This window comes from Sciurus vulgaris, assembly GCF_902686455.1.
Source record: "Sciurus vulgaris genome assembly, chromosome: 11".
NCBI classification, from domain to species: Eukaryota; Metazoa; Chordata; class Mammalia; order Rodentia; family Sciuridae; genus Sciurus; species Sciurus vulgaris.
The window spans coordinates 119,737,086-119,881,264 of NC_136472.1; the positions used below are offsets into that span (position 1 = coordinate 119,737,086).

The 144,179-nt window shown below is 36.7% G+C and overlaps 7 protein-coding genes and 1 pseudogene across 8 annotated transcripts; all 8 read right to left on the minus strand.

The window, feature by feature from the left end:
• Positions 1-4,922: 4,922 nt before the first annotated feature.
• Positions 4,923-5,858, minus strand: LOC306640333 (olfactory receptor 8B8-like; the record flags this gene model as incomplete). The annotated part of the gene is made up of 1 exon (XM_079104532.1): positions 4,923-5,858. The coding sequence occupies one exon, from the start codon at positions 5,856-5,858 to the stop codon at positions 4,923-4,925; it is 936 nt and encodes a 311-aa protein (XP_078960658.1).
• Positions 5,859-42,142: 36,284 nt separating this feature from the next.
• On the minus strand, positions 42,143-87,942 carry LOC306639914 (uncharacterized protein; the record flags this gene model as incomplete). The annotated part of the gene is given in 5 exon segments (XM_079103594.1): positions 42,143-43,079; positions 43,840-43,986; positions 59,358-59,527; positions 87,006-87,023; positions 87,025-87,942. Coding segments are annotated over 5 exon segments (2,190 nt in total).
• On the minus strand, positions 52,181-53,113 carry LOC306640343 (olfactory receptor 8B3-like; the record flags this gene model as incomplete). Its single annotated transcript, XM_079104547.1, has 1 exon — positions 52,181-53,113. The coding sequence occupies one exon, from the start codon at positions 53,111-53,113 to the stop codon at positions 52,181-52,183; it is 933 nt and encodes a 310-aa protein (XP_078960673.1).
• Positions 77,138-78,070, minus strand: LOC306640346 (olfactory receptor 8B3-like; the record flags this gene model as incomplete). Its single annotated transcript, XM_079104550.1, has 1 exon — positions 77,138-78,070. One exon carries the CDS (start codon positions 78,068-78,070, stop codon positions 77,138-77,140), a length of 933 nt encoding a protein of 310 aa, XP_078960676.1.
• Positions 87,943-97,154: 9,212 nt separating the features above from the next.
• Positions 97,155-98,096, minus strand: LOC306640324 (olfactory receptor 8C8-like; the record flags this gene model as incomplete). Its single annotated transcript, XM_079104523.1, has 1 exon — positions 97,155-98,096. The coding sequence occupies one exon, from the start codon at positions 98,094-98,096 to the stop codon at positions 97,155-97,157; it is 942 nt and encodes a 313-aa protein (XP_078960649.1).
• Positions 98,097-107,551: 9,455 nt separating this feature from the next.
• On the minus strand, positions 107,552-108,487 carry LOC306640329 (olfactory receptor 8C8-like; the record flags this gene model as incomplete). Its single annotated transcript, XM_079104528.1, has 1 exon — positions 107,552-108,487. One exon carries the CDS (start codon positions 108,485-108,487, stop codon positions 107,552-107,554), a length of 936 nt encoding a protein of 311 aa, XP_078960654.1.
• Positions 108,488-116,919: 8,432 nt separating this feature from the next.
• Positions 116,920-117,853, minus strand: LOC306640351 (olfactory receptor 8C8-like; annotated as a pseudogene). The gene has a single exon. The product of its transcript is annotated as an olfactory receptor 8C8-like (transcript).
• Positions 117,854-139,526: 21,673 nt separating this feature from the next.
• On the minus strand, positions 139,527-140,459 carry LOC306640347 (olfactory receptor 8C8-like; the record flags this gene model as incomplete). The annotated part of the gene is made up of 1 exon (XM_079104551.1): positions 139,527-140,459. The coding sequence occupies one exon, from the start codon at positions 140,457-140,459 to the stop codon at positions 139,527-139,529; it is 933 nt and encodes a 310-aa protein (XP_078960677.1).
• Positions 140,460-144,179: the final 3,720 nt, after the last annotated feature.

Here is a 144,179-nt window from a genome sequence, read left to right on the forward strand (position 1 = left end):
CAAATCCTATGTCTTTCTGTATTGTAATTTTTTAATTTATTTTTTTTAATTTTAAAATTTAAAATTTTTAAATTTTTAATTTTTATGTCCTTTAAATTCTACATGCAGGGGGCATAACTTTGAAAGGTTGAGCAATGATTGCTACCTGGAAAACTCTGTGAAGGCCAGGATAGCATATCTTCCTTATTGACCTTTGTATCACAGTACCTAGAACTCTGAAACAATGCTTCACAGAAACACACAGTAAGAAGTCCTGCAGGACACTGGGGCATGTTTGAAATCCCAACTATCCCAGAGACTGAGCTGGAGGATCTTAAGTTTGAGGCAAGCCTGGGCAACTCAGTGAAACCTTGTCTCAAAATAGAACAAAAGGTCTGCGGACGCCCTTGGTGCTTGCATAGCCTGTGGGAAGCCCTTGCTTTAATTCCAAGTAAAGAAAGTGAGTCAGTCCTGAAAAATATATTTTTGATTGAATAAATTATATACTTTGGAATGGTAATTTATTGAGGTTTTTTTCTGAATCTTCTTTTGTAAAAGTACTGACAGTTTAATTATCTCTTATGTTTATATTTTGGGACAATGTATTTTTTTTGTATTTTGTGTAGGGTGGAGCCGAAATTTGTCAGCATAAAAACAAAGTGGATCCCACAAGATAAGACTTTCTTGTGTCCTAAAGGAAATGAATAATTTGTGAATTTATTAAAAGTTTTTACTTCCCTTGGGAATTTTTGAGGATTTTTCTCTAAATGATACAGGGAAAATTCATTTCCAATCACCACTTCCAAAGGGATTTCATCTCCAAGGAATTACACTCAGATTGCAAAATTGCTACTAGTGCTCCAAAGAAATAAGTGTAAGAACTTCTCTATTTTTTACTTCAAATGAACAATCTCTTTCAATCAGATTTTTCAGCTGCTTTATTTTTAATTTTCAAAATACCTAGAAGATTTTGAATATTCTTATATATTAATGATCAATTATCTGAGGTTATGGATGTGCCAATTACCTTGATTTGATCATTACGTATAATAAACATGTGTCTCTTTTGAAATTATTTTCTTTCCTGAATTCTTCCTCTGTCTATCTTTCTTGTTGTCTGAAAGGTACTACTATGGTTTGGCAAAAGCCAGAGAGGCAGGAAAAACATACTATCTTCAAGAGGCTTCTATGTGACATGCTCTCTGAAAGGTTATGGAAAATAATATTTCTTCTAGACAGCCCCTGGGAGAGATGGAGGGACAGTGGGAGGGACAGTGTGGCTCTGGAAGATGGAGGGAAATTATACAAACATTAAACCTCTCCCAGTAAATCCTTTTCCAGGAACAGTGGGTCCTGACGGGAGGAGGTGGATACTGAAATGCTGGGCCCTGGACTTCGACCCTTTCCCATTGTCCTGGAAGGAGAAAAGCAACTAGTGAAGCTCTGGGTAACAATGGGTCCCAGAGAAAGAGGATTATCAGTGAACACCCCTTTCTGAGCTTTCCCCAGTAAGAAAGAGTTTCAAACTTTTTACAACTGCCTTCCTGAGTTAAAATTTTCACCTGCACAACTAGTTCCCTGACTGTCCGACCGGCACGTTCAACAGTTTCCAATGATTAATTCACCCTCGTTGTAAACTATAAAACCCAGAGTCCTTCTGTAACTGAGGGCCACTGTCATACCCAGAAAATGAGCCCTTCCAGTTCTGATTGATTGAACCCTGCTGTGGAATAAAGGAAAGCTTGCTGATCCATTTGAGGTCTGCTTCCATCTTGGTTATTTGCGTTTTCATAATGGTGCTGAAACTGTGTTGGTTATTTTTATTTACACGCTCATGGTAAATAAGATATCAAAGTCTGCTCCTTACTTTTCAGGACTCATGTATTACTTTTTTTTATTTTTTGTCAGTGCACAAGAATCAGGATAAAGCTCACAGTTACTTGGATCACAAGAGACTAATAGACTACAATAAATAATAATTCAATATTTTTATTGATAACTATAGTTGCCATGCTACTGACATTCATGCTATAAATGGTGATAATAATGTGACTCAGAGAAATAGAATGAATATCTAGGTCCACACACAGCTAATTAGGCTACAGCTGGACTTTGAGTTCAGATTTTACAGCACTTTTTTCTACTATAGAAAATAATGTTCACCCTACAGTGATTCTTTGATTCTCCCTGCCCTTTTTTTTCAATTTTCTATTGGCTGGAAAATGAAATGCAAAGCTTAACTTTTAGAATGAGCATGCAAACAGAGATAATGTTGCTATTAAATAAAGTACTGGTGTGTTATCATACCAAATATTAGTTATAATTTCATGCAGTTGTGCATTAAGAGCTATAGTCTATTGAACATTGATGTCTATAGTACATTGAGTTTGTTTTAGATATCAGAGTACAAAGTTTACACCTGAAGTTATTGGGGAAATGTATTATAGTTCTGTACTTTATTTTATGGTATGTTACTTATGTAATCTTTGATTTTTACTTTTATCAAATATATTTTTTTTCACAAAATAGAAAATTCTCTTGGAGACATAATTACCAGGAAAGCATTGCTGAGAAAATGTCAAGATTGTGTGTGTGTGTCTGAGACAGCAGAAGACAGAAGCAATTCAAATACATGGTTAAAGAATTAGATTTACATTTTGTAATTACACGAAATAAATTTAAAATAAACTATTAAATAGAACAAGCAATTATAGAACATTACTGCCAACAAATATCACACAAACATGCAAAACCATATAAGTAGTTTAGGAAAGTCAAACATTGCACCATGAAAAAATGTCCTTAATTAATTTTTATTGAGTTGTATTATTAGCATATGAATGGAATTTAAGTTGCACAGAGAAACAGTTCTAGCTGCAGGCTCTTGCCTCTATTCCTCTCTTTGTTCACATTCCATGAATTCTCAGTGACTTCTTACTATTTTTGAAAAGCCAGGTTGGATGTGTCTTCCTTGAACAACATAGTCCCTTGGCTAAATGAACGTTTTCCTGAAAATCAATTCTTAGAATTCTCTTATAACTGATTAAACTGAATCAAATTATAAATTTAATATCTATTAACAGCTTGTTTTGTCAGGGACTTGATACCCTGCTATGTTATAGAGATAAAATGGCGAATGGGATACATTCTACCCACAGACCAGTAGGTAACACGTTTAAGAGAAAAGGGAATTTTGATAGTAGAAATGCACTCTAGTGTATACACATAAAATGCTGTGAGAATATACCATAAAGTCATCTAGACTGTCTTTCTGTTCAGGAAAAACTCCCATAGTTTGTGGGTAACCTTTATACCTGGAGGCTGGAAAGACTGAGCCAGGCAAAAAAGATGTAAGAGGGTGATTCAGGTCAAGGGGACAGCTAGTGGAAAAGTGTTTACTAGATCAAGAATGACTATATTTGGGTCCGACAGGGAGTTACAGCTGGATCTGGCTTTACTCATACAAGGAAGATAAGCTCATGGGAGCTGAATGATCATTTCTGGTAATACTAGGAGAGTATTATGAGTACTATGATCGCTACCCTCCCAAGAGGGGAGATGATAGGAGTTCTCTGTAACAGTAGCACTGAGTGCTGGGGAAAAAGTGTGAGCAGTGATAAGTAGCAAGAGAGGGGTGGAGGTGATACCCATCTGGGTCTAAACAATTAGGTAGGAGATGATGCCTTCACTGTCACCATGAGAGTGGGAAGAGGAGGGAGCTGGGTGGTGTTGGAACTGCTGCTGTGATAACGGTTAATTTTGATGTGTTCAGTTCAAGTACCTATGGAGAATTCAGATGCAAATATGAGGCAATTAAATGCATAATCTGAAGTTCATATGTTAACTTTGAAGTTGCCTAGGAAGAGATTCCTTACATGATTAGAGTATTTGAACCTGCAATGAATTAGTAAAGCTATTTGAAAAAGGTATGGAAATTTTCTCTAAAATGTAAGTGGGAAACAGTAGGAGAAAAGAAGGAGCAAGATAAGGAAAAGGAAGGAAAGGAGAGAAAGAGAGAATAACGTCCCAGTACTGAGCTACACACTAAATTGCATTAACTTTTTTTTCTAATAATCCTGTGAAATAAATTGATGTCCTTATATTGCAGAGGTTCTAACCCAGGCTTTCCGATTTCAAATCCAATGCTGTTTCTGTTATATTTCATTTCTTATACCACCTCGGAGCAAAGGTCCGGTGCCCCCTGAGCCTTAACTCATGGCCTGGCAGCATTTAAAGGATAAGATTTTTTTTTGTTTGCTCTCCCACCTTAACTTGCAGTCTGTTAGTATTGAAAGCTTGCTCAGTGACTTCCACATCCCCTCAAACAACCCTATGGACTTCAGAGTCCAGGGGCATGATTAGGGACAGGAAGTTCTTGCCATGACTCTCCCAGGACAAACAGCAAAAAGGATGAAAATTATTGAACAGCCATCAAAAGAGCAAATTCCTAGGGCCTTTCACTTGCTACTTGCCATGGTTGTGTTCTCTTAACAGCTCCCACAACGCATCCTAATCCTAAGACAGAGATGTTGCTACAGAATGCAGCCTCTATATGACAAATCAACATTTGGATCCAGGATGACCAACACTGGTCAGTGCAACTTCCTGAGTAAAAGTGCCTTCAAGGGAAAAAAAAAATACATCTTTAAAGTATACCTAAAACCAATAACATACCGAAACCTTAGTCCCCTCTCTCCCAAGAATATCCCTTTCACATGAATAAAACCAACTCTCTCCTCTTGATGGGAGAGACAGCCTAACCCTCCTCTGTGGGTGCTGAGTCTCACTTCTCTTAGGAGAAGCCCTGAGAAAAACCTGGCCCCTATCTTCTCTCATCTGAGCAAACAGCGATCACTAAGTCAATGTCCTTGTGTCTAGCCTAGGAAGAGGGAGGTTTAAAGGGAAATCTGATTTCTCTTCTAAGAAGTAATACTGCTGCCAGCTCAGGAAAATATTTTCCTGCTCAAGGTTTTTTTCAGGGCAACCTTAACCTCCTTGTTCCTGAAGCTGTAGATGAGAGGATTGAGCATGGGCACCACGATGGTGTAGAACACTGTGGACACCTTCCCCTGGTCCATGGACAAAACAGAAGAGGGATGGAGGTACATGAATGCCCCTGACCCAAAGAAGACAGAAACCACAATTATATGAGAACTACAAGTGCTGAAGGCCTTGGACCTCCCTTCAGTGGAACGGATGCGAAGGAGGCTGATGAGGATGAACGTGTAAGAGACAGCAATGGTGACAGTGGGCACAGCGACATCAAAGCCCACAACAATAAACACCACCAGTTCATTGACATGAGTGCTGGTGCAGGAGAGCTCCAGGAGAGGGAAGATGTCACACATGTAGTGGTTAATGGTGTTGGCCTTACAGAAGGTCAACCTCAGCATGCACCCTGTGTGGGCCCAGGCACCTGCGAACGCCCCCACATATAAGATTACAGCCAATCGAGTGCAGAACTGAGGGGACATGGAAACCATGTGTAGAAGTGGTTTACAGATGGCCACGTAGCGATCGTAGGCCATGGCCGTCAACACATAGCACTCTGCACTGACCAAGAGGCAGTAGAAAAACAGCTGAGTCATGCATCCTGCGTAGGAGATGGTGTTCATTTCTGACAGGAAGTTTACCAGCAGCTTTGGGGTAATGACAGAAGAATAGCAGAGATCAATACAGGACAGATTGAAGAGGAAGTAGTACATGGGAGTGTGAAGGTAAGAATTCAGTCCAATTAGAGTGATCAAGCCCAGGTTTCCTGCCACTGTGATGGAATAGATTCCTAGGAAGAGGAAGAAGAGGGGGAGCTGGATCCCTGAATATTCTGTTAAACCCACCAGGATAAACTCAGTGATGAAGGAACCATTTCCAATGTCCATTCTCTTCTAGCAGGTTCTGAAAGACAGGAGAGTAGAGTCACATTTGTGGTAGACCCAGATTTGCCATGCAATGCCAAGTCCATTCCTTCTGTAGCTGGGAAGTCTGAAGACTGCTGGGGTTCAGCTATATTAGAGAAAGTTGGATCTGCTGAGGCCTGAACAAGAAAGGAAGTAGAGATATCTCTTCTTTTTCCTGCCTCAGTTCATCACTAACACTGTAGTTCAGGCTTGCTAGTCTACTCACCAACTCTGGTTTCTCTGTGCTGATCACAGTCCAGATTGAATGCTGTGTAGGGTGGAGACTGTGAGCATTGTTAACTCAAAGAGACCAGGAGGGACGCAAACTTCACGAATCAGCTCAGCTGTTTATTCAGGAATGAAGTTTTCATACAGGAATAAGGGGTGCAGGCGTGAAATGGACCCACTTCCCTAGTGGACAATGAGCCACTGAACAAAGAAAGGAACTGGGTTTTTGTAGGTTATTTTGAAGGGTGGTCTAGTAAGCATATCAGTTTTCTTGGGCACTCAGGAATTTGGGGGCTGTTCTATCATTCAGTGACTGTGTCAGGTTGAGGGCTTATGAATTTGACCTTCTGGGTTGAGTGGATAGCGTCTGGAGAGGATCTGTTTTTGAAGGGAATTAATGCCCTCTAGGGGACTGTCACTTTAGGGGTGATAAAACACTTTCTCCCCATCTGTAGTCAGCATCTGGAAAATCTTTGTCTTGGGAAGATGAAGATTGTCAGTGTATGGCCTTCTTTTTCACTCCTTTTTCCCAAGCCACATTATCTTGGGGATTTTTCATTTCCATATCTAATAAGCACTACATCCGTGGCAGAGTTAGGGAAACAGAGACTCACAGATGCTCTTAGGTTCCCTGAGCATGCACAGCAAGAACGTCAGTAAGTCTTTCATGGAACCTAGGTCTCTTTCATAGGAAAATCTCTATGGGGCAGAAAGCTTGGAGGCATTGCAAACGCTGTCATCTCAGCACCATTCTGATCTCTACTTTCCTCCCACTGGCATCTCAGGGCCAGAACTGGGAAAAGCGAAACTGCCATGGAAGAGCCAGGTACAGCAGCACCTGCCTTTAATCCCAGCAATCCGAGAGGCTTAGTCAGGAGGAGAGCAAACTCCACCAACCTCAGCAACTAAATGACACCCTGTCTCAAAATTAAAATAAAAAGGGGCTCAAAATAAACTGGCCGGTGGTAGAGTGCCCCTGGGTTCAATCTCTAGTACTGAAAAAAGGGAAAAAGGTAAAGAAAGAATGAAGATAAAGGAAAACATGAGGAAGAAAGGAAGGAAGTGAGTGAAGGAAGGAAGGAAAGAAGGAAGGAAGTAGCCGGTCAGTCAGCCAGCCATGGAAGTTTATAAAATCAGAAGATTCAATGCTCACCTTCTGCAGACAACCAAACTGTCCTTGTGGTCTGCTCTCCACTGTGTTTTCCTGATAGAAATGGCTCCTCTGCTGTAGAGGTAATAGATCTAAACAAAGGCCTTTCTCCTCTCTTCCTTTTGTGTGGAAAGGCTCAAGGCAATTATCTTTGACTTGTTCTGAAAGTTAGTCAGATAAAGATTATGATTTTTAATTATATTTTGCCCACTGGTAATTATTAGACTACAAAAAAATCATAAATGCACACTTTTACACTTTTTTTTCTTCAACATAATAAGAGGTAGTCACATGTAAGTTATTTTATTTTGAGCATCAAGGTCTTTGGAATTTGATTACTGAGACTTTCTCAGGATCCCCTCCATAATTCGAATCCTTTAGGAAAGGCAGATTTAAGAAATCGCTTATATAATGAAGAAGATGTTTTTACCCCATTGTCTTTGAAGGTGATTTTCAATTCCATTTTCACCCCAGGGAATGCACAATCCCCAGGGTAGATGAGGTAGAAACTTTCCACTCCTCTTCACTTTTTCCTTATGCTTTGATTTAATTGCCAACATGAGCTAATAGCATTTAAAAATACTTCTCACAACTCTTCCAGGCGCATAACATCCTCCCACACATATCATTTTATGTTGACATATATGACTACATAATGTGTAATGCTGTATAACTCTTATGACAGATCATTCTTTTCCTTTCTTCTTAGCACTGCCTTTCCTTTGTCAGCTTCCCTTATCTCCCCAAGCCATTCATGTCTGTAACATAGGACACACATTCCCATATTTTCCTGATTATTTATATAATCAAATGCATTTATTGGGACTTTACATTTGATTTAGAAAGTGCATATGGGTTTTTTTGTTTGTTTTTTTGTTTTTTTGCCTCCTGCTTTTGTTAAACATCAATACTTCGTTGAAAAATCTCCTATATTCTAGGTTGTGGATATATCAAAACTTGCTCTCCCACTCCACATTGATGAAATCACTATTTTTCTAGCTTACCAAAAACAATGCTAAGAGAATCATCACTGTGTACATTGTGATATACCAGTTATTTTATTTCAGTGGGATAAATTCCCAGGATGTCTTTCAGTTTCATATCAGATGGGTTTTACAAAGGTAATAATCATATCGACACGGGCAAAGTATGAAATTCTTTTTCTTCTCTCAGCACTCTGACCAGCAAAAATGCAGGGTGTTTATTAAGTGAGACAGTCTGATGGATGTAAACTGATATACCACTGTCACTTTAAATCGTGTTTCCCTATTACTCAGTTTATCTTTTCATTAACTTGTAATCCTTTTGAATTGTTTTTCTGTGACTTGCCTGTTTATGTTCTTTCCCTATTTCTATGGGGTTGTTCTCTGTCTTCATGTCCAATGGAACAATATAATGGATATTAATCTTGTATCTTTCATCTGCATTTCAAATGTGTTTTTCCTAATCCATTGATTTATATAATGTTTCTTTGGCTAAGCAAAAGTTTTAAAACAGTATGTTCTAATGTCTTCTTTAATATATGTAAGTCACAGTCTCAACTTGACAAACCATTGTCTCTTACTTGCATTACTGCAAAGCCCTCATAACTAAATCCTCTTTGCATTCATTGCCCCCTACAGTTTATTCCCAGTACAGCAGCCAGGATTATCTTTCAGAAACCCAAGTCAGATTGTGGTTTAATCTCCTGTACTCAGTTCACTTAGAGAAAAAGCCAAGTCTACAAAATGTTCACACAATTCAGCGTGCACTTGTCCCTTGTTGCAACCCTGTCTCCATCTCCCCGGACTCTTCCTCACTCCTTTCATTCACTACAGGAGTCCTTCCTGTTTTTCCATTGTGTATAAAGCGTCACCAGTCCCTCTTCTACTTCTTGTAAATTTTGTGATTCGGGACATTCCTTGAACATCTCTGTGCATTAGACCTGTCACGTGTGAAGTGGGGACTAAGATTCCCTCCCCTGTTCATCTCCTAGTTCTTCCCTTGAGATCACGGAGACTGGCAAATGAGAGCGCAGAGGAAAGTGTCCATGAACTCCCTCTGTGGGCAACGGCAACACCTGAGCGTGTCTCTACACTGATGTTTGAAGTTGGCTACATCAACTCTGTGACTGAGAGAGACTTTTAACAGTCTCACACTTTCTGAGAAAGACAGAGGCTCTGCCCGCAAAATGTAAAACTTCCTCAAACTGGTGAAATTTTCATCTTTAAAGTTACAAACTTTATACAACAAAGCCCAGAAAATAAACTGCCTCCTTCAGCTAGTGCTCAGCTTAATTAACAGTGAAATATCCCAGTGCTGGAGACCAAAACCAACTGCGCCAGACTTCTGGAAAAATTCTGCCAGTCACCAAGGTGGATTATGCCAATATAATGAATTTTCAGAGTAATTTTGGCTAAAGACTATTTGGAATTTATCCCATGTAGGATGTACCGCTACTCTGTGGCATTACGGAAATTTGCCTATGTATCTTTCTCTTACTGTGTCATATTTATGTTGGTGGCATATAGCACACTGCCACAGATGATAACTGCTCAACTATTAAAAATGCTTGAGGGAAGTATGTGTGCATGTGTGTGTATATATGTTTATGTAAATGAATGAATGATTTAATCAAACATTTCCTCTTGCTAGATTGAGCAAGTACATCCTGCTGAGCCCTGCCTCTCTGGAACTGAAATCAGGAATCATCTACCCAAATGTGCTTGCAGAAAAAAGAACTGGGATCCTATTCCATATAACTGGCGTCAAGCCATGTTAAACCATCCTTTCATAAAACCTAAAACATGAAGTCACTGAATATGTGTGTGTATTTGTGTGTAGGAATTCAATATAAAGAGGAGGAGAGAGGGGATCAAAAAGTTTGCGTATGAAGAAATGAAAGATCTAGAGCTCAAAGCCCATTTTATTTCTGACTTCATCAGTCTCCAACCAAAATTAATCCTGAGCAGTTTGCTTAGGGAAAACTTACAGTAATAAATTCAGGGTATGATCAGGAAACTTAGAACCATTTTCTGTTACAGACCAAAAAGTGTAAGTTTTTTTCTCTAATGTAGAAATATTCCTTTCCTAGTACGCTGGCACAGGTGAATCACTAACTTTCAGCTATGACAACTTCAGTAGAATTTTATTTTCTCTCATAATTTTTTTAGCATCATCACAAAATGAAAAACAAAAGATAACTCTATCTAGTGCAGGTAAACACCCAGACTTGGTTACCTTCTTTTTGAAAGAAATCCAAATAAATGGAACTTAAATTGCTAACTAAAGCAACTAACTTGCCTCTTTCAAACTTTGCTGCCCTTAACTTTTACAAAGTGTATTTAAACTTTTAAAATTAATTTTATAACAAAGTAGAAAGTATTAGATTTAATTTTAAAGGGACTTTGTAGCTTGAGATTTTTCAAATGAAGGATTTGTGATCTGATTTCATCTACTCTTGGTTACTTCAAATGATAATCAAAGGATTTGACACATCTCTACAGTGCTACAAAGAGTACCAAATTACACAGATGCTATTTTATTAAATACACTTTTTTCAACAAGATAAACAGTTTTATCAAAAGGGACTGTAAGTAAAAGAAAAAAAAAAAATGAACAGAAACTGACCAAGTCCAAATATTTTATATAAGTATAAATTGTTGGGTAAAAATTAAGTGTATTATTGATATGGGAGACATCAGATGAGGGATTGATACCAGTCTTGTGGAGATTGGGAAGGGTTCTTATTTCCCAGTGTTAAGGAATAAAGACCTGAGAAACATCAAGGCAAGTGTACAGAGTAAGTTTTATTTAAGAAAGTGATGGAGACAGATTCCCCTGATGAGGAGGGGGCCTTGGAGCCAAAAGCCCCTGGGAGGGGATGCAATTTGCTTTCTTATAGACCCCCAAACCCCCTCTTTAATTATGGTCTTCTCTTTCTTCCCTGTATTTGTGACTGGGAGCAGGAGCACAGAGGTTAATTTTAGCCACCCAGAAGGTCGTAGGGCACAATCAGGGAGATTAACCATTAGCAACCCTCTGTGCTCTCCTTGATGACCAGTCTTCTTCCTCTTCAGACCCCCATCCTTCATTACCTACACTGACTTCCTCTCCCATCCTTCATTACCTACACTGACTGACTAACCTTTGCCCCTGCCTCAGTTTGCTGAGGAATGTGACATATCCTGTCCACTTGGGCCAAGCAGAGCTGCATGCAAATTGTTTTTTTTGACAAAGAAAGCATGTGGGGTCAGCACAGTGGGCTCCGTTTATAGAATTATTCTCTTAACCTTTTGTTCCCAACATTCTCATCTATCTGTCAGATAGATTCTCATCTATCTAGCAGAATGACTTGTCACTTTAAACCCAAGCCAAGATTTTAGCAATGCTGCACTGGGAGTGTAGCTCAGTGGTAGAGTGCTTGCCTAGCATGCACAAGGCCCTGGGTTCAATCCCAAAATAAATAAATAAAATGAAGATTTTTTTTTTTACAAAAAAGTATTTAACTATGCTGTACATCTAAAATAAAACAAACAAGCCAATACACCATTTGTGCAGAATCTCACAATACCTACACATTAAATGGACAGAAAAAAATATGGAAAAATAGTACACGATATTAGTTATTTTAGGAAACATCTAAATTGTCACTTGGTGCACCATATTAAGAATTTTCAACTTGGAAACTTTTTGATCCAACAATCCCACTCCTCAGATTATACCCAAAGGACTTAAAATCAGTGTTCTACAGTGATACAGCCATATCAATATTTATAGCAGCTCAATTCACAGTAGCCAGCTTTGGAACCAACCTAGATACCCTTCAAGAGATGAATGGATAAAGAAAATGTGGTATATATACACAGTGGAATATTACTCAGCCTTGAAGAATGAAATCATGGCATTTGCTGATAAATGGATGGAGCTGGAGAATATCATGCAAAGTGAAGTAAGTCAGTCCCAAAAAAACAAAGGCTGAATGTTTTCTCTGATTACAGATGCTAATTCACAATAAGGAGGTGGGGGTAGAGAAGAATAGAGGTACTTTGGATTAGACAGGAGGTAGTAAAGGGAGGGAGTATGGGGTTAGGAAGGTTAGAAAAGATAGTAGGATGAACTCATCTTTTTTTTTTTTTTTTTTTTTTTTTTTTTTTTTTTTTTGTGTTGGGGATTGAACCCAGGGCATACGAGGTAAGCACTCTACCAACTGAGCTACATCCCTCAGTCCCCCAACATTATTATCCTATGTGCCCACATGATTACATGACTGGTATGATTCTACATCATGTACAACCAGAAGACTGAGAAGTTATACTCCACTTACGTATAATTTGTCAAAATGCATTCTACTGTCCTGTATAACTAAATAGAACAAATTTTAAAAATTGCTTTTGTAAAAAAGCAATAAAAAAATAAAATTCAATTCAATTTAAAAACGAATTTTCAGCATAGTTATCCTTTTGGCTGTTTTCTCAAATGGAAAATTATCCATCATTCTACTTTCAGGAAGGCATTTTTACAATTTGTTTTACTTTCCAAATGTACATTTCAAATTCTCATTGCTTTCTCAACTGAAATGTAAACTTTTAGTTTGGTTGGTTTTTTTTTTTTTTTGGTATGTTTAACGTTAGTTTTTCTCCCCCTTTTTAATGGTTCTTTTTAGTTACACAGTGCATTAAGATCTATTTTGATGTAATTATAAAAGCATGGCATATGATTTGCTCTAATTCAGCACCCAGTATTTTCCTTTTCCCTCCCTTCCTCCCGCCCCCTGCCCTTTCTTCTACTCTACTGATCTTTCTTCTGTCTACTACTGGAGGAGGGGGGGAGTATTTTTTTTTTTTTTTTGCTTGATTATTTGGTTTATTTGTTTATTTTAGTGTTGGTGGATATACATGATAGTGAATTTCACTGTGAGATACACACACACACACACACACACACACACACACACAGGAAAGTTAGGTCCGATTCATTTCACTGTCCCCCTCTTTTCCCATCCCTTCTCCCTCCCCCTAAATGCCCTTCGTCTAGTCCACAGATGATCTTTCTTCTGTTTTGAGGGAATCCCTCCTTTTCTCTTTCTCTCTCCCCTTCTCCTTATTCTGGACTCGCTTTCACATATCAGAGAACACATTCAACCTTTGACTTTCTAAGTCTGGCTTATTTCACTTCGCAAGATAAGTCTCCAGTTCATCCATTTATTAGTATATGCCATAATTTTATTTTTCTTTCCTTTAATACCTTAAATTCCATATGGCAATAGCATATAAAATGCAGTCAAAACATGAGCAATTTAGCAATTCCCAGGTCTTTCTGCCCTTTATTTAAAATCAAAAGACATAAGCCTTGATCCAGAGAAATTCTATAATCTTTATAATATCTTGGTCCTTCCACAAAAGAGAAAAGAAAGTAGTAGCTTTCATTTCCCATTATTTTACTTCTTGAATTCCTTCATTCTGATTTGAATTCCAATTAATATTCACTATTTGGTATCCTGAAGTAGTTGTACTTTCTTCTTGGTTCCCCACAAATGTGGTGAATTTCATTCCTCAAAATACTATTACTGTTAGGAGATTATGGTTCATAAATTTTACCAGGGCTTAATGAGTAGAGTAATCTACATGTAACCGTGGTCCGCCTCATGCTTTGAATACCCTGCTCTGTCAGTGAAGCTTATTTTTAAATGGACATGTTTTTCTCTTCTTCTCCATCTCTTCCTCCCAATCCTGGAGCAGGTGGGCAGGATTACCGTTTTTCCATCCTAGGCTGAGTTATCTGTATTCCAGCACACATCTACCACAGGAACCAAGTAATTCAGACTTCAAGAAGGTTCAAGAAGGGCACCAGCAGATCTAAGAAATGGCTGTCTCCCAAATTAACAAGTGAATCACAACCCCCGACAGGGACACGTGGAATGAATCTCTTCTTTGTAATTCCTCTGTTCCCCCTGATGGGCAGAATCACAGTTTCTGGAATAGAAGTCCCCTGTGCTTCTCCTTTGCTAGCAGAGCATTAAAACTTCTTCCTTTTTCTCAAAACTATGTCCTCATTACTGAATTGGCATCAGGGAGAAGGACTGAGCTTTTGGTAACATACAGAAGAGCATAAAAAGTCAGATTTAAACATTCCTTAAATTTTTATTGTTCACACAGAGGTCTCTGATTTATTAGTTTTGAGTTTCTTTGGATCCTTGTCTGTGAGTTCCATTTTCTCAGAATTCCCTCAATTAAAAGACCTTGACAACATTTCTACTATTTTTTTTTTTTCAAAATCAGGGCAGTTCTCAACTTGATCCAATCATATCTCATCAGTATTACCCCAAAGGCTTCTTTCCAACAAAAAGAATCATGAACTTGTTCTCCTAAACAACAGCCAAATTAATGAAAAAGAACCCTTAGAAAAAACCATGTCTCATCCCGGAACAAGCACAGTGAACTTTCAAAGTAGAATTTCTTTCCTCACATTTCATGTTCAGTGAAATAAAACTAAGAAAATGAAATAGAAAGTATTCTAGAAAGAGTAGTAGATTTGATATCAGTGTACTAAAAGCTTATGCCAGGCTTTTTATTTAAGGAGATGTGGGTCTTAACAGTAAATTATTAACCCGTCTGAGCTTCAGTATTCCATCTATACAATAAATATTATAGTCACAATGCAGTGCATACTAGTTAAACTGTACATGGAAAATATAACATTTTGACAAAAAATTCAATGCACAGTGTTTACAGCTGAATGGTGTTTGCATTTGATAGAATATTCAGAAACATATGTACCTGTGAAATACTGGCATTGTACACATTCCTTCCTGGTGGAAGATGGAAAGACCAGAGTGTAGAGAGAATCTATTCATGCTTCATTAAGGTGGCAAATAAGAACTGTCCTGTGCAATGATATAAGGTCAACTTTGTGTCATGTTATAAAGTCATTATATATTCATATAGTAATAACAATGAAACAAAAGAAACGCATTCCTTCCTGAATGTTATTCTTATTTCACAGGTAGAATTGTGAAAAAAGAAACTACAAATGGTGAGGGAAGAAAGAAATCCTACTGCAAAAGAAAAAAAAAAAAAAAAAGAAATAGAAATAACAAGTTTCAAATTTTCCTCCCCAAGTTATAAATAAAATGTAATAAGAAAGCTGCCACTAAAAATATTTTAAGTAAACACAGAGAATCTCTCTGAGCTGCAACTGCATGCACAGAGCGATACTGTTTCTGATCAAAACATTTTCCTGCTCAGGGTTTTGCTTGGGGCAACTTTAACATCTTTGTTGCTCAAGCAAATCAAAGGGTTCATCATGGGAACCACATTGGTATAAAAGACAGAAGAGAGTTTACTCGCATCCATAGACCCAGCAAAGAATGGTTTCAAATACATAAATGTACCTGATTCAAAGAACAGAGAAAAAGCAATTATGTGGGAACTGCAGACGCTGCAGTCTGGATATGAAAGATGATTTCTTCCATTGACAACCAATGCTGAACACTCTTCAAAGAAAACTTGTCCTCACACTGCTTGGCTATGGTGAGGATGGCACTCTGTTCTTTTTTTTTTTTTTTTTTAATTGTACTGTTCTTACTGAATCTCACCACTTAAGTTCCTTGAAGAACCGAAGTAAAAACTAACATTTTTTGAATGCTGAAATGTGAATGTGGCGGCACAGGCTGCAACTATCTGCACCACAGCCCCTGGGGCAAGCTGGGCACATACTGCTATAACAACTTGCCCCAAATATTGTTCCAATATCTGCTGAGAAGCAACTTCAGCATGTGACAAATGACTCGTTTGCCTTGCCCCTGATGACATTCGCAAATTGTGGCCACAGGCAGCTTCACGGGGAATTTGTAGTTATTGTGGTCCTTCAGAGAGGAGTTTCTGGCAATGATCTCATACCCTCATGTGATGAGAAGATTGACATCTGAAATCTTCCGGATGTTCCCAGTTTCCTTTGGTGGCCCATCAAAGGGAATAACATGATTCCATTCCATTTGTATGATATTCATGATACATAAGATCCAGTCTCCTAAAGAAAAACCACTACTAAGGATATTCTGCACACTTCTCAGAAGGATTTGAATTTGTTCAGGGACACAGTGATGTCTCAGCCAAGAAATATACCAAAACAAAACAAAACAAACAAACAAACAAACAAAAATCCCAAGTCCAATCATTGAAGGATGGAATTTAAGGATTGAATGGAAGTTTTAGGACTTCTATTCTGATGGTTTTTTTTTTTTTTTCTTGAGTTCACTATTTTATTATTTCATCCTGATACTTGCTATTTATTTCTTGATACATGCATACGCACACTAGAGTGTGTCCTCCTTCTTATGGAAATCTGAATGGAGGTTGCTAAGGAAGAGCCAGCTGAGCTTGATTGAAATCAGGTTTTACATTTCTAATGCCAATCCCTTCCATGGGCAGCAATAAAAAGGTAGCCATGAAGAGCTTTCACTTATCTTAATAACTGCACTTATAAGCTTATAAGAAATGAATGAAGTTGTTTGTTTCCTTGACTCATATTAATTATACATATTAATGAGAGTCAGTGTGATATTTCCATACATGCATATAGCATGCACTGATTGATCCAATGACCTTCTACCCTCCTCCTCCACTCTGGGCATGTAAATTAGGACAGCTATTATAGAGAACAGTGTACAGTTTCCTCAATAAATTTAAATATGTGGCCCACACCTGTAATTCCAGAGACTCTGAAGGCTGAGGCAGGAGGATTGCAAGTTTGAGGCCAGTCTCAACAACTTAGAAAAGCCCTAAGCAACACAGTGAGACATTGTCTCAAAATAAAAAATAACAAGGGCTAGGGATGTAGTTCAATGGTAAAGTGCCCCTGGGTTAAATCCCCATTGCCAAAAAAAAAAAAAAAAAAATTAAAATTAAAAATTCCTTGCCATAAGATCCAACTCTCTCACATCTGGGCATATATTCAAAGAAGAAGAATTTAAAATCAGTGTATGAAAAAAGTGCAGTTATTCTTCAAATACATTTCCCCTGAAGTTTTAAAATGCTATTGAATATACGAAGCACCATGTGTAATAGGAAATTTACCTGTTCAATTTTGCTGAAGAATAGTCTTGTTTTTAAGTGAGCATGTTTTTTTCTTCTTTTAAAGTAAAACAGTGTAAATTTTACAGTAGTTTTGAAGATTGTACTTTTATTTATTCTTTTAAATACTGATTTATTTATTTTCTCTTTTAAGTGTTAAATCAATTCACCTATCTTGGAATATTCAACCCACTAGATAAAAGTATAAATATAGTTATACAAGTGTATTATGGGGTGCAATTTAAGAACAGACCGATCACCACTGAGAAGTCCAAATTTGAGAGTCTTTATTAAGCTGGCCAGCTGACTGTCTCACACAATGCCCCAAAAAACAGCCCCGACCACAGGGTTGTAGGTGTTCTTATACCAAAAATTACATTAATCATAAGTGTCTGTTGCTATGATTCAAAATTACACATTAACATCATGAGATCATCAACAGAGGGGGAAGTGGGTCAAAACGACCCTTACCTAGGTACAAACTAAAGAATGGTTACTAACATCCACACAATCACCGTTCACATGGTACATTGTTTAGGAGCAATAGGGATCAAAAGAGAGCAATTCTTTACTACATAGGAGTTGCCACTGTACATTATTAAACATGTCACACCAAGTAACTGATGATGGGTAGAGAGGCGGGATGTTCCCATGGGAGAAGCTTATTTCCTACATAACATGGAGTCACAGAGCAAAATGGAGTCTTTTAGTCATTTCCCTTAGAGTCTGGCCTAGAACATTTTCATGGAGCCAGATTTGTCAGCCCATCACATAGTATATATTTACCCACACACTAGCAAAGACATCATTGTACTTGTTTAAAGAGTGTTTATTAGTTCACAACTCCCTAAATGTCTTCAAACTGTCAAAAATATATAATGGCTCCAAACACAAAACAGGAACTTGTGCTACTTTGTATATATACACTGTATTATGTATATATACATAAATTGCATATATATGTATTTGATAACTCTTATGCAAGACAGAAAAAACTGATTAAACACTGAATTTTTGATGCATTGACATTAAGGTTACTTTCTCTGACAGTTCAGTTTTACAATTCAGTTTAACATTTTTTTGTTTGTTGTCTCTTATTTAGATTCTTCTCAATATAGTACGCATGGTTTTTAAATCTTCTAGACACAGTATATGAGCGAAGAAATTGGAAATTCATAATACACCATTTAGAGGATGATCCACATTTAAGAGATAATTATCAATTGGACAAACTGAGATTAGAAATAGCCCCAGGAACTCCACAACTACTTATGATATTTTACAAGATACACTACTGAACTCTTTTTCACATTTTATTTTTACTAATATGTATCAGTTGAACATATTAATGGGGTTCACACATTTGTTTAGCATCCACTGATGAAATGCACTTTCCCTTTATCCACCTTTCCCTGAATGTATAGCAATCACTATTCTACATCCATGTTAACTTTTTTAAGTTCCACATATAAGAGAGAACATGCAATACTTGTCTTTCTGTGTCTGGCTTATTTCATTTAACATAGTGTCCTACATGTTCATCCTTTTCATTGCAAATTACAGGATTACATTCCTCTTTATGGCTAAATAGTATTCTATTATGTATACATACCACATTTTCTTTATTCATTTATCCATTGATGGGCACCCAAAAGATTCACAAGTGGGCTCTCTTCAGGAGTACTCTTGTACCAACGCCACCTCCCCTCTTGTCAGTATTACTATAGAAATTAAAGCCTACAAAAGAAAGTTAGGAAATATTAAGGGCTGTCTAACCTAACTGCACTTCTCTCCAAATCCATGAATAAACATGGAACAGCATAAATAAAACCTCAAATCCATAATTGATGTGATCAGTGTTTTCAGGGTCCACCCTTCTTCAAAAATTGTTTCCTTTCCTCAAAATGTGTACTGTACCATTTCAAGTTTCTGAACAGATGAAAAATAAGGAAGTTCTGTGGGGTTATGGTTTCTATGTGGTGTTCCCAAAAGCTCATGTGTGAGACAAAGCAAGGTTTGGAGGAAAAAAAGCAAGGTTTAACCTAATCAGTGAATTAATCCCTGAAGGGATTAACTGAGGGGTAACTAGAGGCAGGTGGCATGTGGCTGGAGGAAGGGGTTTATTGGGGGTATGGCTCTGGGGTAGATATTTGTATCTGGTGAGTGGAGTCTCTCTTTCCCTCCTGATTCCAATATGAGCTTCTTCCCTCCACCATATTCTTCTGCCTCACCGTGAAACTTGAGGAATGGAGCCAGCTTCTGTGGACTAAGGTCTGGGAAACCGTGAGCCCTCAAATCAACTTTTCATCCTCTACAATCATTCTGGCCGGGCCCTTCAGTCACGGCAACAGAAAAGCTGACTAGAACACGTGGTAAGCAGCGATACTTCTGGACATTACAACTCAGAAATGCCCCCTAACAATTCCCACAACATGGTAGCAGATGTATTCAGAGAAAAAGGTGCACCCGTCCTGGGTGCACACATAAGAAGAATGGCTGGTCTCTGACGGCTTGCTGCATAGAGAGTTCTCTACGCATTTTAGAATATAACTCGTGGCAAAGTGTATAGGGATACTAGAGTCTTTGAGGCAAAGCCTTTATACGAATTTCAGTTGTCAAAAACTAAGAATTGGTTTCTGTACCAAAACTACTACGGTGTGAAAAATAAGTCTATATTAACTGTACAAATTAAGGAATACCATTATGTGATATAAATAGGACCTCATTGTGGATGGAAATCTACTCATTCAAAAATTAATGTTTCTGTGGTCATCTTCATCACCATCTAACGGATGCTGAGAATAAAAATTCCCAAAATAGTGAAACCTGGGGACAAGAAAAGGGAACGAAGGCCACGCGTTGACAGGTTTCATCTCCCAAGACGAATAACGTTTTCCAGATGCTGGTTGCAGGCAAAGAGGATGTTTTATCATCCTCAGAAGAAAACCGTCTCTAGGAGGCGTGATCTCCTCCAAAGCAAAATCCTCTTTAACACTGTCCACAGATCTTGACCGAAAGGGCCCACCTTCCTGACTATCTAAGCAAAACTGACCTATGTTCACTAGACCACCCCTCAAAATAATCTGTATAAACCCAGTCCTTTTCTTTGTTCCGTGGCTCATTATCCATCAGGAGAGTGGGTCCACGGGCACCATTTCAGCCCCCTAAATAAAGATCTGAGATGACACGTGAGGTTTGCATCCTGCCCGGTCTTTTTGTGCTAACGCCATCTCTTTCTGATGGGAATTTTTGACTTGCTCAATATTTTAACTTTGAAAATGGCTGTAGAGAATACACCAAGTGAAAGCTCTTAAGAGAAGATTTCAAAATCAGATGAAAATCCTTACTATATTTTAGTCTAATTTTTATAATTGCAGAAAATTCCACTGATGACTCGGTAATTATTTTGTGCTCTAATTCCATTTTCCATTAACTCACCACGAGACTCTAGAAGAATGTTAAGAGCTAAGGAAAGCAGCTGTTTCGAGCAATGGTTCAAGAAAAGAAAATGTTAAAAGACTTTTCCCTTTTCCACTCCAATTTCAATTTTCTTGCAGGATCTCAAATGACACAAGAGTAACATGAAAGCATTCCAAGGCCATCTTCACCTTTGCTTTCAATCCTTAAAAAAAGATTCACAAAAAAGTGATGCACTATTGTAAAGAACTCATGCAAATAGCATGTGAGAAAAAGTGAGTGCACAGAGACAAATTGACCACATTTAAATACATGACAGAAGTAAATAATAAACATTTTTCAAATGAACCAGAATCGGGAGTTAAAACAAACCCTCACATTCTGGTGATTCTTGATTTTCAACAAAAAATGTGCAGATAATTAAAGGAGAGAGAACAAGCTTTTTAACAACTAGCCAAAACAACTAGATGGCCATATTCAAAAACTAAATTGCCCCTCTGGAAAGCAGTATGGAGATTCCTCAAAAAACTAGGAAAGAATTTAAAATCAGCATACCACAGTGGTGCTGGCACAACAAAGTTTGTAGCAGCTCACTTTATAAAAACTAAGCTATAGAACCAATTTAGATGCCCATCAACAGATGAATGGATAAAGAAATTGTGGTATATATACACAATGGAATATTACTCAACCATAAAAAATGACTATGACATTTTCCAGTAAATGAATGGATCTGGAGACAATAATGCTAAGTGAAATAAGCCAATGCCCCAAAACCAAAGTTTGAATAGTTTCACTGACATTTTGAAGCTAACCCATAAAGGTGGGGAGGGGAAGAAGATAATTCAGTAGATGAGACAAAAGGGAATGAAAGGAAGGGAGTGAGGATAAGAATAGGAAAGACAATAGAATAAATCTAACAATTTTCCTATGTATACATATGAAAACACCTAAGTGAATCCCACCCTCAAGCCTACTCACAAGAGTGGGGTTCCTAATTAGAATAAGATATATTCCATGCTTGTATAATTTCATCAAAATGGATTCTACTGTTATGTATCACTAAGAAGAATCAATAAAAAAGTAAAATAAAATAAGCAAACAATTTGAACACTCATTTCTCCAATGAAGATATGCAAAAGACCAAAATAAACTGTGAAAGAGGCTAAAAATCACTAATAATTGGGTAAATAAAACCCAAACCATAAAAATTACTTCAGAATTACTAAGATGACTGTAATTTAAAAGACAACTAAAAACCAAATGTTAATGAGGGTGTAAAAAATGATGGAATGCACATATAATACTGAGAAAATGTCAAGTCATTGCAGCCTTTTTGGAAAACTGTAAGGAGTTTGCTCAAAAGTTAACTACAGAATTACCATGTAACATAGTAGTTCTTCTCTGAGGTACATGCCTGAGAAAAATAAAAAATATATCTCCCCACAAAAAAACTTGAACACGAATGTTTATAATACCATTTTAATAGCCAAGTAGAAAATGTCCATCAACTAATGAATGGGTAATTTGAATCTGTTGTATTCACACAACTGAATGTCATTCAACCAAAGCTTTAAGAATGAAGCACATTTACATTTAACAAGATGGACAAGACTTGAAAACATGCCTTGTGAGAAAGGCCAGTCACAAAGAACGGGTATCATATTACTTTATTTTTATCAAATGTCCAAGAGATGCAAATCTATATATAGAAAGGAGACTAATTGTTAAAGATTGTGAACTTTATGTCAATAAAGATATTATCAAAAAAAAAGGTTTTCTCTAGTTTTAAGTTTGGAATAATAAGTAAGTCAGAAAATATTTCAAAGCATGTAAAACATAAAAACAATATATTAAAATAGGTGTAATACAGATAGATACGGTGTTTATTGGTAATTCATCACACTTAAGTTGCTTATGATTTTTAAACAAGAGAGGCCTCAAGTCGAAGACTTCCCCTATCTTATAAAGCTATATAAGAAAAATCAAAGTAAATGTAAACAGAATAAAGTGATTATACAAATAACAGAAAAAAGTAATATAAAAGGAAACAGAACAACATATATAATCAGTTAATCTAAAAAGTTGTATTTGGAGATCAATAAAAATGATGATTCTCTAAGACTGGTCAGGCAAAAAAAATAAAGACATGTTATCAATATAAACTAGAAAGATAAGTACCACATGATCTCACTTACATACCAAATCTAAAAATATGGTGAAGTTAAAGCAGAGGGGAGCATGGTGGTTACAGGAAACTAGAGGGCTGTTGAGACAGGCTGGTCAAAGTGCACAAAACTTCAGTTAGGAGGAATAAAACTAAGAGCTCTACTGGAAAACAAGGTAACGCTTCATAACAACTGTATTGTTGAAGATGCTAAGAATAAATTTCAAGTATTTTCATCACAAAAAATGATATGTGAGTTGATGTTTATAATCACAATAGAACTCATAACATATTTTAGTAACACCACAGAATGTAAGGTCAACATTGTCTTTTTATTAACAATGAAAAATAGGAAATTGAATTTTTTAAAAAGTACTACCATTTAAAACAGCACTAAAGATCAAAAACCTTTAAGCATAAACCTCACAACCATACATGGCAGAAATGATAATACAGCAACGATGTATGCTACCCCCTCTAATGGACAGAACAGGTAGCATATAAATGAAGATTGTAAGAAAGAACTAAGGTAAATACTAGAGATCAAAAACATTGCAAAAGAAATAAAGAATGGAAAGAGCACAAAATCCTCAAGGACAAATACAGAAATCAATAGCTAATGTCTAACACATAAATAAATAAAGCACTGGTGTGCCATTTAGAAAAATCGATCTAGCCAGCTGCGGAAGTGATCTTAATACGAGAGGAATCAGAAAAATAATTGAAATAGGAAGATTGGGTGCAAGTAAAGAATGAAACAAGAACTCTTGTTTCATTTGGCATAAGCTTTTTCACTTTTACAAGATTAAAATAACATTTACAAGGATAAAAATGCAAAAATCATGAGCAAAGTTTGGATGCGATATTAAGACAGAAGAAACTGGTGAAAATTGAGAGTCAACAATGACAGGAAATAGACAGGAGCCCATGACTCCAAGTCAAGGAGAAGCGGAACAGGCTTATGGGAATGATTCAAAGACCATATCAGTCTTACAGACAGATGATTCATCAAAAGCCATCACTAAGTGTCTTAGTCTGTTTGGGCTGCTATAAAAAAATACCATGAATGGACTTCTAAACATCAAAAATTTATTTCTCACAGTTTGTGATGGGCTGACAGATCTGGCTCCATGAGAATGTTCTAGGCCAGACTCTAAGGGAAATGACTAAACAGACTCCATTTTACTCTGAGACTCCTTGTTATGTAGGAAATAAGCTTCTCCCATGGGAACACCCTGCCTCTGTGCCCATCATCAGTTACTTGGTGTGACATGTTTAATAATATACAATGGCAACTCCCATGTAGTAAAGAATTGCTCTCTTTTGATTCCTATTGCTCCTAAACAATGTACCATGTGAACAGTGATTGTGTGGATGTTAGTAACCATTCTTTAGTTTGTACCTAGATAAGGGTCATTTTGACCCACTTCCCCCTCTGTCGATGATCTCATGATGTTAATGGGTAATTTTGAATCATAGCAACAGACACTTATGATTGATGTGATTTTTGGTATAAGAACCCCTACAATCCTGTGGTCGGGGCTGTTCTCCCAATAGCCATTTTTTGGCGTAATGTGTGAGACAGTCAGCCAGCCGGCTTAATAAAGACTCTCAAATTTGGACTTCTCAGTGGTGATCGGTCTGTTCTTAAGTTGCGCCCCATACCGAGTTCTAGAGGCCAATAGGTCCAAGGTTAAGACACCACGAGTTCATAGTTAGGTGAGGGCCTATCCCTTATAATTATCTTGTTAAATCATTCATCATTACTTACATTATCATTATGTAAATAATATTATTATATAAATAATCAAATAGTGTTTAGTGCTTTATGTTTCCTTTGTTGTCTATTTTTGGAAGTAATAACTGTAGTTCTTTTTATCTGCTTATTTCCATATATATTATTATTGTTAATACTTCCTAAATATATGGTCCAACAAATCTGTTAAGTGATTTGTTTTGAATATTTTATTTCGAACATCATAATTTCAAATATAATTTCAAAAAAAAGAAAGAAAGAATGATGGGCTTAATAATAGACTGAACAAAACTGAGGAAGAAAAAAAAAATCTCTGAGCTTGAGAGCATATCAATAAAAATCTCCAAAATGAAAGCAAAGAAAACAGATCACTGAAAAAAAAAAATACAGAATATTCAAGGACTGTGATGAACCTATAAAAGATGCAAATACCAGAACGAGAAATAAACAAAAAAAATCTGAAACAGTGACACTAATTTACATTCCCACCAACAGCGTATGGGAGTCCCTTTTTCTCCATGTCTTTGTCAACATGTTTGTTCAGCCTAATATTGGTTATTCCAATCAGGATGAGATGGTATCTCATTACAGTTTTGATTTGCATTTCCCTGATGTTTAATTTCATGGTTTAAATATGAGGTATCTCCCAAAAGCTAATTGTGTGAGACAATTCAAAAAAGTTCCAGAGATTAACTGATTGAGTTATGACAGTCTTAAATTAATTGGTGCATTAATCCACCTGAATGGATTAACTGGGTGGTAACTTTAGGCAGGCAGGATGTGGCTGGAGGAGGTGGGTCACTGGTGAGGCGTATACTTTTCCCTGAGCTGCCTCTTTCTGCTTCCAGGTGTGATGTCCTGAGCTGTTCTCCTCTGCCTCACTCCTCTGCCACACTCTTTTGCTATGCTGTTCTACCACACCTCAGGTCCAGAGCTGTGGAGATGGCCTTCTATGGACTGAGTCCTCTGAAACCATGATCACCAAATAAACTTTTCCTCCTCTAAAGTGGTGTTTTGCCAAGTTTTTTAATCACAGTGGTGAAAAGGCTGACTAACACAGTCAAAGTCACGCAGCATTTTTTTTCTTGTATTTGTTGCCCACTTGTATTTCTTCTTTTGAAGAGTATCCATTCAGCTCTTTTGCCCATTTTTAAGTGATTGAGAATTTCACCCAGAAAAATGTCAGACACCCTGTCAGAGACCCAAAAAGCTCACCAAAAAAAAAAAAAAAAAAAAAAAAAAAAAAAAAATGCAGAAAACAACCACCTAGAAATACCATTTTCAACTACAGAAAATCAAAGATAAAAAAATTAAAATATTGAAAAAGAGGAAAAATACTGAAGATACATGGAAACAAATATAAAAATCATTAAGAATACAAATAATAATAAATGTTGGTGAGAACATGGGGAAAACGTATGTGCATGTTTTTGTTGGGCCTGCACTTGGAAAGCAGTATGGAGATTCTTCAAAACACTCGGAATGGAACTACATTATGATCCAGCTATCTCACTCCTCCATACATACCCAAAAACTCGAAAAACAGCATGCGACAGGGATGAAACTACATCAGTTTTTATATAAGTACAATTCACAATAATCAAATTACGTAACTAGTTCAGGTGCCCATCAATAGAGGAATGGATAAAGAAAATTGTATATATACACAACGGAGTTTTACTCAGCCATAAAGGAGAATGATATCATGGCCTTCATTTTTATTAATGAATTTAGATCAGGCTGGAAAAAATCATACCACAAGAAATGAACTGGATCCAGAAAGTCAAGGGCAAATATTTTCTGTGATAAGCAGAAGCTAGACCAAAATAAGGGAAAAACACAAAAGGGCAATTCCATAAAAATAGAAGAGGTTTCAGTGGAGTACAGGAAGGGAATTGAGGATGAGAGAGGAGGGACAGGTAAAGGGGAAATGATGGAATGAATCTGACCAAACTTTCCTATGTCTACATATAAATATACCACAGTGAATTTCATCTTTACGTATATCCATGATGCACTAATTTAAAAAGAAATATATAAACAAACAGAAGACAGATCAGTCGAGTAGAGGAAAAGGAATAGGAAGAGGGAAGAAGGGAGCGTAAAAGGAAGTACTGGGCACTGAACTGGGCAAATTATGTTTCATGCTTGTACTTTTATGTCCATATAAACCCTAATATTATGTATTAATAAAACAAATTAATAAAAATATGTTTGACTTCTTAGAAACAATGAAAACAAAATATTGAAGAAAAATACTTAAGGTATTGAGAAGGAAAGAAAATGAAATCCAGATTTATATACCCTGCAATATAATCTTTCAAGAAAAAGTAAAGGAGAAATAAAGACTCTGAGACCAAAAAATGGGGAGGGTCGGTTAGAATTTGTTTCCTGTAGAGGTACCATTCAATAAATGTTTTATAAGCAATGGATTTTTAAAGAGAAAGAGAATAATGTCTATCAGAAACTCTAACAATTGGCTCAAAATAATAATAACCACAATATATTCCATTGCATATGTTTATGTATCTATATGCTTATATGTAAGTGAAATGAATATCAGCAATTATCCAGGGATAATGAAGGAGAAATTGGGATTAGTTTATTATCATAAAGTGCATTACCTAAGTAGTGGTATAGTGCTTTTTAAAGTGGAATTGGATAATTATAACAGCAAACTCTAGGTCAACCACTAATAAATGGAAAGAAATGAAATTATGTCAAATGTCAAATAAAAACCATAAAAGTCAGAAAAAGAGTGGAAAACAAAAATAGGCACAAACAAGGCAACCAAACCAAGACATTAATTACTATGATGCACATGTTTGTGCATGTCAAACTATATCAATAATCACCTTGAATGTCACTGATCTAAATGACATTAATTTAATCTCTATCAATTAAAAGAAAGAGATTGTCAAAATGGATCAGAAAAAAAAAAAAAAACTACATGCATTCTGCATAAAAAAACCCTTAAGTGTGAAGACACGAATAGACTAAAATTAAATAGATGAAGGAATATATCTATGCTAACACTAATCAAAAGAAAGCAGGAATAGCTAATTTCAGACCTGTCTCACTTCAGATGAAAGAAAGTTATCAGGATATAAAAAGGCATTACATAATGTGCTTTCTCCTCACAACATAACATCAAAATAGTTTGGAAAAAAGAGAACGACTACAAGGAGAGATAGACCCACTAATTCAGTTGGAGACTTAAACATCTTCCATCAGAAATGGACAGGACCAGCAGGCAGAAAATCAGGGAAACACAGTTGATTGCAATTATATCACCAATCAACTGGATATAGTTGGCATCTATAGACAACTTCATCCAACAATAGCAGAATTCACATTCTTTTTAAGACCACATGGAACATTACCAAGATAGATCACATTCATTCTGGACCATAAAATGCAGCTTAACAGATTTAAAAGAAAATGAGTGATACAATCTCTACTCTCAGACTAGAACTCTACACAAAAATATTGATGGAAAATTCTAAAATAAGTGAAAATCAGATAACACATTTCTAAAAAAAGAAAAAAAATAACAAGAGAATCATACATATGGACCAAATAAGATATCTCAGGGTAAATTAAAAACAGTGAGCTAAATGAAAATAAAAACAACTTATCTAAATTAGTAGAAAGCAGCAAACATAATAAGACCATAACCTGATTAAAAATTGAGCCAAAGATCTTAACAGACAATATGATACTGCCAGTTATCAGTGATGAGTTCTGCTTCCTCAAAGGTTGAAGTTTGAACATTAGAGAAGCACGCAGAGGCAAGCATATAAAGCAGGTTTTATTTAAAGGTAGTAACACAGACTTCTCCCAGGAGGGGGAAGGTGCCCCGGCTAGTATTCTGGTATCCCCAGAAGTGAGAGCACCCTGCGTCTTTCATAGACTGGTTTCCTTTGTTCTCCTGCTCTTGCAACCTTATCTCTCTCCTTCCTGCCTAAGTGACCATGCCCAGGAGATGCCAAAAGGTGAGAAGCAGGTGGTCAAGGGAAGGGCCAAATGGACTGATCCAGGCAGGTAGCAGCCCAGGGGGCATTAATTAGCAACTCCCTATCTTCAGTCTTTTGGGAAGGGGTACTATAGGCAGGTAGTAGTTGACGGGCTCTGGAGACACAGACATTCCAATCTCCCAGGGCTGGTCTCCAACTTCCAGTATCCAAACAGGACTCCATTTTCTCCATTCAACTCCATCACCTATCTATCCTATCTTTAATTCTGGCTTCAACTTCACCAAAAAAGACATACAACTGCCAAACAATCATATAAAGACGCTCCAAATTATCTATCTTCAAGGATATGCAAATAAAAAATACACTGTGCACTTACTAGAATGGCCAAAATCCAGAACATTGACAATACCAAATGCTAGTTAAGATGTGGAGCAAAATGAACTCTTGTATATTGCTGGTGGGAAAGTAAGATCATATAGCTAATTTAGAATACACTTTGGCAGTTTCTTGCAAAATTAAAGATACTCATAATCCAAAAATCACCCTCCCCAGTATTTACACAAAGGAACTGAAAACATTTGTTCACAAAAACACTTCCATATGGATGTTCATAACAGTTTTATTCAAAATTGCCAAAATGTGGACACAACCATGATGTCCTTCAGTAAATGAATGACTAAATAAACCATGGCTTCGTCAGTGAAGTATTAGTCAGCACTAAAAGAATGAAAAGATATAATGCATATTACTAAGTGAAGAAAAGTCAAAGAAAAAAAAAAGATGCTCAAAGATTCATCATTAGAGAAATGCAAGTTATAACTATGAAATATCACCACATACCTATTAGTTCAATCAAATTTACTTTAAAAGACTATTCGCAGTGATGATGACAACATAGAAAACCAGAATCTCGTCTATTACTGGTGGGAATGCAAGATGGTACACCTGTTTAGAAAACAGTTTGGAAGTTTCCCATAAATTTGTCCCTAATCAAGGTATTTACCCAAGTAAAACATTCTCACATGAAAATGGTACATAATAGGCATATTGATTAAAACCCCTTCCTTTTGTATAGATGGCTTTCAGCAATCCCAGCATTTTGTCAGTCACATAAAGATCATGAGTTTTAATGGATTTTCCTAGTCATAATCATTAAACTGCAAAAAAAAAAAAAAAAAAAAAAAAAAAAAAGAATCCAAGCAGCATTCATTGTTTTTGAGGTAATAGGAGGCAATGTCACAGGTGAATGGTGAGCCAAAGAGCCAAGCCTCGGTTCTTGTGTCCAGACAAAAGAAAATTTAAAGTCAGACATGAAAAATCAAGCAAGAGAAGCTTACTATGAATCACAGTTATGTTCAAGCAGAGAACTGTCTTGAGAGAGAGTGGGTCAGCTCTGAGAAGAAGACAACAAAGGAAATGAAATGTTACTTCCAAAGTTATGATGTTTGATGTTAAGCAGGAGAACTGGAATTCATCCTCTGCAGCATTCACCAGCCCAGTGCTAACCTTCTTTCTTTACAATGGGTGGGAGAGGTCTGGACCCTAGTTTGTCCTTCTCATGACTGTCAGGGTGACCATCCCATAATGTGGACAGCTTCATCTACAAGTCAACCCCATGTTAAAGTCGGGGCTGGGATCAATGACTAGGCAAACAGTAGCTTAGTTCTCATTAACCATGAATGATGTTTCCTTCTGAGATACACTGAGAAACCTGTGGACATGAGCCCTAGCTGTACATTGACCCCACTAGATCCCGTTGAGAGTGAGCCCCTCTGATCTTTTCTTCTTGACATATTCCTTAAGTGGCTCTCTTTCTTTCCACCTGATTATTCTCAGGGTTAGTATACCCACTGTTTTTATGCCAGTTACTCATTTTTTCATTAAAGTCAATTTAAAGAAAACCCATGACCCTGCTATTATTGATTTGCATTCCACTGCTCATTACTAATTACTACCTAGCAGAAGCATTGTGTAAGTTACTTGATTATGAAATTTGAGGAGTTGGGGGCTTGAAATAAAGCCTTGCAAAGCACCTACGCAATTCTAATCTGTTAGAAAAGACAGAATTGTGAAATTGTTTACACACAGATGAAGATGCTTTAATCCCAGTGTGTCTTTGGTAATTCAATATTATACTCAAAGTTTCACATTAGAGATTTCACATTTCTCAGGACAAATAATGTAGGAAACTTCTCTCTTTTGTCCTCTATTAATTGTTGCTTGACTTTTAAGTACAATTGCTTTTATAGCAAGTGACTTATTTGGAATACCTCTTAAAAACATATTACGTAATCTATGACATGTCTATAATTTTAAAATGATGATATGCAAAATCATATGATGTATAACATCTTAAAAATCTTTTTAAAAACACATCACTTAGTTTTATTTTTACTTGGCATTAACTTTCCCTTCTGGGATCCCCTCACCACCCCAAGTTATTCATGTTTATAGGCTACCACAAACTCTACCACATCTTATTACTTGCTCAAACATTTAGTACATTCACAGGGGCTATACCCTTGATTTATAAAGAAAAATTGTTCAACCTTTTGCTTTTGTCGATTAATAACACTTCATTGAAACATCTCCATTATTCCAGGTCATAGATGTGTCATAACTTATCTGACCACTGCATGGTGCTAGAAATTCACTTTTTCCAGTTTTTATCATCAAAGGAAATAAAAATATAATCATCATTACACATATGTTTTCATATGCCAGTAGTTCTATTTCAATAAGAGATTTGCAGAAGGTTGTATTTTATTTTAGCATATGTGGTCATATACTTTTCTCAAAGACTTAATAATTCACATTTACACAGACAGTGAATCTTTCCTTCTCTAAGCACTTCTAAATAGCATTTCTGTGAAGTTTGCTGTTGTTTGTTTGTTTTTGTTTTCGCAGTACTGGGGACGGAACCCAGGGTAAGCAAGCACTCTACCACTGAGCTCTACACTGCCTTCTGTAATTTGAAAGAGTTTGAACATCTTTTCATGAATTCATAAATTGTTAAAGTTTGTTCCTCTCTAATGGTCTGTTTATGTTCTTTCCACATTTTCTGCAGACGTTTTTGTTAATTCTTAAAAAATTATAGATGACAATGAATATTAATCCTGTCACTTGAATTTAAATTGTATCTTCCTTAATCCATTTACAATCCACCGATTTGGAGGTTTCTTTTGTCAAGCAAAAGTTTTAAAGTTTCATTGTCAAATATGTCTACTATAATGTACAGAACACACACACAAAACCCAATGTTTTGCTTTTCTAATCCGACAGCTTAACTTGAGACACCATTGCCTCCTACTTACATCACAGCAAAGCCTTAGGAACTAGATCCCTGCTTCATTCATTGCCCCCTTCGGTTTAGTCTCAAGGCTAGCAGCCAGTGAAATTCAAAAACCTAAGTCAGACTGGGATTTAATCTCCTGCACAGCATCTCACTTAGGGAAAAACTGCCTCTGAGAAATGCCTGCGGGCTCCAGCATGGCCTTGCCCTTGTTGTATCCGTGTTTCACCTCCTCTGGCTCTTCCTCACTCCTTTCATTCACTTCAATAGCCTTACTGTTCTTCAAACCCAGTGTTGTCTTAAGGGTTTTGCTCTGTCCATTACACTTGCTTAAAAGGACAGTTCACAAGATGTTGCCTTCTCAAAGAATTAGGGGCCACACTTGATTGTCTTTATATCTTCATGATATAATGTATTTCCGAAAGTAGGGTTGTCATCTCTTTGGATCACTTCTCCTTAGAGGCTATTGAGCTAGAATGGATCTGCTATGAAGCTATACCCTAAATTACAAATTTAATTCACTACAATATTCTGTTGAAGAGGTCGCTTAAGAGAGCTATCATTTAGATGTATATTCTTGTTTTAAAATGAGAGAAAATGTACCATCATAAGATTCATTGTGTCATGAACTCAACATACCTGCTGATTCATTCCCTATTAAAGGACTGGTAGGCTGATATTTTCATACATGACATTCTGCAGCAGTGAAGAGAAGAGAGAAGATAAGCACCCTTCATTTTTTTTTTTTTAATATTTCCTGATCAATTTCCTTTTTAATTTCGGTAACGTCACTCTTATCCTGTTTATCTCCAGAAATTTATTCTTTTTTTTTCCTTATGATCTAAGATTTTATTTTGTTAATTTCTTTTTTTTTATTTTAATTTATTTTCATTGTAAACAAATGGGATACATGTTGTTTCTGTCTGTACATGGAGTAAAGGCATACCATTTGTGTAATCATAAATTTACAAAGGGTAATGATGTTTGATTCATTCTGTTATTTTTTCCTTACCCCCCAACCCTCCCTCCCCTCTTTTCCCTCTATACAGTCCCTCCTTCCTCCCTTCTTGCCCCCCTCCCACCCCCAATTATGTGTCATCATCCGCTTATCAGTGAGATCATTCGCCTTTTGGATTTTTGAGATTGGCTTATCTCACTTAGCATGATATTCTCGAATTTCATCCATTTGCCTGCAAATGCCATATTATTCTTTACGGCTGAATAATATTCCATTTGTGTATATACACCACAGTTTCTTTATCCATTCATCAATTGAAGGGCATCTCAGTTGGTTCCACAATCTAGCTATTGTGAATTGAGCAGCTATGAAAATTGATGTGGCTGTATCTCTGTAGTATGCTGATTTTAAGTCCTTTGGGTATAGGCCAAGGAGTGGGATAGCTGGGTCAAATGGTGGGTCCATTCTAAGTTTTCTAAGGAATCTCCACACTGCTTTCCAGAGTGGCTGCACTAATTTGCAACCCCACCAGCAATGTATGAGTGTACCTTTTTCCCCTCATCCTCTCCAACACCTATTGTTGCTTGTATTCTCCCACTCTGTAGGCTCTCTCTTGGCATTGCTGATAGTTTCCTTTGCTCAGAGAAAGCTATTTAGTTTGAATCTGTCCCAGTTGTTGATTCTTGCTTTTATTTCTTGTGCTATGGGAGTCCTGTTAAAGAAGTCTGATCCTAAGCCAACAAGTTGAAGGTTTGGACCTACTTTTTCTTCTATAAGATGCAGGGTCTCTGGTCTGATTTCAAGGTCCTTGATCCATTGTGAGTTGAGTTTTGTGCAGGGTGAGAGATAAGGGTTTAGTTTCATTCTGTTGTATATGGATCTGTCACCACTAGATAGATCTTCCAAACAAAAACCAACCAAAGAAACCATAGAACTCAATAACACAATCAATAACCTAGATTTGATAGACATATATAGAATATTCCATCCATCAATGAGCAGATTCACTTTCTTCTCAGCAGCACATAGAACCTTCTCAAAAATAGACCATATGTTATGCCACAAAGCAGCCCTTAGGAAATCCAAAAAAACTGAGATACTGCCTTGTGTTCTATCAGATCATAATGGATTGAGAGTAGAAATCAATGACAAAATAAAAAACAGTAATTACTCTAACACCTGGAGACTAAATAATATGCTATTGAATGAAACATGGATAACAAAAAACATCAGGGAGGAGATAAAAAAATTCTTAGAGGTCAATGAGAATGACAATACAACATATCAAAATCTCTGGGACACTATGAAAGTGGTACTAAGGGGAAAATTCATTGCATGGAGTGCATTCCAGAAAAGAATGAAAAGTCAATAACTAAATGACCTAACATTGCAGCTCAAAGCCCTAGAAAAAGAAGAACAGAATAACAGCAAAAGCAGTAGAAGACAGGAAATAATTAAAATCAGAGCTGAAATCAATGAAATTGAAACAAAAGAAACTATTCAAAAAATTGACAAAATAAAAAGTTGGTTCTTTGAGAAAGTAAACAAAATAGACAAACCCTTAGCCACACTAACAAAGAGAAGGAGAGAGAAGACTCAAATTACTAAAATTCGTGATGAAAAAGGAAATATCATGACAGACACCACTGAGATACATAACATAAATAGATGCTACTTTGAAAATCTGTATTCCAACAAAATAGAATCTACCAAAGACATTGACAAATTTCTAGAGATATATGCTCCTCCCAAACTGAACCAGGAGGACATACAAAATTTAAACAGATCAATATCAAGTAATGAAATAGAAGAAGCCATTAAAAACCTACCATCCAGGGCTGGGGAGATAGCTCAGTTGGTAGAGTGCTTGCATCGCAAGCATAAGGCCCTAGGTTCAATCCCTAGCACCGCAAAAAAAAAAAAAAAAACAAAAACAAAAACAAAACAAAAAAAAAACCTACCATCCAAGAAAAGCCCAGGACCAGATGGATTCTCAGCCAAGTTCTACAAGACCTTCAAAGAAGAACTCATTCCAATACTCCTCAAAGTATTCTAGGAAATAGAAAAAGAGGGTACCCTACCAAACTCATTCTATGAAGCCAATATCACCCTCATACCCAAACCAGGAAAAGACACATCAAGGAAAGAAAATTTTAGACCAATATCCTTGATGAATATAGATGTTAAGATCCTTAACAAAATATTGACAAACTGTATCCAAAAGCATATTAAGAAAATTGTGCACCACGATCAAGTGGAGTTCATCCCTGGAATGCAAGGATGGTTTAGCATCCGTAAATCTATAAACGTAATCCATCATGTCAATAGACTTAAGGACAAGAATCATATGGTTATATCAATTGATGCAGAAAAAGCGTTCAACAAAATACAACACCCCTTCATGCTCAAAACACTAGAAAAAATAGGGATAGTAGGAACGTACCTGAACATTGTAAGGGTTATTTATGATAACCCCATGGCCAACATCATCCTTAATGGAGAAAAACTGAAATCATTCCCTTTTAAAATGGGAACAAGACAGGAATGTCCTCTTTCACCACTTCTATTCAACATTGTCCTCGAAACTCTAGCCAGAGCAATTAGACAGACCAAAGAAATTAAAGGGATACCAATAGGAAAAGAGGAACTTAAGGTGTCACTATTTGCTGATGACATGATTCTATATTTAGAGGATCCAGAAACCTCCTCCAGAAAACTTCTAGACCTCATCAATGAATTCAGCAAAATAGCAGGCTATAAAATCAACACGCATAAATCGAAAGCATTTTTATACGCAAGCGACAAAACAGCTGAAAGGGAAATGAGGAAAACAACTCCATTTGCAATAGCCTCAAAAAAAAAATAAAATACTTGAGCATCTATATAACCAAATAGGTAAAAGATCTCTACAATGAAAACTAAAAAACATTGAAGAAAGAAATTGAGGAAGACCTTAGAAGATGGAAAGATCTTCCATGTTCTTGGATAGGCAGAATTAATATTGTCAAAATGGCCATACTACCTAAAGTGCTATACAGATTCAATGCAATTCCAATTAAAATCCCAATGATGTACCTTACAGAAATAGAGCAAGCAATCATGAAATTCATCTGGAAGAATAAGAAACCCGGAATAGCTAAAACAATCCTTAGCAAAAAGAATGAAGCAGGGGGTATCACAATACCAGAACTTCAACTATACTACAAAGCAATAGTAACAAAAACGGCATGGTATTGGGCACCAAAATAGACAGGTAGATCAATGGTACAGAATAGAGGACATGGACACAAACCCAAATAAATACAATTTTCTCATACTAGACAAAGGTTCCAAAAATATGCAATGGAGAAAAGATAGCCTCTTAAACAAATGGTGCTGGGAAAACTGGAAATCCATATGCAACAGAAATTTATTCTTTAGAAAGAATCTTAAGAATAAATTCTTTAAAAATAATAAATTTATTCTACATGTGGCTACTGACCTGAATTTAGGCTTGTCAACTGAAATTATCAACAGTTCTAGATGAGAGCTGAATGTGTAGAAAAGGGTAAAATTAAGAAATGACCTACAAATGGAAACTCAGTTAATTAAAAAAACATGTTCTTCATCTTTTCATTACTTAGCTTCTAGGAATTTTACTAATGCTCATCTATTGAATAAAATAATGCATTATAATTTGAGAGAACTCCTTTTTAAAATCTGATCTTCAAAGATCCCCCAAATAATTTTAATGTGTAAAGAAAATTAATTTTAATTTTACTAAATCAGAAAGCCGCCATCTCAAAAATCAAGGAAAGTGACATCATACACCAAACTCCGTGACTCGCTAGGGCACTTGATTGCCCCAGATCTTTAGCTCAGAACAGAGAGATATATAAACAGATGATAGACAGGTAGATAGATAAATAGAGATATATTATACAGCTAATCATGTCAGCTTCTGGATATCTGGTGACTCTCCACAAGAGTCAGGTGACTCTTTGGTGGAAACCTCAGTATACTAAATCAACACTACCCACCATGCTCAGTGACAATACGTCTGCTCTTATTTCTACTAATGAAAATTATACAGTCTTTACTCCATTTTCTTCTTCAATACTTTGAAGAAAGGAGGCACCTTTAAAACATTATTTAGCAGGGCTGGGGATATAGCTCAGTTGGTAGAGTGCTTGCCTCACAAGCACAAGGCTGTGGGTTCAATCCTCACCACCCCCAAAAAAGTAAATAAATAAATGAAAAAAAATTTTTTTTAATACCTACCCTCTGGTGTTCTCTGTGCAACAGTCCATTCATTTTGAGGGAAGAGACTATTCAGATTAACAAATATGCATACAACTCATTTCTAATACAATTTGATACATTGCATAGAAGAAAACATTCATTTACAAATCGGCACAATGGAAACCAGGCCAGAAGACTTTCACTCAGTTGGAGACAATCAAAAAATGCTTCCAGGAAGATAAGACCAGTAGATAATAAAGTAGGGAAAAAGAGCACACAGTACACCCAGAAAGAGGAAAATGTTGAAATAAAGGAAAAAGTGCATCAACTACAAATGTTTTAGTTGTAGTACATAATTCGTCCTACTCTTTAATTCACAATAGCTTTTTGGACGCACAATTTTGCTACACATTACTATTTTTGTAATGAGATGTGATTCCAAACTTAGTTTCAGAAAGCGGGAATCGTTTGACCCACATTCCCATAAAAATAGATTTCCTTGGAGAATAAGCAGAAATTTCAAACTTAAAGATAATTAAAATATTTTTAAATGAGAAGATACATCAGAAACCTCTTTGATATTGTGAGTTGAGCTGCTATAAACATTGATGTGACTGCATCACTGTAGTATGCTGACTTTAAGTTCTTTGGGTATAAACTGAGGAGTGGAATAGCTGGGTCAAATGGTGGTTCCTTTCCAAGTTTTCAGAGGAATCTCTATACTGCTTTCCATAATGGTTGCACCATTGCACCAATTTGCAGTCGTACTAGCAATGTATGAGTGAGTGTTCCTTTTCCCCACATCCTCACTGGAATATTACTCAGCCTAAAAGAAGAATGAAATCATGGCATTTGCCAGCATATGATGGAACTGGAGAATCTCAGATTAAGGGAAGTAAGCCAATCTCAAGAAACCAAAGGTCAAATGTATTCTCTGATATGTGGATATTAACTTAAGGAGGGAGGAGCTAGAGAAGAATAAAGGTACTTTGGATTAGGCAGAGGAGGGGAGTGGGCATGGGGGTAGAAAGGACAGTAGAATGAATCAAACATTATTACCCTATGCATGTACGATGACAACACAGGTGTGAATCTATCTCATGTACAACAAGAAAAAGGAGAAGTTATACTCCATTTATGTATGTGTCAAAATGCATTCTACTGTCACGTATAACTTGTGAGAACAAATTAAAAAAAAAAAAAAGAAGGTTCTTTGCCCAAATAATGAAAGAATAATTTGAAAAAAATATCATAGATTCTCAGACTCTACTGACATTGTGATGGGCTGACAGATCTGGCTCCATGAGAATGTTATAGGCCAGACTCTAAGGGAAATGACTAAACAGACTCCATTTTGCTCTGAGACTCCATGTTATGTAGGAAATAAGTTTCTCCCATGGGAACACCCTGCCTCTGTACCCATCATCAGTTACTTAGTGTGACATGTTTAATAATATACAGTGGCAACTCCTATGTAGTAAAAATTGCTCTCCTTTGACCTCTATTGCTCTTAAGCAATGTACCATGTAAACGGTAATTGTGTGGATGTTAGCAACCATTCTTTAGTTAGTACTAGGTAAGGGTCAGTTTGACGCACTTCCCCCTCTGTTGATGATCTCATGATGTTAGTTTGTAATTTTGAATCATAGCAACAGACACTTATGATTGATGTGATTTTTGGTATAAGAACCCCTACAACCCTGTGGTCGGGGCTGTTCTCCCAAAAGCCATTTTTTAGGGCTTTGTGTGAGACAGTTAGCCCGCCGGCTTAATAAAGACTCTCAAATTTGGACTTCTCAGTGGTGGGTGATCGGTCCGTTCTTAAGTTCCACCCCATAACATTATTACTAGTTTGGGAATTTCTATAGAAAGATTCAAGTCACAGTTTGTAGTAATATTAATTTTTTTCACATTTATGAGTCCCTACATCAGAATTATATTTTCTCTCATAACCTCTTTAGTAACACTCACATTAAAATAAAATACTATGAGAAATACCTCTATGCTCTCCAGGTAAAACACCTGACTTGGTTCTCCTCTTTTTGAGAATATTCAAATAGATACGTACTGATGAATTTCTAGAGGAGAGAAAAGATATTAGCTAAATTTCCTCTTTTATACCTGACAACTCTTAAGTTTTATGAACTCCATTTGAATTTTCAGTATTAATTTTTCCAAAATAATCTAAACCGATACAGCCTAACTTTAGAGTTAGGTTCTGAAAATAAAAACTGATTTGTTTGCATTTTGAAGCTCATAAAATCAGATAAGTAATCAAGCTTAACCTCCTCTTTGAAACAATCAGATAGTAATAAGATACACAATGAAGGGTTGGGGATACAGCTCAGTTAGTAGAGTGCTTACTTTGTAAGCACAAGGTCCTGGGTTCAATCCTCAGCACCGCAAAAAAAAAAAAAAAAAAAAAAAAAAAGACACACAATGGAGTATACATATCTCTTCAATATTTACTCAGGTTCCAAATAACAGAAATATTAATTATTAGATATGCTTTTCTTTCAATAAGAAAAACAATTTTATCAAAAGAAAGTACACAAAAGGAAACCTAACCAATAGCAACTATTAATAAAAATTATTAAGGAAAAATCAAGCATGTCAATATTGGGGTCCAAGGAGAAACAAGAAGTCATTTAAAGCCATAAGCCAAGGATTTCACAGTGTCAAACATTGTTTTAGCCAGCTATTTCACTTTCCTGACTAAAATGACATGACCAAAAAAACTGTAGAGGAGGAAAAGTTCATTGACCTCACGGTTTCAGAGGTCTTAGTCCATAGAAGGCTGATTCCATTCCTAGGGGCTTGAGTTGAGGCAGAAATCATGGCGGAAGAGTGTGGCAGAGGGAAGCCACTCACATGGTGATCAGAAAGCAAAGAGAGAGGTCCCCACTTGCCAGATACAAATACATACCCCATAGCCACATCCCTAATGAGCCACACTTCTTCTAGCCACACCCCACCTGCCCCTAATTACCATTCAGTTAATCCAGCAGGGATTAATTCACTGATTAGTTAAGGCTATAACCCAATCATTTCTCCTCCAAACCTTGCATTGTCTCACACATGAGCTTTTGACGACACCACATCTAAACCATAACAAACATCTACAGAACAAAGGTCAACACACCATGTATGCCAAATTTCAAAATGCCTAAATATTGAGTAGAATTTATAAAAATGGTATAATAATAAAAATCTTTCATTGTGTTAGAAAATATTTAAACTGTTATTCAGTTTATTAAATTGAGAATTTTTAGAGCAATCATTTTTCTCATGTTTCTCAAAAGAAAAATAATCTGACATTCTACTTCAAAAAAAAAAGATACATTTTCAATTTGGCTTATTCAACCAAAAGTTTCTTTCAAAATTTAAATTCCCTGTTGTAACCAATCATCTCACAATCATACTGACCCCAAATGCCTCCTGTTTCTCAATAAAAAAGACCCATCAAATTGTTTTCCTAAACAAATGAACAATGAAAAGGTAATGACTATTCTAAATGAAATTCATATGTTAAACTGAAACAAAGTGTAGACAACTTGAAAAACAGAAAGTTATTGTCATATCCTGTTAACTGAAACAAAAAAATAAAAAGGGAGTAAAGTAGAAATAAAGTATTCTAGAAAAGTGGTAGACTTCTAATCAGAAGGCCAAGTGTTTAATCTGGATTTTTTCTTTAAGACGTCCTGTGATTTTAAGTAGATCATTAAGTAAATCACTCTGAGCTTTACTTTTTCATCCATGCAATAAATATATGTTCTGTTACAGGTTGTCTTAACTCTATAAATAAATAAATAAATAAATAAATAAAGCTCTTCATCAAAAAAATGCAGTGTTTACACATGCAAAATGGGCACTAGTTGACAGTCTGTAGGACCTTACATTTCTGGTATTGAAAGATCTTTCCCAGTGGAGGAAAGAATTATGATAACAGAAGCATGCTGCCTGATGCAAGCTTCCAATGGCAAATGGAAGAGAAGGTCCACCTCCCACAATGACATGATGTAACCCTTGCACTACTTAATCTGACATTATTAGATCATTGATATGTTTACCTAAGAAAAAAAAAATCAGGTTGAAAATAATATTTAAAAAGCACAAATTTCTTCCCTAAGGTTATTATGAAGGGGAAAAATTGAGAAGAAAGGAATTAAGCAAATGGTATGGAAGGGAAGACATTCTTTATGAAAAGTGGAAATAAATTTTTGAGAGAAGACTCAAATTTTTTCACCATGGTAAGAAATAGGATAACCTGCCCTATGTATGCCTTGTCCAGTCGCCTGCCATCTGTCACTGTGGATCTCTGAACTGCTCTGATGCTAAATAACCTTAACTGTTCAAGTCCCACCTGACAGAGAACAAGGACTTTGGGTTTCTTCCCCCAACTTCTCCCTCTTTCTGCAGGGAAGCAGCTTGGAGATGTTGTTGCCCATTTTTCCATAGAAACAGAATGCAGAATGTGACAGTGGGGAAATGTAACAGTGGTCCACTTTATGCTTTGAATATAGCCCTTGCTGCTCTGCCACTGCAACTTATTTTTAAAATGGACATATTTCTTTCCCTTCCTCTTTTCCTGCTCCTCCCTAATCTCCCCCTCCCTAATCTCAGGGAGAAACAGGATTACCTTTTTTCCCCATTTTAGGCAGATTTGTCCTTGACTACACATCCACCATAGGAACGAAGTAATCCAGACTATGGGAATGGTACCGCAAGGTCTCAGAAATGACTACCTCCCAATTAACAAGTGAATTACAACTCCAGCAGAGAACACTTAGAATGTAGCCTTTGAATCACCTCTTTAAAAGTCCCCTGTTCCTCCTGCTGATGGGGAAATTTACAGCCTTTGGGACAGGAGTCCCCTGTGTTTCTCCTTTGCTAGCAAAAGCAATAAACCATTTTTTTTACTTTTTCTCAAAGAAAAAAAAAAAAAAAAAAGAAAGTAAGGGATTAGAAGACTGCTGTGAAAAAATGTTTAATTAAGTATAATAAACTATTCTAGAACTACGTACAGAGAGAGATGTTGTTTCTGATCATCATTTTCTCCTGCTCAGGGTTTTCCTCAGAGCGACTTTAACATCTTTGTTCCTCAAGCTGTAGATCAAAGGGTTCATCAAAGGAACTGTATTGGTGTAAAAGACGGAAGAGATTTTTCCTTCATCCATCGACACAGCAGAAGATGGTTTAAGATACATAAATGCACCTGATCCAAAGAACAGAGAAACAGCAATTATATGGGAACTGCAGGTGCTGAAGGCTTTGGACCTGCCCTCTGTGGAGCTTATGTGGAGGATGCTGGAAATGATGAAGCCATAGGAAATAATGATGGTGAGACTGGGCACAGTGATGTTGATGCCTGCCACAATGAAAACCTCCAGCTCATTAACAGAGGTGCTGGTGCAGGAGAGCTGCATCACAGGGAGGATGTCACAGAAATAGTGATTGATGGTGTTCACATCACAGAAGGTCAGTCTCAGCATGCATCCAGTGTGGGCCATGGCACCAGAAAACGCCATCAAGTATGAACCAAGCATAAGGTTGGAGCAGACCTTAGTGGACATGGCTGTGTTGTACAAAAGTGGATTGCAGATGGCTACGTAGCGATCATAGGCCATTGATGTCAGCACGTAGCACTCAGAAATAGAAAAAAAAAAACTGAAAAAGTAAAGCTGGGTCATGCATTCTCTGTAAGAGATAACATTCTTCTCTAATACAAAGTTCACCAGCATTTTGGGTGTGAACACAGAAGAGTAACAGAGGTCAATGAAGGACAAGTTAAAGAGGAAAAAGTACATGGGGGTGTGAAGGTGTGAATTCAGGCCAATTAGAGTTATCAAACTCAGGTTTCCCAACACAGTGACCATATATATTATTAGAAATAGGATAAACAGCGGGAGCTGGAGGTCTGGCTGGTCTGTTAGTCCCACCAGAATAAACTCAGTCACAAAGGAGCTGTTTCCATGAGTCATTCTTCTCTAAGGGGATCTGTGGATACAAGAAAAAATGGGTTACATTAGAGGACAAACTAACTCTTCTCGCAATATTTTTCACACAATCTGGGACAGTAATGGAACTGACTGAAATTAGCCTAAGCTGGATCACAGAATCGGCCTTTACTACTATCATGATGCTGAGTGACACTCTCTTCCCCTTAGTAGAATCTTAACAAACTAAGTATAGCACAAACAGCTCCCCTACAAAGTGTGTACCAGTGCTGCCATATGCAAACATGAGGGCTGAAAAATCAGGTAATAAGGAAGAAATCAGATGACTCAGGACAGAATTATCTTTCTCTCAAACCATCATTTCTTCCTTGCCTAGAGCCCTCCCCTCAACAATAAAATTGGAGGAAGACAACTTTGCAACCTGTTGTTGATCTTTGACACAGATTGAACTCTGATGCAGTGGGAACTAAAACATTTTTTCTAATCGAAAGAGAAGTTTGGAAACAGTTTAGTTACTGCCTCATGTCACAAAAAAAAAGTCATAAATCTAGAAGAAGAAATACTGACTGAGGTCTGTATTCCCTGAGCTTCCTCATGTCTCTGCTACCCCCTTAACAGATTCTTGTACCACTTCACAGGAGTCTCAAAACTGGGCAATAATGGGAAATAAAGGGGAATATTTTAGATCCCTGAACTTCCAACTGAAGGAAGATATTAGTACAAACAGAACCCAGAAACCTGCCCTTCTTGGGTCAGAAAACCTTGGTGCTTCCTTATTATTTACTTACCTTGGTGGTTCCCCAAGGGAAATTGCAACCAGGACTTTATTTCCAATATGTCCTGGAGATCTTTCCGAACTACGAATATAAGTTATGATTTTTAACACCAAGTCCTCTGAAGCAGCAGAGAAAAGAGTTATCATCATCACTTTCACCCTTTGATAAGACATAGAAGATTTTAAAGTGAATTTAGTGATATAAGGGAAATGGTTATAAGGATAGTAGAAGATTGCCGAGTGTCTTCTCCATGGAGCAGATTCTAAGTGGAACAGGGAAATAAGTTGATTGTAGTTACATCTGAGACCATAATCTGTCCTTAAGGACTTGATGTTTTACTCAAGCTTCCCCTTCACTCTAGGGATCCCACAAAACGCTCAGCCAGAACCTTTCATTTCTCAGTCAGTCAGATGGTAGAACAGTAAGTCCTTCTTCCTCCATGAACACAGCAATTCAACAGCATTTCTGGGCAAGTTCCATTTGGGAGAATATCAAAAACTAGTTATGTTGCTCCTGCACTCCACTCTGGCATGAAACTGATCACATTGAATCTGGAAGGAGTACAAGTTACCCTCTTGCCATAACCCCTATTCCTGGCACAACACCATAGAACTGGGAAGGGAATGAGGTGAAGCATAGATTCATGCCCCCATCTTTTTTACAGAGGACTGGTTTCTCCCTAGCTGATCTCATAGCACTGACACTGGCACAGGACATGACATACTCTGATCACTGTGTGCCAGTAAGAATAGACAGGGTGGTTTGGAGTACCAGTCAGCATACTGATTTCCTCAACTTGGCACAAAGATAGAAGTTGAAAAATTCCAGCCTCTTCCTAAGAAAGGAAAATGTGCACTGTGCTTTCAATGCCAAACATTTTCTGGGAGCTCCCTAGAGGACTGGCTACTCTCTCGGCTGTCTTGGAGTGCTAATGGGATACAGGTCTCCTGCTGCCCAGGTCCTTTAGAACAGAGACAGTCGTTTGGACTGGTCATCACCAAAGCTCAAGATTCATCAAAGATCTAACATATGAAAAATCCCAGATCCCAGCATTTCCCTAAGTCCAATGACCCAGTTTATCTGGAGGTTACCTGAACAATTGGCACTACCTGGCTTGTTTCAGAGCACTGAAGGCCTAGCACACTCTGAACATCTGGCAACCACTGAGAAGAAATCTGATGAATTCTATCAATCATTTAAAGAATAATTATACCAATTCTTCTCAGAGTCTTCCAAATAGTTGAAGTGGAGGGGAACTTCTGAATTCATTCTATGAGGCCAGCATTATCTTGCTTTCAGGGGTAGACCAAAACATCATTAGGAAAGACTTCTCTCTCGTTCTCTTCTCTCTTCTTAGTCTCTCCTCCACTCTTCTTAGTCTAACTAAGGGTTTCTCAACTTAGTTTTGTTTACCAAAACACACACTATTTTTCTATTGTTTTTATACTCTGTATTTGACTTAAGTCATTTTTTTTCTGCTAACTTTGTGTTTAACAAACACATTGTTTGTATTTTTTTTCTAGCTCCTTGAGGTACTAGTTTAACTTGTTTGAGATCCTTCTTTGCTGACATAAGTGTTTATTACTACAAACTTCCCTCTTAGTAGTTTTTACTGCATCATTTAAGTTTTGCCATGATGTATTTTTATTTTTGTTTGTCTAAAAGTTTTTTTAGTATTTTTTCATTTTAATCAACACATAATGATTACACAAATTTATGGGGCATAATGTGACATTTTGATACATGAAATGTTAATGATCAAATCAGGGTAATTAGCATGTCCATCACTTAAAAAATGTGTGTCTCTTTATGGTGAAACATTGATAATTCTCTCTTTTAGTTATTTTGAAATGTGCAATGCATTATTATTGACCCTATTGTATAGTAGGACACAAGAACTTTCTCTTCCTCCTGATTATCTTTACACCTGTTGACCAACTTCTCATTATTCCTCTTCCTTCATACACTGTCCATCTTTTAGTAATCATTATTTCACTCTTTACTGCTATGAGATCTGCTTCTTTAAATCCCACATATGGATGAGATCATCTGGCATTTATCTTTCCACACCTGTATTAACATAATCTCCTCCAGTTTCATATAAAATACAAAATACACAAAATACAAGATTTCATCTTTTTTATGCTTGAATAACATTCCACTGTGCATGTGTGTCATGTTTTCTGTATTCATTCATCCATTGACAGACACATACATTGATTCTGTATCTTGTTTATTGTGAGCAGTACTTTAATAAACATGGGAAGGCAGATATAGAGATACATTTTAAATTATTTTTGTTTCTCAATGTTTATTCAAGAATATATTGATTAGTTTCCATGAATCTGAATTTTCCCATGGTTTTTACTGTTATTAAATTCTGTCTTCCTTACTTTGTGATCAGAAAAGATATTTGAAGTCATATGATCTTAATTTGTTAAAACATGATTGGTGAACTAGTAGGTAATCTATTCTGGAGAATGTTCTATTTATGCTTTAGAAAAATGTGAATTCTGTTTGGTGGAAAGTTTTCTTTATGTCAGTTGGGCCCATTAGTTTTATAAAGTTCCTCAGCTGTGTTGTTCTTCATTAACTTTTTGTATGAATAATATATACATTAGAGAGAGTGGAGAATGAAATCTCCTGTTGTTGTGTTGCTGTTCATTTCTCCCTTCAGATCTGATAATCTTTGCTTTATATACATAAGTGATTCGATGTTGGGTGCATATATTTGTAAATGCTATATATTCCTGTTGACTTGATTTTTTTGTCATCATCAATGACCTTCTTTAACTCTTGCAATACTTTCTGACTAAAATATATTTTGTCTCATGTAAGTATAGCCACTCCTGTTCTCTTTTGGTTTTCATTTGTATGGAATACTTTTCTCTACCACTTCACTTTTGGCCTATGTATGTCCCAAAATCTAAAGTGATTCTCTTGTAGATAGTATGTAATTTTGTCTTGGTTTTCTTTTTATCCATTTAGTCATCGTATGTCTTTTCATTCAGGAGTTTAATCCATTTACATATAAATTGATTATTGATAAGTAAGAATTTAGTCAATATTTTGCTAATTTTTTCTGCCAGTTTTTTGTGCTTTTCTTATTTTTGTCATGTTTATCTGTGATTTGATGATTTTTATAGTGATGCAATTTAATTCATTTCTCTTAATAGCTTTGTATATATTGCACACTTTTGTAGTTACTAGGGGAATCTCAGCAAAGAGATTGCTTTCATCTTTCACAAAACTTTGCTAGTTTGAAATTTCTGAACAGATCAAGTGCATGGAAATTCTGTACAAAAAAGAAATAATTATATGTCTAGACATTAGGACATAGAAAGAACCCTGACAAAATAGATGTGTATTGAATAAAAGTGCGGTCTAGGGTTTACCATGTTGTGAAGACTGACGGTCCTATCAGTGATCCACTTAAAGGAGAAATGTGTTGCCTATGACAACTTTTTAGATCATAAATTCTTTACATGTTTTAGAATATGATTTGTGGCAAATAACAGAGGGAACATTGGTCTTCATAGAATAAGCCTTTTACAACTTCCAATGGCTATAAAAACAAGAATTAAGAATTAGCTTCTGTGCCTAAACTAATGCAGTGTGAAAAGGAAATGTATATTAACCATCTTATGAATTAAGATATATAGTTATGTAATCTAAATAGATCCCTATCCAGAATGGAAATTTTCTAATTTGAAAATGAATATTTCTGTGGTAATCTAGGTCAACAGCTCCCTCTGATGGGAACTTTTAACTTAATCAACCAAGATTTGATTAAAATAACCGATAAAAATTACTCTACAAAATATACTGACTGAAGGTTCTTAAGATATTTTTTTAAATGAAATTAAGTTGCCCTAAAAATATATGTCTAAATTTAAAAGTTACAGAAAATATTATGAATTATAACATCATGGTAATTATTTTGCTATCTATTTTTATTTTCTTTTTTCTTACTATGAGAAGCACTGTAGAGTTTGAATGTTAAGATATAATGGAAGCAATTCCTTCAAAGAATAGTTCATGGAAGATGAAACACTGAAGACTTTTCCTCTTTCCTCCTCACCTTCACTCTTCTTGCTCTGGGTGATCACAAAAGGAAAATAACAGTTTGCAAGCATTTCATTACCACTTCATTTTTTTTTAACAATTAACCAACATGAATTAAAAGTCTTTTAAGTGAGACACATATAGTAAAGGATTCATGAGAATGACATGAAACAAAACAAAGCTGGAACATAAAGATAAACTGATTACTTTTAAATACTATATAGAAAGGTAAATAGTACATTTTTATGTGAATAAGGCGAGAATTTCTACTCTTACTTTGATCCTGTACTAGAAATCTTACATAGTACAATAAGTAATAAATAAATAAATAAACAGCAATTTAGAAGGCAAAAACAATATTTTAAATTTATAAATGGCATGATAACATAATGTCAACATTGAAATATCCTAACACATAAGAAGATAACACTACTAGAACTCATAAGGAACTTCACTAAAGTCATAGCTATAAGTTCATTACTCTTATCTATGCACAAAGTATGATTAAAAATTGAGGTTTTTAAAGAACAACATAGTTTATAGCACCACCAGAAACTATGAATTCATGGGTATAAATCTAATATCATAGTAAAAGCACTCTGAAAATTAGAAGACAAGTACAGACACACTGGGTTTATTGATTGAAAGCTACCATTTACTAAGATGTTCATCATCCCTAAAATGATACAGACAGTTTAAGCAATTACAATAAATTTAAAGCAGGATGTTTTATAGAAAGCTGATTCTGAAAAAGCCAAAGAAAAAAGAACTATCAAAATAATGTTTCAAGTGACAATACTGGATAACTTATGCTAATCTATTGTAAGACTTATTGTAATGCTACAGTAATAACACTGGGTGGTATTAGTAAAAGGATAGACAAGTAGATTAATATGGATTCCAGAAATGTGCATATATTTATTGAGTCCATTGATTTTTACAGTTCAAAGGCAATTTAATCAAGAAATTTCAGTCTTTTCAAAAATGAGACTGGAATAATTAGATATTCATAACTAAAGAAAAAAATTCAGTACTTAACTGACTTATACCATTTAAGTAAACATATTGTGATGCAAATGCTGGTCCTTGGCTCTTCTTTTACATAATTGACTCTCTCTAGTTCCAGTATTTTCTCTTGTTTTTTCTTTGTCATTCTTAGCAATAACTACCAAAGCCTTCATTTTCACTGTATTTTGGGCCATCATATTCATCTATCATTTTCATAAATCAAATTATTTATTCTTAACCCATGCAGCGATACATATTGTGGCATATTAAATTGAAAACCCATGATATCATTACGAATATATACATGTGAAGCCAAGGGTCAACCAATTGTTCTCTCTTACAATCAGTAAATTTGAATATAGTTGACTTCCCTTCAGTTAAGTGTGTACTTTAGTCTCCAGGAACAAGGCTTACCTAGGAAAGTCAACTATAAAATGCTCTAACTCTGTGACTCAACACAAAGTTACTAACTGCAAAGTCACCTATGAACTTGAAATACAGCAGTAACACCTGATTCTGATTCTATCATTATGTTCTATAACAGTTCTGGTCATTGGAGCAGTCTTTTCATTATGCTTAAATATTTCTATATTCCTAAAATATTTTAATCATAGAGCTATCAAAATAACATCTGAAGAAGTTCATTGAGAAAATACTTAATCAAGATAGGAGAAAGGATTCAGAAAATAAAATTGTGTAATATAGAATGAGAACTATACCATGCCATAAACATAAAAACAAGGATATAAAACACTACAAATCTATACAAGGTGACTGAACACTGACTTTCCCCCTGTGATAGACATTGGTGTCTATCTTTTTACCTTCTTATATAAAAAGAATTGTCTTTGCTCTGGATGGGTCTAGATGATTTTGAAATTTTACCTTCTCTCTGCTGTTTCTACAGAACCATTCTGTTAGGAAGGTTGCTTTGATACACTTGGAACTTTATTCTTAATGTTTGCATAATATGTGCTTATTGTTCTATATAAATAGAGCTCTAATCAAAGTCTTATAATCTTATTTTATTACAAAACTTACCAGAAATACATATAAAAACTATAATGTGTGTACTTCAGCAAAATTTCATGAAATGAACAACTTATAACCACGATGCAGATCTGTAACTTTATTGCCAGCACCCCAGACCCTTATGCTTATTCTTGATGGTAATTCCATCTATTCTTCCCTTCTTAATCCTGATTCTATTGCAAACACTTCCTGGGTTTTCCTTACACCTTCATGACCTACGTGAGGTTCCCTTATCATCTCCATCCAGTTCACAGAAAGATAATGTGCAAAGGGCACACCTTGGCCCTGGGATGCTGTTTACCATTTCTGGAACTGTCACATGCTACACTCTACTGCAAGGCACTCAGAAAAAAATGTTCTGGAAAAAGAGGTGAACAGAAACAATCTGCACTGCAGTGGGCTACTCATTGGTGTCAACAAAGGTCACTTGTGAGATTAAATAAGATATTGTGGGCTGGGGAAATAGCTCAGTCGGTAGAGTGCTTGCCTTGCAAGCAGAAGGCCCTGGATTCGATTCCCCAGCACCAATAAATAAATAAATAGATAAATAAATAAATAAGATATTGTATACGATAATTTACCACTGACCCTGGGACTTAGGAAGAACCCTTAACAATAATTATTACTTCCACTTAGCATTCCTTTTGATAAACTTGTTTTCTTTTTCAAAAGAAAATTCATCTAAATATGTAAATAACTTATGCTATTTAACATCCTTTATAAACATATCAGAAATATGTCTACCCTTATGTATTTTATCACCTACTTGAGGTGACTTGACATAGTCACTAACTAATCTTTCTTTTGATGAGCCTCAGAATATATATGAAATGTTCCAATCTCAGAAGAATAAACTTTATAATAGGCAACATTCTTTCATATTATTTGGGGGAAATAATCAGAAAAAAAATGATGTAAGCACAAGCAGTCAAAGATAAGACTGTGTGGAATCATTTTAAGAGGCAACTAAGATCATGGGAAGTTGGACTATTTGAGCATATGTGTCTATTGTGACTTCTGTAAAAAGGAGAAATGAGGGCCTTGGGGTATAGATCCCTTCTGTTCCACATCCTGTTCTCTGAATAAAACATCCTGAAAACATTTTATTAAAAAAATTAGATACATTCAGTTCCCTGTTCCTAAATACCTCCTCTGTTCCAACTTCAACACAAAAAATGATCCTAAACAAAACTAAAACATAAACCACCCAGAAAGAAATTTAGGTAACATCCATGAACAAAGCACAGTTAACTCTGAAAATATTTTCTCACACTCATGTTTTCTAAAATAAAAATAAATGAAGTAGACAAAGTATACTAGAAAGAATAATAGAATTAAAATCAGAAAAAAATAGGAAATTCCAGGCTTTCCACAAGGAAGCTATGTGATTTTTAGTAAATATTAACCTCTCTGAGCAATCCTACCTTATACATATGATAAATGTTTGTTAGCGATCTACTAAGTACCAGCTATGAAATCTGTAATAACAAGGCTAAACGGATAGAAAATGGGTTATGATTGAAAGACTTTATGGAGCCGCCTATGTCAATGACACTGGAAATTGAAGATGCATTTCTACCTGATGGAGGATGTGCAGAGGGAAGAGTTGGATGTTCTGGTTCAGTTTTCCAATGTCATGTTACAAGTGGAAGACTAAAAAGCCAACACCCAATGACAAAATCCCAGTGTTACTTTTTGGTCCTTTGCAGAACCATTTATCCAGCAATAAAAAGGAAGTAAAAAAAAAAAAAAAAAGACGCATCTTTGGCTTGTGTGTGTCACATCATACATGGTTTTAGGGGTACCAAAAAAAAAAGGAAATCCACAGTGACAATGAAAAAATACAAATCAGAGATGAATTTCTTTCTTAACATCATTATGTTTAAGTAGTAAGCATGGTGAACCGTACGAGGAATTGTGAAAATGGCAAAGAGAAGGAAATACTGACTATTAAAAAAGAAACAAATTGAGAGGATACAAATTTCCTTTACCCTGATTAAAAAGAAAAATAGAGGACTAGGTTTAATCTTCACACCACCTACCCAGACTTCAAACCATTATGTTGCACATGTTAAAATAATACAGTGTTTTCTGTTAATTTAATAAATTTAAGATCTGTTAGATTAAAAAAATACAATAAATACTGTCTAAGAAAAAAAACAATAAAATGGATGACACTAAAATATTATAATTAAATACATAGAATCTCCCTGCTCTGCAACTACATGGACAAAGACACAGTATGTGATCACAACTTTCTCCTGCTCAGGGTTTTCTTCAGGGCAACTTTAACATCTTTGTTCCTCAAGCTGTAGATCAAAGGATTCATCATGGGAACCACATTGGTATAAAAGACAGAGGAGATTTTGCCTTCATCCATCGACACAGCAGAAGATGGTTTAAGATACATAAATGCACCTGATCCAAAGAACAGAGAAACAGCAATTATGTGGGAACTGCAGGTGCTGAAGGCTTTGGACCTGCCCTCTGTGGAGCTTATGTGGAGGATGCTGGAAATGATGAAGCCATAGGAAATAATGATGGTGAGACTTGGCACAGTGATGTTGATGCCTGCCACAATGAAAACCTCCAGCTCATTAACAGAGGTGCTGGTGCAGGAGAGCTGCATCACAGGGAGGATGTCACAGAAATAGTGGTTGATGGTGTTCACATCACAGAAGGTCAGTCTCAGCATGCATCCAGTGTGGGCCATGGCACCAGAAAACGCCATCAAGTATGAACCAAGCATAAGGTTGGAGCAGACCTTAGTGGACATGGCTGTGTTGTACAAAAGTGGATTGCAGATGGCTATGTAGCGATCATAGGCCATTGACATCAACACATAGCATTCAGAAATTACAAAAAAACAGTAAAAGTAGAGTTGGGTCATACATCCTATGTAAGAGATAACATTCTTCTCTAATACAAAGTTCATCAGCATTTTGGGTGTGAACACAGAAGAGTAACAGAGGTCAATGAAGGACAAGTTAAAGAGGAAAAAGTACATGGGGGTGTGAAGGTGTGAATTCAGGCCAATTAGAGTTATCAAACTCAGGTTTCCCAACACAGTGACCATATACATTACCAGAAATAGAAAGAAGAGAGGAAGCTGGAGGTCTGGCCAGTCTGTTAGACCCATCAGAATGAACTCATTCACAAAAGAGCCATTTCCAGGAGTCATTCTTCTTCAAGGGAGCCTGTGGACACTGGACAAAGAGCTTCATTAGAGGACAACCCAGCATTTCAACAATAGTTCCTTCTCCAAGTGTCAGTTGTGCACTGGAGATGTCAGAGACTAATTCAATTTCAACACACAGAATCAGTCCTTGCACAGCACAACCAATTGACCCTATAAAATTAAGGGCAATGATACCAGGTACAAATATGAGGGGGAAAAAGAGTGAAAGGAGAAGACCAGACCTGGAAAGAAGAATTTTTCTCTTGTCTCATCATTTCTCTCCTCGCAGGCACCTCTTCTCACCAGAAGAATTGGAAGCAGAAGCCTTAAGCAAACTGGTGCTGGCCTCTAGTGTATATCAAATGCTGGTGGGTGAAATTCAAAGTATTGTTTCTAATCAAAAACTAAAGGACCAAAGACTTGGAGAACTTATTTGTTAACCCCATGTGACCAAAAGAAGAGAGAAGAAGGAAAGAAAGAAGTCATAAATCTAGAAGAGTGAGAGATCTGTCCGTGGAGAGGGAACTACTGATAGAGATGCTGCAAGTCTCCTCAGGAACATCCTCTGCCAGTTTCACTTGAATCTTAGGAATGTGAAAAATTGGGAGGAAATGTTATAGTTTAGAGTGCTGGCCTTCCATTTTTTCATTGGTTCTTTTTAGTTATACATGACAGTAGAATCCACTTTGCCATCATTATAATATGTCAAGGACAGTATCAACATACCAGGAATTTGGGAACTCACCTTTATTAATGCAGAGCTCAGTACTTCTTTATCCTTGTTATTTATCCCTGTATTCTTAGAAAAGTAATTTCCAAGATTTGAGGTCTTTTGCTTCTAGAAGGATAAGATCCAGATTTAATTTCTGCTGTGTTCTGGAACTGTGTCTGTCCTTCTGATCATAATTTATGGTTATGACTTTCTATCTTCTCCAGCAACAGTTGTCTTCATTGTTATCAGATTTGCTGTTTGATAAGACACAGAAAATTAAATGTTAATTTAATGACACAATTGTACTTGGTTATAAACAAGGTAGAACTGTGCTTCCTCACTTTGCCAAAGAACAGATTCTAGGTGTAAAAGGGAAGTAAAGGCATTGTTTTCACACCGTGGATGATGATCTATCTTTAGTTCCTGGAGGATTTGCAGGATTTAGTCATTTTCTTTTCACTCTAGAGATCAGACATCCCCAAGACAGAGGAAAAATGACCTCCTATCTCTTCATCATCTTGAACTCTGTAGGGAAATATATTGTTAGTGTTGTTACTCTCTTTTTGTCCCCATCCTAAGTAGTATTTCCCACAGGGTCTGCCTCCACACATCCTTATTTCTTCATCTGAAAAATTTCAAGGACTGTGTTAAGTCACTTAAAGTGTTATATCACCTGGAATAGCATCAAAATATCTTTCAATGGCTAACATTCTTATTAAACTTTTTTACTTCTAAATACCTACTGGAAATTTCTACCTCAGTGGTCCACTCAGTCTTTAAATGTGACATTTCAGTGATGAGGTTCATCAATATTTTCTCTTCATAGAGAAGAGTGGGGACTGTAAGAGCCTGTGTTTTAATCTCCCTCGTGTTTACTAACTATGATACCTTAACCTGAGTTTCAGACTCATTATTTATAAAATATGATAATAACAACCACTTATTCAACAGGATGTTGTTTTAATTAAATGATGTGTTATAAGTCACATGGTTAGAATACTATCTGGCACTTGTAAATGTTAAACAAGTATCAGCATTCCTTATGCATGATCTCATAAATTCCAATACATTCTCTATCATAACACTCATCAGAGATTTTACCCCTTTACCGCCTCCTGTTCTTCCCTAGCTATATGTTATGTAAGGATAAAGATAATTTTGCCTTACTAACCACTTATCTCCTTGTGCTAAGTACAATACAGAACATGTAGAAGGAACTCCTAACAAATTTGTGGAAATTATATTCTTGGCTGAAATCCTTCATAATCTTAGCCATACTTATCACATGCTTAGGAAGAGAGTTCTTAAATACAATGACTTCTGTCCCTTTACTTCAGCCACCACACATAGCTCAGGAACATTTCGTGTGAAATGTTCAGAACAGGCAAATCTATAGAAAGTTGACCGTTTCCTAGGACCTGGGATGTGTTAACTGAACTGTGCTACCGACTTTCACTGTGTGTGTGTGTGTGTGTGTATGTGTGTGTGTGTGTGTGTGTGTGTGTGTATGGGGTTAATTGATTTTTGATAATAGTGCATAGGCAAGTTAATGAGGAAAGCAAAAGCTTTTCAAGTAATGAAACATTGTGTATAGAATGTTTACACAGCCATACAAAGAATAAATAAATAAAACCAACCTCAATCCCTGCCTCAAACCATTAATAAAACTGTCACAAAATGAATCATCGATATAAATGTAAACATTAAAATTTAAGATTTTTAAAAGAAAACAAAAAATAAAAGCTTTGTGATCCAAGGAGTAGGCAAAAATAAGATACCAAAAGAAAAACCCACAAAAGAAAAAGTAGTTAAGTGAACATAATCAAACTGAAATCTTTCCCTCTGAGAAAGAAAATATTAAAAGAATAAAATGACTACCAAACATTGGGAGAATTTATTTGCAAGTCACATATCTAATGAAAAACTTTATTCAGAATATATAAAGCACAATTAAAACTCAATAGTAAATATACAAACAAAGAAATGAGTTGATCATGTAAACACATATATCATCAAGAAGAAATATGGAGAGAAGATCAGCACATCAGATACTCACCATCATTAGGAAAATGAAAATTAAAGCAACAATGAAATACTACTGCAAAATTAGAAGTGAGAACTAAATGTCAAAAAAACCCAACTATTAGTAATGCTGGTGAATATTAGAGTAAACAGAATTCTTGTTATTCAATATGGGATGCAAAATGGTGCAGCTTCTTTGGAAAAACATTTCAAGAGTGCCTTACAAAATTTTCTCTATGCAAGTATGTACCAAATTAAATGAAAACAAGTGTTCACACGAAACTGAATGTGTGTTTATAACAATTTTATTATTCTCGTTTTTGGTAAGGAAACTATTTAATTATAAAAATTATTCCAATAAAAGGCATTTTCAATTAATTACAGATGGTCTCTGACTTATAATGGTACATTTTAAGCTTTTTAGATGTTTCTTTTTCTTAAATATTTTTACAGACTGCATTTTGATTTATTGTACACAAATGGGGCACATCAATTCATTTCTATGGTTGAGCACCATGTAGAATCATACCATTCATGTAATCATACATGAACATAGGGTAATGATGTCTGTCTCATTCCACCATTTTTCATACCCCCTCCCTCTTATTTCCTTCTACATTAAGTTCCTCCATTCTTTTCTCACTCCCAGCCCCCCCCCCACCTCCATTGTATATCATCATCCTCTTATCAGGGAAAACATTCGACCTTTGTATTTTTTGGATTTGGGGGATTAGTGTGATATTCTCCAATTCCATTCATTTGTCTGCAAATACCATAATATTATTTTTCTTCATGACTAAATAATATTCCATTGTGTATATATATATATACCACAGTTTCTTTATCCATTCATCTTTTGAAGGGCATCTAAGTTGGTTCCACAATCTAGCTATTGTGAATTGAGCTGCTAAAAACAGTAGCTATAGTATGCTGATTTTAAGTCCTTTGAGTATAAACAAAGGAGTGGGATAACTGGGTCAAAAGGTGGGTCCATTCCAAGTTTTCTGAGAATTCTCCACATTGCTTTCCAGAGTGGCTGCACCAATTTGCAACTTTACCAGCAATGTAAAAGTGTGCCTTTTCCCCCACATCCATGCCAACATCTATTATTGTTTGTGTTTTTGATAATAGTACTTCTAATTGGAATAAGATGAAATCTATTCAACATCATCTTTGAAACACTAGCCAGAGCAATTAGACAGACCATAGAAATTAAAGGGATATGAACAGGAAAAGAACTCAAGCTGTCACTATTTGCCAATGACATGATTCTATATTTAGAGGATCCAAAAAACTCTACCAGAAAACTTCTAGAACTAATAAATGAATTCAGTAAAGTAGCAGGGTATAAAATCAATAAGCATAAATCTAATGCATTTCTATTCATAAGTGATGAATCCTCTGAAAGAGAAATTAGGAAAACCACTCCATTCACAATAGCCTCAAAAAAGTAAAACACTTGGGAATCAATCTAATAAAAGAAGTGAAAGACCTCAACAATGAAAACTACAGGATGCTAAAGAAAGAAATTGAAGAAAACCTTAGGAAATGGAAAGATCTCCAATGTTCTTGGATAAGCAGAATTAATATTGAAAAAATGGCCATTCTACCAAAGGCCAATTCAATGCAATTCCAACTAAAATTCCAATGACATTCTTCATAGAAATACAGAAAGCAATCATGAACTTCATCTGGAAGAATAAGAGACCTTGAATAGCCAAAACAATCCTGAGCAGAAAAAGTCAAGCAGGAGGTATCACAATACCAGATCTTAAACTATACTACAGAACAACAGTAACAAAAATGGCATGGCATTGGCACCAAAATAGACAGGTAGACCAATGGTACAGAATAGAGGACACAGAGACAAACCCACATAAATATAGTTACTGCATACTACACGAGGGTGCCAAAAACATACAATGGAGAAAAGATAGCCTCTTCAACAAATGATGCTGGCAAAACTGGAAATCTATATGCAGTAAAATGAAATTAAACCTCTATCTCTCACCCTGCACAAAACTCAACTCAAAATGGATCAAGTTCTTAGGAATTAGACCAGAGACTTTGCACCAAATAGAAGATAAAGTAGGCCTGAATCTTTATCATGCTGGCTTAGAATCAGACTTCCTTAACTAGACTCCAAAGCACAAGAAATTAAAGCAAGAATCAATAAATGGTATGGACTCAAACTAAAAAGCTTTTTTCTCAGCAAAGGATACAATCAATAATGTGAAAAGAGAGCCTACAGAATGGGAGAAAATCCTTTCCACACACACTTCAGATAGAGCATTTATCTCCCAAATATATAAAGAACTTACAAAACTTTGCAACAAAAAATACAAAGAACCCAATCAATAAATGGGCCAAGGAACTGGACAGACACTTTAAAGAAGAAGACATACAGATGATTAATAAATGTATGAATAAGTGTTCAACATCTCTAATAATTTAGAGAAATGCAAATTAAAACAACTCTAAGATTTCAATTTTATTACCCTTTAACTAGTGAATGGATACTTTAATTATAGTATAGACCTACAATGAATCCTCCTCAGCATAAATAGGCATAAATGACTGATACATCTAAAGATGTGGATGAATCCCAAATTTATTACATTAAAAGAAAGAAGCCAGACTAAATGACTATCTACTGTATGATTCTACTTTCATATCATTCTGGAAAAAGCAAAACCTCACCAGTAGAAAGCAGATCAGTGGATTCCCATAGTTAGGGTTGGGAAGTTTTAATTACAAAAGAAGTTGGAGAATTATCTTGTATTTTTCTTCATGCGTTTGTCACGTCCAGAACTGTATACTACATAATGTGAACTTCTGCTCTATTTAAAGTATTTCTCTTTTTTTTTTTTTTTTTTGGTGGGGGGGTATAGGGTATTGAACTCAGAGGCACTCGACCACTGAGCCACATCCACAGCCCAATTTTGTATTTTATTTAGAGACAGAGTCTCACCGAGTTGCTTAGCACCTCACTTTTGCTAAGGCTGGCTTTGAACTGGAGATCCTCCTGCCTCAGTCTCTCAGGCCACTGGAATTACACGTGTGCCACAGCTTCTGGCTAAAGTATTTCTTAATGAAAGAAATGTGAACTTCACAACTTCACATTGACTATATGGTTTTATTTATTTTTCCTTTTTATTTTTGTAACGATGTAATTATTCTATTGGTAAAATTGGCAGAAAACAAAAAACTCCTAACACCCAGAGCAGGTAATGCTGTGAAAGTGAAACAATTCCAGGTCACATATATTATTTTGTTAGAAAAACAAAATAACAAGGAATTATAGAAGGATCACTACTAGCTGAGAGTTAGTGAAATCCACCCCGCCTCACAGAGAACTAGGGAAGCCAAGGGGAGCAGACCCACCCTGGGTAGTGTTAAGTCTCTCCTAACAGCTTCCTTGGGAGTCTGGTCAGGGACAGAGCAGACTCCTGCAATTCATAGCAGCAAGAAGTGAGAGCTCAAACCCTCATAGGAAGGCAGTTTGGTCCTGACCAGAGGATGTGGAAGGCATTCATGGCCACAGCTGCGGGTGGAGCAGGGAGAGTCCCATCAATGGCAGGGAGTAGCCTATAGCCCTGTAAGTTTGGAGGGAAAGCTGCCACATCACAGCTGCAGCTGACTGGAGGCCCATCTGGGTAGCAAGGTGCCTGTAGTCTGGCAAGCTAGAGGGACAGTGCCCAGATGGCAGCCACAGCAGGCAAGTATTTGGACACTGGCAGTTCACTGCCTCCGTTCCAGTCAGCAGAAGGAAACAGCACCCACAGTTCAAAACCTGAGGCAGTGGAAGCTAGAACTCAGGTAAACAAACTGAGTCTCTTTATCCAGTCGTAGAGACAGTACCCCAGTGAGCTGTGTCAGTCAGAGGGAACATTTCTATACCACAGATCACCTAGGGAAATCCATAACCACAGGACCTGTGCTTGCAGACAGCTACCAGACTGTATGCCACTGTGAAAAGAATCCTATGGAGGGAGTGGATACATGGGATCCACAGCAGTCAGAGCAATAGCCCAGAGCCCTGCATCCTGAGCTCCTTCAGTAGAAACAACCAACAGACACAACATCACACCTTCCAAGCAGTCAGCCTCAGGCTCCTGGTTGAGAAATGAGAATTAACTGTTGGGAGATTCATAGCAACTAAGGGAGTGGCTCCTGTGTCTCCGCACTTGTGAATAGATCCAAAGCCAAAGAATGATAGACATCTTCTAAAGGTTCCAAATCCCAGTGAAATCCAGACAAGACTCAACAAGACTTTTCTTCACCTTGGCATGGTACGTAATATATATATGTAATCATAATTGATGTTAGAGCTATTTGTAACGTATATATATATTGCCATCCATGGCCAGCAAATAAAACCAGACTTTGTTGATCTATGAGACACAGAAATTTGGCTCTCAGGAATTGGCAATTATGAGAAAATGTTAAAAATTTCCTGAAGTATGTGGTTTCCGTGTTCGCCGCTGGAATTTGCAAGCCTTAGATGGGCCAATGACCTGATAAAGCAAAACGACTTGCATAACTTCACCACATCCTGCTTCTCACAGAAGCAGTTCCTCTGGGTCCCACTTTGATCTGTATCACTATAAATAAATAATACCTGAATTAAGCATCAGAAATAAATCAATATGACAAGAAATTAAAAACATCTCTCAGTAGTAACATTGAATGTAAATGGTCCAATCTCTTCAATCAAAAGATTAGAAGATTGGATTAAAAAACAAGACCCAGTAATATATTATTTACAAAAGACTCACCGTACACACAAAGACATCCACAGACAGAAGGAAAGGGATAGGAAAATATATAATATGAAAATGGTAGCTGAAGGCAAGCAGGGATAGATATTCTTATATCAGACAAAAAAAATCTTCAAGTCAAAATTAATCAGAAGAATCAAAGAAGATCAGTTCATACTGGTTAAGTGAATCATTTAATGAGAAGATATAATTATTGTAAATATTTATGCCCTCAAAATGGTTCATCTACATACATAAAACAAACCCTTCTCATTATTAAGAATCAACTAGACCACAATACAGATTTCAACATACCTCTCTCACCACTATACAGGTAATCTAGACATAAATCAAGTAAAGATTCTTCAGAATTAAGAAGTACTAGTAATCAAACAGACCTGATACGCATCTACGGAATTTTTATCTATCAACAAATGAATACACTATTTTTTCAACAGCACATGGAACATTCTCTAAAATATGTCATACTTTAGAGACCAAAGCAAATCTTACCAAATATAAAAAGTAGAGAAAATTTCTTGCATCCTATTAGATCATGTTGAACTGAAATTAAAAATCAATGACAAGTTAAAAACAAAAATCACTCTAACACCTAGAAATTAAAAAATACTCATTTGATGGATAGAAGCATAAATCAGGGGAAAAACTTTTTAAAAAAGATCACTAGAAACAAATGAGAATAGTGAAATAACATGTCAAAATCTCTGGGAGAAACTGAAGGTAATTCTAAGAGAAAAATTTATAGCACTGAGCTCCTACATTAAAAAAAAAAATAGTAAGATTCCCAAATAAATAATCTAACATTACAACTCAATGCCCTAGAAAAAGAAAAAAAAAACTAACACCAAACTCAATAGAAGATAGGAAATTATTAAAATCAGATTCAAAATCAATGACATTGAGAATAAAAACAATAAAAAGATCAATTAAACAAAAAGTTGGTTCTTTGAAAGGTTAAATAAGTTGATAAACCCTGAGCCAAACTCACCAAAAGAAAGAGAAGACACAAATTAACAAAACTAGATATGAAAAAGGAAATATCACTACAGACACTACTGAAATCCAGAGGATCATTTGAAACTATTTTTGAAAATTTATACTACGATAAAGTAGAAAATCTTGAAGATAAAGACAAACTCCTAGAGACATACAATCTACCCAAATTGAACCAAGAATATATAGAAAACTTAAAGAGATCAATTTCAAATAATGAAATTGACACAGCTATTCAAAGCTTTCCAATGAGGAAAAGCCCAGGACCATATGAAGTCTCAGAAGAATTCTATCAGACCTTTAAAGAAAACTAATACCAATCCTTCTCAAATTATTATCCCATAAAATTAAAAAAGGAGGGAACACTGCCAAATTCATTCTATGAAGCCAGTATGACCCCAATCCCAAAACTAGACTTGATGACATCAAGGAAAAAAAACTTCAGGCCAATATATCTGATGAACATAGATGCAATAATTCTTAATAAAATATTGGTAAAGCACATTTTCAAACACAGTAAGAGGGTAGTAAACCATAATCAAGTGGGTTTTATCCCAGGGTTGCAAGTTTGGTTCAATATATGCAAATAAATTAATATAATTCACCACACAAATATAGTTAAGAACAAGAATCACGTGATTATTTCAATAGATGCAGAAAAATATTTGACAGAGTCCAGCATCCATTCATCTTTAAAACACTAGAGAACTTAGGTAAAGAAAAAATTTGCCTCAACATTGAAAAGACTATACATGAAAACTTTAAGATTAATATCATACTGAATGGAGAAAAACTGAAAGGAGTTCCTCTAAAAACAGGAACAAAACAAGGATGCCCACTCTCACTACTCCTATCCAACACAGTCCTTGAAACTCTAGAGAGAGCAATCAAACTAGAGAAAGCAATTAAACAGATACAAATAGAAAAACAAGAAGCTGAATTATCTGTTTGCTGATAACATAATATTTTATTTAGGAGGCCCCAAAAAACTTCACCAGAAGACTTCTAGAGCTGATAAACAAATTTAGTAAACAAAATAGTGCATCTCAAATTATACTACAGAACTATAGTAACAAAAACAGCATGGTATTGACACCAAACAGATACGAAGACAAAATACACAGAGACCAACCCATATAGATAGACTTCTGATCTTCTAAAGGGTGCCAAAAACATTCATTAGAGAAAAGATAGCCTGTTTTATTTTTAAAGATGACTTCAGGGACATTTTCTTTAAGTAAAATAATTTAGAATAAAACCTGTATTCAGCATTCTATGTAAATTGAGATTGATTCGAGAAATAATCGCAATATTTTTGTCACCATGGTTTTTCATTTTCTTGCATATATAATGTTATTAATACCTTACTAGGAACATAATAATCATAGTAACTTCTTTGACTTTAACAAAAATTTCGACATCTGCTTTCCTTTGTTGTTGCTGTTGTTTTAGTTATACAAAAGATAGTCTTTTTAAAAATGTTGCTTGGAAAACAAGATATCCAGATGTAGAAGAATAAAACCTGACCTCTATCTCTCCCCACGCACAAAAGAATGGATCAAAGACACTGATCTACTAGAAGAAAATGTAGGTCTAACATGCCAACATATTGGCCCATGTATCAATTTCCTTAACGAGACTCCAAAAGCACACTTACAATCAATAAATGAGAATTAAATTAAAAAGCTTCTGCACAGCAAAGAAAACAATTGGGGCCATGAAGAGAGAACCTACAGAATGCTAAATCTTTGTCACCTGATCCTCAGATAGGAGATTAATATCCAGAATATATCAAGTACTCAAAAACTTAACCCAAGAAAGCCCCAATTATTAAATAGACAAAAGAACTAAGACACTTCTCAAAAGAAGAAATACATATGACCAAGAAAGATGAAAAATGTTCAACATCTCTAGCAATTAAGAAAATGCAAATCAAAACTACATTGAGATTTCATCTCACTTCAGTCAGAATGGCAATTATTATGAATTGAAATAATAATAAATGCTGGTGAGGATGTCAAAAAAGCATACTCTCAGATATTGTTAGTGGGGCTGCAAATTAATGCAACCACTCTGGAAAGCAAAATGGCAGTTCCTCAAAAGACTACAAATTGAACTACCCTATGACCCAGCTATCCCATCCCTTGGTATACATCCAAAAGATCTAAAATCAGCACACTATAGGAATGCAGCCACATCAGTGTTTATAGCAGCACAATTCACAATAGCCTAGGTGCCTGCCAACAGATGAATGAAAAAAGAAAATATGATATATATACAAAATTGTGTATTGTTCAACCATAAAGAATGAAATTGTGGCATTTGTTGGTAAATTAATGGAACTGGAGACCACCATGCTAAGTGAAATAAGCCAGACCCAGAAAGTCACTCTGTTCACTCTGATATGCAGAAACTATACTGAAATAAGGGGAAAAAGAAAAGGAGGGAGGATTCCATGCAAATAGAAGAGAGATCAGTGGAGCAGAGGAAGGGAGTGGAAGGGTAGGAGGGAGGGATGGGGAAAGGATGGTGGAATGAATATCATCTAACTTTCCTGTGTACATTTATGGATATACCACAGGGAATCTCACCTTCAGGCATATCCACAAGAACACTAATTAAAACAAAAAGAAAAGTAGAAAAAAGTAGAAAAAATCAGCAGAGTACAGGGAAGGGCACGGGGAGGGATGGAGGGAGGGGAAGGGAAAGTACTGAGGACTGAATCACAGCAATTATATTCCTTACCTGTATGATCATATTAAAATGAACACTGATATCATATGTGACTAAAAGGAACTAATGAAGAACTTAAAAATTACACTTTATAAGAAAAACATCAAGCTGGGCTTGGCAGTACACACCTATAATCCAGAGGCTTGGGCAGCTGAGGCAGAAGGATGACAAGTTCAAAGCCAGCTCCAACAAGTTAGTGAGGTCCTAAGCAACTTACTGAGACTCTGCCTCGAAATAAAAATTAAGAAGGGCTGGAATGTGACTCAGTAGTTAAGTGCCCCTGGGTCCAATCCCTGGCATACCCCTCCCCCCAAAATAGGAAAGAAAAGAAAAATGTCAAATTTAAAACCTGAAAATGTTGTGTACCCCTAAACATTGAACAATATACTATTCAGAAGATTCACTGGGACATGTGGAAAACAACTGTTCTTTTCAAACTATTTTTATCAAATTTATCTAAACTCTAACATTGACAACAGTAGGGATACCCCAACCCTCACATAGTACAATCAGAGGCTTAATTCTGGGCCCAATGGGTGGTTTCACACTTGAATGGGATTCTAATATGTTCATAAGAGAAAGTCTGAATTTTATGAAGTCTATTTTTTCTAAAACTTCAAAAAAAGTAAAGTCGGGGTGGGTACATAGTACTAACAAGACAACAGTCACACGCAATGGCAGGTAGTCATCACTTCTCATCCAGGCCTGTGCCTTGAATGTCACCAGTTATTACCATGAGTGTTTGTATTTTGTTTTCTTGTTTTCTTTTGTTTTTTTGTTTTTGATTCTAAGGATTGAACCTGGGGGGCGCTTTGTCACTGAACTATATAACAAACAGTTTATTTTTTATTTTGAGACAGGGTCTCACTAAGTTATTGAGGCTGGCCTCAAACTTGTGATCCTCCTGCCTCAGCCCCCACAAGTCACTGGGATTACAGGGGTGTGCCACTGTGTTTGTATTTTTATCCCCAATAGTAATGGCTATTACTATACATCAGTCTGTATGATTTACCTAATAGCAATTTTACAAGTGGCTAATAATTTCCTTTTGAAATTATGAAAATTTTGTTTTAAAAAATATTAAAAAAATTTGGTTTGATTTCAAAAATAAAAATTTAATTTTAATTTTATGAAAAAATAAACTATCAATTCTAATAAACTTTTTTAAAACCCCTAATTGATTTTTAAATTATTTTTTTAAACTACAAGTGAACATTTTTTGAATTTTTCAATGTGTATGATATGCTTATCATAAACTAAGGAAAAAAATCTGCATTTTCAACATATGCCAGATTTATAAAACTATTTCAAATTAAAAATACACTTATGATTAAAAGAGAATTATGATTATTTTATGTTCCATGAAATATTTTCAAATAAGATATATCTTCGTTATCCTTAATAAAAGGTTGTGCTTGCCAGTGAAATATATTTTTCTGAGATTTTGTGAATTGCACAGCTATTTGTAATTACTGATAAAGAATTCTTAGTAACTATAATCAAGTTTTATGGTCACCAATAAGAAGTACTGAATATAGCTAGGCATGGTGGCAAACACCTGTATCCCAGCAGCTCAGGAGACTGAGGCAGGAAGATTGCAGTTTCAGGTCAGCCTCCGCAACTTAGCAAGGTTCTAAGGAACAGAGTCTCAAAGTTAAAAAAAAAAAAAAAAAAAAAAAAAAAGAGAGAGAGAGAAAAAAGGACTGACTCAGTGGTTAAATGCCCTTGGATTCAATCCTGGTTCAAAAGAAAAAAAAAAAAAAAAAAAAAACACACAAAAAAGTGTTGAATATAAAAGTAAGTAGCAAAAAATTTAAAAAAGTTTTAGAAACCGTTCAAAAATTTAAAATTGAAATCATACTCAAATAATGAAACAGGTTGTCCATTAACAAATTGTGTGTTAAATTGGTTTGGAATCAATGTCATCATCTTGTTTTATACACTTCAAAATAACAGAGAAGCCCTAATTTTTAGAGCAGTCATTTCAGCTTACATGATACTATAAGGACACATCAGCTAGAAATGGACAGAAGTATCTGATTTCAGGGGGCACAGACTGAACTGTAGACCACACAGCACCTGATGCTCAGCCTGGTGCTCCTTGGGCACCTAAACACAGCACACCACCAGCAGCCCAAAGGCCTCTTGCCCACAGTGGGCTCTGTCCTGTGATTGCTGGAGATCTCTCTGGGTGGTGGGGCGACTGCTTGTTTAGCTATCAGAATGGAGCAGGAATAGTAGCTTGTCTTATGGTTCCTGCTCCTGCCAGAGCCATGTTGCGCTGTCACATCAGAACTCCTTACTCTTGACTTCCAAGGATCCCCTTTCTGAGCCCAAATCTGGCCAAGTAGCCAGATAATAACTCCAGCTGTACCACATCAAACCTGACTGGCCTGGGATCAATGCCCATTTGCCACTTTGTCTGCTTTGTGATGGTTAGGAAGCTCTCTTTCAATCTTCATTCATGGGGGAGAAAAAAATGAGAACTTTGGAAAGAAACATTTAAAAACCTTCTATGAATTAATAAATGTGGGCGCTATGTCAAATGAGTCACCTGAAAATATTTCAGTTCCTTTGGGTGATGGAAGAAAATTGGTGCATAAGCAAGTACCATTCATGAGCACCAAACAGCATTTTTGAAATTTCTAATGTCATACTTTCCCTGAAAGGCAGATCTTGGGATAGTCCTCTTACAAGTAAATGTTACTTAATATATTAAAGCCTCTTATACTTAAGGCAAGTAAGCTTTGATGTTAAAGACTTAATATGCTTTTAACATGTTAATATAGGGTAGGAGAAAAATTTCAAATTGTGCATATGGAGAAACTATGATAAAATAGAAGAATAAGAGGTGTAGAAAATATCTTTATCTTTACCAAATTACCCATATAATACTTCTAAACGTTCAATAAATGTAAAATAAGCTTAGATGTTCCAAATTTAATATCACAGATTAAATTACATCTAATTTACTTATTGTATCAGTCAGTTTTTCAGTGCTGTGACCAAAATACCCAACAAGAACAATGTACATGAGGGAAAGCTGATTTTGGCTCAAGGTTTCAGAAGTTCATTCTGTGCTTAACCACGTCCAATGCACTAAGCCAAGGTGAGGCAGAACATCGTGGCAGAAGGACATGGTCAAGGAGTGCTGCTCTATTTATGGTGGCCAGGAAACAGAAGGAAGGTAGAAAGGCATACCCAGTGAACCATATCCTCCAGCCATGCCCCACCTGCCTGGAGTTACCACCACGTCCACTCATTCAAAGTGTGATGGACTGATTAGGTTACAGTCCACATAATCTGATCATTTTACCTCTGAATATGTCTGTGTTAACACAGGAGCTTCAAGGGAAACACCTCATATCCAAAACCTAACACTAACTTTTTAAAGTTCTAACCTTGAATTTAAATGATGCCTATAAATATTATTGTCATTAAAATATTAATCAATTATACATGTAAGGTCAAAACTAGACATTAGACCCATAAAATGAGCCTATTGATGTCACAGAATTGAGCCTGTCTACTTGCTGACTCATTCTTTGTCGCCACCCGGGGCAATTTGCGCATGGATATTGTTACCGCCTGCAGCAACAATTCCACGGGTATTTATGGGAGGTGGTCTGGAAACTGAGCTACTTCTATTATCTTTCTCTTTAGTGCACTGCTTTCTTGCTTGTTTGCTTATTCCCTAGCTCATAGAGGAAGTTTTAGAAGAGAGAGAGGAAGAAAAGGCTTTGCTTAGAGAAAGAGAGAGACTTTCCTTATCAGGAAAAGAGACTTGCTACATTTTCAGAGATGCTACTTCATCTGCTGCTTCTTCTTAAAGGTGCATCCTGCATCCTGCGTCCTTCACTCTGCTATCTAGAGGTGTGGCTTTACTTCTCCTTTCTGCAATCTGCAACCTGCGTTCTGCCATCATTCAGAGGTGCTGCTTCTTTGTGCTCATCCGGTTACCCCTCTCTACTAGCTGCTTATCCTTGGTTCTTCCTGTAGGTGTGTGTCTTATATACCTAAGGCAGCCAATCAGCTTAGGATTAGCACAATTGAGGCACGCCCCTCGGTACCAATCAAGAAAGAATGAGGAATATCTGTTGACCACTAGTGCAGAGGAGACATTAACTAATTAGGCAAAAGTAGATCACGCTGTGTTAACACTAGTTATGCGCCACCTCTTGGCTCAATGCCAGCCACCATCTTAAGGTTACCCAAACATGTCTTCTGCAATTCTTTACAGGCCGTGCTGCTGCCTACAATATTGTACTCAGATCACAGGTTACATGCTATGCCTATGACTCGCATTTCACCTTTGAGTTCAGAATAAATGGCTTATAAATATGGATGTTAAACAACATTTCATTCTGTGTCTTTAAAGGATCATAATGTGTCTTTAATGAAAGGTGTATCTTAAAGAAAAAATTAAACTGAACAGTACTAAGCTCTCTTTTTAATCAAGAACTGTGATATGTAGACAAAAAAATAGAAGTAGATACTAAGCATTTGGACTCTGATGAGGGAATGAAATTTTGAACACATTGTACTAGTGAAATAAATATTATAACAAATACAGATACTTTTGGAATTAATAGCAATGATTATGGATTAAAATAAAGATCTTATCTGGCATCATTGTCTTCTGAGGTTATTCTTATAAACCAATATTTTAGAACTTTTCGAAAATCATGTTATCTTTGTATAAACACAAAATCACAATGGATAGGGGGCTATCTCAGTGGTAGAGCACATATTTAGAATGCCTAAGTTCCCAGGTTTAATGCTGATTACACACCCAGAGTTACAATGCTAATGAGCCATTGTCCTCTGACTAGGACACATCTGCAGAAAGGCATCTGCCAAGAACTCATTCTAGGTAGTGATGGTATAGTGTGTAGGTAATACACACAATAAGAAAATTTTGTAGTGCACTATTTTCATTATTTAAAAACTCTTTTTATCCACAAATGATGACATAATATCTACAAGCATGTCCATATAATACTTCTAAACATTAAAAACATTATCATTAGAGCATTAGAGCAGTCATATCAGCTTACATAATACTACAAGGACACATCAGCTAGAAATGGACAAAAGTATCTGATTTCAAATACTTCTACTGAAATCATGACATGTCTAACCAGAAGTTTTGTACCAAACTCCTCAACCTCACCATTCTTGAAAAATTGTCACTATTAATAAAAAGATTGTGATAAAACATTTCTCTGTTGCTCAACCTACTTGCACCACTTTAAAATCAGACTTCTGAAGGGGCATGTACGTTTTTCTAGTTGATCATCAAACACTTACTTAAATCAAATGTTTGAGACCAAGAGATATCTGGGATAAAAGGATTATTTAGGTATTACAGATGCTAACCAAAAATAAAAGAACCAGTCCGAAGGAAAATTCCCTAAACTAACAGAAACATAGCAGAAAGCGGTTGGGAAAATGTCCACCAATTAAGAAGCCAGGGTATTTTATAATTAAAATTTGCTTTAGAAAAAGACAGAAATTATTTACAGTGAATCCACATTGGCTATAGGTAAGGGGCAAGACAACCGCAAGCTGGTGAAGATCTGGGAAGAGAAGATAAGGCGTGCAAAGAAGGTTTTGCTTATTTTTGTTTGGTTGGTTCTGAGGAAGCCAGAATGGGACCTTGCCTCGGTAGTTAATCTTCAACATGTGGGAAAGGAAAGAAAAGCAGTGTTCTGTTTTGTTTTCCTTTGCTTCATTGATTTCAGTTGAAACCAGGAATTAAATTAACATCCTATTACCCATACCTTTCTTCTACCCTCTGGCATGTAACTCAATTTAGGGCATCTCAGAAATCCCCTCTTATTGCCTTGTAGGTCATCTCTCTGCTATGGCTTCTTGGCCAACTACATCAGCCTCGAAGAACACCTACTGTCAGTCTCACACTGAAACAGCTCTCCAGAAGATCTTCCTTCACAATCCTCCTTTCTTTCCGTCTGTATCTTCATAGGATGCACAATGGGCTCAAAAATTGGGTTTTGCATCTTTAGTTCTATGACCTTAGGCAAGTCACATAGCCATTTTCACATCTGGAAAGCAGAGTAAGAAGAAATTAAGCATAGTGGGACTTGTGAAGAATGTGGCAGATGATATGGACAATTGAGTCAAACTATTCTTTTGAGACAAAAAAGGAGTAGCCAAATTTATATATTGAAAGACTAAATCCCAATTCAGTAAGATTCATTCCACATATTTTTGTTTGTGTTTTTAAAAGAAAAAAAAAATCTTCTTTTGCAGAAACTAACCCTTAATATGCAGCTGGAGAAGAAAGAACCTTGACATTAAACATGACTGTGGTCTAAGTCAGAAATATTGTGCAATTTTTAAACAAAATCTCAGACATGATCTACACATAGAAATAGATGATGATTTCAGTTCTATTGATGACAAAATACTAGACAACCAATGCATTCTTAATGTGGGTGGAATATGAGAAAGGTAGGTAGTGGTGAATCTCAACCATCCACATATCCATAAGAATAGAACATTAGCCCAATAAAGAGTTCCATTACAGATGGGAGACTAAAATCCCAGAATAAAAATCATTACCAAAAGAATGGGGGAAAAGATCTGGAAATTTTTACAACTTTGCCATGTTCACAATTTTTGTCATTCCTTCTCTTTTAAGGCAAGTATAAGCAATAAAATATTTGAAACAGGAAATGATTTATATAATTGTTTTAGAAAAGCAATAAGTGAATGAAGTTATCAGAAAGCTTCCAACTTCTTCACTTTCTTTGGATGGAGAAGACAGGTAAGAAAACAATAGAAGGGGGTATTCTCTTTAGTTAGGAAAAGCAAAGAGCCCAGCGCCTCCACCTAGTATTGAGAATATAGGACAGACTGGAGACATCCTGGAACTAAGGAGGAGTTCCAAGTCCAAGAAGAAGCCCACTTGGTTACATTCTATGCTAAAGGAAGAAAAGATATTATGATAATAATCTTTTCCAGACTATAGAATGAAAAACAATAAAGAAGTAAAGAAGGGCAGGAAGAGAAGGGAAAAGGCAGCAACGGGGACAGGGACTGAGGCGTCCCCACTGGTTCTGCTCTGCGTGTGATTCTCTGCGGGGTTCTCTTTCAAAGCAACTTTGACATCCTTGTTCCTGAGGCTATAAATGAGAGGGTTTAGCAAGGGAACTTCAAAAGTGTGGAACACTGAGAAATATTTCCCCTGGCCCACAGACCCAGGTTTGATGTAAGTGAGCAGCGCAGACCCATAGAACAGACCCACAGTTACTATGTGAGAACCACAGGTGCTCATGGCCTTGGATGAACCCTTAGCTGAGGTCATGTGAGTGACATTATAAAGAACCAAAGCATAGGAGATGAATATAATGACACCTGTCCTCACAAAAACAGAACTTCACAAGCTCATTGACGTAGGTGCTGCTGCAGGACAGTTGCAGGAGGGGAAGGGTGTCACACATGTAGTGGTTGATGATGTTGGAATCACAAAAGCTGAGCCTCATCATGCACCCTGTGTGGAACATGGCACCAGCAAACTCCATCAAGTAAGAGCCCAACATCAGCAGAGAACAGACCCTAGGGGACATGATGACCCTGTACAACAGGGGCTGACAGATGGCCACATAGTGATCATAGGCTATGGCTGTCAGCACATAGCACTCTGAGCTCACAAGAAAGCAGAAGAAAAATAGTTGATCCATTCAACCTCTGAAGGAGATGATGTTTCCCTCTAAACGAAGCTCATCAGCATTTTAGGAGTAAAGACAGATGAATAACAGAAATCAATGAAGGACAGATTGAAGAGGAAAAAAGTATGTGGGTGTGTGAAGGTGCAAATTCAGGACAATTAGATTAATTAATCTTAAGTTTCCCACTACAGTAACTATGTAGTTCACCAAGAACAGGAGAAACAGGAAAGTTGCATTCCAGTTTGGTCTGTTAATCCCATAAGAATAAGCTGTCATGGAAGAGTCATTTTTCATAATATTGGTTTCAGGGCTAGGATCTGTAGGAAGAAGGATGGAAAGTAACGTTAACAATAAGTCCTCACTATTTAACAGCAGAAGGAGACTGGAGCTACTGGTTTCCAAGCTCGTTGCTGTCTGAAGACACATAGCAAGACTCGAAAAAGAAAAATTCCCATGTTGATCTTTGAGGAATCCCCATTTCCCTCCAGTTTCTTGCACCCTCAAAGTGTGTCTCTACTCAAGGAGAATGCTGGTTAACCTCCCTATGTCTCTGAACAGCAATTCCTCCCTTCTCCTTATCATCACTAATCAGCTGAAAAGAGCAGTAAATAAGTGCTGTTCTCCAGACCCATGATTTACATAGCTTTGGCTTTAAAGGAAAACTATCAAGAAACGGATGATTCAGGGCTCACCTTCTTTCCCTGAAGGTCTGGCTGCTGTTGGATCTTAAATTCCCTTCTTTCCCACTGTCCTAAAACATCTGATAATGAAGGAGATAATAGCTATCAGTGCAAATCTGTCTCTGAAATTCTAGAAGAGTAAGTCTGTAGAGTATTCCATGATTTCTACTTGAGAATTTCCCCAGAAGTTTCTCTTCACTTCAAAAAAAAAAAAAAAAAAAAAAAAAACTTTCTATAGCCTCCAAAGCATCTTTTCACAATAGTCTCTCTTGATTTCAGAGTTTTACTCATTTATTTCATCCAATAACTTTTTTGTCATTATTTTGGTCAGGAAGTCACCATGAATACAAACTGAAAGATACTGAAGTACAGTGGCGCTGTGTGGGAGTGGTTCCCTGTCTCCTTCTGGAATTTTCCCCCTAAGATATGGCTCCCTACCTCCACCCTATTCTGTCCATCACAGAAGAAGCTCCTCCCAGTCCTCACCCCCTTTACCTGTATGTTATAAATAAAGGAGAGTTGTGCGACTCCATGTTGTTGTAAGAGGCCAGGGCTGGTATGGCCAGACCCGTCATGCCCCCTCTCATATGAGAAAATATTGGCTCTTGTGTGTTTATTGAGCAGATAAGTTTTTTGGGTAATAGATAGAAAAACTGCCAACATCCTTCTCTGGAAGTTAACCCTTTCTTCCTCCATGTGGAATCTGGCAGAGAGAACCTCCCTCCACACTGCTCTTCTCTCCATATCTTTGTATGTATGTATGTATTTGATAACTGTATACTTCAGTGCTGCCTTAAATTTATAGTAAAGTTACAGTTATAAAAACTGTATAACTAAACACACATATATATGTGTGTGTATATATATGTACACAAAGAATATATATACATATATATACACATATAAATGAATCTTAAATGCAATGAACTGATTAACTCCCTGCACAATTCTCCTGACTCACTTTCAGTGACATTGAAACATATGATCAAGTTTGCACAGACGCAAACAATGACAGCTATGTCAGAATTGCCAGCAAATCAGTAAAAGTGAGTGTCATTGAGTATAAGGTACAATACTGATTTCAGGGAAGTTATGTGAAAAGATAAGTGCTTCCTTAGAGTCACTTCAGGATAATTTTCAGAACACTAAGCACTTTGTAAAGATGTATCATTTTATCTACTCTCTACCACAGCACTTTTAATATTAGCTATGCAGAAACCAAAACTGAGAGAACATAGAACACAACACTTGCAGAATCTGGAACCCAGAACAGATCATGTAGTACCCGTTCCAGTGTTCTTTCCATGTTGGGCCATGTGTGCTGGAAGTGTGAATGCACAAGATCAGGGGGACTTCACCTTCTGTTCTAGTTTCAGTTGAGAGTCTGTAGCTTCTAATTCATCTTCAGGTATGTGTAGAAAATTATCAGATGAAACATCATCTCTCCCACGGGCCATGACAATTTGGTATATCATTTCATGGATTTCACTACAAATCACTCTCAGAACCATTAAATTATTTTCAGGTTGGTTATAAAATGAATATAGACAGGCCCTCTAAATAGAGGAGGAAGGAAGAAAGCTAAATCTTTTGTGTGGTTAGTATCACATGGGTTTTTATTGTGCTTTAAAAATACCCACTCTTCCCTTACAAGATTGTAGTAATGCAACCTCCTCTCCTGATTCTTTTCCCACATAATACATATATCTGCAATGTTTACCCCTCTCTCACTACACCACTGACATACCAACCTCTTTTATGTATTATTTTACTTTCTTTTTTCCCTTTTTTTTTAATTATTTATTTGTTTATTTTTTACAGACTGCATTTTGATTCATTGTGCACAAATGGGATACTCAGAAGTCACTGCCTCTTAGATTTTGAATCAACTGTTCCCTCTCCTTGGAATGTCCATGTGACTGTCTTCCTCTTGTCCTGAGATCTCAGCTCACAAGCTACTTCCTTCGTAGAACCTGTACTGACCCCAACCATTAAAGTAAAAACACAGTTATTCTCTTTATTATCATCTTCATTATCACCTTAATTTCTATAGTTTTTTATATTATGTATATACGCACTTTCTATCGTCTTCATTATATTTTTCTTATTTATAACAGTCTTGATAATTTGATGTCTAAAATAGAATAGATGTGCAATTTACATTTGGCAGTTATTAAATAAACTACAGTTATATCATGTAAAATGCTGACACAAAAGAGAGTTAAATATTAAAGGGAAAGAGTTCACTGCTAATGAATTCATTTGACCCAGCTATTCCACTTCTCAGTTTATACCCAAAGGACTTAAAATCCACATATTACAGTCATGCAGCCACATTAATGTTTACAGCACCTCAATTCACAATAAATAAACTATAGAACCAACCCAGGTGCTCTTCAACAGATGTATGGATTTTTAAAAATGTGGTATATATACACAATGGAATATTATTCGGCCTTAAAGAAGAATGAAAATATGGCATTTGCCAGTAAATGGATAGAGCTAAGTGAAATTATCCAATGCCAAAAATGCAAAAGTTGAATGTTTTCTCTGATATGAGGATGCTAATTCACAATCAGGTGGGGAGCATGGCTAGGGATTACAAAAGAGATTGTAAAATTTATTTGAGGAAAGGACAAAAATTTCTCAATGATAATGTTGTCGAAATCTCTATCCTTGTCTCCAATGCCAATCCAATAACGAGGACATGGATTTGAGAAAAAGGAAAAAATGGTTTATTGCCTTGTTAGCAAAGGAGAAACATAGGGGACTCCTGTCCCAAAGGCTGTGATTCTGCCCATCGGGAGGAACAGGGTTTCTAAAGAGGTGATTCAGAGAAAATGAGATTAGGGAGGAGACATAGGGAAGGAGAAGATCAGGGAGGAGAAGTCTAGGGAAAGAAGATCAGGGAAAAGGTTGGGGTAAAGAAAAAGCCATGTAAGTTTCAAAGTGACAAGCAATATAGTCAAAGCATCAAGTAAACTCCTGTTACAGTAAGATCCAGAAGCGTCCTAGTCAAAATCTCACAATGTTATCATTTGAGAGAATAACTGTGTACTTATTGCAGAAGGGCAGAGAGTAACTGTGTACTTATTTGAGAAGGTCAGAGAATACCTATTTTAATAGATTATCCATATGGACTCCACTTCGGAGGTGGCATGTGAGCTGAGATCTCAATGGCAAGAGCCACAGGGACATACCAGGCAGAGGAAATAGAGAGTATAAAATCTGAGAGGCAGTGACATCTGAGTATAAGGAACAGAAAGGAGGTTGGGTGTCAGTGTGTAGTGGGAAAGGAGGCAGCCTTAGGAGATGCATTTATTATGTAGGAAGAGAATTAGGAAAGGAGGTTGATACATTAGGATCTCATAAGGGAAAAGAGTGGGTGCACAACAAAAATCTGTGTGATATTAACACACAAAAGATTTGACGTTCTTCTTCCTCCTCTATTTAGAAACCCTATGTTCATTTTACACCTACCCTGGAAATAGAGTAACAATTCCATGAGTGATTTGTTGTGAAATCTATGAAGCAACTGATAATTGATAGACATTTGCTGTGAACTTCTTCCCAGTGAAGAAACAGCATGTCCTCCTACACACATGGAGTCCTGTCGTGAGCTCCATGAGGTAGAACCCAGTGGAGGTCCCTTTATCCTGGCTGCTCTAAATGGTTATTTAGGAACTAGGATCACAAGAAAATCTTTGACTTCCCTCTACCTAACTCCCCTCAGACTAAAGCAAGAAGAGGAAAAAAAAAAGTGAGAAAAGACCCCCCCCCCAATTAGTCCCTTAATTGTGGAAACAAAGGAATTCTAAAACAAACGTCACTTCATCACTCAAAAGAGGGTTATTAAGTCAATGAATAAATGACTGACTCCAAGTCCACAAGAGTCAAATATCTCCATGACACAGTTTTGCAAGAATTCCAGAGGTGTCCAAGTCAGATGTCATAATCTTGCCATTTCTGGATTTATTATCATGAAACCTTTTTCTGCTTAAGACTTTATAGTTTCTGAAAATAACCTAGAGAATGAAAGACTGACTTACTCTTCTCTCAGAAAGAACGAAGAAACTGACCCTCCTCTTCCTTATGGTGCCTTAGCCAATAGGCTGATTTGTATAGTTAGCAATTATCTCTATTATTATATCATTTGCATTTTAGTTTGATTTCCTATTATTCTCTCCATGCTTCATGTATCATTTGCCCTAATTAAGATCTTGCATCTAGGGCTGGGGTTGTGGCTCAGTGGTAGAGCACTTGTCTGGCAAGTATGAGGCACTGGGTTCCAGCCTCAGCACCACATAAAATAAATAAATAAATAAAATAAAGGTATTGTGTCCATCTACAACTAAAAATATTATTTAAAAAAAAAAAAAAAGGATATTGCTTCTATAACAAACAGTTTCTCTTTAGGAGAGCACCCTTTTCTTCAAAGTCTTTCTCAGTGCAATGTGGACATCCTTGTTCCTCAAACTGTAGATGAAAGGGTTCATCATTGGTCCTACAATGGTATAAAAAACTGTGGATACTTTGTCTTGATCCAGAGACCCAGTAGGAGAAGGTGTAAGGTACATGAAAGCTGATGCTCCAAAGAAAATAGAAACAACAATTATGTGAGAGCTGCAGGTACTGAATGCTTTGGACCTGCCCTCTGTGGAACGGATGCTGGAAATGTTAGACAGAATCAAGGTGTAAGAAATGAAGATGATAAGGCTAGGCCCTATAACATTGACACCTACCACAAGGAAAACCACCAGTTCATTGATGGAGGTGCTTGTGCAGGAGAGCTTCAGGAGAGGAGGTATGTCACACATGTAGTGATTGATGACGTTTGCATTACAGAAGCTGAGTCTCATCATGCATCCAGTGTGGGCCATGGCACCCACAAGCCCCATTGCATACACACCCACCATCAGCAAGAGGCAGACCTGATGGGACATTGTGATCCTATAAAGCAGAGGCTTACAGATGGCCACATACCGATCATAAGCCATTGATGTCAAAATACAGCACTCATCAATAACAAAAAAAGCAAAGAAAAATAGCTGAGTCATGCACTCTGCATAAGAAATGATGTTCTGTTTTATGAAGCTCATCAGCATTCTGGGGATTATGACAGAGGAGTAGCAGAGATCAATGAAGGAAAGGTTGAAGAGGAAGTAGTACATGGGAGTGTGCAGGTGAGGATTCAGAACAATCAGAACAATCAAGCCCAGGTTCCCCACCACAGAGACCACATAAATGGTTAAGAAGAGGAGGAAGAGAGGCAGCTGGAGCTCTGGCTGTTGTGTTAAACCCAGCAGGACAAACTGAGTCACTGAAGAGCCATTGCCTGAGACCATTCCTCCCTGGGACCTGTCTGAGAGAAAAGGAGAATTAGTAACATTAAAATGAGAAGCCAGCTAGCTCTCTCCACCCAACCCCAGTATAATGAGATGGAGATCTAGAATAGGGAGATGAACTAATCCCTTCCTTCATCCTTCTCTGTGTTTTCTCCATTTTATAAGTTTTGGGGAATATATAAAGTTTTTTTTTTAAAGGCAATGTCTAAGGGGATAAAGTTCAGGAAGGTAATGTCTACCTCTGGCTCTGCAGCATCTCAGTTAAACTTCCTTCACAATCCACCTCTCACCTCTACCTCAAGTTGAATAGTGTTCTCAGCAGAGAGGAGATGAGGCTTTTCAAGTACTCACCAGCTACCCCAAATGAGGTCTAGAAGAATAGCAGGATAGGTATAATCCAGCTCTCAACCCTCTGCATCAGGACTTCAGGAGAGGGTTTTATTCTTATGAATGGCAGGTAGCTCCAATGAATTTACAGCCCAGAAAATACATTTTTTTTTTTTTTTTGGTATTGCTTTTGTTTGTTATAAACTATAGACAGAGTATAGCCCTCCATACTCCAGTCTCTGAGAAGCCATGAGGTACAGATCATGATTTCTGATGGTCACTCTACCCAATGTCTTCTTTATCCTATGAGGTGGTAAATAGCATCTTCTAATGCCAAAAAAAAAAAAAAAAAAAAAAAAAATCCCCAGGGTTTTTATGAGTTTGTAAATCCTAGGGACCTGATTAAAAATCACAAAACCTATGTTTCCCCAGTGTTTTCTCTAGAGATTAGTCTTCACAACTAAAAGAAATTATCTACCAAAACAGTAACATATTGGAAGTATACCATTTTGCATACATTTTTATTCTCCAACAAATGGGACACATCCCCAAAAAAGAAACAAGAAAACTGTCCCTTATCCAAGTGGATTCTTCCTTTCACCTATCACTAAATAGCATATATTTTTTTACTTGTGTTGTCTTCCACCAACACATACACCCATATATGTTTGAGTCTAAGCTCCAAAATGGCAGGGACTTTGTCTAGTTATTTCAGTGCTCTTTCTGTTGCACATAGAGCAATACCTAGCACATTAGTAAATGCTCTCTAAGCATGTGTAGAATGAAAGAAAGAATTAATGAAGTTCTGTTTATTATTTTTGGAACTCATACCAGATACCACACAGATATTTTGCCCCACTGGCAAAGCCTCACACAGTGCCAATGCTTTTATTTGTAGATAAGAAGGCAGAACAGGAAAAATATCAGTAAGATGTTTACATAAAGGACCCGCAAAAGTCATCTAGCAGCACTCCAGGTCCAAGTTACCAAGTTTAGAAAAAGACTGCAGACTCCCCCCTCCCTAAATGTCACCCTGAGGACTTGCACAGTCTCTCTGTGAGCTCCCAAGATCTCTCCTACAGGACTGCAGCATAAACTCAGATCAGAAGAAGGGTCAGTGTAGTGTAGGAAGTTCTCAGGTACCTAAATAAAGGATTATTCCCTGTGGGAGGTCATTGGGAACCACTTAAGGTTTTTATTTATTTTTTGGCAGAGGTCAGAAATAATCACAGTGCTGATTTTACAAGACTAATTTGGTGGCACTGGTAGGAATGACTAGTATTAGAGAGATGAAGGTGAACTAAACTGCAGAGGTAATTATAGCGGTCAATGAATGACTTACAAAAGAGAAGAGAAGAAAAGGAAGGAGAAGGAGGAGGAGGAGGAGAGGAGAAGGAAGAAGAGCGGGGAGGACGACAGGGAAGGAGAAGGAGGAGGAGGAAGGGGAGGAAGAGGAAGAGAAGAAGAAAACAAGGAAGAAGAGGAGGAGAAAAGAAAGAAGCCACTTGTGGTGTTGCATGCCTATGATCCCAATGACTCAGAAGGTTGAGGCAGTTCTCAAATTCAGTTTAGGAGATCCTGTCTCAAAATAAATAATAAAGTTGGGCAGGGGATATGGCCCCGAGTTCAATTCCCAGCACCAAGAGAGCAAAAATGAAAACAAAAAACATTATGCAAACCTTTCTGAATTTTTAGTACTATTGTAACTAATTCCAAGAAACAAACAGGAGACATTGCAAGGGAAGATTCAGCAGGAATTCTCACAACAAAGATGGAAATGGACAAAAAATTTCCCAAGATATTGACCTAGATGTTTGGGTAAATTATAGTGTTAATACAGAGAGAACTCAGAAAGAGAGAAAATATTGCTATAATTACACATTCCATTTTGAGCAACTGGCATTCAAGTACAAGTACGGAGGAGGAGATAAATGAATCAGGCTAATTGAAGCTCAGGAGAAAGATTAGAATATGAAAAAATGTTTGCGGGTCATCTCCAATTATATTGAAGCCATGACTTTAATGAGAGAAAGTAAACTACGAAACAGCAAAAGGCAAGAAAAATAATTGGAAATCCCCCCAGTATTTTACATTTAAGATTACACTTAATATTTTACTCAAGATAATAGAATACCCAACTATTGCTAAAAAAATGAATCCCAGTTATTACTCTCAAACTACCCAAAATTAATAAGGGAACAAAAATTCCTTGGGGCAAACTTGAAAGTATCCCACATGACAGACATTCCTTCTGTAACAACCTAGAAGAGGACCCTGGTGAGTCATTAAAATGTGAATTTTCTATGGAAATGCTAAGAATTCTTATTTAGGTGATGTAAGAACATGAAATGCTCCAAGTTCACATTTAAGAAAATCACATTGTGAGAAGAGTTTTAGGTCAGACTGTAATTAAGGTTTAGAATGAAGGTCACCTTTACTACCTCAGTATATCTATGGACAAACATGGAATGAATGAACAAATATTTAGGATCGGTTTTACATTTTTTTCAAGTATTTCAAAATAACTAAAGATCTCTAATTAGTAGAAGGCTTGGAAATATTTACCATAAAAATACTGCAACTCTGTCAGATGCTGCTAAACCTCTGTCAGCTAGAAATAGGTAGAAATGGGCAGAAGTGCCCTTTAGATATGGAAGTTGGGGCTTCTGCCTAGAGAAGGGGTTGTCACAGATTTTGCCTCTAGCCACCATGCAGGGCAGCTCCTGCGTAACACTGTGCTCTTGGCCACCGGAATCATAAATTCCAACAGCAGCCCTAAAGGCCTCTTGCCACCTGTGGGCTCTGTCCCCTCTGCCTATGACTGCTGTAGCACCTCTTTGGCTATGAGAAAGGAGCGAGGATGCATCTTTGGGAGACTCGAGACCTGTCTGGGTATGGAGCATTTAGAGACCAAGGACATTGCCCAACAAACCTGAAGGATGTGCCATAGAATATCTCTGTGTGGGAAAAGAAGCCGCCATCTCTCCAGGTGACCTGTAGTGAAAAAAGGGAGGAACCATCTTGAGGCTGCAGCTTGTGGGTTGGCAACTGAGAAAGCTAATTCCTGGCAAACCTGAGTTTGGCCCAAAATACAGGCCCAGTAAACACACACTGCACAACATACAGTGTGCTTAAGTGACAAGAAGAAAATAAAAAATGGAGAGAGGACAACTGGTCTTGGAAATCCACCTGATTATACCCTTCCCTCTCCAATTCAACTGACTGAAGGACCTATCTGGTCTTGAACTTGGAAGTGTGGAGGTGGGACAAATTGGAGACTGAACCTGACACCAGGGAACTTGGGGTCTGCAGGTGACACAGGGGACTAAGAATTGTTCCCCCATCACATGAGTGAAATCCAGAGAGGCCCTGGGGTTAAGTATTCTCTCATGGACCAACAAGTACTGGGCATTGGAGGTGCGCTGATTTAAAGTCTCCAGACCAATTAGCATTCAGTGAAGAGCCTGGAGCCTGCCTAATCCTAAGCCCTGCCTCCAAGAATTCTGCCTACGGGATTACCTCTCTCACTGCAGCAATCCACAAGGGAGCATCACCCTCCAGAAGACCCAATCTAAACCTGTTCAGAAGAGAAGCTGAGAATATTTTGAATTCCAATGGAGAGAATGTATACAGCTAAACAGATCTGCAAAGTAAAGAATGATGTAAGAAATCAAATCAGATAGCAAAAGTTCATGTCAATAAAGAGACAGAGATTCTGAAAAAAAGAAAAGCAGAAACCCTTGAAATAAAGGAAGCAATAAACCAAATTAAAAACACAATAGAAAACATCACCAACAGACTAGATCACTTGGAAGACAGACCCTCAGGCAACGAAGACAAAATATATAATCTTGAAAATAGAGTCAATCACAGAGTGAAGATGTTAAGAAACAAAGAATAGAACATCTAAGAATTATGGGATAACCTGAAAAGACCAAATTTAATAATTATCAGAACAGAGGAAGTTACAGAGATACAAACCAAAGGAATGAACAATATTTTCAATGAAATAATATCAGAAAATTTTCCAAAGCTAAAAATGAAAGGGAAAATCAAATACAAGAGAAACAAAGGATCCCAAATGTACAAAATTACAACAGATCTACATAAAGTCACATTATAATGAGAATGACTAGCATACAGAATAAGGATAAAATTTTAAAGCCTGCAAGAGAAAAATACCAGATTACATATAGGGGGAAACCAATTTGGATCTCAGCTAATTTCTCAACCCAGACCTTAAAACCTGGGAGGTCCTGGAATAACATATACCAAGCTTTGAAAGAAAAAGGATGCCAATTAAAAATTCTATATTCAGAAAAATTAAGCTTCAGATTTAAAGATGAAATAAAATCTTCCCTAATAAACAAAAATTAAAAGAATATGCAACCAGTGTTTTGAGCCTGTAGAGGTGATGTATTTGATCAAACACTTTCTCAACATTAGAACTTACAAAATTTTACACCAAAAATACAAAGAACCCAATCAATAAATGGGCCAAGGAACTGGACAAGACACTTACAGAAGAAGATATATAGGCAATTAACAAATTGATGCAGTCACTCTGGAAAGCAGTATAGATACTCCTCAGAAAACTTGGAATGGACCCACCTTTTGACCCAGTTATCCCACTCCTCAGTTTATACCCAAAAGACTTAAAATTAGCATACTACAATAACGCAGCCACATCAGTGTTTATAATAGCTCAATTCACAATAGCTAGATTGTGGAACCAACCTAGATGCCCTTCGACAGATGAATGGATAAAGAAACTACAGTATATATACACAATGGAATATTATTCAGTCATAAAGAAGACTAAAATTATGGCATTTGCAGGTAAAGGCATGGAATTGGAGAATATCATGCTAAGTGAAATAAGTCAATCCCAAAAAGCAAAGGCCAAATGTTTTCCTTGATAAGTGGATGATGATATATAATGGGGGTGGGGAGTTGCAGAGTGAGAGAAGAATGGAGGAACTTTAGATTTAGTAAAGGGAAATGAGATGAAGGAGGAGGAGGGGTTGAAAGATGGTGGAATGAAACAGACATCATTACCCTATGTACATCTATGATTACATGAATGATGTGAATCTGCATTGTGTACAACCATAGAAATGAAAATTTGTACATCATTTGTATACAATGAATCAAAATGCAGTCTGTAAAAATAAAAAAAATTTAAAAATCATACAGGAAACACAGGCTGCATTATTTCAATTTTTAAAATTTCATGAAGTTTATTTTATGTCAGAATGTAGTCTACCTTATTAATTTTCTACTAGTCATTTCTATATATAGTTCTCTATAAATAACAAATAGACCTAGGGGGCTAGGTTCTTAGACCTTCTATATCATTACTCCTTCCAGTAAAGTGAGGGTCTTAAAACTTCCAAATATGATTGTGAATTTGTCTTTATAGTTTTGTGAATACTTCATGTATTTTGAAATTCTGTTATTAGGTACATACACATTTAAGATTGTTATACTTTTTTGAAGAAGTTACCCTATTACGGTTATGAAGTGTTCCCCTTTATCTCTGAAAATACTTTTTCTTGAAATTTATTTTATATTAATAGCTGTACTTCAGATTCCTCATGCTTATTTTCCCCTTCTTTTGCTTTTAACCTATTTGTGTATTGATATTTAAAATGTGACATATGTATAGAGCATATAGTTATTGTCTGGTTTTTACACATGTTGAACAATTATCTTTTAATTACAATACCTAGATCATTTATATTTAAATTAATTACTGATATTGTTGAAAAAAGAACATCTGACATGAACATCCATGGAAAAATGGGTAAATAATAGGTTTGATGATGTAATATTTTGGAAAATAGGTTGAATAGTCCTGCTGTCAGGCTCAGAGAGAAGACTATTGGAATGATTTTGTTGCAATTGGTCATTCTCTCATTTACCATATGGCACACAGCAACATATTTTATTGTTTGTTAACACTTTTTATTTTTCAAATAAAGAATAATATATACTCTATATGCATATATATGCATATATATATTTACATATATATATGACCATAAGCAGTCTCTTAGGTATCCCTTTATGATTTTAAAGTGAAATTCTCTAACAACAAATAATGCTGGGTATTTTTTCATATGCTAACTTACCACTTGGTTATCCTCTTCAATGAAATACCTGTTTATGTATTTTGTTAAATTTTAATTGCATTATTTGCTGATTGTTGAATTTTCCAGTCTTTGTGTATTTTGTAAACTAGTATGTGTATATTGCAAAAAAAAAGCAACAAAAACAAATGTTTAGAAACATAAAAAATTATGATACCTTCATATGAATATAAAAATAACAGTGCTAATGAACCATTTCCCTTGACAAGGACATAGCCACTGAGGGACATCTGCTCTACGGTGATTCAAGATATTTATGTATTTTATCTTCAATTTATCTTCTTTTAACATAGAAAATCAACATTTCGTAAAGGATAGTTTTCTATTATTTTTATTATGAATAACTATTTTAGTTACTCCAAATGTTAGCATAATATCTAAAAGGATTTTTTGATACAATGAAAATAGTGAAAGGTCTCGCCAAAAAGACTTGACCCAAACTCCTATCCCAGAAAAATAATCACTGTTATTAAAGGATCAAGACGAAATATTGGTTCACACCTCACTCTTCTTACCCCACTTTAAAATCAGACTTCTGTAGCTGCACGTACATTGTCCTGGTTGAACATCAGAGTCTTGTAGATCATCCCTCTGGTATTGCCATCTTGACTCAGGAATCATTTTCATACAACCCTTACTTTCATTCTGAACAACTTTCTAGACGTTATCTCTGGTCTTTCACAATTTTCCATTTTCCTTCTATTTCTTCAGATGATGCCCAATGAGTTCAAAAATTGAACTCCAGTTTCGAGGCCTTAAATAACAACATGCCCTCATATAGAAAGCAGGAGTGTCCCGTTGGAAGAACATGCCAAGAAATAAAACATGCGAGATATTTATTGTGGTGCATGCCTATGAAGGATAAAATGGAAGACAACGGAAACTATTGATGAATGCCTCAGACCAGGAGGAAAGTTCACCTAAGAAAGGACAAAGAAAGGGAAGAACTGGGTAGGAAATGTCACACTGCAGTTCAGTACTCAAAGGTCTTGAGGATGGTAGGAAACCTGCAAGCCAAAATTCCTATCTAAAGAGACCTGTGTTAGGCAGAAATTGGTCAGCCCAGCAAATCCCACCCACCTTGCTGGATCATTGCCTCTTCCTGAGCACTATGGTGCACCCAAAGAAGTATCAGCTATAAATTTTCATCCAACTCTGCTCCTCACGGCTGGTTCTTCTGACAGGAGCCAAGGAGGATTTTATAATGCTGACAATATACCATCAAAAAGTAAATTAAAACCTAAAATTGCCATGATTTATTATTGTTATTTATTATATTTTTTAATCATTAATCATATTTTATTAATCATAATTGTACATTTATTATTGTTGTTAATGAATTTCAAATGAACATACATTTCTTAATGGCTATATATTAATCATCTAAGTATGGAGATGACAGAAGTGTTGGAGGAATGCAGAAATGATAGGAAATGGCCCCCATATTAAATGTCTTTTATGTCTCATTCATGATATAAAGTCTAAGCTCACAAAATGTTTATGGGAATATAGTTTAGTAATACTAATATACACTTATTTTTCCAGATGACCCTCATTGGATAAGTAAAACATTGACTAGCATAGTTCTATTAACTTAATGTGTGGTACATTTGTGTTAGCAATCAAAAGAGAAAAAATGAGAATGTTATGCTTCTTATGAAAATCCTGGATGCCATTTTAGAGAGTAATAGTTGCAAGATAAATAATATGAACTACCATGTCCCTTACTAGAATACTGGGATACACAGTATTACGTCTCTAATCATCTTATGTTAATGCTGCCTTTCTCAGTAAAAAGTATAGGTATGCATACACTCTTCAACACTAATGGAATGATATAAGTTCTCAGAAATGAGTGTCACATGGTACAAATTTTGCCACTCACAAAGATAACAAAAAGCAAGAAAAATGGGAAAAGGAAATCCAAAAGTTTCCTTTCATTTTATCGATCTTGTTGTATTGAGCTTTACAGAGCTTATAATGAGGACTTTCCATCATAACTTCATGCCTATATCAAAACTGATAACAATGAAAATGTTTTTTATCTTATTTGTCATTTCTATACATCATTTCTCATATTTCTATATTTAGGTGAGAACACCATAATTTTAAATTTTTGTAATTTATGAAGCTTTCTATACAATTTCAGATTAGGAAAAGCCCAGAAAATAATCCAGGAAGGGAAAAAATAGTGGTGTCTGCCTTTACCCCTAATGAAAAACAGCAGAATGTATGTTGCTTTATAAACATGCTTTAATACGTAGAAAACTTGTTAGAGGTTCTTGAGATAGAGAAACAAAACAATGAGATTTTAAGAGATATGGTAAACAACACTACTAACCACATAAAACACTATCTGTAGAAACTGAATGAGCATAATCTCTTCATGAAAAACACCAGTAGAAAGTTTAAGGTCCTTCAATTTCTCCATACAATTAGTTCTTCTAATTAAAATTTGTCTCTTTTTTTAATTTTAGTCATGATTTTCCCTAGTGCAATTCTAACATCCTTGTTCCTCAAACTGTATATCAGAGGGTTAAGCATGGGTCCCACATTAGTGTAGAAAACAGAAGAAATCTTTCCCTGGTCCATCGATCCAGGTGAAGAATATTTAAGATACATGAATGCAGCTGATCCAAAAAAGAGAGAAATAGCAATGATGTGAGAGCTACAGGTGCTGAAGGCTTTTGATCTTCCATGAGTGGATTTGATGTGAAAAATGCTGGTAAGAATGAAAACATAAGAAGTTAGGATGGTAAAACTGGGGACTGTGATATTAATACCCACCACAATGAGAACTACCACTTCATTGACATAGGTGCTGGTACAAGAAAGTTGGAGGAGGGGCAGTATGTCACACAAGTAATGGTTGATGACATTGGCATGGCAGAAGGTTAGTCTAAGCATGCAGCCTGTGTGGGCAGTGGCCCCAGCAAATCCCATCACATAGGCAGCAAAGGACAATGCAGAATAGACCTGCTGGGACATGGTGACCTTATACAGCAATGGGTTACAGATGGCCACGTAACGATCATAGGCCATTGAGGTCAACATGTAGCACTCAGAGATGACAAAAAAGAGAAAGAAAAACAGCTGAGTCATGCAGCCCACATAGGAGATGACATTCCTCTTGGAGACAAAGTTCATCAACATTTTAGGACTGAAAACAGAAGAGTAACAGAGATCGATGAAGGACAGGTTGAAGAGGAAGTAGTACATAGGGGTGTGCAGGTGAGAATTGAGACCAATAAGTGTGAGCAAGCCCAAGTTGCCCACGATGGTGACAATGTAGATCATTAGGAACAGGTGAAAGAGGGGTAGCTGAAGCTCCCGACGATCTGTTAATCCAGCCAGAACAAACTCGGTCACCAGTGAGTCATTTCCACTCAGCATGCTCTTGTTGAGAATCTGGGAGAACAGAAGAAATCTTCATTAATAGAGGACACAGCTATCTGCTTTCATCATTGATGGGGAGGATATTGGCAGAATTTAGATAATTTATCTTTTGCTTCATGTCGTCTGAATGAACCCTCCTTCTCAATATTTCATTCACTGTCTTTTGTATATATTCACTGAAAAGTGACAAAATAATTGCTCCTCTCCTGACTGGTAGAGAGGTGAAGTGGCTGTCAGGCAAACCTCCCTGGCTAATGAGCTTATGTAGTGGGGATGTGTCTCTCAAGACTCCTTCAACTTCACCTGGCCCCTCAACTCCTTGCCCCTAATCATGTTTCCATTATTCTACTATACCTCAATTCCCCAGTGCTGAAAAAGGAAAGAATTATTTTAGGGAAGAGAATATACCAATATTCTTCTGAGAAAGGAGTATGCCTTAGTGTATAGGGATCCCATTTACCTTACCACAAGAATCCATAAAGTCAACAACTGATAACAGGTATGGGAAAGATCCTTGGTGGCTTAAGATTTATAATGATCCATATACCCCAGTGTTTGTACACATTCCTTTCTCCTGCATCTTGGCTACACAGAGGCGAGAAGAAAGATGATGAATGTGTTTTCTAAGTTCAGGTGTGAGGAGATGAAAGAGAGTCATCATTTATTTGAGTGCTGGTTATATTAGTTAAATTTGAGAAATTTGCCAAACTCTGTTCTTGTAACACATAAACTCTGTATTTTTTAAAGGGCTTTATACTGGTATGTTCCTGCTATACACCTGAAACTGCTGTAGCCATCCTTCCACAAAACTGAAGGACAAGCCAGCACAGCAAAATTTAGATGAGACATATGCAGTTGATCCACAGATCCATACTGCTAAATTTCTTGTGATTCAATGTAATAATTCTACTCATTTTTAGTCACATGGAGAGTGAGAGACAGAGAGAGACCAGATGAACTCACCCTACTTCCACTTAGAGAACTCACGTGATTACCCTTTATGCATGTTCCACCTCTACTGTCCTGGAAGAGGAACTGACTGGCTCCCAGGTAACTGAGCTGACCACTTGTTTTGCAAGATTCTTCTCCCTTCACCAGAAAAGGTATCAGAGCACAGATTTCACAATCTGAGTGTTCCAAGACTCATTCTGAGATATAGATCAAACTTCTACTTATAAATTTTCTCAGAGGGTAGGAAGAAAAGCCTTGGGGTTGACATCCGAATCAGTGCATCACAGAGCACATGACATTTGCTTAGGACTTATAATTCTTTGGGGCCTGATTAGAAATTCAGGAATGGGTGTCCCCTAGGATCTCCCCATGGTGATAAATGAGGAAAGGAAGAAACAATGGTGTTTGGGTTTACATACTCATTCATGACAGTAGACATGATTCTCCCCTTAAGGGCTCTTGAATCCCAAGGGCACACAGTAAAGGAGCCTCTCCTGTTATTTATGAAGATGTAAATATAATTAAAATCATTACATTTTTCACTAATCAAGAATCTAGGGAGTATAATAGTTTTACTAAAAATTTCTGTATAATTTAGTAAAGTTTATTCATTCTGCTTATTTTTAATATTTTTAGTCCTTTAAATACTCAGCCTTGAAGGGTTTTTTTTCTTAATTCATTTTTATTGTAAACAAATGGGATACATCTTGTTGCTCAGTTTGTACATGAAGTAGAGGCATACCATTTGTGTAATCATACATTGACCTAGGGTAATAGTTTTTGATTCATTCTGTTATTTTTTTCTACCCCCCCCACCCCTCCCACCCCTCTTATCCCTCTATACAGTCCCTCCTTCCTCCATTCCTGCCCCCTTCCCACCCCTATATGTGTCATTATCCGCTTTTCGGTGAGATCATTCATCCTTTGGTTTTTTGAGATTGGCTTATCTCACTTAGCATGGTATTCTCCAACTGCATCCATTTGCCTGCAAATGCCATGAATTTTATAATTCTTTATGGCTGAGTAATATTCCATGGTATATATACATACCAGAGTTTCTTTTTCCATTCATCAATAGAGGGACATCTAGGTTGGTTCCACAATCTGGCTAATGTGAATGGAGCAGCAATGAACATTGTTGTGGCTGTATCTCTGTAGTACAATGATTTTAAGTCCTTTGGGTATAGGCCGAGGAGTGGGATAGCTGGGTCAAATAATGGGTCCATTCCAAGTTTTCTAAGGAATCTCCACACTGCTTTCCAGAGTGACTGCACTAATTTGCAGCCCCACCAGCAATGTATGAATGTACCTTTTTCCCCACATCCTCGCCAACACCTATTGTTGCTTGTATTCTTGGTAATCACCATTCTAATTGGGGTGAGATGGAATCTTAGTGTAGTTTTGATTTGCATTTCTCTTATTACTAAAGATGGTGAACATTTTTTCATATGTTTGTTGATTTGTATTCCCGGTCAGTTGGCTCTTTTTTTTTTTTTTTTTTTTTTTTTTTGACACGTCTTGATTTCTCCTTTATTTGTTAGTTCCTCCCTTTGCTGATTTACATTGTTGTTTTTCATCTCTTCCTCATGGAATATTTTGCTGAGAATGTTCTGTAATGCCAGCTTTCTTTTTGTAAATTCTTTTAGCTTTTGTTTATCATGGAAGGATTTTGTTTCATCGTCAAATCTGAAAGTAAGTTTTGCTGAGTATAAGATTCTTGGTTGGCATCCGTTTTCTTTCAGAGCTTGAAATATGTTGTTCCAGGCCCTCTAGTTTTTAAGGTCTGTATTGAAAAATCTGCTGATATCTGTATTGGTTTCCCCCTGAATATCATTTGGTTCTTTTCTCTCACAGCCTTTAAAATTCTGTCTTTATTTTGTATGTTAGGTATTTTCATTATAATGTGCCTTGGTGTGGGTCTGTTGTAATTTTGTGTATTTGGAGTCCTATAAGCCTCTTGTACTTGATTTTTCATTTCATTCTTCAGATTTGGGAAATTTTCTGATATTATTTCATTGAATAGATTGTTCGTTCCTTTGGTTGTTTCTCTAAGTCTTCCTCAATCCCGATAATTCTTAAATTTGGCCTTTTCATGATATCCCATAGTTCTTGTAGATTCTGTTCATGATTTCTTACCATTGTCTCTGTTTGGTCAACTTTGTTTTCAAGATTAAATATTTTGTCTTCAATGTCTGAGGTTCTGTTTTCCGAGTGTTCTATCCTATTGGTTAGGCTTTCTATGGAGTTTTTAATTTGGTTTATTGTTTCCTTCATTTCAAGGATTTCTGTTTGGTTTTTTTTTCAATATCTCTAACTCTTTATTGAAATGATCTTTTGCTCTTTTAACTGTCAATTGGTGCAATCATTCAATGCCTGCATTTGCTCTTTCATCTCCTCATTTGCTTTCCTGATCGTTTTGATTATGTACATTCTGAACTCCCTTTTTGACATGTCTTCTCCCATGCTGTCATTGGATTTTATTGCTGTACCATCTAGGTTTGTTTGGGACATTTTTTTCCCTTGTTTTCTCATATTGTTCAGGTATCTATCCCTCTATTAGTGAAACTCTGGGATATTGCAGATTTCCTCTATTGACTAATATTGTCTCTGTAGATTTCCAATAACTCACCTCTTAGCCTTCAGTAGCCTGAAGTCTTGGAGGAACTTGATATGCGGTGCTCCACTAGGAAGCTGGCCTTCTACAGATGGTGGCCTTCAGGTGGGGTATATTCCCTGGTGGCTCTGAATTGGTCCCAAGTCTTCTCAATCCCTCCTCTTCTTGGTTCCTGGGTCTTGTCACAGGTCCTCTAGCCTCCTGTAGCTGTCTCAGGAAGGGAGTTGCCCTTCCAATGATGATGGCCACGCCCTGAGGAGTAATTCAAAATGCCTGCACCAGCCTATAAAGAAGCCCCTGGCTAGCTCCGTGATGGCGACAAACCTCAGCGTGGTAGTCGGGCCAGTTGTTCAGTGGTGGCATCTGTATTTGGCCTGGTGGTTGGGTGGGTTGGCTAACCCGCTGCCCTGCTCCACAAGGCAGGTGGGTTGGGTGCCTGCCTGCTACCTCTGTGATGCAAGCGGCTTAACTCGCCAGACAGCGGACAGCGGACAGCGGACAGCTCTTCTGCAACTACGACCAAACAATGATGGCACCGGCCTAGGTGCAGTGGTCAGGCGGGGTCGCTCAGCCAAGTTATCTGCCTGCCGCTTACCTCCGCGATGTAGGCGGCCTTGCTCAGCCGCCAGCTAACTCCGCGACTGCCACCAACCAGTGATGACAGCGACCTAGGTGCAGGGGTCAGGCGAGGTTGCTCAAAGGTGTATATTTTATAGGAATTAAAGTACTCATTGATCATAGGTATTTTAGTAAGAATATTGTGTAAAATAAGAATGATTTTTTTTTTCATGACAATTTAATTGTTTTGGAATGTTCTGCCTCAATATTTAAATTTTGTTATACCCCTCACTCAACTTCACCCACAAAGAATCTTCCATAAGTGTAGGACTCCCCAATTTTATTACCCCTCTAACCTAGGACTCCAGCAACACTTTGACCATTTGGAGCTCTTTTAGTTTGTTCCTGTGCCTCTTTTAGCATGCCCCACCCCCACTCTCTGTGTATGTATGTGTGTGAGTGTGTGTGTGTGTAGTTGAAGTTGTTGTATAGGGTTTTATTTTGTTTTACTTTGATGGGAATAGAATCCAAGACTTTTCACATGTTGACAAGTAACCTACCACTGAGCCACACTCTAGCCTCAGTTGTAATTTTGAGCACCTCTTTACTTTCCGACACTATAAGAGGCAGTAAGTTCATCTAGGTTAGCTGAAGCTCCAGTCTGGAATCATCCATTTCTACAAAAAGCCTGATTCCTTTCACTGGACAATGATATTATAAAACAAAAGCTGATGCTAGGTGCACTCATTGTTGTTGGGGTTTCATTTTTTTTTAGGCTCCCTCAGTTGACAGAATAAAGAAAAATATTTGCATACTAACTCATGCATAAACATATCTATAAATGTTCCCATAGGAAACTATTTGTATTTGTATCTGTATGTTAAGATAAATTGGAGTTTTACTAATGTCTTCAATAGTAATGTTATCACATAGATTATTCTAGCCTTTCTCCTTGCATATCTGTAAATTCCTACTCTAACCATTAAAATTGGCTCCCCCTTCATCTATTTACATAATTTTAACTTCTATTATACAGGTATAGCCTTCTCAGAATTGTTCATCTGTGCTCCACAGGAACAATTTCATTAGCAATAGGCGGCTCTTGTGTAAAGTAACATTTTCCTTTAGCTTTAGGTAATCCATTCATTTTCAATGTTATGTAAGTCAGCATCTATTCCCCTACCTTCCTCAGTGAACTTGTTTCATGCATTTCTAATACAACTATATTTCCTTTTCATAACCTGCATTTCTTTCTGAGATCCCTTGATCTTATGAACAATTTCAAATTTCATATATTCAAGTTCACTCTTTGGGCTACAAAGTTATGCAGATTTGGAAATGCGTTGTGTTGTGCATCCAACATGACAATATCATTCAGAAGAGTTTTGCTGCCATCAAACTTCCAAGTTTATGTGTTTATCCCTTCCTGCTCCCTCCAAACCATTTATATTTCACTATACATACTTTTTGGTTCCACAAAGCCATACAATTTGATTGCCTGGTTTCTAGCTTTTTCAGTTGGCAATGTGCAGTTAAGACACCTCCACACTTTTTGTGGTCTTAGAGAGTTCATTTCTTTTCATTATTTTGTATGGACATTCTGCAACTTGTTTCTCTACTTCCATTTGATAACATCTTGCTTATTTTGAGTTTGGGGAAAACATAAAACTATTATAAACATTCACATCAGGTTTCTGTGTAGAAGGATATCTTCAAATCAATTAAGTAAATATCCTGGAGAAGATGAATTGTTTACCTTTATAACAAATTGCTAGTCTCCTCCAATGGAACTGCCCCACTTTGCATTCTTATTAACTGCCATCTGAAATGAATGAGATCTCCTATTATTATATATCCTTGTCAAAATTTGGAATTGTCAGTTTTTCAAACTTCAGCCATTTTAATAATCATGTACTAGTATCTGTTTTCTATTTTTTATATTAGTGTATTTTTTAAATTATTTTAGTGCATTGCATAATTGCAGGGTAAATGCTTATAATGTAGTTTGGTTCATTTCAATTCCCAGTACTATTCCCATTCCTTTCATCCTCACCTCCCCTGATCCCCTTCTTCTACTCTATTGGTATTCCACTTATTTATTTGTTTGTCTGTTTGCTTGTTTGTCTTTAATTGATGAATTACAGTTACATAAACAATTGGAATGAATTGTGACCTCATCACACAAGTGTCACAATTTGGTCAAATTTATTTTCCATTTCTTTCCTCACCCTTGGTTCCCTGCTTCTACTCTACTGCTCTTCCTTCTATTTTCATGAGATCCCTCTTTTTATTTCTTGTTTCTGTTTAGTTTCCCCATATAAGGGGAAAACATTTGAACTCTGGCTTTCTGAGTCTGACCTATTTCACTTAGTAAGAAGTTCTTCAGTTCTGTACCTTTACCACCAAATGACATCATTTCATTCTTCATATTGTTTGAGTACAACTCCATTATGTATATATGCCATATTTTCTTTATCCATTAATCTCCATTCATCTACTGATGGGCATCTAAGCTGGTTCCATAACGTGACTATTGTGGATTCTGCTGTTATAAACATCAGTATGCATGAATCATTATAACGCTGATGTTAGAATGTAGGGGAAAAGATGCACACATATTGTTAGTAGGACTGCACATTAGTACAGTCACTCTGGAAATCAGTATTAAGATTCCTCAAAAGACTAGAGATGAAACCACCCCATGACCCAGATATCCTGTTCCTAGGTATATATCCCAAAGACCTAAAATCAGCATACCTTAGGGACAGAGGCACATCCTTTATAAGCAGTGTAATTCACAATAGCCAAGCTATGTAATGAGCCCACAGACAAATGCATAAAGAAAATGTGGTATATATACACAAGGGAGTTCAGCACAGTCATAAAGAGGAATGAAATGATGATGGCATTTGCTGGTAAATGTATGGAACTAGCAAATATAATGTCTTTCCAATTCAAATTATGTTTATGAAGGAACTATGATAACAGAATAGGAAATATATATGTATATAGCATACATGCCTATAAAATATAACATATATATTACACCTCATTCCCTAGCTTTAAAAATCATTTTATGACTTTATTCAAATAGTGCTTCAGAAAAAGTTTCAGTTTTAAGAACTTTGTCTAAACATTCATTATAATGAATATAGACAGAAGAATAGAAGTAAACATTAAACATTCAGACTATGCTTGAGGAATTCAATTTAATTATGACCATGAGATGAAATTACAATAACAAAAATTCTTAACTCTGCTCTAAAAATAGTAAATTTAATCAGAGTGAATTAAAGTTCTCAACCAGTATCATTTTCCTCTAAAGTTATTCATATAAACCAATATTTCAGAACTTTTCAAAATTCACAATCATCATATACATATTTAAATTACAGTAATAATGAACTGTTGTCCCACGACTAAGATATATCTACTGAAAGCATTTGCCCTGAACTCATTTTAAGTATGACGGACCATAGATGGCATAACTTCTGTGCAATATACACAATAAGAACATTTTAGAGCACAGTTTGATACAGCTTTAAGATAAATAATACATTTTTATCTCGACATAATGATGTAACAACTAATAGATTTGTTAAAGTACATACACTTACTACTGATGAAAAAATTACACATCTCACCAGAAAGGCTTGACCCAAACTCCTTAGATTCACCATCCTTAAAAATTGATCACTATTATAAAAGGATGAAATGGAATGTTGCTTTGTAGATCACCTGGTTGACCCCAATTTAAAATGAGATTTCTGCAATAGATGTGGATTTTTCTAGTTGGGCATCGAAGCCTTGCAGATCATTTCTATGCTCTTGGCATCTTGGTTCAGGGCTTTGTTTCTACATAATTGCCACTTGTAGACCCATTTTGAATAAGTCTCCAGAAGTTCTCTCTGTTCCTTCATAATTCTCCATTCTTTCCTTCTGTTTCTTCATAAAGGTGTGCAATTGGGTCAAAATATGTATTCTGTATCCTCAGCTTTGATGTATTAATTATGTCACATGACTATTTCCTCATCTAAAGAACCAGGCAACACTTATCATTAAAAGAGTAAGCATAAACAGGAGGTAGGTTTTGTCCCTTTTGTTGCTAATGTGTGTTTGTTTTTCCTTTTCCTTTTCTTAATTTTTTTTATTTTTTAATTTTTGGTGCTTTTGGTACAAGTATATACTCTACCACCAAACCAAATACTCAGCTATTGTTTGGGTTTTTTTTTGAATGCAGTAAATAGAAATCCTTTTTCAAAAGGGAATTCTTAGATGACAGAGGAAACCAAAAACAAACAAACAAACAAAAAATAAACTGACAGTACAGGTAATATTGTGATCTATAGTGAAGAATATCATTCTCTATTTTTTAAAAAATACGATAGACAAAATCTAGAGATCAGAAACAAACTGATGAGAATTTCAGTTCTATTTGCGACAAAACATCATTTAATTAAAACATTGTCATTGTTGATGGTGTTTAAAAAACCTAGGCAGAGAGCTGAGACTCATTCATCCACAAATATCCATAAGAATGGCAACTTTGTCAGATAAAGTGAGGCTAAAATTCTAGAGCAAGAATCTTTTTTAAAATAACCTAAATAATTCTAGAAATGTTTACTTACCATGTCAACAATTTTAGTTACTTTTTTCTCTTTTAATGCACTTATATGAAATAAAACCTTCAAAATAGAAAATGGATCTACAAAATCATCTCAGAAAAGCAATAAAAAAATGAACTTGTTGGAAAGCATCCAACTTACTGATTTTCACTGAATAGAGAAGACAGATAAAGTACTAGATAGTGTTACATTTAGATAGAAATGGATATCTGCCCAGTGTCTACATTTGATACAGGGAATAAAGACCATATTGGAGACACCTTGGAATGAAGGATGAGTATCAAGTCCAAGAGTCAGCCCACATAGACACACTGTATGCTGAGAAAAGAAATTACAGTAGAAATCCTGCCCAAACTGTAGCATGAAAGATGAAGAGAGGGAAAGAAGAATAGAAGGAAGGTGGTGAGGAAGAGCCCTAACGGGGAAGAAGATGAAGAACTGGGGCAGTCCTACCTGTTCGTTCAGTTTGTGATTCTCTTCAGGGTTCTCTTCAGAGCAAGTTTGACATCCTTATTTCTGAAGCTATAAATGAGTGGGTTCAGCATTGGCACCCCAAAAGTATAAAACACTGAGAGAAATTTACCTTCACCCAAAGCCCCAGCAGTTGATGGTTTAATATGAGTGAGCAGTCCAAATCCATAGAAGAGGCCAACAGTTACTATGTGAGATCCACAGGTGCTCATGGCTTTGGACCAGCCCTGAGCTGATGACATATGAACAACATTATAAAGAATCAAAGCATAGGAGATGAATATAATGAGGCTAGATACAATGACAACTGTCCCCACAACAACAGAACTCACAAGCTCATTGACATAGGTGCTGCTGCAGGAAAGTTGAAGGAGGGGGAAGATGTCACACATGTAGTGGTTGATGAGGTTGGAATCACAAAAGTTGAGCCTGATCATGCACCCTGTGTGGACCAGAGCACCTGCAAACCCCAACAAGTAAGAGCCCAACATCAGCAGAGAACAGACCCTACGAGACATGACAACTGTGTACAGCAGGGGCTGACAGATGGCCACATAGCGATCATAGGCCATGACTGTCAGCACGTAGCACTCTGAGTTGACAAAAAAACAGAAGAAAAATAGCTGAGTCATGCATCCTGCAAAGGAGATGATATTTCTCTCTGAAACAAAGCTCATCAACATTTTGGGGGTGAAGACAAATGAATAACAGAAATCAATGAAGGACAGATTGAAGAGGAAGAAGTACATGGGGGTGTGAAGGTGTGAATTCAGGAAAATTAGAACAATTAAGCTCATGTTTCCCACCACAGTGACTGTGTAGTTCACCAAGAACAGGAAAAATAGGGGCAGTTGCAGCTTAGGTTCATCTATTAAGCCCATAAGGATAAACTGTGTCACTAAGGAGTCATTTTTCTTGGCGATTGGCTTCATGGATGGTATCTGTAGGAACAGGGGTGAAGGTGACATTAACAATGAACCCTCTCTCTTTAACTGCACAATGAGAGCCAGTTTCAGGATCGTCTGAAGACACACAGCAAAGCATCCAAAGAGCAAGACTTCTTATGTCGATCCTTGAAGAATCCCCATTTTCTCATGCGTCTCCCCCCGCATGACGTCTCTGTTCAAAGAGAATGCTGGCTGACCTCTCAGTGTCTTGAACATCATTTCTTTCCTTTTTTCTCAGTCTTCTCTAAGGATTGTGGTTGAAAATAGCAATAAATAACTAGTGTTCTCTGTATTTATGATTTTCACTGCTTTGGGTTTGAACTGAAATCATCATGACAAAGATGGTTCAGTGATCACTTTTGTTCCCATGGAGGCCTCACTGATACGGGACCTTAAGGGCTTCCTCCCCACTGTCCTAAGGGGGACAAAGTTTCTGATGGTGAGGGCAGTAATAGCAATCCATTAAAATTTGCCTCTGACTTCCTAGAAGAGTTATTCTGGGGAATATGCCATGGTTTCTATTTGAAAATGTCTCTTCACTAGTAAGAAGGAAAATAGGTACCTTATATGAGATTCTGATTATCACCTTACTCAAATGAGAATCTATTTTGTGTCCCATGGTTCTGGGAATATTTATTAGAAGCACATACAATGATGCTGTCCTTTAAGATTTCCTCCCAAGCTGGATAAGCCCCTTGAGGGTAGAAATTACTGAGCTTGTATTATATCCTGTATAATAAGCCTAACTTAGGATCTTTTGAGACCCCACATTCTAATTAATTTTATAAATTCCCATCAGTAATTCCTGATCCCAAGACTAATTAATAGGTTTTCTGCTCTGTAATCCAGGGCAGAGTCACTTGTCAATTCTAGCATGTTCCTACAAGCCTCTGGGATTGCATCAAGATTTTAGGCTCTATTTTAAACACTCTACCAATGACAAGTTGTATTAAAGAGGTTTAGAATAGGAACAGTCTCAAGTCTGAGTTTAAATTTAGACTTCATCTACCAAACTACGAGGCTGAAGATATATGATATCATTTCCATGACCCTAGTTCATCTTTATTTATATGTACATATAATTGTGTCTAGTTATAAAATGAGGTTCATAAAAAGGGCTAGGCATTGTCAACTTGATACAGCTTTTGACTAGCATACACAGGGTCTCAGATAAATCCTAGCACCAACAAAAATAAATAATACAGTTTTTAAAAAGTAAAATAATAGAGCTATCTCATTGTATTGTGGGAGTTAAATGAGATAATTCACATAAAGAATTAGAACTGTGCCTGACATATAAAAACAGTCTAATAGGTGTTAGTACCCTTTCACCTGTTCCATGATCTTCATACAAATCAGAGTTTCTCAACTTTGGCCTAATTGTAATGTGGACGAAGTAGTTTTTTGTTTTGTTTTGTTTTATCGAGAGACTCTCCTCTGCACTACAGAATGCACAGCATGTCTGGTTCCTGCTGATAACTTGCCAATACTATCCTCCCACTGCACCCTCCACTCAGAAGCACACACTAGTTCTGACCAATAAGAATTTCTCAAGATATCATCACATATACCTTGGGTTGTTTTGGAAAATAGAAAATGACGTGCCAAAGTTTGGCACATTGGAATACTGATTACTTTGAAGAAAAGAAATTGGGAGGACACAGAGTAAAGTTCTTTTCCGTCCTTCTCATGCTCTTCTTCCTCCTGCTCTGTTTCTCCTACATGACGGGCCATAAATGCCAAGAATCTCTCCCTCCTTATGGTTATCATAAGAAGTGTAACCTCTCTCCCCAAAGCTGGACCTAAATTTTTGCCTTTCTGTATAGGAGCTGCCCATGAGGAAATTTTCAATTCTTTTTTCTCTGAGACTAGACTACAAGACCCCTATAGTAGGGGACATGTCCTTCAGCCAAGAGGAAGGAATACCATCCAGAAAGGCCAAGAAGAATCAGAAAAGATAGGCCATGCTGGGTTTCCCCTCTCAGATATGACATCAGCCTATACGCTTTTGTCTGCTCACATTTCTAACAGAGTGGTACATACTTCCTCAAATCTAACCATTAAAAATGGACGGGTTTCCCTGGGCTATGAATCTTCATTTCTGAAGGCTTCTTTGTAGCATAAAATATTAAGAAAATCTGTTATATTTTTCCCATTAACCTGTCTTTCATCATAAGCGTGTTGGCCTTGACCCTTATGATGGGGTCGGGGAGAGGGATCCCAACTTCCCGTCTTTCGGGGCCATAATTTTCACTTTTGAGAACTGCTGGCCTTCCTGTACAGCCTTGTCTTCTGCCGTGTCAACTCCACAGACTGTTTTATTTAATAGCTACTTATGTGCCTCAAGCTCAATATGCCCCAAACCGAATTTAAATTTTTCTTGTATTTCCAAGGCTGCTCTTCCTCAGTTCATTGTTTTCTCCGTTACTTTCACCACTAGCCTAGCAACCAGTGCATAATTTAAACTTAGCACCTCTTTCTCTCTCACTGTCTTTATCTAGTCTCTAAGTCCCAAAGGATCCATCACCTTCAAAGACCTGTGCCTTCACTTTCATTTTCTTTTCAAATTTCTTTTTATTACATTCAGTCAAGGGTACTCAATTTCATCTTCTTAAATAAGATTTTCAGGAGTTTCTTGACTCACTCCCATAATGATAGAATAACTTCTGCCTATGACAAACATTCTGAATTCTTGGGATCCTCTGTCATTATCACTTATAGGATCACCTTAATCTCTCTCATATCCTGGATTCTCTAGCTCCTTGTTCCTCTCCATCTCAAAATTGGGTTGCTCAAAGAGTGACCTATTGAGGATGAGAATTGGGACATTTGTAACCATCCACCACCACAGTACGTACACACACCCCTGTTATTCCTATTCCCTACTCCCAATAACTATTATTATAATCACATATTTAGTTATATCAATTATTGAGACCTTTAAAAATGCTACACAGTGTTAATCCATCATACACTAGGATTGTTTTCATTTCCATAATGCCCTTTTTGCTTGGTTTCCATACCATTCCCTGTATTTCTCTGAATCCTTCTCAATTTCTTCCCTATTTTCTTTTCAAATTTCCTTTTATTACATTCAGTCATGGGTACTCAATTTCATCTTCTTAAATGAGATTTTCAGGAGTTTCTTGACCCACTCCCATAATGATAGAATAACTTCTGACTATGACAAATCCTCTGTCATTATCATGTATCAGATTACCTTAATCTCTATCATATCCTGGATTCTCTATCTCCTTGATCAATGTGATGGGGGAAATGTTCTCCTAATTTCTCAGTTGTCTCACTCATTGGTTATAAGACATTGTGCTTGGTTCCTTGGGAAATGGTGACTGCAGAGGCACTTACACTGATCTTGCTTGTCTGAAATTGTCTTTATGATGTACCATTCCATTTATCAGCCTTGTGAAAGGACAATAAATAGGTGATTTAGAAGTCACTGTCCAGGTGATTTAGAAGTTACTGTTCTTCAAATTATTCAATATATTGACCAAATATGAGCACAATAACTCTCTCAAACAGTTTACTTTCCCTTTCACATTTGTTCCCATTGTTCCGAACATTTCATAACGTTGTATCTTATACTTGTCTGTATTTAAACATTAAGATCATTAATTAAATCCATTTGGGAAGTACAAGGCTTTCAAGGTATTTCTTAAATTGCATAATTTATTAGATTTTACTTTTACCTAAGTTCTCTGAAATTTTACTTATTTAAATAAATGCTGAAAGCTTTGGATTTTTTCTTTCTGTACACTACTTTCTCTTCTACTTTTTTATCCCTTTAGTTTATGATTTGGAACTAAAGCTCAAGTTTTTCTTCTGGAATTTTCACAATTGCTTTCTTTTTTCTCTCATGACAAATATTCAAGACATAACTTGTCTTCCTATATTTTCTTCAAAATGTCTCTTTTATTCTAATTGTTTCTATATGTTAAAATTGTACATGTATCACCATAAGTTCCCTGAGAGTGTCCAGCATCTCTGCCCCTGTTCTATCATTTGAGAAAGGTACTCTAAAAGCTGATGGGTAACACATAGTGAAGCCTTAGCACTTACAACTGTGGAAGTCACTGCACAGGCTAATGGTGTCAATATTCATGAGGCAAAACCTCTTCTTTCTCCCTGGTTGTCCATATAGTAAACTGTTCCACACATGCACACATAGTGGTATGATTTAGGAACCTTGTTTCACTTTCTTTAATAAATAAGTGTCTAGTTCTTTACTGAGCATAAGCAAAGATTGGCATCTGCTTTACGGAGAGGTAGAAGAGATCTCCCTAAAAATCTTTTCAAGCGTTTCAATTATTCTATCCCCATATTCACTTCTAGGATTCACGATGCCACTAAATTCTGAGCATATGAGAGAGGGTACAGTGTAAGTGAGGAGTTGATGGTTTCCTCAGTCCTGTGTTAGTGTTAGAAGTCATAAGAATGACAAAGAAAATATTGCTCACTTAATTTCTTTCTAACTTCTAAAATTTAGGGGTGGTTGTATTTCTCCAAGTGTTTTATTTGTTCTTTTGTTTTGCACTTATGAGTCAATGCTTATTTTTAATGTTTTTATTAGTTCATAATCATACATAAATTGATGCTCATTCTGACATAATCATACATGCATGAAATAAAATTTGCTCCACTTCAGTTCCCAGTACTTCCTCTTTCCCTATCCTCCCCCTGTTCCCCTTCCTCTACTCTCCTGGTCTTCCTTCTATTATTTGTAGGACTTTTGAAATTAGGGCTTTATAGATATACATAAACGTAAAATTCACTGTAGTATATTCAAATATATAAATAGCATAATTTGGTCAGTTCGATTCTACCATTCCTCTAATTTCCCATCTTTGCCCCCCTCCCTCAATCCCCTTCCTCTACTCCATAGATCTCCCTTTTATTTCAATGGAATTCCACTTCCCTCTATTTCTTTATTTTGTCTAACTTTCACATATGTGAGAAAATATTTGATCCTTGACTTTCTGAGTCTAGTTTATTTCACTTGTGATTTTTCCAGTTCTATCCATTTGCCAGAAAATGCCATAATAACATTTTTTTATGGCTGAGTAAAACTCCACTGTATATGCACCACATTTTCATTATCCATTCATCTTTTGTTAGGCACATGGACTGATGGGTACTGTACAATCAGTGAGAAATTGTGAAAAAATAAATGAAAGAAATTGTTTTATTTTTAATGGATAAATAAAATTGTACATATCTATGAGGTTCAATGGTATGTTATTGTACAGATATACATTGTGAGGTGACTGAGTCACACAAATTAACATGTCTATCATTGCATATCCTCTCTGGTATTTGTAGTAAGAAGATTTAAAATCTATTCTTCCAACAATTTGAAGTATACTATGCATAGTTATTGACTATAATCACCATGCTGTGCAATAGGCTGAAATTTATTCCTCCAAACTGAAACATTGTCCCCTTTAACCAAAATCTCCTCTTTCTTCTTCATTCTGCTCTCTGTTCTATGAGGCACCAAAAAGATGGTTCTGTGTGATCTCATGTAATCTAGTGATCCAGTTTTAAATCATTGTTACCACAATTTGAAACTTTGAACTTGAATTATATTTAAATAATGTAAGAACTCTTCTCTCTTGTTGACACACTTAACTTTGAGCAAATATCAGTTTCACTTCTTTTACTTCAAGTGTTTCAAACAAACAAACAAAAAAAAGAACCTTGAATTTGCACCAGTCTTCTGCATTGTTGAAGTCATCACACTGAAATTACCTCACACTCTGCACAACTCTCAGCTAGAAATGGGCAGAAGTATTTATACTGGGGAGATAGAGGTTAGAGGTTTTGCCTGGAGAAGTGATGGTCAGTATCCTTCACCAGCAACCCAAAGGCTTCTTGCCAAAAATGAACCCTGTCCCTCTCCCTGTGACTGCTGCAACTGCTGCCCAGGTGGTAGGGCACCTCTTTGGTTAGGTTATTACAATGGAGCACAGAATCCAGTTTATCTCATTGTTCTTGCTCCTGCCAAACTCTTGGTGAGCAATCACTTCAGACCCTCTGCCTCCCAGGAGCCCCATTCTCAGCCGCAATCTTCCAGAGCAACCAGACAGAAACCCCAGCTATACAAGGTCCAACTCAACGGGCCTGGGCACAGTGCCTTTACCTGTGCCCTTCTGTCTTGCAATGATTAGAAAGCTTTGTTCTGGTCTTTATTCATGAAAGACAAGGAAGAACTGTGTGAGAAGTACCTTAAAATGTTGGTAACATATCAGATTAATGGCATTTCATTACTTTTGAGTGATGGAATGAACTAGGTGGGAAATAGGAACTATTCCATGAGTACCAGAATATGAAGTACCTGAGATTTCTAATTTCATTTTTTCACAGGAAGTTAAATCTCAGGTTATTGCTCCTTTAAATTAATTTTTACCTACCTATTTAAATTACTATAATAGGAAAAAGTTTTTACATTAAAAAAATTAAAGGTCCTTAATATATGTTAATATGGTTTAAGGATGGTTTTTAAAAACTTAAATTGTGTTGATAGGGAACTATCAAACATAAAGAAGATAAGAAAGAATAATCCATATTTTTAACAAATTACACATACACTTCTAAATATTCATAATTGTCAAATAAGTTAAAATGCTTTAAAATTATTTTTCTTCTCGTTTAATCACATGACCTTTAAAAATTTTGCATTTGAATTTAAATAATTTTAAATAAATTAAAATTAATTGATTAAAATTTTAAAATATTTTAAAGAAATATCATCAAACCTGGATTTGACTAAAAAGTTAACTCAATTAGACTTGCAATAAATGCCAGCAATTCAACTGGTACAATAACCCTGTAGGCTTTATAAAACTGAGACACACTATTGGATGATTCATTCTTTTTCAGAATGCACTGCTGACAACAACATGGTACTAAGACCACAAGTTTTGTGCTATGCCTGTGACTAATATTTTAAATTTTTGTTGTGTACCTAAGCTTCATAGCCATGGATGTTTTATACCTCCTTCTGTCTTCTATATCTTTATTCAAATGTGTGCTTCAGAGAAATTTTCAGACCAGTTTTAAGAACTCTGTCTAATCATACCCATAATGAATACAAACAAAAGAAAAGCAGAAGTTGACCCTAAGCATTCAGACTTATGCTAGATAAAGTAAATTTCAAATGCATTGTAATAAATAAATTTATAAGTAGAAGTTCTTAACATTCTATTTTAGGAGCAATAATTTTAAGGAGAGTCAATTCAAGTTCATAGCTTGCATCATTTTCTTCTAAGACTACTCATATAAATCAATGTTTCAGAACTTTTCAAAAATCATCTTTATATAAATATGAAAACTACAGTGATGCTGGACTGGGGTCCTGTGACTAGGATTTTTCCACTGAAGAGCATCTGCCCTGAACCAATTCAGGGAAATAATGAACATCAGACAATATTTCTGTGCAACAACATTTCTGTGCAACATACACAATAAAAACATCTGTAGAGCAGTTTTCCATTATTTTTATATTAATAATCCATTTTTGTCTCCAAACAATGCTATAATATCTAATAGATTTGAAAAGTACTATTTCTGCATATCAGAGTAAACATTCAACTCTTGAATTTCTGAGTCTGCCTTATTGGACTTAGCATTATAGTCTCCAATTCCAAGTGTTTTCTCTGATATACAGAAGCTAGTCTAAAATTACAAGGGAAAAGAGAGAAAAGAAATGGGTTGGGGGAATTCCATCAAAACAAAAGAAGGATCAGGGGAGTCAAAGAAGAGGATTGAGTCACAGGAAGGACAGGATAAAGGGAAAACAGTGGAATGAATCTAACCTAACTCTAATAGGCACATACATAAATATACTACAGTGAATCTCACCTTTACATACATCCACTGGACTCTATTTTTTTGATGTAAATAAATAGAAAGCTCAGTAGAGTAAAGGGAAGAGGAGGAGAATAAGCGTACTGGGAACTTAATTGGAGCAGAACACTCCAAGCATTTGTAGTTATATCAAATAAATCCTAATGTTATGTATAACTATTATAAACCAATCAAAATATATGAATAGTACTAATGAAAAGTGACCTTATTTTAAGATGAAACCTGTACAACTGATGTGGATGTTTCTACCAGGGCATCAAAGTCTTGCATATTATCTCTCTACTGTTGGTATCTTGGCTCAGATCATTTTTCCCATATACTCTGCACTTCTAGGTTCACTCTGAACAACTCTCCAAAAGTTCTGTCTGTTCTTTCAAAATTCTCCTTTCTTTCTTTCTATTTCTTTACAGGATGCATAATGGGATTGAAAACAAGGCTCTGTATAGTTAGTCTTTGAATGAGTTACATAAACATTTTATCATCTATAGAATAAGATGAGGAGATTTATGTTTAATAGGGTAAAGACAAAAACCCATACAAATGGGGAGTTGCTTGTTGTTTTTCCTTTTTTGTTGGTGGGCAAAGGATCAGATCCAGGATCATACATAAGCATCTCTCTACCTGTGAACTAAGTAAGAGGTTTTTTTGTTTGTTTGTTTCTTTGTTTGTTTTTAAAATAATAAATTGAACTCTTTTTGCAAAAGATAATCCTTATAATGTAGCAGGAAAAAATCTTGACATTACTGATATTGTTACTATCTGTAGTGAGGAATACCATTAAGAAAATTTTAAAACAATGACAAAAATCTAGAGATCAGAGACAAACTGGTGAAAACATCAAGTCCGTGTCTGTCAAAATATCAATTGACCAATACATTGTAATTATTGGTGAGGTCTGAGAAACCTGGAAAGAGGGTTGGGATTGGACATCCTCAAATACTAATACAAATAAACACTACAAGTACACATTTCCATTTCAGATAGGAGCCTCAATATCTAGAAAAAGAACCATTCTTTAAGTAACCTGAATAATTCTTGGAATTTTTACTTTAAACATCCACAACGTTGTGATCCCTCTTTCTTAAGGCATTTATTAGACAATAAAACCTTGAGACACAAAATGGACCTAACAATATAGTCTCAAGAAAAGATTAAAGAAATAAACTTGTCAGAAAGCATTCAACTCACCAACTTTCCTTGGATAGAGAAGACATACAAAAACATACTAGATAGTCTTCCATACAGATAGAAAAGACTTCACTCTAGGGTCTCCATCTGCACAAGGAATAAAGACAAATTTGGTGTCTTCTTGGTACTAAGAACAACTTATCCGACTCCAAGAATAAGCCCATATAGTCACATAGCATAGTGTGAAAACAAAAATTACAGTAAAACTCCAGCTCGAACTATAGAATAGAATGAAAGATGAAGGTGGGGCAGGGGAGAAAAATAGAAAGAAAGTGATTAAGAAGAGCAGGAATTACAGAAAAAAAAAAACAAAAACAAAAAAAAAAACAGCAATGGGAACAGGGACCAAGGCAGTCCAACTGGAGAGTTCAATTTGTGATTCTCTTCAGAGTTCTCTTCAGAGCAAGTTTGACATCCTTGTTCCTGAAGCTATAAATGAGGGGGTTCAGCATGGGAACCCCAAAATTGCAAAACACTGAGAAAAGTTTCCCCTGGGTCACAGATCCTGGGGATGATGGTTTAATATGAGTGAGCAGCCCAAATCCATAGAAGAGGCCAACAGTTACAATGTGAGAACCACAGGTGCTCATGGCTTTAGATGAACCCTTAGCTGAGGACCTGTGAATGACATTATAAAGAATCAAAGCATATGAGATTAAGATCATGAGACTAGATACACTGACAACTGTCACCACAACAACAGAACTCACAAGCTCATTGACGTAGGTGCTGCTGCAGGAAAGTTGAAGGAGGGGGAAGATGTCACACATGTAGTGGTTGATGATGTTGGAATCACAAAAGCTGAGCCTCATCATGCACCCTGTGTGGACCATGGCACCAGCAAACCCCAACAAGTAAGAGCCCAACATCAGCAGAGAACAGACCCTAGGGGACATGATGACCCCGTACAGCAGGGGCTGACAGATGGCCACATAGCGATCATAGGCCATGACTGTTAGCACGTAGCACTCTGAGTTCACAAAAAAGCAGAGGAAAAATAGCTGAGTCATGCATCCTGCAAAGGAGATGATGTTCCTCTCTGAAACAAAGCACAAGAGCATTTTAGGGGTACAGACAAATGAATAACAGAAATCAATGAAGGACAAGTTAAAGAGGAAGAAGTACATGGGGGTGTGAAGGTGCAAATTCAGGAAAATTAGAACAATTAAGCTCATGTTTCCCATCACAGTGACTGCACAGTTCACCAAGAACAGGAAAAACAAAGGCAGTTGGAGCTCAGTTTGGTCTGTTAATCCCTTAAGGATAAACTGTGTCACAGAGGAGTCATTTTCCATAGCTGTCATTCTGGAGTGAGATCGTTAAAAGCCAGATTGGAAGATGATGTTTAAATGAAACTCAAATCTTTGACCCCAGAAGGAGAGCAGGAGCTGCTGGTTTCCAAGCTCAGGGTGGTCTGAAGACACACAGCCAGGACCCTGAAGTGTACAGTTTCCTGAGTTGCTCCTTGAGGAGTTGCCAGGTCCTTCCTGCTTCCTCCACCCTTCATGTGTGTCTCATCAGGGATGAATGCTTGCTGACTCCGCAGTGTCTCTGAACATCGTTCCTTCCCTCCTCATTCTGAAAGAATTAAGGTTGAAAAGTAAAATAAAAAGGTGGTTTTCTCCACAACCCATGATTTTTATAGTTTTGGCTGTGAAGGAAAATTATCATGACAAAGATGTTTCAGTGCTCACCTGACGCACTGCAGGTCTCACTGATGCTGGACCCCAAGGGCTTCCTCCCTGCTATCCTGAGGAGACAAGTTTCTGAGGATGAAGCGGGTGATAACAGTCAGCTCAGATCTTTCTCTGACATGCTAGAAGAGCTACTGTGGGGGAGATGCCACGGTTTCTATTTTAGAATTTCTGCTGTAATTACTCATCATTTGTAGAAAGGAAAACAGCCACCTCATATCAACCTGCAGAACCTCACCTCACTCACTTGAGAATTTATTTCCCTGTGGTTCCAGGGAAAATGAGTAGAAGCATAAAAATTTCTGCTGTACTTTATGCCTTCCTCCCAAATTGGGTGAGTCCCTGGAGGCAGAAATTACTGAAGCTGTGTTTACAACCTGTGTAGTAGACCTAACATTGGGTCATTTGAGACTCAAAATTCTACACAATGTGTTATTTTCCACTAGGAATGCCTGATCCCCAGGGCAGATTAGGGTGTGGCCTCATTTGTCAATTTCTTCCTCATGCCCTACAGAACCTTACAGGACTTGTGTGTTTCTGCAAACCTCTGGGATTGCATTAAGAAATATTACATCATATGTTTAACATGATGTTAAAAGAGAAGTTGTAGCAAAGAGATTAAAACAATAGGAGTACCTCCTCAAATCAGTCTGAGCTTAAATCCAACCTTTTCATCATTATGGTACTATGCACACAGAGTATCTACTTTTTAGGTTCCATTTATATGCACATATACTTGTGGGTATCCATAAAATGAAAATCATAAAATGGATGTCCCTATGACAGTTCTTGCATACTACACATAGTTACATCCCAGAACCAGCAATAACAGTAAAAGCAATACAACTGAGAAACATATAAGAGCTATCTCATCATGTTGTGGGAATTAAATGAAATAATTCCCATAAAGTATTAGAACTATACTTAACATACAAAAACACCATAAATAAGTGTTAATACCCCTTCCCTTCCTCCATTATTTTTCTTTTTTCTTTTTTTTTTTAACTGAGGATCAAACCCAGGACTGAGGCAAGCACTTTGCCACTGAGCTACATCCCAGTCCCCCATTTGTTTCTTCATATGACTCAAGGGTTCTCCACATTGGCACCCTTGAAATTTGTGTAAGGTGAGTCTTATATGGGGGTGTCCTATGTAATATGGAATGCACAGCTCCCTACACACTTCCCTTTTGATTTCAGTACTATCCTGCCATCCCCACCCCACCCAAACTCACACAACAATTGTGACCAACAATAGTTTCTCCAGATAATGACATATCCTTTGGGAAGTATTATTGCTCAGAAAATGATGTGCCAAGGTGTGGCACGTTGGCATGTTGAGTACTTTAAACCAAAGGACATTGGAAGGACTCAGAACACAGACTATTTCTGACCTTTTCGTGTGCTCTACTTTTCCCACAGGGAAAACCATTAAAAAGAATTCTCCTTTCTCAAGGTGGGTTATTGAAAGTTGAGCTCCTCTCCACAAAGTCAGTCCTGAAACATAGAAGTTTGTGTACAAGAGCCGGCCATGAAGAAATTCTCAGAACTTTCTTGTCTGAGACTAGATCATTAAAGCCTCATTTCAGAAAGACTTCTGGTCTACATCATTGAGGAAGACCATAGAGAAAGGCCAAGAAGAATCAGAACAGACAGGCCTTGTTGGGTTTCCCCTTTCAGATATTACATACCCTTTTTGTCTAACCACATTTCTACATAGCAGCCCACTCTTCATCAAACCCAACCATAAGAGTAAATAGGTTTGCCTGGGTTCTGGGTCTTCCTAAAGAAAGTTTCCTTGATCAGGTGAAATTTGATTATATAAATCTATTGTATTTTCTATTATAAATCTCTTTCATTTTAAGAGTGCTGACCTGATCCTTAAAATGGGGAGAAGGGGGTAAACCCCACCTTTTTATCCCTACAGTGCCAAAATCCTCCATGCTTGAAAATCACTGGTCTATCTATACAATCTGTCCTACTTTACATCTGTGTTACAGACAATTCTGTTTAATACCTATCACATACCACCAGCTCAACGTGCCCAAAACCAAATTTAGATTTTGTTATGATTTCCGGGGCTGCTCATCATGAGATCATCATTTGCTCAGTTACTTTCAAAATTTGAGGATTTATAACCACACACCACCACTGCATATACACACTGCTATTCTTCCTGTTCCCCATTCACAATTACTAACAATATGATTGGAATCATAAATTCAGTTATATCAATATTCTTGTTGTTACTGAGACTTTTTAAAAACATGTCCACAGCGAATCCATCATAAACTGTGATTGTTTTTGTTTCCATAACTCACTTCTTTGTTGGTTTTGATACTATTCCCTGTATTCTTTTTGTCTTTTCCCATTTTCTTCCCCATTTTTTGTAAATATCCCTTTAATACCTTCAGCTATGAGTATTCAATTTCATCTTAAATAAGATTTTCAGGAGCTTCTTTACCCACCCCCATATTGATAGATTATCTTCTAACTGTGATACAAAGTCTGACTTCTTAAGATCTGTCATCCTCATATTTGGGATTACCTTTATTTATCATGTCCTGGAACTTCTATTTCCTGGATCACATTAATCATAAGACATCACACTTTAGATCCTTGAAATACAGTAGCTGGATGGCAGTTATACTTAGCTTCCTTGTCTGAAATTATCTTTAGGCACCATAACATGTAGTCCTTTTGCATGGGAATGTTCAGATGATTTATAAGTCACTATCCATTCAACCCAAGGACTGCGTTTCAGCATACTATTTACCAATCCCAAAGAAAGAACTTGGAGGACTCAACAGAGAGGTTTTGAACATGTTACTACTTGCTGGCTCCTTGATAGTAGGACAGGATACAAAGACCACACTGCACCTACAAGCAGAGGAATATTAATAGACTAGGTTGCACGCCACTGTGCAGATGGAGCTCTTCCAGTGTTTTCTGAGTATCTTTTACTACATCCGCAAGTCTCTCTGCTTCAATCTTCACCTAAAGAGTAGAGATAAGGGAAATGGCCAGTTTCCCCCTCCATCATGACCACATTCCTTAGAGTCCTTCTTATCTCCCTGCAAGCTCTACTAGGCACTGATTAGTGTTTACCCCACACTGTTCTTCAAAATCTTCAAGATGTTCATCAAATCTGAGCTCAACACCTAATCTCTCTTTTCTTTATAAAAGAAAAATGTTATGTTACTTTCCATACATCATGGAAAGTTTTAAGGTCTGACATTTGTTTCCATTGATCTGAACATTCACAAAGTTGCACCTTACATGTGTGATATTCTTACATTAAGAGGATCATTAAGTCCATTGTGGAGTGCATGGCCTTATGTTCTGAAAAAAAAATGTTTTCATACTAGAGATTGAACCAAAGAGTGCTCTATCAGTTAAATTGTTGCTGTTCTGGAAAGGACTGGGCATGGAACCCAGGAATTCTGTATTCTAGTCAAGCATTCTTCAATGCCATACATCTTCACCCCTTTTGTTCATTTTTTACTTAACCTAATTCAATAATTTAATTAAATGATTTAATTATTTCCTTATTGTTGCATTTTAAATGTTCATTTTATATTGTGGACACAAGTCCCTATGTTTTGCATATACTACCTCATCCCAAGATATGATTTTCCTTTTTTATTTTTTGTAACAATGATTGAAAGGTGACAAAATAAGTTAAATAACAACTTCATTTTCTGATATTTTGGGTCTACATTACTGAGACCTAACCACCCATTAAACACAGTTAAAACTACTGAATAAAATATGACCTGGTTTGTGATTACATGGGTTTCATAATATGCAGTAAGATTCTATGGTATGTTTCATAAACTGGTAAATTTTTAAGGAATATGTTGTAGATGGCAAGAAAAAAAAAAACACTAGTATATTCATTATATACTATACTAATAAAATTGCTCCAAATTTAAAATATCCTTAGGAGGAGACAAATGGTTTTTCCTATTTCTTAGATAATATTCTTATATGAGACATTTTCATAATTACTAATAAAAATACAAACTCTTTTCTGGAATAAATCAGAAATCAGTTATATTATGCTTTGGTTTGAAACAGATACTTGTAATTCTTCATCAAGAATTTTTAAAGATTATATCTCTAATTTCTTTGATAATCACCCTCAATAATAAATAATGAAAGGACATATGATAAAGATTAAGTTTTAATTTAGTAGACAAATAAAATTATATAGTCCATGGGATACAATGTAATGTTATGATTACATTTACATAGTGGGGTGATAAAATCACACAAATTAATATAGTTATCACTTCCCATAGTTATTCTTATTTGTAGTGAGAAACATTTAAAGTTCACCTTTCAACAATTTTGAAATAAGTACTATATGATCATTAACTATAGTCATTGTTCCCTGCAGTAAACTAAAATCCATTCCTCCAAACTGAACCTTTGTCCCTTTGACCATCACCTCTTCTACCTACCTCCCACCTCTCTTAAGCTTCATCCCACTCTCTGTTCTGTGAGATCAATACACACAGAAAGACAGGCTCTGTATGACCTCACCTACACATGACATCTAAAAGTGATCAAGTTTAAATCAGTTTTAGCACCATTTAAAACTTTCTAATTGAATTATATGTAGATAATGTAAGAGCTATCTTTCGTTCACACTTTGAATTCACACTCACTTTGAATAAACTCAGAATCAGTTTCACTTTTTCATTTTAAGTTCTTGAAACTAACAAGGAACCCCTAATTTGTAGAAGCCTTATACATCATTCGATTAATCACACTGCAATGGTCTCACACTCCACTTGAAGACTCACTGTAGATGGGCAGAAGTATCTACCCTAGGGAGATGAAGGTTGGAGATTTTACCTAGAGAAGTGATTGTCAAGATTCCCCATCTGAATTCCTGCTACCACACAGGACAGTGCCTGAGACTCAGCCCTGTGCACCTTGGGCATCCAAAACACAAACTCCACTGTTGGGAGAAATCCTAGTTCTTGGCTAGCAGCAGTGAATATCTCAAGCGTGTAAGGAAACTTGCAGGGAGGAGCATTCTGCTTCAGCTACCTAGGAAAGTAAACAACTGCCCCAAATTGATTCAGTGTAACCAAGGGAACACATTAGGAACCTGGTGGTCTGAACCCCCGTGGCACATTGTGATTGGGCAAGAAACCTATAAAATGTATAGCTGTTCCCACAATAAATGAGTTTGCAGGTTGCTCACCACAGCCTGCTTCCACCCAACTCCCCAAGTCTGGGTCTTGACTCTGCGCCCTTACCCCGTATATAAGCTAGCCTGGCACAAGAGAAACTATACTCCACCAGCAGCCCAAAGGCCTCTTTCCCACAGGGTGCTGTGTACCTCTACCTGTGACAGGGTAGCTCCTGTGCAGATGGTGGGGAACCACTTTGTTTGGAGCAGAGAAGCTATTTTAGCTCATTGTTCTTGTTCCTGCCAGTCATAAGACCTCTTTACTCTTGACTTCCAGGAGCCTCCTTCTGGGTTAAAATCTGCCACAGCAACCAGAGAGAAACCCCATCTGTACCAGGTCCAACCTGACTGGCCTGGGCACAGTACCTCCACCTGAGCCCCCATTTACCATCCTGTCTGCCTTGGAGTCATTAGAAAGTTATGTCCCAGACTTTATTCATGAATGAGAAGGAATGAGAACTACTCAGAGGAGTACTAGTATTTTAGTAAATTATACATAAACACTTCCAAATATTCAATAATCACCAGATAAGTTTATATATTCTAAAGTTAGCTTCGATCTAATTGACATATAATTTTTTAAAAATATTCTAGAATTTAAGCAATTTTAGTTATAAATATTCTTAAGTGTCATTTTTCTCTTTTTTATTTTTATTTGTGTTTTTTAGTTATCCCTTACAGTAGAATCTATTTTGATACATTTATACAAGCATGGGACATATTTTATTCTAATAAGGATTCCAGTCTTGTCGATGTACACAATGTTGAGATTCACTGTGGTATATTCACAAATGTACATAGGAAAGTTATGTCAGATTCACTAAATATGGTTTTGATTACAATGTTAAATCAATTAGCTATGAAAGTCAATACTAGCAATATAACCTTTAAAATAAACCTGTTGACTTTCCAAACTGAGCCATGCTGTGGGTGATCCATTCTCCACCAGGATGTGCTGCTGACGACGATGTTGTACTCAGATAACCAGTATGAGTCCTGAGTTATGCCTGGGACTCACGTTTTCCTTTTCTGTTAAGAACCCTAGATTTATAGACGTGGATGTTTTATAACCTCATTCTCTTTCTTTAATAAACATTCTTTGTCTTTTCAAATTTGTACTTCAGAGAAAGTTACAAACTGTTTTAGAAACTCTGCCCAAACAATGCTATAATGAATATAAACAAATGAGCAGAAGTAGACACTAAACATAGAAACAATACTTGAGAAATTAAATTTTATACACATTATAACAGTAAGAAAAATTATGATAAACATAAATCCTTCACTTTCTGCTTTCCTGGCAATAATTTTAATCAAGGTGAACTAAAGCTCTTAACTGGCATCAATTTTGCCTAAAATTATTCATATAAACAAATGTGTTAGAACTTTTCAAAAATCATGATCTTCATATAGATATGAAAGTTACACTGATAATGAACTGCTGTCCCATGACTAAGACATATCTACTGAGGACATCTGCCCCAAAGTCAACGTAGGTAGCGATGAACCGCAGGCAGAGAACACTATAAGAATATTTTGTAGAGCAGTTTCCTGTCATTTTTATATGAATAACCCATTTTCTCTAATAAAATAACATAATATATACTATACTTGTTAAACTACATAGACTGCTAAGGAAAAAATTACATACCTCACCAGAAAGACTTGACCCAAACTGCTCGGTCTCACCATCTTGAAAAATGAATGAAATGGAATGACACTTTGTAGCCCACCCTGTTTACCACACTTTAAAATGAGACACTTGTAGCAAATATGGATTTTTCTACTTGGGCCTAAAAGCCTTGCAGATCATCCCTGTCTCGGCTCAGAGCACTGTTCCCACGTGATCCCTACTTCTAGGATCAGTCTGATCGACTCCCCAGAAGTTCTATTCCTTCACAATTCTTTCTTTCCTTCCATTTCATCATAGGATGCACAATGGAGTAAAAAATTTTAAAAAGTGCTCTGTATCATCTGCTCTGCAGCCTTAATCATCTCCCATAACCATTTCCTCATCTGGAGAACAAGATAAAGAAATTTATATTTAAAGGGATAACATAAAAACCATTTATACATTAAGGTTATCTGTCTATCTTTGCTTTGTTTAGGTCCTGGGTGTCAAACGCAGGGCCATGTACAACCAAACACTTAACCACTGCACTAATACTCAACTTTAGCTTGTGTTTCAAAAGTACATAGACCTCCTTTTGCAAAAGGAAATCCATTCTCAAGTATCCATAAGGATAAAATCGTGGGTCCAACAAAGTTTACAGTACCATTACAGGTGTGAGGCTAAAATTCTAGAACAACATTCATTTATTCTTTAAAAGACTGAATATTTTGGAAATATTTACTTTACCACCACCACGATTTTTGTCATCCCTCTGTCTTTCAATGCAGTAATAGAAAATGGATCAACAAAATTATGTCAGAAATTCTATAAAATTAACTTGCTAAGCATCAAAATCATCAAGTTTTCTTAAATTGAGAAGACAGATAAGAAAAAATAACAGTGTTACTTATAAATAAGAAATACATTAGCCCAGTACCTCCATCTGGTATGGGAAATAAAGACCAAGATGCAGCCATATTAGGATGAAGGATGAGTTTGAAGTTGAAGTCCAAGAATAAATCCACCTGGTTATCCTACATTATTTCACTAAAAATATTCAGATATTTCATTACAAATCCTGCCCAGATTGTAGAATAAAAGATGAAGAGAGAAAAAAAAAAAAAAAAAAAAAGAACAAAAGAAGGAAGATAATCAGGAATAATAGGAAGCAGAGAAAAAGATCCAGCAATGGACACTGGAACCAAGGCATTCCTAGGGGCTCAGCTCAAATTGTTATCCTCTTCAGAGTTCTCTTCAAAGCAAGTTTGACATCCTTGTTCCTGAGGCTATAAATAAGGGGGTTCAGCATGGGTATCACAAGAGTATAAAATACAGAGAAAAATTTCCCTTGGCCCACAGACCCAGAAGATGATGGCTTTATATGTGTGAGCAGCCCAGATCCATAGAAGAGGCCAACAGTTTACAATGTGAGAACCACAGGTGCTCATGGCCTTGGACCAACCCTTAGCTGATGACATACAAGTGATATTATAAAGAATCAAACCATAAGAAATTAAGATAAGGAGGCTAGACATAATGACAACAGTTGCCACAACAACAGAACTCACAAGCTCATTGGAGTAGGTATTGCTGCAAGAGAGCTGGAGAAGGGGAAAGATGTCACACATGTAGTGGTTGATGATGTTGGAATCACAAAAGTTGAGCCTGATCATGCACCCTGTGTGGACTAGGGCACCAGCAAACCCCATCAAGTAAGAGCCCAACATAAACAGAGAACAGACTCTAGGAGACATAAAGACTGTGTACAGCAGAGGCTGACAGATGGCCACATAGCGATCATAGGCCATGGCTGTCAGCACGTAGCACTCTGTGTGGACAAAAAAGCAAAAGAAAAATAGCTGAGTCATGCATCCTGCAAAGAGATGATGTTCCTCTCCAAAACAAAGCACATCAGCATTTTGGGGGTAAAAACAAATGAATAACAGAAATCAATGCATGACAGATTAAAGAGAAAAAAGTACATGGGAGTGTGAAGGTGTGAATTCAGGCAAATTAGGCTAATTAAAGTCATGTTTCCCACCACAGTGACTGCATAGTTCACTAGGAACAGGGAAAAAAAGGGGCAGTTGGAGCTTAGGTTGGTCTGTTAATCCCACAAGGATAAACTCTGAAACGGAGGAGTCATTTTCCATAGCCATTGCTTCTGGAGTAGGATCTTTAGAAGCGGGAGCAGAAGGTGATGTTGACCATGAACCTCAAATCTTTGACCCCAAGCGGGCAGGAGCTGCTGGTTTCCAAGTTCAAGTTTGTCTGAAGACTCATAGCAAGGTCTCCAAAGAGCAAGACTTCCTATGTTGATCCTTGAGAAGTTTCCATTTCCTTCATGCTTCCCCACCCATGATTTGTCTCTGTCCAAGAAGAATGCTGGTTGTTCTCTCAGCATTTCTGATAAGCATTTTTTTCCTTGCCCCTCAGTCTACTCTAAGAATTAGGACTGAGAAGAGAAACAAGTAAGTGGTGTTCTCCAGAGTCTGTAATTTATATAGATTTGGACTTGAAGGTAAGTTGTCAACACAAATACGAATCAATGCTCACCTAGTTCCCCTGGAGGCCTCACTATCCTGAACCTGAAGGCTCCTCATCCCCACCATCCTCAGGGGGATAAAGTTTCTGGTGATGAGGAGTAATAGCAATCAGCTCAGATCTGATCATGACGTGCAAGAAAAGGTCCTTAGGGAATACGCCATAATTTGTACCTAAAAATATCTACAAAAGTTTCTCTCATTTGCACAAAGAAAAACAACAGCTCTGTGATGGGACTTTAGATTGTCACCTCACCCACATGAGAACCTATTACATTCTCCATAGTTCTGGGAATATTGATTAGTAGCACAGAAAATTATGTTCTCCTTCACGATTTGCTCCAAGAAAATTACTGAGCCAGTATTTGCATCTTGCACAATAGACCTAACATTGGATGTTTTGAGACTCCAGTTCTACTCAATTCATAATTTCCCACCAGGAATTCCTGATCCCAGTGGAGATTAGTGTGTGGTCCCCATCATCAATCTCATCATGCCCTGCCAAGCTACTAAAAAGAAAGTCTAAAAAGAATCACTAACCACTTCTAGTTTGTTCCTACAAGTCTTTGGGATTGCATTACGAGGCATTAGATCTTATGTTTAACACTCTACCAAAAAGAACTTACAGCAAATATATTGAAAACAATAGGAATAGACTCTCAAGGCAGTAAATTTTTAAAGTCATCCTTTCATCTTTGAGACTATAGCTATATGTTATCACTTCTCTGCCTTTGTTCATTGCATGTATATCCATGTATACTTGGGTGTATCTATAAAATAAGAATAGTAAAAGAGAGCAAAGGGTATTTCTTCATGACAGAACTCTTGCTTAGCATACACAAGGCCCTCAGTTAGATCCCAGCTCCAGCAGCTAAACAAACAAAAAAAAAAATACAATTGAACAAAACAAAATAAAAAAGTTATCTCATTGTGTTTTGGAAATTAAATGAGAACATTAAAATGAATAATTAAAACTGTACTTGATGTAAAGAGTCTGATAGATGTTTGCACCCCTTTCCCTGTTCTGTGTCCTTCTTCATGTGAATCAGGCCTTTCTCAGCTTTGGCACCATTGGTATTTGAATGGGGTAAATTTCGGTGTTGTCCTAGCTATTATTATTCTTCCCACCCGTGCCCACACACAATTTCAGAGCAACAATAATTTCTCCAAACATTGTGAAATATAACTTGGGCAGTATCAGGGGTCAGAAAATAATACACCAATGTATGGTGCATTGGCATGCTGAGTACTTTTTTTAAATTTTTTTTTATTTTAATTAAAAATCATAAATTTATATAGGACAATGTTGTTTGATTCATTCTGTTATTTTTTCCCTTCCCCCCCACCCCCCCCCCCCCCCCTTTTCCCTCTATACAGTCCTTCCTTCCTCCATTCTTACCACCCTCCTTATCCCTAACCCTAAACGTAACCCTAACACTAATGCTAACCCCTCCTACAACCCCTCATCCGATTATCAGCGAGATCATTCGTCCTTTAGTTTTTTGAGATTGGCTTATCTCACTTAGCATGATATCCTCCAATTTCATCATTTTGCCTGCAAATGCCATAATTTTATCATTCCTCATGGCTGAATAATATTCCAATGTATATATATGCCACAGTTTCTTTATCCATTCATCAACTGAAGGGCATCTAGGTTGGTTCCACAATCTGGCTATAGTGAATTGAGCAGCTATGAACATTGATGTGGCTGTATCTCTGTAGTATGCTGATTTTAAGTCCTTTGGGTATAGGCCAAGGAGTGGGATAGCTGGGTCAAATGGTGGTTCCATTCCAAGCTTTCTGAGGAATCTCCATACTGCTTTCCAGAGTGGCTGCACCAATTTGCAACCCCACTAGCAATGTATGAGTGTACCTTTTTCCCCATATCCTCACCAACACCTATTGTTGCTTGTGTTCTTGATAATCGCCATTCTAATTGGGGTGAGATGAAATCTTAGAGTAGTTTTGATTTGCATTTCTCTTATTACTAGAGATGTTGAACATTTTTTCATATATCTGTTGATTGCTTATACATCTTCTTCTGTGAAGTGTCTGTTCATTTCCTTAGCCCATTTGTCGATTGGATTATTTGTATTCTTGGTGTAGAGTTTTTTGAGTTCTTTATAGATTCTGGAAATTAGCGCTCTATCTGAAGTATGAGTGGCAAAGATATTCTCCCACTCTGTAGGCTCTCTCTTCACATTACTGATAGTTTCCTTTGCTGAGAGAAAGCTTTTTAGTTTGAATCTATCCCAGTGGTTAATTCTAGCTTTTATTTCTTGTGCTATGGAAGTCCTGTTAAGGAAGTCTGATCCTAAGCCAACAAGTTGAAGGTTTGGACCTACTTTTTCTTCTATAAGATGCAGGGTCTCTGGTCTGATTCCGAGGTCCTTGATCCATTTTGAGTTGAGTTTTGTGCAGGGTGAGAGATAGGGAATTAGTTTCATTCTGTTGCATATGGATTTCCAGTTTTCCCAGCACCATTTGATGAAGAGGCTATCTTTTCCCCATTGCATATTTTTGGCACCTTTGTCTAGTATGAGAAAATTGTATTTATTTGGGTTTGTGTCCATGTCCTCTATTCTGTACCATTGATCTACCTGTCTATTTTGGTGCCAATAGCATGCTGTTTTTGTTACTGTTGCTTTGTAATAGAGTTGAAAATACGGTATTGCGATACCCCCTGCTTTGCTCTTTCTGCAAAGGATTGCTTTAGCTATTCTAGGTTTCTTATTCTTCCAGATGAATTTCATAATTGCTTGCTCTATTTCTGTAAGGTACACAATTGGGATTTTAATTGGAATTGCATTGAATCTGTATAGCACTTTAGGTAGTATGGCCATTTTGACAATATTAATTCTGCCTATCCAAGAACATGGGAGATCTTTCCATCTTCTAAGGTTTTCTTTAATTTCTTTCTTTAGTGTTCTGTAGTTCTCATTGTAGAGGTCTTTCACCTCTTTTGTGAGATTGATTCCCAAGTATTTTATTTTTTTTTGATGCTATTGTGAATGGGGTAGTTTTCCTAATTTCTCTTTCTGAAGATTCATCACTTATGTATAAAAATGCATTGGATTTATGAGCATTGATCTTGTAACCTGCTACTTTACTGAATTCACTTATGAGTTCTAAGAGTTTTCTGGTGGAATTTCCAGGTTCCTCTAAATATATAATCATGTCATCAGCGAACAGGGATAGTTTGAGTTCCTCTTTTCCAATTCGTATCCCTTTAATTTCTTTGGTTTGTCTAATTGCTCTGGCTAGAGTCTCAAGAACAATGTTGAATAGAAGTGGTGAAAGAGGGCATCCCTGTCTTGTTCCAGTTTTTAGGGGGAATGCTTTCAGTTTTTCACAATTTAGAATGATATTAGCCATAGACTTAGCGTAGATGGCCTTTACAATGTTAAGGAATATTCCTACTACCCCAATTTTCTCTAGTGTTTTGAGCATGAAGGGATGCTATATTTTGTTGAATGCTTTTTCTGCATCTATTGAAATAATCATGTGATTCTTAACTTTTAGTCTATTGATATGGTGAATGACATTTATTGATTTCAGGATGTTGATCCCTGGAATAAAACCCACTTGATCGTGGTGCACTATCTTTTTAATATATTTTTGGATGCGATTTGCTAAAATTTTGTAGAGAATTTTTGCATTGATGCTCATTAAGGATATTGGTCTGAAATTTTCTTTCCTTGTTGTGTCTCTGTCTAGTTTAGGTATCAAGGTGATATTGGCTTCATAGAATGAGTTTGGGAGGGTTCCTCCTCTCCTATTTTATGGAATACTTTGAAAAGTATTGGAATGAGCTCTTCTTTAAAGGTTTTGTAGAACTCGGCTGAGAAGTCATCTGGCCCCGGACTTTTCTTTGTTGGTAGGCTTTTGATGACCTCTTCTATTTCATTGCTTGAAATTGATTTATTTAAGTTGTGTATGTCCTCCTCGTTCAGTTTAGGTCATTCATATGTCTCTAGAAACTTGTTGATGTCTTCGAGGTTTTCTGTTTTGTTGGAGTATAGATTTTCAAAATAGCTTCTAATTATGTTTTGTATTTCACTCGTGTCTGTTGTGATATTTCCTTGTTCATTCCGAATTTTAGTAATTTGAGTTTTCTCCCTCTTTCTCTTTGTTAGTGTGACTAAGGGTTTATCAATTTTGTTTATTTTTTCAAAGAATCAACTATTTATTTTGTTAATTTTCCCGATTGTTTCTTTTGTTTCAATTCCGTTGATTTCGGCTCTGATTTTAACCATTTCCTGTCTTCTACTACTTTTGGTGTTGGTCTGTTCTTCTTTCTCTAGGGCTTTGAGCTATAGTGTTAAGTCGTTTATTTGTTGATTTCTACTGCTTTTGTTGAATGCGCCCCATGAAATAAATCTTCCTCTAAGTACTGCTTTCATAGTGTCCCAGAGATTTTGATATGATGTGTCTTTGTTCTCATTTACTTCTAAGAATTTTTTTTAATTTCCCTCCTGATGTCTTCTGTTATCCATTCATCATATAATAGTGTATTTTTTAATCTCCAGGTATTGGAGAAGTTTCTGTTTTTTTATTCTGTCATTTATTTCTAATTTCAGTCCATTATGATCTGATAGAGTACAAGGTAGTATCTCTATCTTCTTATATTTGCTAACAGTAGCTTTGTGGCATAAAACATGGTCTATTTTAGAGAAGGATCCATGTGCTGCTGAGAAGAAGGTGTATTCGTTCTTTGTTGGATGGTATATTCTATATAAGTCGGTTAAGTCTAAATTGTTCATTGTGTTATTGAGATCTATGGTTTCTTTATTCAATTTTTGTTTGGACGATCTATCCAGCGGTGAGAGAGGTGTGTTAAAATCACCTAGTATTATTGTGTTGTGGTCTATTTGATTTCTGCAATGGAGAAGGATTCGTTTGATGTACATGGATGAGCCAATGTTCGGGGCATAGATATTTATGATTGTTATGTCTTGCTGATTTATGCTTCCCTTAAGCAGTATGTAATGTCCTTCTTTATCTCTTCTGACTAGTTTTGGCTTGAAGTCCACATTATCTGAAATGAGGATGGATACTCCAGCTTTTTTGCTGTGTCCGTGTGCATGGTATGTTTTTATCCTATCCTTTCACCTTTAGTCTATGGGTATCTCTTTCTATGAGATGAGTCTCTTGCAGGCAGCAAATTGTTGGATTTTTCTTTTTAATCCATTCTGACAGTATATGTCTTTTGATTGATGAGTTCAGGCCATTAACATTCAAGTTTATTATTGTGATATGATTTGTATTCCCAGTCATTTGACTCATTATTGTTTTTTGACATGATTTGTTTTTCCCTTTATTTGGCTATTCCTTTAGGCTAGTTCCTCCCATTGCTGATTTGCATCATTGTTTTTCATCTCTTCCTCATGGAATATTTTGCTGAGAATGTTCTGTAATGCCGGCTTTCTTTTTGTAAATTCCTTTAGCTTTTGTTTATCATGGAAGGATCTTATTTCATCGTCAAATCTGAATGTACGTTTTGCTGGGTATAAGATTCTTGGTTGGCATCCATTTCCTTTCAGGGCTTGGTAAATGTTGTTCCACGCCCTTCTAGCTTTTAGGGTCTGGATTGGAAAATCTGCTGATATTCTTATTGGTTTCTCCGTAAATGTAATCTGATTCTTTTCTCTCGTGACCTTTAAAATTCTGTCTTTATTTTGTATGTTAGGTATTTTCATAATAATGTGCCTTGGTGTGGGTCTGTTGTAATTTTGTATATTTGGAGTCCTATAAGCCTCTTGTACTTGGTTTTCCATTTCATTCTTCAGATTTGGGAAATTTTCTGATATTATTTCATTGAATATATTGTTCATTCCTTTGGTTTGTTTCTCTAAGCCTTCCTCAATCCCAATAATTCTTAAATATGGCCTTTTCTTGATATCCCATAATTCTTGTAGATTCTATTCATGATTTCTTACCATCTTTTCTGTTTGGTCAGCTTTGTTTTCAAGATTAAATATTTTTCTTCAATATCTGAGGTTCTGTCTTCCAGGTGATCTATCCTATTGATTATGCTTTCTATGGAGTTTTTAACTTGGTTTATTGTTTCCTTCATTTCAAGGATTTCTGTTTGTTTTTTTTTTCAATATCTCTAACTCTTTTTATTGAAATGATCTCTTGGTTCCCGTATTTGCTCCTTTAACTGTTGATTGGTGCAATCATTTAATGCCTGCATTTGCTCTTTCATCTCCTCCTTCAATGCCTGCATTTGCTCTTTCATCTCCTCGTTTGCTTCTCTGATTGTTTTAATTATGTACATTCTGAACTCCCTTTCTGACATTTCTTCTGCTGTGCTGTCATTGGGTTTTATTGATATAGTATCTAGGTTTGGTTGGGACATTTTCTTCCCTTGTTTTCTCATATTGGTCAGATGTCAGTGGGACTTTGTGATATTGCAGAATTCTTCTGTTGGCTTATATTGTCCCTGTAGATTTCCAGTGTATCACCTTCCTGCCTTCAGTAGCCTGAAGTCTTAGAGTAACTTGATAATGCAGTGCTTCCAAGGAAAGCTGCCCCTAGCCCTCTACTGGTTCCAAGACTTGGAGCCGGTTCTGTGTGGAAAGGCTCTCACTGGGGGGTCTGCTCCGAGAAGCTAACCTGGAAAGGCGCTTCCCGCCGGAGGGGGCCGGCTGCTGGCTGCTTGGGGAAGTCCCTGGCTGCCCTGTCCTGGTCCCTGAAGCAACCTGCAGGCAGGAACTCACCACCCTGGTTCAGGGACTTGAAGTTTGGTTCTATGCAGGAAGGCTCTCACTGGGGGGCCCGCTCCGAGATGCTGGAGAATCTAGCCCTGTGGGAGGAGCCCACCTCTGGAGTGTGCAGAGCTGCCTGGGGAAGACTCTAGCTGCCCTGCCCTACTCTCATATGCCACCCTAATCTGGGCCTGCCACCCAGGCAGCACTTCACCAGGTGGGGGAGACTCACCCCGAGGCTCTATTTTAGTCCGAGTCTCTCAATGCCTCCCCTTCTTGAATCCTGGGTTCTGGAACGACTGGAGATGCAGTCACCCTCTAGTCTGCCATCTTGGATCACCATGAGTAATTTTAACTAAAGGTTGTTGGGAAGGTTCAGAACAAAGTCAATTTCTGATTTTGTGATACAATTCTCCCTCCTTCTGCTTCTTCCACAGGGCAGGCTATAAAAATCAAGAACTCCCATTCCTCAAGTAAGTTCTAGAAAATAGAATGCTTCTTCCTCCAAGTCAGTCCTAAATCATAGAAATATTACTCTCATTTTCCCCCTTCCTTTCTGAATAAAAGCTGGCCATGAAGAAATTTCCAGATATTTCTTCTCTGAGAAACAATCATGAGAGGTCATTCCAGAAAGGCCTAGACCTTGGAGGAAGGAGTGTCATATAGAAAGGTCAAGAAGAATCAGAAATGACAGACCTGGCTGGGTTTCCCCTTTCAGATATTACATTAGCTCATACATTTTGGTCCAGTTGCATTTCTAAATAACAGCCCATTATTCTTCATCAAACCTAATAATAAGGGGATGATCAGGTTTCCCTAGGGTCTAGGTCTTCATTTCTGAAGACCCCTTTGTCACATGAAATTTTGATTAAGTAAATCTGTTATATTTTTTCTCATTAACCTGTCTTTCATCATAAGAGTGTTGGCCATGACCCTTAAAATGCAGATTAGGGGGCGAGAGCACAGCCTCCTATCCCCACCAGACCACAGTGGTTCATGTCTGAGAACCACTGCTCTTTCTGTGTATCCTGGCCTTCTGCTTTGTCTACCCCACAAACAGTTCAAATTAATACCTCTCGTGTCTCAAGCTCAATGTGCCCCGAAATGAATTCACATTTTTGAACTTTTAATAATTTATTGGTTCTTTTTAATTATACATGCAGCAGAATCGATTTTGAAATACTTAAACAAGCATAGAATATATCTTATTCTAGTTGAGATCCCATTCTTGTGGATATACACAATGGCTGGATTCACTCTGATATTTTCGTATATGTGCATAGGAAAATTATGTTATATTCATTCCAATCTTTTATTTTTCTATTCCCCTTCCTTCCCTCCATTCCCTATGGTCTAATCTACTGAAATTCTATTCTTTCTCTCACCCCCCTTCCTTTTTGTGGACTATCTTCCGTATATCAAGATAGCATTCAACCTTTGACTTTTAGCAGTATAGCCTCCAGATCCATCCATTTGCTGAAAAATGTCATAAAGTCATTCTTCTTTATGACTAATATTCTGTTGTGTATATATAACACATTTTCTTTATCTATTCATCTGTTGAAGGACACTTAGACTGGTTCAATAACTTAGCTATTGTGAATTGAACTGCTAGAATATTGATGTGACTGCATCACTATAGTATGCTGATTTTAACTCCTTGGGATATATATCAAGGAGGGGGATAACAGGGTCAAATGGTTGTTCCATTCCTAGTATTTTGAGGAATCTCCATACTGCTTTCCAAAGTGGTTGCACCGAGTTGCAGTCCCACCAACAATGTATGCAAGTATCTTTTTCCCCACATCTTCACCAACATTTGTTGTTACTTGTATTCTGACTGAAGAGAGGGGAAATCTCAGTGTGATTTTAATTTGTATTTCTCTAATTACGAGAGATGTTGAACTTTTTAAATATATTTATTGATTTTTTTTCTTCTGTGAAGTGTTTGTTTACTTCTTTTGTCCATTTATTTATTGGCTTATTTATTATTTTGTTAGGCTTTTGAGTTCTTTGCATATCCTGGAAATTAACACCTTCTCTGAGGTGAGGATGGCAAAGATTTTCTCCCATTCTGAAGGCTTTAACTTCACACCCTGGATTATTTCCTTTGCTGTGAAGAAGCTTTTTAGTTAAATTCCATTCAATTTATTGATCATTGATTTTACTTCTTGAACTTTAGGAGACTTGTTAAAGAAGTCATTTCCTGAGTTGAAATGTTGTAGTGTTAGGCCTACATTTTCTTTTAGTATTATCTTCTGGTCTAATACCTAGGTCCTTGGTCCACTTTGAGTTAAGTTTTATGCAGGGTGAGAGATAGGGATTCCATTTCATTCTGCTACAAGATTTCCAGTTTTTCCAGCACCATTTGTTGAAGAAGCTATCTTTTCTCCAATATATGTGTTTGACTCCTTTGTGTAGGTTGTGGTAACTGCATTTTATGTGGATTTATCTCTGTGTCTTTTATTCTGGTCGATTGGTCTTCTTGCTTGTTCTGGTTCCAATACCACGCAGCTTTTCTTACTATAGCTCTGTAGTATAATTTAAGGTTTGGTATTGTATGCCACTTGATTCACTTTTCTCTTTAATGATTATTTTGGCTATCTGGGTTTCTTATTTTTCAAAATGAATTTCATGACTGATTTTTCTATTTCCATGAAGAATGTCATTAGAATTTTGATGGGAATTGCATTGAATCTGTCTAGTGCTTTTGGTAATATGGCTATTTTGACAACATTAATTCTGCCTATCTAAGAACGGGAGGTCTTTCCATCTTCTAAGATCTTCCTCAAATTTTGCTTTAGTGTTCTATGGTTTTCATTGCAGAGGTCTTTCACCTTTTTTGTTAGCTTGATTCCCAAGTTTTCTGTTTTGTTTTGTTTTGTTTTTGAGGCTATAATGTGGGATAGTTTTCCTAATTTCCTTTTCAACTGATTTGTCATTGGAGTATAGGAATGCAATTAATTTAGGAGTGTTAATTTTGTATACTACTACTTTGTTGAATTCATTTATGATTTCTAGAAGCATTCTGGTGGAGTTGTCTGGTTCTTTTAAATATACAATCATGTCAACAGGAAAACAGAAGTAGCTTTAGCACTTCTTTTCCTATTCATATTCCTTTAATTTCTTTCTTTTGCCTAATTGGTCTGGCTAGAGATTCAAGACTATGTTGAATAGACACAGCGAAAGTGGGCATTCCTGTCTTATTCTTGTTTTTAGAGGGAGTGCTTTCAGTTTTTCTCTGTTTAGAATGATGCTGGGCTTGGGTTTATACTTTACAGCTTTTAAAATTTTGAGGTATTTTCCTTCTATCCCTATTTTTCTAGTATTTTAATTACAATGAATGTTGTATTTTGTCAAACGTTTTTTCTGCATCTATTGAGATAATCATGTGATTTTTGTCTTGAAGGCTTTTTATGTGGTGATTTCTGTATGTTGCTTCCCTGGGATGAATCCCACTTGATCATGATGCACTATCTTTTTAATGCATTTTGTATACAATTTGCCAGTATTTTATTAAGCATTTTTTGCGTCTTTGTTCATGAGAGGTATTGGTCTGAATTTTTCGTTCCTTGATTTGTCTTTGTCTGGTTTTGGTATCAGGGTGATACTAGCTTTATAGAATAAGTTTGTAATGGTTCCCATCTTTTCTGTTTAATGAACTAATTTGTGGAGGATTGGTATTAGTTCTTTAAAGCTCTGGTAAAATTTGGCTGAGAATCCATCCAATCCTGGGCTTTTCTCTGTTGGTAGACTTTTAATGCCTTCTTCAATTTCAGTACTTGAAATTGATCTGTTTTTATTTTCTATATCCTCCTAGTTCAATTAGGGTAAGTCATATGTCTCTAGGAATTTGTTGATGTCTTCACAATATTCTAGCTTACTTGAATATAAAGTTTCAAAATAGCTTCTAATTATCCTCTGTGTGTGATATGTCTGTGATGATATTTCGTTTTCATCATGAATTTGAATAATTTGCACTTTTTCTTCCTCTATCATGGTTAGGTTGGCTAAGAATTTTTCAATTTTGTTCATTTTTTTGATATATTGATTTTTTAATTTGTTTGTAATACCGATTCCATTGATTTTGGCTCTGATTTTAATCATTTCCTATCTTCTACTGCTTTTATTGTTGATTTGTTCTCTTTCTAGGAGCTTGAGATGTAATTTTTGAGTATTTATTTTGTATTGTTCTATTATTTTAATGTATGAGCCCAATGCTATGTACTTTCTGTAAGATATAAAGCCACCTTACTCTCCTGTGACAGGAATTTCCCACCTCCCAACGACCTGTCAATCTGCATTAGCCCGCCTCTCACATTACAGGAATTTCCGGCTTACGTTGCTTCCTGCCTCCAGCATTACGTCCTAATATGTCATTGGTCTGTCTGTCAGTCTGTAAGAATTCTCCTCCATGATTGGTTCCTCTCAGCCTGCGAAATTCCTATGTCTGAGACAAACCCTGCGCCATTTTTTCTTCTTGCCTTTCCCCCTTCCCCCGTGCAGACGTGAATTCGTCTGCGCAAATAAATAGTTCCTTGTATGAGACCTGCATCTGTGGAGCGTTTCTGGGAGCTAGCGACGAACCATAACTGCGCGCCTCTTTTTCCAACCTAACACTTGCCTCTTAGAACCACTTTCATAGTGTCCCAAAGATTTTGATATGTATGGACCCAGATGTTTTATTGCTTGGGGAGTTGCTGGGTAATATTAAATGAACACACCTGTTGACCTGTACCCCAGGAGTCTCCCCAGGGCTTCACTCATGAAACAGGGAAGACAATCCTTCACCACTCTGTTGTCTGTGAATGCAGCGCTTCCTGACCTCCTGGGCCTCCTGATCCCTGAGCACCATCACACCCATTCAAATTCTCAACTCACTGCCACCAATCCTATTCACTGCCAGACTCAAAGGAAGGGAGGGAGGCAGGCTTTCCCCAGTCTCCCTGACCTGTATTACCCTTGAGCAAAATACTCCTCATGCCTGAAATTATCTGGATTTGCTAAGCTCAGTCTGGATCCTAAGACTGGCATCTACTAGAATCATGTATTGGACTCAGCCCTGAACTCACAGATCTGAGCTCCTGATCTCTGTTGGCACTGCTTCAGCACAGTTATCCCGAGATGGCTCCTCATCATGATGCCTCAGGGCCCCATGCACAGCTAGCAAACATGGGATGTCTTTCAAGCACCAGTTTTACGAGCTATGCAGCCTCTGGGCTGGCCAAGGACAAGCTGCCCCTCCAGTCCTGGGATTCTGCACACCAAAACTCTCTGCAGCACTTCTCAGCCTTTTCCTACCTTGTGCGCTTCTCCCACTTACCCGAGAAGCCCAGCTCCAATTTTGTTCCTTTTCCTTATTTAATGCACCCAAAATCTCCAAGTCTCCAAGATGTTTTATCCAATATTGATTATCAGTGAAGTTCCTTTGTCCCCCACCTCACAGAGAAGCAATATTCCCCTGCTCGAGTCCCATGTCACAGAGCTGTGAGAAATGCCGACTCCCACTAGTCTGCCATCTGCTCTCCGTCCCTGAATTCACGTTTTCTTGTGATTCTCAATGCTGCTCCTCTTCAGCTCATCATCTTCTCAGTTACTTTCATCACCATCAAGGCAACTAACAAACAATTTAAAGTTCACCAACTCCTTCTCCCTATTTTATCCAGGCTCCAAGGAGATGGAGGATCCTTCTTCAAAGGTCTGGACTTTCACTTCTCCAGTTCTCATATTCCCTCTTCATTTCAGACTTGCGTTACCCTAACAGTAGTCTAACTCCATCACCTATTGAAGATTTTCAATTGGACATCTGTCAGCACCCTCTACCACTGCATATGCACAACCCGGTTCTTCCTGTTGCCCACTCCCAATAGCTAAAAATAAGATTATGATTATAAATTCAGTTACTTATTACTATTCTTATTACTATGATTACTTGAAAACACTATTTAAAAAATTCTTATTTTTAAGATGCACTGATTATTTTTATTTCCATAACTCCCTTTTTGGTTGGTTTTCATACTACTCCCTGTATTCCTCTGATTGCTTCCCAACTTCTTCCCCAATTTTTTTTTGCACATGTCCCCTTTGTACATTCAGTCATGGGCATTTAATTTAATCTTCTTCAATAAGATTTTCAGGAGCTTCTGGCTCACTTTCCTATTGAAAGATAATTGTTTCATTGTGATACAAAGTCTCAATTATGCTGAGATTATCCATCAGCATCATGTTCAGAATTGCTCTTATCCCTATCATGTCCTGGATTCTCTGTTTCTGGGATTCCATTTCTCCTGGTTTCACGGTTGTCTTACTCATCAGTTATATCATACCTTGTTTTCATGGGAAAATGGTGTCTGGAATGGCAGTTTTGTAACTCTTTGCTTAGTTTTATTAGACATCCTGCAAGGGAAAGTTGTGGGCCTGCAATTTTCCAACATGCAGCTATGTTGCAATGAGTACACCTGTGTTGTTTGGATCAATGCTACAATTCTTGTTAGATGACCTTGCTTATCTGAGATTGCCTTAATGCACCATTCTATGGATTGTCCTTTTGCATAGAAATGTACAGGTAGTTTAGAAGTTACTACCCCTTAAAATTTTCAAGATATTGATCAAATCTGAGCTAAGTACTTCTCTACTTTTTGCTTTATTTATAAATCCTGGTTACTTTCCAACCATTCTGAAAACTTTTAAAGTCTTAAATTTGTTTCCAATGTTATGAATAATCACAATGATGAGTCTACTGTCTTTACCTGTACATTAAGAGGATCATTAAGTAAATCCCTTTGGGAAGCATATGTCTTTAAATTCTGGAAATATTTTCTTTTTTTTTTTCTTTTTCTTTCTATTTTTTTTTTTTTTTTTCATAGTGGAATTCAAACCCAGGAGCACACTTTACCACTGAGCTACATTCCCAGACTGTTTGTTATTTTGAGACATGTTCTCATTAAATTGCTGAGGGTCTTCATAAATTGTCCACCCAGGCTGGGAATTTGCTGTCTGAGCCTCCCAAATTCCTGGGATTACAGTCTGTGAAACTACACCAGTTTAGAAATATTTATTCAATTACATAATTATAATATTCCTTTACTTTAAGTTCTGAAACTTTCAGTATTCAAATTCTAAAGTCCTCAACTTTTTTCTTTCTATACTTTATTTTGTCTTCTATTTTCTATTCCCTTATCATCTGGAGGATAAACTCAACTTCTTCTCTGGAATTTTCAAATTGTTTTCTTTTATTCCCACTACAAATGTTCAAAAATATCCTTGGTCTTATCTTGTTTCCTTAAAAGTTTCTTTTCTTTGAAATGTCTTTTTTATTCAAATTGTCTCTTTTTGCTCATGCTGTGAAAATTTTATTTTAATGATTTCTGAGAGTATCCAAGATTCCTACCCCTGGCTTATCATTTGCAAGACAGGCTTTAAAAAGCTACCCAGTTCCTCCAGGAGGGCACTAAAAACTTATCAACTGTGATCTCACTGCACATCGTCACAGGCAAATGGGAACACTTGTGTTCTTCTGTAGTGGACTTCTTTGATTCCCCAGAAAAGAATCTTTGAGTTTTCCTGAAGCAATGCATTCTGGCTTTCAGAATTAATTTAAGTGGAGAGAGGAGACTACATACATGAGGCAAAACCAATATTTTCGCCCTTTCTGTCAATATGGTAAACTGTCCTTCACATGCACTTACAGTTGGCTGATTTAGAAACTCTGCCTTACCTTCTCTAATAAATTAACTTCTAGTGCTTTACTGGGCCGAAGTAAAGATTGGCATCTGCTACATGAAGAGAGAGAATATATCTAAGTATTTACCATCCTAAAAATATATTTAAAATATTCTATCTATGCCTTCCTCTCTGAGTATTCCTGATACAACCATATTCTGAGCATGAGTGTATAGTGTAAATCAGGAGTTGCTGTTGGTTTCCCCAGTTCTATGTCAGTGGTAAAATGCAAAAGAATGACACAGAAAATATTTTCTGATTTCTAATATTTAGTGGTTATTTTAATTCCATTGGGTTTTTTCTTATTTTTTTATTTGGGCTTTTAGATATACATGACAGTAGAATATATTTTGACATATTATACATACATAAAATATAACTTATTCTAATTAACATCCCATTCTTGTGGTTGAAAATTATGTGCAGTTACATTGGTCACTTATTCATATATGAACCTAAAAAGTTATATCTGATTCATTCTACTGTCTTTCATATGCTCATTCTCACTCCCTTCCCTTCATTTCCCTTTGTCTAATCCAATGAACTTCTATTCTCTCCTCCCCCAACTTACTGTGTTAGCATCTACATATCAAAAAGAACATTCAGCCTTTGGTTTTTTGGGATTGGCTTATTTCACTTAGCATGATATTCTCTAATTCCATCCATTTACCAACAAATGCCATAATATCATTCTTCTTTATGGCTAAGTAATATTCCATTGTGTATATATACCACATTTTAAAAATCCATTCATCTGTTGAAGGGCATCTAGGTTGGTTCCATAATTTAGCTATTGTGAATTGAACTGCTATAAACACTAAAGTGGCCACATCTGTGGATGCTGATTTTAAGTCCTTTGGGTATATGCTGAGGAATGATAAATGAATCAAAAGATGGTTCCATTCCAAGTTTTCTGAGGAATCTCCATATTGATTTTCAAAATGGTTGCACAGATTTGAAGTCTCACCAACAATGTATGACTGTACCTTTTTCCCCACATTCATGCCAACATTTATTGTTACTTGTATTCTTGATAATTGCCATTCTGACTTGAGTAAGATGGAATCTCAGTATAGTTTTAATTTGTATTTCTCTAATTGATAGAGATGTTGAACAGATTTTCGTATATTTTTAATCATTCATATCTCTTCTTTGAAGTTCCTATTCAGTTCCTTTGTCCATTTATTGATTGAATTATTTGTGTGTGTGTGTGTGTGTGTGTGTGTGTGTGTTTGTCTTTTAGGTTTTTTGGGGTTTTTTTTGTGTGTTAAGTTTTTTGAGTTATTTATATATCCTGGAGATTAATGCTCTATCTGAGGGGCAAGTACTTGTTTACTTTGCTGTGAAAAAGCATTTTAGTTTAATACCATCCATTTATTGATTATAGATTTTACTTCTTGCACAGGATGATATTGAACTAGCTGTGCTGCCACTCTGTCCCATTAAGAGAAACAGCCAAGGAAGTTGAGACTCGAACCTCCATTAATCCTGTTTGCCAATCATGGTGCAAATTCCTAATGTTCCTTCCCTCATCTCACACTTACAATCACCCTCAGAACCAGGCATCCCTACCTCACAAGTGAGGCACCCAAAGCTGGGACGAATTGAGGGTCCCCAGAGTAAACAACAACTGGCAGGGCATGTTTCTTACTCGGTGCCTGTGAAGCTGTAATTATTTCTTCAACCACTGTTCTACAGAGAATTGTGTAATACAGGACAGAATGTACTCACATGATTTCACGCCATATGCTTCAGGGCTCTTTCAGTTGAAGTGAGAGGATCACATGTGTAAGGTGCTTAGATAAATCAACCTGTACCAAAAAGGTGTGTGGAACTGATAATTCAAGAATGTAGATGTCTTCCTGTGTTCGGACAGGGCAGTGGGAAAAGTTAAGCATTTGTTGTTGTTGTTGTTGTTGTTCATGTTGTTTTGGGCAAAGCTTGGCATGGGACTCAGGAATTCTGCATTCTGGTCAAGCACTCTTCTGTGAGAGACATCTCCACCCACTGGGTAAATGTTTTACTTAGTCTATTTCAATTATTTAATTAAATGGTTTAATAATTTCATTATTGTTGTATTTTAAATGTTCATTTTATATTGTAGATGCAAGTCCTCTATAAAATGTATGTTTTGCAAACACTCCCTCTCATTCCAAGATCTGCTTTTCCTTCTTTTAATAATGAACTAAGTTGACAAAGTAAGTCACATAACAACTTCTACATCTGGTGTTTTAAGGTTACATTATTGAGACCTTACCATCTACTAGATACAGCTAAGACTACTGAATAAAATATGTTGCAATGCTCTGTTTTATGGCCTGGCTTGTGATCACATAATTTTCACATTATTCATTATTGCTCGGGTAGGTTTCATAAACTTGTAAAGTTTTAAGGAGTATGTTACAGATGGCAAAAAAAAGAAAAACTGGTATAGTCATTATATACTTCACTAATGAAATTATTCAAATTTCTAAACATTCCCATGAGAAGATAAAAGATAGGTAATATTTTTAAATGAAACATTTTCACAATTACTAATGAAAACATTGACTTGTTTCTGGAAGATAAATTGTAATACTAGACTTTGTGCTTAAAACAAATATCCAATGCATGAACAAGAATTTTAAAGATTACAATTTCCTTGGAAGTTACCATCAATGAGAAATTTCAAAAGGAAATATAAAAATTAAGCTTGATTTTTAATGAACAAATAAATTTATTTGTACAAGATTCAGTGTGATGTTATGATGCATACATAAATTGTAGGGTGATTCAATCACATTACCCTACCTATCATTTCACATAGGTTTTTGTTTTGTTTTTGTTTTTTTTGGTACCAGGGATTGAACTCAGGGGCACTTGACACATCCCTAGACCTAGTTTGCATTTTACTAAGAGACAGTGTCTCACTAAGTTTCTTAGTGCCTCACTGTTACTGAAGCTGACTTTGAACTCAAGATCCTGAGCTGCTGGGATTATAGGTAGGTAGCACGGCACCTAGCTCATACAGTTCTTATTTGTTTTGAGAATATTTGAAATCTATTCATTCAGCAATTTTGAAATATTACTATATATTTATTGACTATAGTCACGATTTCCTGCAACAGATTAAAATCTATTCCTCCACAATGAACCTATGTCCCTTGACCTACACCTCTTCTACCCACCTCCCACCTCTCTTAAGCATCATCCCATTCTCTGTTCTGTGAGGTCAATACACACAGAAAGACAGGCTCTGTATGACCTCACCTACACATGACATCTAAAAGTGATCAAGTTTAAATCAGTTTTAGCACCATTTAAAACTTTCTACTTGAATGATATGTAGATAATGTAAGAGCTGTCTCTCATTCACACTTTGAATTCACATTCACTTTGAATAAACTCAGAATCAGTTTCACTTTTTTCATTTTAAGTCCTTGAAAATAACAAGGAATCCCTAATTGTAGAAGCCTTATACATTGTTGGATTAATCACACAGTAACGGTCTTATACTCCACTTGAAGACTGTCACTGTAGATGGGTAGATGTATCTGCCCTAGGGAGATGAAGGTTGGACTTTCACCTGGAGAAGTGATTGTCAGGTTTCCCCACATGAATTCCCCCCACCACGCAGGAGAGCGCCTGAGACTCAGCCCTGTACTCCTTGGGCACTCAAAACACAAATGCCACCAGCAGCCCAAAGGCCTCTTGCCCACAGGGTGCTGTGTACCTCTACCTGTGACAGGGCAGATCCTGTGCAGATGGAGGGGAACCACTTTATTTGGAGCAGGGAAGCTATTTTAGCTCATTGTTCTTGTTCCTGCCAGTCATAGTGAGACCTCTTTACTCTTGACTTCCCAGGAGCCTCTTTCTGGGTTAAAATCTGCCAGAGCAACTAGACAGAAACCCCATCTGCACCAGGTCCAACTTGACTGGCCTGGGCACAGTACCTCCACCTGAGCCCCCATTTACCATTCTGTCTGCCTTGGAGTCATTAGAAAGTTATGCCCCAGACTTTATTCATGAATGGGAAGGAATGAGAACTACTCAGAGGAGTACTAGTATTTTAGTAAATTATACATAAACACTTCCAAATATTCAATAATTACCCAAATAATTTAGCATGTTCCAAATTTTTTTTTATCTAATGACATGATTTTTTTAAAATTCTGGGCCTGAATTTAAGCAACTTTAGTTATAAATATTCTTAAGTGTGATTTTGATTACAAAATAAATCAATTACCTACGTAAGGTCAATACAAACAATTCAACATTTAAAATATGCCTGTTGACTTCACAAACTGAGCCATGCTTTTGGGTAATCCATTCTCCACCAGGATGTGCTGCTAATGACAACGTAGTACTCAGTACAGACTCTCACCAGTGAGAGTCAGGAGTTATGCCTGGGACTCACATTTTACTTTTTTGTTAAGGACCCAGGATTTAAAGACATTTCTGTTTTATGTCTCATTCTCTGTTTTTTAATAAAATTTGTCTTTTTTTGAATATGTGCTTCAGGGAAATTTTTGGAAACAGTTTTAATAGGTTTGCCTATACCTTCACTGTGATCAATATAGACAAAAGAAGTGGACATTAAGCATTCTAATGGTGCTTGAGAAATTAGATTGATGAGATGAATTTTGTTAAATATAAATTCTTAACTCTCTGCTCAAATAGCAATAAATTTATTCAGAGTCATTAAAGTTCTAAACTGGCATCATTTCCCTCAAGACTATTCATATATATCAATGTTTTAGAACTTTGAAAAGTTCTTATCTTCATATAAATAAAAAAAGCACAGCAACAGTGGACTATTTTCCCAAGAGGAGGATACATCTACTAAGAGCAATTGAGCCAACCCATTGTAGGTACAGATGAATCATCGTACACTTTCTGTACAATCTACGCAGTAAGCGCATTTTAGGATTATATTTATATGAATAAACATAAGATAAAAAACTAACATTCATTTTTGTCTCCAAAATAATGCTGTATCAGCTAAATAGATGTGTTAAAGTACATAATGATACAAAGGAAAAAGTGATCTGCCTCACCAGAAAGGTTTGACCCAAACTGCTCAGCCCCACCATCTTGAAATATGGTCACTATTACAAAAGAAATAAAATGGAATGCTGCTTTTGTAGCTCACCCTGTTCACCTCACTTTAAAAGAGACCCTTGTAGCAGATGTGGATTTTTCTTGTTGGGCATCCAAGACTTGCAATCATCCCTCCGCTCTTGGCATTTTGGTTCAGGGCCCTGTCCCAGATAATCACTACTTCTAGGCTGATTCTGGAACAAATCCCCAGAAGTTCTCTGTTCCTTCACAGTCCTTTTTTTTTTTTTTTTTTCCTTTCCTTCCTTGTCTTCATAGGATGCATAAAGTAAGGAAACACTGTGCTTTACATCATTACTCTGTGACCTTAACCAACTGACAGTATTTTTCTTCATCTGGAGAACAGGCTAAGGAGACTTTCATTGAGTAGTATAAATGTAAAAATCCATATACATTGAAAAAGTTAAGGGCCAGCTGTAAATGTTAAGGGGCAAGCAAATACAGAAGCAAGAACACGGAATGGCATACAGCAAGAAGTGCTTCCATGGGAAAGCCAGTTCCCTTGTATTAGATACTCCAGGGTTATTATATCAAGTTACATTAGGTCACATTAGTGCAGCTAGCTTTGTGCACGGGCAGATCATATAACTTGCTTGCTTCTCAGAGTCTTCTAGTACCAAATATTTTTACAAGAAGATAATGTCTCCATGGTTCAAGGACAGAGGGGTTGCAGAATGTTTCTAAGCCAGAGAAACAGAAAGCCTTTATCATCCTGAGAAGTGTGCTCACACAAAGGACTTACACTCCTCTGTACTTTCCCATGGCCTGAACCTCTACAGTACATGGTGAGGTTACTTGTTTGATTACCTTCTTTGGTGCTGGAGAATTTAACCAGTGCCATGTATAAGAATGCACAGCATCACTAAACTACACGATAAGTTTTTGTTGTTGTTGTTGTTGTTTGTTTGTTTGTTTCTAAAGTAGCAAGTAGACCTTTTTATGCAAAAGACAATCTTCAACATGCACCAGGGGGGAAAAATATTGATTTGACAGTGACACTGTGATATACAATGAGAAATATTATCATATAATTTTTCAAACAATGACAGATACAATCTAGACATCAGGAACAAGCTAGTGACAATTTCAGTTCTAACTATGACAAAATATCATTTTATTAAAGTGTAATCATTTATAGTGGGTTTGAGATACCTGGAAGTAGAAATAAGCATCATTTGTGTTCAAAAATTCATATAAATAGAACCTTAGTCCAAAAAGTTTACAATTCCATTATAAAAGTGAAGCAAATATCTAAACAAAGAACCATCCTTGAAATAATCCAAATAATTCTGAAAATTTTTATTTTACCATGTTCCCAGATTTTTATATCCCTCACTCTTTTAATGCAGTGACAAGAAATAAAACATTGAAAAAGGAAATGAATCAACTAAATTGTCTCAGAAAAGCAACATAGAAATGAACTTGATAGAAAGCATCCAACCAACTGGCTTTCCTTAGATGAAGAATACATACAAAATAGTATTGATAGAAAACACATGAGTCCAGTGTCTCCATCTGGTATGGGGGCAAAAAAACAGGATGGATTCACTTTGGATCTAAACATGAGATTAAAGTCTAAGTATAAGCCCAGAGTTACATTGCATGATGAGAAAAGATATTACATTAGAAATCTATCCAAGACTATAGAAAGAAAGATGAAGGGCAGGAAAGAGTATAAGAAAAGTGAGTAGAAAGAACAAGAAATAGTGATAAATCCTGAAATGGGTACAGGAACCAAGGCATTCCAGTGGTTCTGTTCAGCTTGTTATCCTCTTCAAGGTTCTCTTGAGAGCAAGTTTGACATCCTTGTTCCTGAGACTATAAATAAGGGGGTTCAGCATGGGAACCCCAAAAGTGCAAAACACTGAAACAAATTTCCCTTCATCCACAGACCCAGGAGATGATGGTTTAATATGAGTGAGAAGCCCAAATCCATAGAAGAGGCCAACAGTTACTATGTGAGATCCACAGGTGCTCATGGCTTTGGACCAGCCCTTAGCTGATGACATATGAACAACATTATAAAGAATCAAAACATAGGAGATTAAGATCATGAGGCTAGATACAATGACAACTGTCCCCACAACAACAGAACTCACAAGCTCATTGACATAGGTGCTGCTGCAGGACAGTTGCAGGAGGGGAAGGATGTCACACATGTAGTGGTTGATGATGTTGGAATCACAAAAGCTGAGCCTCATCATGCACCCTGTGTGGACCATGGCACCAGCAAACCCCAACAAGTAAGAGCCCAACATCAGCAGAGAACAGACCCTAGGGGACATGATGACCCTGTACAGCAGAGGTTGACAGATGGCCACATAGCGATCATAAGCCATGACTGTTAGCAAATAGCACTCTGAGTTGACAAAAAAGCAGAAGAAAAATAGCTGAGTCATGCATCCCACAAAGGAGATGATGTTCCTCTGGGGAAAAAAGCACATCAACATTCTGGGAGTAAAGACAGATGCATAACAGAAATCAATGAAGGACAGATTGAAGAGGAAAAAGTACATGGGGGAGTGAAGGTGTGAATTCAAGCAAATGAGATGAATTAAGCTTAAGTTTCCCACCACAGTGACTGCATAGTTCACCAGGAACAGGAAAAACAGGGGCACTTGCAACTCAGGTTGATCTGTTAGTCCCATAAGGATAAACTCTGTCACGGAGGAGCCATTTTCCCTACCCATTGGCTTCAGAGATGGAATCTATAGAAGCAGAAATAGAAGATGACATTAACAAGGAAGCCCAAGTCTTCAAACTCAGAGGGTGAGCAGGAACTGCTGGTTTCCAAGCTTGAGGTTGTCCAAAAACACACAGCAAGGCATCCAAAGAGCAAGACTTCCTATGATGATCCTTAAAGGGTTGCCATTTCCTTCCTGCTTCTCCCACAAGTGTGTCTCTAGTCAAGGAGAATAGTTGGCCTCCCAGTATCTCTGAACATCATTTCCTCCCTTCTCTTCAGTCTTCACTAAAGATTAGAACTGAAAAGAATAATAAATAAGTGGTATTCTCCACTTCCATGATTTATGTAACTCTGGACTTAAAAAGAAAGTATCCAGGAAAAGATGATTCAATGTTCACCTAGTTCTCCGGGAGGTCTCACTGCTGCTGCACATCAAGGGCCTTAACCGCAGTGTCCTGTAAGGACAAAGTTTCTCACGATAAGAGAGGTAATAGCAATCAGGTCAGATCTGTCTCTTGCATGCTAGAAGAGAAACTCTCAAGAATGTGCTTGGATTTCTATTTGAAAATATCTTATTGAAGTTCTCTTCACTTGAAAGAAGGAAAACAACAACTTTACCTGAGCCTCCACAATGCACATAAGAATCTATTTCATGCTCCATAGATCTGGGAATATTAATTAGAAACCCAGAAAACACTGTCCTCCTTTATAATTTGCTCTCAAGTTGAATAAGTCCCTTCAGAACTGAAATTAATGAGCCCATGTTTACATCCTGTATAATAGACCTAACGTTGGATCTTTTGAGATTCAATCTTCTCCTCAGTATATAACTTCCCACCAGGAATTCCTATTCCCCAGGGTGGATTACAAAGGAACCCCTGTTGTCAATCTCCTCCTGAAGCATTGAGGAACCATGTAGAGGAAAGTCCAGGCAGAGTCACTTTCCATTCCTAGAATGTTCCTAATAACCCTCTGGATTCATTAAGAAACATTAAATTGTATATTTAACTCTATCAACAGAAACTTGTAGCAAAGAGATTGAAAGAATTTAGAGTAAGACTCAAGTCAGCATGAGTTTAAGTCCAGCTTGTTCATGCTCCTATTAGACTGTAGACATGTAACATCACTTCACTAAATGTAGTTCACTTACATTTTTGTATTGCAGTACTGGGGATTGAACCCAGAGGCACTCTACCGCTGAGCTAAACCCACCAGCACTTTTTAATTTTTATCTTGAGACAGAGTCCTGCTAAGTTGCTGAGAGTCTCACTAAATTGCTGAGGCTAAATTGCTGTGAATCTCCTGCCTCAGCCTCCCAAGTCATTGGGATTACAGACATGAACCAAGTCCCCACTCCTTTTTAATTTTGATTTTGAGACAGGGTTTCACTAAGTTTCCATTGCAGCCCTCCTCCCTCAGACTTTTGAGGAGCTGAGATTATAGGCATGTTCCACAGCACCCAGTTCCTACATTTATATTTGTTTGAATCTATAAAAGGAATGTTATCAGAAAGAGCAAGGTGTATGTCTCCATGGTAGAGTTCTTGCCTAGAATACAGGAGGACCTCAAGTTGAGCCATGAAACAAAAAAATAAAATTATCATAAAATTAGAATCACATTGTGTTGTGGGAATTAAACGAGATGATTCATATAAAATATTAAAACTGTGTCTGCTAGATAAAAACAGACCAATAGGTGTTATTACCCCTTTCCTTCCTCCATTTGATTCTTCATATGAATCAGGAATTCTCCACTTTGGCACTACTGAAATTTGGTGAGGTGAGTCTTGCTGTGGGTCTGTCCTGTATAATATAGAATGCATGGCATCCCTTCACCCTCCCTTTAAATACTTTTACTCTCCTCCTGCCCACCCTACTCAAACTCACACACCAGGTATGACCAAAAATAATTCTCCAGACAGTGACATATCCCTTGGAAGGTACTGTTGCTAAGAAAAAGTTGTGCCAATGTATGACACATTGGCATGATGTGTACTTTTAACCAAAGAATAATGCAAGGTCTTTTTCTAAACAAATTCTGACTCTCTTTCTGGAACAAATCTCTTTCTGAACTTGTGATGTGCTTCTCCCTCCTATTCTGATTCCCACACAGGGAAGGCCATAAAAATCAAGAATGCCCTTCCTCAAGGTGGGTTATAGAAAATAGACCCTCTTTCCCTCAAAGTCAGTCCTAAATTGTAGAAATACTACTCTCACCTTCACCCTTACTTTTTGAGTAAGAACTGGACATGAAGAAATTCTCAGATCTTGTATGAGACGAGATCATAAAAGCCACATTCTAGAAGGGGTTCTGTCCATATCAGGAGGAAGGAATATATACACAGAGACTTTAAAAAGAATCAGAAAAGACAGGACTTGAAGGGTTTCCCCTTTTAGATATTACATTAGCTCATACACTTTTGTCCAATTGCATTTCTATAGAACTGTCCATTCTTCATCAGATCGGTTCATAAAAATGAATAGATTCCCTGGTTTATGAATCTTCATTTCTGAAATTCCGCTTGTCACATAAAAATTTCAATTAAGCAAATCTGTTATTTTCTTTTTTCTCATTAACCTGTCTTTCATCCTAAGAGTGTTGACCATGATCCTTATGATGAGGGTGGAGAAAAGGATCACAACTTCCCATCTCTGCAGGGCCTAATTGTCCCTGTTTGAGAACTACTGGTATTTCTGTACAACCTGACCTCCTGCTATGTCAACCCCACAGAGAGTTCTGTTTAATATCTCTGTATGTGTTTCATGCTCAGTGTGCCCCAAACAAACTGAATTCACATTTTCTTATGATTCTCAGGACTGCCCTTCCTCAGCTCATTTTTTAAGTTCATCAATTCCTTTTCTCTGTCTTTATTCAGTCTTCAAAGACATGAAGGATTCACATCCTTAGAGGTCTGGACTATCATAGACCAGCTCTTATTGTCTCTTTTCCTCACGTTAAGGTTACTCTAAAAGTTTTATTGCCTGGACGCCTATTGCAGATTCTCCTTTGACATTTGTACTGCTCACACCAACACTGCATACACACACCCATATTCCTCCTGTTCCCCATTCCCAATAACCAACAATAGGATAATCTTCATAAATTGAGGTACATCGGTATGTCTGTTATTACGAAGACTGTTTTAAAAAGAAGTCCATTATATACTTTCATTGTTTTCATTTCCATAACCCCCTTCTGGTTGGTTTTCATACTCTTCCCTCTATTCCTCTGATTGATTTCCAACTTCCCCACTTTTTTGTAAATGTTCCCTTAGTACATTCAGTCATGGGTATTCAATTTCATTTTCCTAAATAAAATTTTCAGGAGCTTCTGATGCTCCTGAAGTAAGGGAAGACTGAAGGCATCAACATTTATGAGGCATCAACATTTTCTTCCTTGTTTCAATATGGTAAACTCTCCCTCACATGCACTTACAGTTACCTGATTAGGAACTCTGCTTCACTTTCTTTAATAAATGAGCTTCTAGTCCTTCACTGAGCATAAGCAAAGACAGACAGCTGGCTGCATGAAGAGGTACAATAGATCTTAATATCTAACTGTTTCATTAAAAAATTTCAAGTATTGCACTTATTTATCTCATCTTCACTTTTAAAGATACCTAGTTGCCACCAAATTCTGAGCATGTGGGGGAAAGAGTAGAGTGTTAAATCAGAGTTGTTGGTTTTCTGCGTTCTCCGTGAATGTTGAAAGTCAGGAAGATAAC